General features: G+C 43.5%; 2 protein-coding genes across 4 annotated transcripts; one reads left to right on the top strand and one right to left on the bottom strand.

Annotated features, from left to right (window-relative positions):
• The first annotated feature begins 3,039 nt into the window (after positions 1 to 3,039).
• On the top strand, positions 3,040 to 44,076 carry GSS (glutathione synthetase). 2 transcript variants are annotated; one of them, XM_083147601.1, is made up of 13 exons: positions 3,040 to 3,167; positions 21,866 to 22,001; positions 23,251 to 23,396; positions 23,988 to 24,063; positions 24,158 to 24,297; positions 24,811 to 24,927; positions 26,853 to 26,933; positions 27,270 to 27,347; positions 27,493 to 27,559; positions 31,091 to 31,285; positions 31,710 to 31,791; positions 38,812 to 39,001; positions 41,537 to 44,076. In XM_083147601.1, the coding sequence occupies exons 2-13, from the start codon at positions 21,873 to 21,875 to the stop codon at positions 41,658 to 41,660; spliced, it is 1,425 nt and encodes a 474-aa protein (XP_083003727.1). In that variant the 5' UTR covers positions 3,040 to 3,167; positions 21,866 to 21,872; the 3' UTR covers positions 41,661 to 44,076. The 2 variants fall into 2 exon arrangements, with proteins under 2 accessions (XP_083003727.1, XP_083003728.1); XM_083147602.1 differs by having other exon boundaries at positions 3,041 to 3,163.
• Positions 44,077 to 48,214: 4,138 nt separating this feature from the next.
• ACSS2 (acyl-CoA synthetase short chain family member 2) lies at positions 48,215 to 104,467 on the bottom strand. 2 transcript variants are annotated; one of them, XM_083147599.1, is made up of 19 exons: positions 103,362 to 104,467; positions 95,676 to 95,871; positions 85,307 to 85,398; positions 82,848 to 82,951; positions 78,321 to 78,393; positions 76,063 to 76,138; positions 69,712 to 69,826; positions 69,138 to 69,176; positions 64,582 to 64,719; positions 64,213 to 64,383; positions 63,939 to 64,072; positions 62,759 to 62,891; positions 59,056 to 59,112; positions 56,181 to 56,261; positions 54,587 to 54,695; positions 53,708 to 53,776; positions 53,396 to 53,572; positions 52,584 to 52,658; positions 48,215 to 51,679 (listed from the first exon to the last, which is right to left on the bottom strand). In XM_083147599.1, the coding sequence occupies exons 1-19, from the start codon at positions 103,471 to 103,473 to the stop codon at positions 51,552 to 51,554; spliced, it is 2,079 nt and encodes a 692-aa protein (XP_083003725.1). In that variant the 5' UTR covers positions 103,474 to 104,467; the 3' UTR covers positions 48,215 to 51,551. The 2 variants fall into 2 exon arrangements, with proteins under 2 accessions (XP_083003725.1, XP_083003726.1); XM_083147600.1 differs by lacking the exon at positions 69,138 to 69,176.
• Between the last annotated feature and the right edge of the window lie 2,904 nt (positions 104,468 to 107,371).

Raw genomic sequence — 107,371 nt, 5'->3', positions numbered from 1 at the left:
TGGCGAGCGCAGCGAGCCCGCGAGTGGCGGCGGTACGCGTCCTCCGACCTTTTCATACCCCCACTATCCACGTCGGCGTGGAGTTGAGAATAGAATAGTGTGGCGAGCGCAGCGAGCCACCGTGCCCGAAGCGTGGCGAGCGTAGCGAGCCCCGCGAGGGGACGCGGATACCTGTGAAGCCCGCGAAGGGACGCGTTTACCTGTGAAGGCATCCGCGTCCCCTCGCGGGGCTCGCCACACTATTCTATTCTCAACTCCACGCCGACGTGGATAGTGGGGGTATGAAAAGGTCGGAGGACGCGTACCGCTGCGCTCGCCACGCTTCGGGTTCACGTTGATTGTGGGGTGGCGTTAACAATTGTGGGGGCCATTTCACACTTCAGGGGGACTATTTGGGCTCTGTGGCCCATTTAACATTGTTTTCTTTGGAAAAATCGCGCGCATTGAGGCATTGAACAGTAAAATCGCGTCCAATCACACTTTTAACATTGTTCCCTATGGGAAATCGCGGGCATCGCGTCGCACCCGTTTTTTAGTGCATTTGATGGCCGCGATGCCCGCGATGGGCGCCGTGCTAGGTAAAGAGTACCAAAGTGATAAAACAACCAGCCAATCAGCTTCTACCTGCCATATCACAGGCTAGGATTTAAAAATGATAGTAAGAAGCTGATTGACTGGTTCAGTGGGGTGGTGCTGACCTGTCCGCTAGGCTGCGAGTGTATGCAGCATAGTGAACAGGTCTGAATGCCCCTTGTTCCCACCAGACGGACTGGACAGATAAATCTTAAAGGGTGAGATGTACTAAGCTTGAGAAGTGATAAAATGGAGAGTTATAAACAACCAGCTACTACCTGACATTTTTCAAACACAGTCTGTGAGATCACATGTAGTAGCCGATTGGCTGGCTGTTTATCACTCTCTGTTTTATCACTTTTCAAGCTTAGTACATCTGGCCCTAAGTGTGTACACAGATTAGACACCTCACAAGTAGTGAAACATTTCAGCTGGGGTTAGATGAACCAATAAAAATAGACAGGAAACTCTTTTTTAGCATGCCATTTTGTCAATAACTTAACTAAAATGAGATTCACAACATACAGTAGCAGTCATACAGTATTAGCAGTATATGTGTCCCTCTTTTTTCAGAATTTACAAAAGGCCCATATGCTGAATTTTCTCTTTTACTTTTTATTCTCTTTCTCAAATAAAAATAAAAAGGTCAATCGCATAATTTTAGCCCCATCCCCTACAGAGAGATTGGCAAATCGGGTATTTCCCATCCTGGAGGTAGGGCTTCTCCCGGAGAGGAGATTCTAAAAAAGTTGGCAACCCTGCACACCAATAGTTTACATGTGCTCACCTCATACTTGCCTACCTGACTCTCTCCATGCGGGAGAAAATGCTCTGTTCCTGGACTTCCCTGGTAATGTATGATTGCCATCACCTGTGGGGAGTTAGGTAATTGATAAGAAAGGAGTTTCACCGCAGGTGATGGAAATCGTCATTACCAGGGAAGTCCAGGAACAGAGCATTTTCTCCCTTAAGAAGCGGGTCAGGTAGGCAACCCTGTTGTTACTTTATCTCTCTCCAAGACAGTACATACACACTATAACTACGAACACAAAGCCCCTACTAACAGGTATATGCTGGCAAGTCAGCGGACTAGCATAGTACATACCCATACTTGCCAACCTGACCCTCTCCATGAGGGAGAAAATGCTCTGTTCCTGGACCTCCCTGGTAATGTATGTTTGCCATCACCTGTGGGGAGCTAGGTAATTGATAAGAAAGGTGTTTCACCACAGGTGGGGGCAATCATACATTACCAGGGAAGTCCAGGAACAGAGCATTTTCTCCCTCATGGAAAAGGTCAGGTAGGCAAGTATGGACATACCTGGTAGTACACGTTTTACCTGTACCAACAGGCCACACCCCCACCAGGTAGTGTCTAATTCCTTCTCATTACTCGTACCAATATGATGTCACATACCATGTGACCATCATTTTCAGCCAGGAAGTCAGTTTACTAGCTGATCTGCCATTCTGCTGCTGACTTGTTCCCATGGCAGCGCTTTTAATTACATGAGCAGGCTGCAGGGGATAGCACATGGGGAGCAGGCTGCACAGGGGGGAGCACATGGGGAGCAGGCTGCAGGGGGAGCACATGGGGAGCAGGCTGCACAGTGGGGGCACATGGGGAGAATAAAATAGTGTGCCGAGCACAGCGAGGCACCGTGCCCAAGGCATGGCGGGGTGATGCGTTGGCACGTTTTGGTGTCCATGTTGACACGACATGTGCCGACAGGTGGTTTTTCATGCCCTACCATCCACTAGGGCGTGGTGGGAGAATAAAATAGTGCACTGAAGCATGGCGATCGGACGCGGTGAACTTAATCCTGTGTCCATATCGACTGTGTCGACATTCGGGTAAAAAAAACCCAGTAAAAACCCCATGTCGACCTTTATACAAATTAAACTAAAGGGCCCCTTACACTTGTGAGATTTTGTGAGATTTTGTGAGATTTGATCCAATTCAGGTGGATTGAGTCAATTTATCTGACAAGATCTGATGTGCCTGTCTGACAAAATCTTATGTGCCTGATGTGTAGGACACAATCTACAATCCTGTGCCATTGGGTATAACCAAGAGATTGTAAGAGATTGATCCTCCTGCACATAGGATAAATCTCGAGTCAATCAGGTTCAATTTGTTGATCAATAAGTTGAACAAGTGTAATGGGGCCTTAAATACCTTTCAAATTTAGTATCTGACCAGCAGGGGGGCTAAAAGTTACATAAACAGAAGTGATTCTAGACACATGTTAAATTGTCTAAATCCACTTCAGATTTAGTATCTGACCAGCAAGGTGGAGGAACTAGCTGGGATAATTAAGAAGTGCTATTACACATTGCAGTAATAACTGTAACTGAAGGAGAACTATACTGTACCATGGCAGTTCAGCTAGTAAACTGACTTCCTGGCTGAAAATGATGGTCACATGTTGTGGTCACATGGTGTGATCACATGGTGTGTGACATCATATTTTTACGAGTAAAGACAAGGAACTAGACACTACCACTGAACTCTTGTAGTGTGTGTGAGTGATTCGGAGACTACTCGCAGCACGGTCGGGACGGAGAGCTGGGGAGCTAGTGCCAAAGTGCAAGTAAATTAGTATATGTAAATGTCTGTAGTGTAATGCCAATGGTGTATTGTGCGTAGCTCTGTGAGCATGCTAGTGATGTCTGTCTCAGCTCAGCTGTTTAATTGTATGAATGGCACAGTCATCATGACACACATGTGCTGGGGATGGTGTACATGTCAGTGTCATTTAGCAGCACATGCACATAGCTGACCGTTATCTAGGGGCAATTCCGTAGTGATTCAAGGATATGTACTTGCAAACGCGCCCAGTCTGTGTATTTTGATCTTATTTAGTTTTCTTGTGAGATGAAACAGGCTGTTCTTTAATGTAGTGTTCTTGTTTTGGAATCCGTGAGGCACACTACATTTATAGCTGACACTGCCAAACAATGTAACTTTTTATTATAACTTTTTTTGGTACTTATGTAGTATCTGGGCTGCCGATTTTTTGATTGTATGCCTTAAGTTAAGGCATACAATCAGATGCGATGCGATATCGCATCGCATCGCATCGCATGCGACCATCGGATGCGATGACCCGATTTTTCCATAGGAATCAATGTTAAAATGGACTGAGTCCATTTTAACATGGAATTCAATGGGAAAAAGGGGTCCTTTTCATACCCCTACTATCCAAGTGGGCATGGAGTTGGATATAAACCTGTGGCGAGCGCAGCGAGGGGACGGTATTCTGTGTCCCCTCGCGGGGCTCGCCACGCTTCGGGCTCGGTGGCTCGCTACGCTCGCCACAGGTTTATATCCAACTCCATGCCCACTTGGATAGTAGGGGTATGAAAAGGACCCCTTTTTCCCATTGAATTCCATGTTAAAATGGACTCAGTCCATTTTAACATTGATTCCTATGGAAAAATCGGGTCATCGCATCGCATCGCATCGCATCCGATGGTCGCATGCGATGCGATGCGATGTACCCGATTTAGAAATCGGCAGCCCAGATACTACATAAGTACCCTTTTTTTTATTTTCCCAGCTAGTTCTTTTTAAGCCTTTGGCAGCCTGGTATCAGTCAGGTATCTCTAGACCCCCCCCCCCCCCCCCCAGCCTTGCTTGCATCTGGGCAGGGCCGGTGCTAGGGGGTTCTGCACCCTCCTGTAAACTATAAATTTGCGCCCACCCAAGCTTTACAAAGCTACAGCGCACACCAAAAGAAAAACGTGTGTTCTCACAAGGAAGGGGAATGGCCACGCAACATACTTGCCTACCTGACCCTCTCCATGAGGGAGAAAATGCTCTGTTCCTGGACTTCCCTGGTATTGTAGGTTTGCCATCACCTGTGGGGAGCTAGGTAATTGATAAGAAAGGTGTCACTGTGTAACCATATACCCACACCAGTTGCCAACAGCAGTAGCACTTCCTGTACACGTGCCCACACCAGTTGCTGACAGCAGTAGTGCTGCCTATACCCGTGCCCACACCAGTTGCCGACATTAGTAGCCCTGCCTATAGACACTCACACCAGGTGCCGACAGTAGTAGCGCTGCCTATACATATGCCCACACCAGTTGCCGACAGTAGTAGCACTACCTATACACATGCCCACATCAGTTGCTGACATAGTACACTCACACTTTAGTTTCCTGGCAGCTCAGCCTCTCCTGTGTCTTCAGTCTTGCTCCCTCATAGCCCCGCCCCCTCCATCCATGTAGCTCTGCCCTTTTTCGTCCTTACTGCTGACCTGATGTTTAGGAGCCTGGAGGGAGTTCTGTGCCTCCGGTGCTGCTGCCTGTCATGCAGTGTGACAGGCACATCAGCAGCCTGCAGCCACAGAGACAGGGGGGTTGGGATCATTTGGTCAACAGCATGATGGTCGACTGTCATTAGGTCGACATGAGTCTAGGTTGACATGGTTCTAGCCAACTCCAGTCCTCGAGAGCTACCAACAGTTAATGTTTTCCATGTCACAGAATCACAAGTGAAATGTTTAGCTCCACCTGTGGATCTTTTAAAATGTGTTAGTCCGTAATGAGTGCACCTGTGTACTTGCGATGTGAGCTGGAAAATGTGACCTGTTGGTAGCTCTGGAGGACTGGAGTTGGCTACCACTGGTCTAGGTCGAAATAGGGTTTTTCACAGTTTTTTCACCTGAATTTCAACACAATCAACATGCACACAGTTTAAAGTGCACTACATCCCCTCGCATCGCTCTCTGTGCTCGCAATGCGTCGGCACACTATTTTATTCTCCGACCATGCCCCAGTGGATGGTAGGGCATGAAATACTGAGGTTGGCTCAAAAAACAGTGAAAAACCCCAAGTCGACCTAGACATTGTCGAACTAATGACCTGTCAAACTAGAACCATGTTGACCTTTTCCCATGTCGACCTAATGACTGTCGACCATCATGCTGTAGACCAAATGACCGCATCCGAGAGCAGGGATGGCGGCTCTCCTGCCTGGTGCCTACCTGCTTTGCATCCTCTGCTGAGCGGGTAGTGCCGGCCCTGCATCTGGGGCACAGAGCTAAGGGTTGGGGGCTAAGCTTCTCCATGACCACATAGTGGCTCATGAAGTAAGGGGAGGGGTTTTAGATCATTAAGTTTTGGGAACTACACCCTGTCTTGTCTTGTGACTGTGGTTGCCCTGGTTATAAATTGAGATTTGCATATCATTTAAAGCGTATAGGAACAATTAGTAACTGACAGTTTTCTTGCATGCTCATATGTTAAAAATGTACACCTTATTTTTAAATATAGCACAATTTCTTATTCTCTTAAATGAGTAATGAGCCATTTTTAGTAAAGCTGTTAAAGAGGAGACTTGAACATCACAATTTGAAAACGTTGTATATTGCAGGATGTTTAGACCGACCAGCTCAGCAGCACAGTCTCATGTTGGTGCACTACACCATGATTTGCTCACTTTTCAACCGATATTGCCATATCGGGCCAAGAAATCGTGATAAAGTACTAACCACCCAACTTCTGTAATTTTACAAGCCTTAATTAAAAAATGACAGTTATGTAGGGTACACACCACAATATTTTGGCCCAAAATGATCCAATTTAGTCCAATTGGGCATGTTTCCGACCATTTCAGATAATTTCTGATGCGATCCCGATCCAATGCGCGGCCCCAATGCTGGTCAATTACCAGATGACTGCTTGATATGTGTGTGCATACTTCACAACTAGGGCAGGCATCTGAATTTGCTAACCCAGCTGCAATGTCAATCCCTGCAGCCAGTGTATGGGCGGTCGGCAGATCATCTATATACACAGTCAGAAATACTGACCTATATCGGCATTGGCTGTGCTGCAGGGCTGATGTAATATGTGTATGAGCAACGTCATTCACAGGCATATTGTGGGTGTACACCTACCAGGTTGGGTCTGGGTGACCAGCATTAAGGATGTCCGCAGTCAGAATACCAACCCTCCCACAGCTTAGACCCCCCCCCAAAAGCCTAACCTTAACCCTTTCCAGCATACTTACTGTTAGAATTCTAACTGCCCGGATACCGGTGTTGGCATTATGACAGGTGTGGGATTCCGGCGTCTGTCTTCTCCGCATCCTGTCTAACGGGATGCCAGATGCCTTTCTGCTATCTGTGCAAATTTGAGCAGGTCTGTGGCTTATACTACTTTGTGACTGAGACAGGGTGGAAGTGGTCATCGCTGTTATCATGGACCCTCCTTAAAATGCCGTGCATGCCCAGAAAACGTCCAGTTCCACCCCCAACACTGTCATTGTCAGTCTAGTCTTAGCCACATTGCGTTATGATCCATACACACTATCTGTTGCTAATTCACCTTGCATACGGTACACAGCACATTTCCATGGATCGTTAAATGCACACTCCCAATTGTCCGAAAATGTAGTATAATCTGCCAATATCGTCATTGACTGCATGTTCGGTGGGGGTCCCGGTGATGGCACTGAACGGTGTCTACCGGCGGGACATTCCTTTTCGTGGCATGTTAACAATGTCGGCGGTGCCACATATCTCACAGTCTATGGACCTATAGACCAGTGGTTCTCACACTCAGATGTGAAGGCACACCAACAGTCCAGGTTTTATGGCTATCCCTGCTTATGCATGGATGGTATAATCAAGCTGACTGAGGTATAAAGAAAGTCACATCTGCCTAAGCTTGGATAGCCATAAACCTGTACTGTTGGCGTCCCTTGGGGACCACTGTTTCAGACTATACTTACAAAGCGTTAAGGACCGAATTGGGTTGAGGTAATAAAAGCGGAAGGCGTGATAGGCCAAGTGGTTCTTATCCAATTCTATGCTGTCAAATTCTATGTAGTAAATAGCCACTTTTGAATTAAGGGTGTTATAATAATCACCAGAATTTAAGATACTTTAGGCCCGCATACACTAGACCGACTTCTCCGTTTGGTGAAGTTGCATGCAATCCTCCTTTGAGCCGCCCTGGGGCCTTCAACGATGGCAGGTTCACATGCCATCTCACAATATATTGCATGCGATCCCATCTCACAATATATTGCATGCGATCCCGGCTAAAACCTATCACGGGGCGTGGCCTAATGGCGGAGGTGAACGGACGCTTCTGAGGGGAGCTCCTGGGCGATCCTGCCAACTCACCCTGCTAACGCACACAAACGGGCATCCCCGCGACCTGACCCCGGGCACAGCTATCCCGCCTACACTCCGGCACAGACGGGGAAGAGCTGCGGAGCCGGGGTGCACTTTTAAGTGCACTCGCAGGTTGCGGCCTTCCCAGCGAGACGGAGCCGGGACCTAAATTTCAGAGCGCGCCCGCAGCGTTCACTCGGCAGCGCGGGACCCCCCCCTTTTGTATCCAGCCAGCTGCCTCTACCTCCGGAGAGGGTGAGAACCCTGCAGGGACCATCACCCGCTACCCAGGGGCCGGGTACCCCCGACCAGCACACCCAGAGCCAGGACCTGCAACCCTATCCCAGAGCCTCATCGCACAGCACGGCCAGCAGATAGAAGCTGTGCCTGAACCACAACCACAACCAGGGGCAGAACTGATCCGCTGCAGGAAACTCCCACTGCCAGCAAAGACCCCTCAACAAGGTACTGGGCTGGGCGAGAGAGGCCCTATAGATACACTGGGCACACAGTTAGACGGCGGCCATTTAACTGGTGGGTAAATCACACCCTTCCCACTCCACCAGCTGCAGCACTCATAAAAACCCCACCACACAGTGCATAATCGAGCCTGCACCCTGCCTTTTACCCCCTGCAGTGGGAAACCATCACACAGCAGCTCTACATCTTGTTCACAGGGTTCAAGATAAGGTGCCCACTAAGCAGAACCCATTGATGCCCCCCACGCTTACCACAACCTGATGCCCCGCCAGCTGGCCATGAGCCCCTGACCTAACCCACCACCGATGGGGTCGTGTGGCTGACCCGGCTGCCCAAGTGATCCTAAAGGCAAAGCCCTGTCTGATGCTCTCTAACGACACAGTGACATGACAACTATAAACACCCATCTATACACCAGATGGAGCACAGATGCTAATGGGGAGAACTAACAGGAAAGGGGGGCAGACTCCTGCTACTAAAAAATCAGGTGAATCCTCACTACAGCCGAACCTGTACCGCTACCTACATCCTGAAACTGACGGCGAAGAACAACCCCTCCACCAAACTCCCCTCCCACCAGCACACGACGCTGACACCATGGCCTCCTCAGACGTGCCCCCGCCACCAGGAGACACAGAGGCCACGATGGCCGACGTACTTGCACAACTCCGCTCTCTCCCGACCAAGAAAGATCTCCCAACAAAACGCGACTTCCAAGACCTTGAGCAGAAACTCAGAGAGACTGTCAAATCTGAAATCTCCTTACTTCAAGCCGACCTAGCACAAATAACTCGTCGAGTGTCTGAAAATGAAGAACATGTACAGGAACTCGATACAGCACACCGCGAACTCCATAAGACGGTTGCCCGACAGGCACAAGAAATACAAGCGCTCCAGAAACGTCAAGATGACCTGGACAACAGAGGCAGGAGGAATAATCTTAGAGTACGGGGGATTCCAGAGGATGTCCAGGGCCCCGGTATAGTGGACGCTCTCACGTCGGTGTTCAACGAAATCCTGGAGGCAGGAGCTGACAACGCCATACTATTCGACCGAGCCCACCGTGCCCTCCGCCCTAAAGGTCTCCGAGAAGATGCCCCAAGAGATATAATCTGCCGCCTCCACTATTATCACGTTAAAGAAGAAATTCTTACCAAAGCCAGGAAACTTGATAGGCTGGAGTTCAATGGCACACCCGTCCATATATTTCCTGATGTCTCTTGGCACACGCTCCAACAAAGGCGCCTCTTAAAACCCCTCACAGATGCCCTCAAACAACAAGCCATACGATTCCGCTGGGGCTTCCCCCTGAGCGTGCAAGCCTCACATGAAGGTCGCCACGCCACCCTACAGTCCCCAGAAGACTTGGACACTTTTTGCGCAACTCTGAAAATTACCAAGCCATCCCTGACTGATTGGATCCACTCACATCACCGCTTAGAGCCACCTCCCATACCCATGCCAGATAACCAATGGACTTTAGTTGGCAACAGGAAGCGTGGAGCGCAAGACCAATCCAATCCACGTGCTGGCTCAGTCACTTGAAGTCAACAAACTGTTATAACGTCTCTTCCCATCCAGGCGATTTAAGGTTTACTCAACCACTCATCGTTGGGATATATCAACCCTCAATACTGCTGTCAGTGGGTCACCGGCCCACTTATCCTAGGTGTTTTCCCCCCCTCCCCCTAAGTTGACCCTGTCACGGTCGCATACTTAATTGTTATACTTTAATCGGTACTTGTGAGTTATCCGGGCGCCCGATTTTTGGTCGTATGCGCATCGCGTCGCATCGCATGGCATCGTATGTTAACCAAATGGCATGCGATGCGACGCGACGAGATGACCACCCGAACCCGATTTTACATCGGGTACTATGTAAAGTGTCGCATCGCATGGCATGTTAACCACATGGCATGCGATGCGATGCGATGCGATACCACCCGATTTTCGCAGTGTAAAACCCCCAATAAAGTGTCCCAAAAAGTGACACAATGTCAGTCCCATCCCCATTGTTAACACCACTCCACTATCAACGTGAACCCGAAGCGTGGCGAGCGCAGCGAGCCCGCGAGGGGCGGCGGTACGCGTCCTACGACCTTTTCATGCCCTACTATCCACTAGGGCGTGGAGTGAGAATATAATAGTGTGGCGAGCGCAGCGAGGCGAGCGCAGCGAGCCCCGCGAGGGGACACGGATACCTTCACAGGTAAGCGCGTCCCTTCGTGGGCTTCACAGGTGTCCACAGTGACGTGGACACCTGTGAAGCCCACGAAGGGACGCGCTTACCTGTGAAGGTATCCGTGTCCCCTCGCGGGGCTCGCTGCGCTCGCCACGCTTCGGGCTCGGTGGCTCGCTGCGCTCGCCACACTATTATATTCTCACTCCACGCCCTAGTGGATAGTAGGGCATGAAAAGGTCGTAGGACGCGTACCGCCGCCCCTCGCGGGCTCGCTGCGCTCGCCACGCTTCGGGTTGGCTGTGAGCATCCAATATCATTCATCCATATCATGCATATCTGACACATTAACGACAACTGAATTAAAGGTAATAACTGTGTAATTAACATAAGAATGAAATAAATTAGCATAACAAATAATCATAAAGCACACAATAATCTTAATCAACATCATGATTTATCAACATCATGATTTATCAAGTAATGTGAGCGCATGCAGAATACGCTCAAATACATTGTCTCTCGCCAGGCATTTTCTCCACACGAATTCCTGCATATAGGAATCTAGATGATGGCGTGCTGTTCCCCGCTGGCGTTTGTTGCGCCATTTGGCACACCCCCAAAGTCGCTCAATATTCTGCGTGTGTGCACCAGTCTCTGGGTCGACGAAGTTGAAGCGGTGATTAACCCGCAAGTGGCTGTAACCAGCCCGCTCCAGTTCACTGGTTTGATAGGCACGCCAGCAATCACTTACGATGGTGCTGCCAGGTGCCACGTGCTGCACAATTGCACCAATGAGAGTGGGTGCATCTCTTTTCGGAACTGCAATCATAAAACAGTCTCCTGTCTCCCGGCACACTCCTCCGAACACCCACTGCTGTGGGAGTACTCTGCCAACATTGGCCTTGCGTTTGACAAAGAGGCTTTCATCGACCTCCACCATTTTCCCTGGGCCTCCAATCTGTTGCTGTGGCTGTGCCATTAAATCACACTGGCATGCCTCCCGCATCAGGGCATTGTAGAAAATGGTGCTTTTATTGCAGAGTTTTAGATTTTTGGTACAGAATTCAATGGATGTGAGTTCATCGCACCAGCACCAGATAAACCGCAGGATCGTCATGAAGGGGAGCCTGCACCCAGGATAGAACAGGGAGGCCCGCAGAGTCTGCTTTTTGCTGCAGATTTTAATATAGCAGCGCCATTTGCGTTCTTTCAGGGACAGGCGCATAGGGTGGCCATTTGGGCATGTGGCAGTCAATGGGAGCAGCCCTTTCTCCTGGAGGAATGTGACTGTCTCTTCCTCTGTTTTTGGGAGGCTGAAGATGCCATCAACCACAGCCATTTTGCCAATAATAGTGTAAGGGGTGAAATGGGGCAGGTGTAAAGGGCCAAATGGGGCAATATTGGGGTAAATGTCCAATAATTCACCTCAGTAATATGCAACAATGCTGAAAATCAATTTCTCTCACTCAAACACTTGCTCTCTCCTCTGGAAACTACCTCACACTGATTTTCTGCCAGATGTGCCAGAGGGCGGGTTTAAAAATGGGCGGGAAGTGTAAACATCGCGTCGCGTCGCATCGTATCCCATCGCATGCCATTATAATAAGCATACGATGCGACGATATACGACGCGATGGAAAATCGCGTCGCATCGCGTCGTATCGTATGCTTATTATAATGGCATGCGATGACCACATCGGGCGCCCGGATAACTCACAAGTACCCTTTAATCATCAGTTGGTTTATGTTAGGCTGCACTCAGCAGTCTACAGCACTCCCAGTTTCTGTACTTTATTATTTAAATTTTAACATGAGGTTGTTATCTTATACATCATAAATGCATAAGTTGATCTAATATCCTCCTCACAATCTGAGCCTACCTCAGACACTGGGTGGCTCGGTTGCCACCACACCCCAGTTGGGTTTTCCGCCATCCTGCATTGGACTTTGGGCCATGGGGCCAGTCCATGTAGCCCATTGGCGGCAACGTTTTCGTTTATAATGTTGCTTTCTCAGCTTACAAGATGTTTGCTTTTGTTATCTGTATCTAACTATGCTCTTACTTTTTCGCCTATACTCTTACTATCTCTCCCTCCTCATTCCCACGTCCCCACCCCTCCTTGCCTTCGTGGTCTGAAATTAGACAACAAGGACTACTGGACCCTGGTGAGTCTTTACTTTCAATATTTCTACACACAAGTGAGTCTAGCTAGCACATATCCCCCAACCCCACATGGCTAATCCAGACTTCAAAATGTGCTCTTTCAATGTGAAAGGGCTTAATATACCCGAGAAAAGGTCCACTCTTCTACGCGAACTTAGACAGGAACACGTGGACATCGCCTTCCTACAAGAGACACATTTTAAGTTCCAAGCAGCCCCAAAACTCAGTAACTACTATTACCCCCTAGTTTATTGTAGCGACAATCCCCTAGGTAAATCCCTTGGAGTAGCGATACTTGTCTCTCGTCGCCTCCCTCTTATGAACATCTCACATCTCGTCCTAGCAGAGGGCAGGTGTCATGTCCTTAAATGCCAAATATTCTCTCACATGTACACATTGGTAAACATTTACTCTCCAAATCAGGGCCAAAAACAATTCCTCTCTAAAATGCTACAACTAATTGAACCTCTTAAAGAAGGCTGCCTGATTTTAGGAGGGGATTTCAACTGGTCGCTGCACCCTACCTTAGACTGTACGCCCTCAACCTCACGCCAACCCACACGTGACCATAGAAACTACCGCAGGCTCCTACACGAATTCCAGCTAATTGATCTATGGCGGATCCAGCACCCTACGGTGAAGGACTATACATTCTTCTCGGCGCCACACAACATGTACTCCAGATTGGATTACTTCCTAATAGATCATAAATCCTTACAATTCTTTCCCTATAGCTCGATCGGTCAAATTACCTGGTCGGATCACGCACCTGCATTTGCCTCCGTTAAAATGTCTCCAGACACACAAAAGCCCTGGAACTGGAGATTTAACTCCTCGTTCCTGCGCGACCCCCGAATCATAACGGAACTTAAATCTACCATTACAAGTTACATTGAAACCAACGACACCCCCGATGTCGGTGCAATGACTATATGGGAGGCTCACAAATGCGTTATCCGAGGCAAATGTATACAACTAGGATCACAACTTAAAAAAGAGAAAACGGCACAGAGACAGCTTCTCCTCAAGCGCATTATGTCTCTAGAATCTCAACATAAATCGACACTAGACCCTCGGGTACTACATGATCTCACTGAAGCTAGAAGCGCACTAAATAAACTTCTAAGTGATACAACCAAAAGGGATATAGGCAAATGCAGACATAAATACTATCTATGGGGCAATAAACCCGGCGCCATGCTGGCCCGCGCGCTCCGAGCACAAAGACTACAATCTTATGTACATGCAGTGCGAAATCCCAACGGTAAAATGGTCCACACCCTCCCCCACATAGCCGAATCATTCCAGCATTATTACTCCGCCCTATATAACTTAAGATCAGAAAACCCTAACCTGCCCACACAAGACCCAAAACTGCTAGTTAAAAATTACCTCCACGAAATCAACTTCCCCAAGTTATCTGTAGAAGAACTAAACTCACTAGAAAAACCCTTTACATCTGATGAACTCGAGGCAGCCCTGGCATCCACTCCAACCGGAAAAAGCCCTGGTCCGGATGGCCTCCCTATTTGCTACTATAAAACCTTCAAAACATCTCTATTACCTCTATACCTAAAGGCATGTAACTCAATCCCCATAGAGTCAGGCTTCCCTACTCAAACACTAGAAGCTCACATTTCCGTAATACACAAGGAGGGCAAGGACCCTACGCAATGCTCAAGCTATCGACCCATCTCCCTACTTAATTGCGATGTGAAGTTGTATGCCAAAATGCTGGCAAATCGATTGAGCCCTCTCCTTCCTGGGGTAATACATGGAGATCAGGTGGGCTTTGTGCCGGGCCGAGAGGCAAAGGATAACACCTCCAAAATTATTGACCTTATCCACGCCGCAAGGACTGGCGCTGCCCACGTGGTCTTCCTGTCCACAGATGCTGAGAAGGCCTTTGATAGAGTTGACTGGCACTTCATAGAAGGAGTCCTCGGCCATCTAGGTCTTGGACCCACCTGCCTCCAGCGTATACTGGCACTATACAGCTCCCCAACGGCAAAAGTCAGAGTGAATGGTACCCTCTCCAATTCCTTCGGAATAAAAAACGGGACTAGACAGGGCTGCCCTCTCTCTCCACTTATCTTCGTGCTCTGCATGGAGGCCTTAGCAAAAGCTATCAGAGCTAACCCAAATATACATGGCATGAAAGTAGGACCTCAGGAATACAAATTAGCATTGTTTGCTGATGATTTACTAGCCACAATATCCGACCCTGTCACATCCCTCCCGGCGCTCATGTCCGAATTCTCTAGATTCAACACCCTTTCAAACTTCAAGATTAATTACACAAAATCTGTTGCAGTAAACATCTCTACTCCGCCGCACATCATAGAAGGGTTGAGCGGCTCGTTCCCTTTCACCTGGCATCCCACACACTTTAAATATCTAGGGGTACTTCTATCACGCGACGTAGCGGACCTCTATAGACTCAACCTGCTCCCACTACTTCATAAACTCAAAACCGACCTTAATAAGTGGACAAACCTTAACCTTTCTTGGATGGGGAGAATTAATACCATAAAAATGAACGTGCTGCCCAAGGTCCTGTACTTACTTCAGGCACTGCCCATAGCCATACCAGAAGCCTTCTTTAAGGAACTTCAAGCAGCGACAAACCGTTTTGTATGGGGTTCAAAAGGACATAGACTAGCCAAGTCGATACTAATAAGACGACGGGAAGACGGGGGGCTACAACTTCCGCACTTTATAAGTTACTATCACGCAGCACATCTGGCCAGAGTTGTCGAAATGACGCGTTTCCCTACCGAAAAACAATGGCCACAGATAATTGGCGCCACCACAAACACACACTCCCATACACTTCCTTGGCTTCTGAAAACTCCTCACCTTAGACACCCCACACTCGACCCAACCCTGAAATGTTGGAAAAAGCATAGACACTTACGCACCTTCAGCCCCAAATTCTCCCTACCCATGCCATTACTCTCTCACCCAGACATACCACCAAATGCTCTCACTGCAACATCTCTTGCTGCGTGGTCCAAAGCCGGCGTCTCAAGACTGACACATCTTGTAAGCTCCACCGGTTTTCGCCCCTTTACAGAACTGTCTCAGACTTATAACCTACCCCCCAACAGCTTTTGGACCTATCTACAAATAAGACATCTCATAACGTCCTCGCCACTGCGCCCGATAGGGTGGTCACCCACCCCTTTCGAAAACCTATGCCTAGCTGATTCCCCACCCAAACATGTGATCTCACAACTATACCAGCTTTGCCTATCTAGTATCTCCCTCCCAGCTCCCAAATTCATTAAAGACTGGCACAAAGACCTACAACATGAACTCTCAGAAGAGCAGTGGTCCAATATATTCAGATACACATTTGCTAGCTCGCCCTCCATTCAGGTACTAGAAACCCAATATAAAATAATGTCCAGATGGTATCGCTGTCCGGATCAAGTGCACAGAATGTTCCCATCTGTACCTGCTTTATGCTGGAGATGTAAACAATCGACAGGCACTCCCCTTCACATCTGGTGGCAATGCAGTCTGATATCTGGCTACTGGCAACAAGTCCACAAAATCACCCAGGAACTCACGGAACACCCAGTCCCAGAGACCCCCGAATTTTGGCTACTCAGCCTGATAGATATGCCGCTTTCCCAATACAAAAACTCGCTGCTACGCCATTTGGTGAACGCGGCAAGAGCTACCATTCCCTGCTTCTGGATGACGTCCATCCAACCACCAATTCGTCGATGGCTACAAAGAGTCGACTTTTATATGACCATGGAGGATATCTCCTCCACCTTCCCAAACACACCCACTAGGTTCACTACCACCTGGGCGGCCTGGTCCACTTTTAAGGAATCACCTTTATACAAAACCCATATGACACAGACCGACTCACACTAGTACCACATTGGCTCAACCACCCCATCCCCACCCTAACCCTCCTACCCCCCTCTTCTCCCTCCTCTCTTCACCTTCTTTCCACCTCTTTCTTTCATATATCTTATTTTCTGCGTACGTATACTCTGTAGATAATGCCTTTGAAACACAAATGTTTATCTGAATGTTGTCTAGCAATATCTACTTGCCATTCTGAGTCTTTACATTGTTTGTGACTCTTAAATATATGTATCTTCTGACTCGTGTTAAAAACCAATAAAAATCAGTTTGCAAAAAAAAAAAAAAAAAACCTATCACATCCTCAGCCGGTGCTACTCGCAGTAGCAGTACATTGCATCGGACCTGCTGTCCATTTCATGCGATTGATCGCTGCAATCACATGAAAAGAGCCCAAATAGCATGTGAATTGCCTAGTCTTTGGCACCTTTTGTCTTTGCACCTACATCTGGTGAGACCGGCAAGCACTTGGCTAAATCTATTTCTTTTTTTTTTGGGGGGGGGGGGGGGGGGGGGGGGCTTTGTCTGGTTCCCTAGAAGATTGATCTTGTAATCCCTAGCTCCCCTACTAGTACAGACATGCTCCATCCTCTCTCTTTTTTACAATAAGCCATGCCTGCACTTTGACACACTTGAGTTGCTAGGTTTTTTGATACCTAAAAAAGAGCTCTGGGATATAGTCGGGATTATAAATAACTCCATTAACTTTATTACAGAATCCAGGTTAAGGTTCCATTATTATAGTTTCTGAGAAATTAAGTCATGAAGCCGGCTGTTTATTCCTCAGACTGATGTCTATATAATAAAGCTGTCTGCTAATGAAAATATAGTCATTTTGATCAATTCCTTCTGTACAGAATGAATAGCATCAGTGAGAAGGTCCTGGAGCTATTCAGTTATCCTTATCTTATGGTTAGTCGGGCGATGCCAGTTGTCACACCAAAAACCATAGGTTTAGTCATGACCTAGTATCACTAGTTTTGTTGGATTTCTGCTCACATCTAAGAAAAGGGGCAAACAGAGATCATATCATCTAAGTGGTCATAACAGCGTGATCAATTGAATACCTCTGGGACTTCTTTAATGGGGTTGGTCATATCACACAGAACTGAACTGACCCCATAATGTCATGGTGCACATACAAGCAAGACCTAAGTTGTAGAGTGTGTCCACCTATGTAATTGCACAATAGCCCAGATTTAACCATATAACAACCTCTGCAGGGATCTGGCAGTGAGAAAAACAGAGACATGAGAAAGGGGAACAGAGAGATTCTGGAGATAGAAGGAAGGGGTAAAACAGTGAAAAACCTGGCACATCCTGGGAATAAAGCTAGTACTTTATACTTTTATAACCTGCAGTATAGAAGCACATTTATCATTGGATTGCATATTCAATGGGACCTGGGTGTCATTTATCACACTTCTAATGTGTCAACCTGCAGATGCAGGGACAGGGGTATCAAAAGGAGCCCGTCCCTGCGCTCTGCTTCGCCAGGTGCTGGTGGTTTGTGCATGCCCATTGCCATGCTGCCAATGTTGATACATTGGGCAGCTTTGCATCACTCAAAGTAACCTCAAAGTAACCTATGTCACCTGTATTTCATTATTTTCCAACTAAACCTGTCGCTCTATAGTTATCTACAAGGGACTTGGGGCCTTATTCTAGTTCACTCTAAAGCCCCGTACACACTGGGGAGATATATTGCTCAGTTTCTCCTTTTCATCAGTGACCAGAGATGGTCTCTGATGAAAGGGAACCTCTGCCGGTGGCGCCGCAGAGGTAATCAGCTGCTCGCAGGAGGAAGTTCCTGTGACCAGCCATTAGGACGGGGCTGAAAACGGGAGAGCGCACCCGGCGATTTATCGCCGGGGCACACTCCCATCACTGGCAATATGGTCGCCAGCGACCATATTTCCAGCGATTGCAGCCAGGGCCGTCTTAACAGCAGTGTGGGCCCCTGGGCAAAGCAATGCACTGGGGCCCTTACCCAGTCTCCCCTCCTAGGGGTGGGGGGTGCTTTCAGCAGCAGCTTTGATGTCCCACAGGTGGCAGGGGGTGCTTTATCTTCCTTTAAACATGTAGGACCTGGAGCAGTAACTTCTACTAATTACTCCTTTACTGCACAGGTGGTGGGAGGGTGAACCCTAATGTGTGGAAGTGGGGTCCCTTGAGCTGAGCTGAATGAAGGGTCCCTTGTAAATGACTTCCAGGGAGGTAGGGGGTGTTTTATATGCAGTGGAGCGTTGGATAATGGAGTGGGCTTAATATTCGTCATTATCCGGTGAAGGGCAGCTTGTTTAACTGCAGATGTCGCCATTATATGGAAATAGATTTCTTAGCCTTCAATGGTATAAAAACCTAGAGTCCCAACTTTCAGTAGGTGCTGGGAACTTGGGGATCAGAGATCAGGAGCCAGAGCAATCCATTGACAAAAATATAAAACTGTACACCAGACGTTTGGAGCTGGAGCAGGGACCGGCTGCTGGAAGGCTGATATCTCTGGTTCTGGGCATGATAGAGACAAGCCGCTACTGTCGACAGAAAGGGGAGTGTCCCAGCTTTTGGCTTTTTACTCTCAGAAAAACTCTAAGTTAGAAAAAACCTGAGAAAGATGACTGGGAACTGCGATTAACAGGTCGGATGTGGACTGCTGCTTTGAAGTTGAATATCTCCAGTTCCCCAGGGCCGATTTTCAAAATTCTGGTATCCCTGGAAAGAGGGGATCCTCAGCTATCAGGATAAGGCCATTATACACCTGGGCAAGTGCCCATTAAGCCCATACGAAAAGACGGCCCTGATTGCAGCCCCTATCGCACCCGTGTGTACACAGCTTAAGAGGCAAATACCTTCTCAAATGGACAAAACCATGTGCACTGCAGGTGGGGCAGATATAACGTGCAGACAGAGTTAGATTTGGGTGAGTTTTTACTTCAAAGTGAGATTTATATTGCAGTGTAAAAATAAAGCAGTCAGTATTTTCCCTGCACAGAAACAAAATAACTCACCCAAATCTAATTCTATCTGCACCTAGATCTGCCCCCCTGCAGTGCGCATGGTTTTGTCCATCTGAGAAGCAATTTGCCTCTAAGAGTGAACTAGAATAAGGCCCTTTTATGTGGTAAAAGATAAAATTGCAGGAGGGAAAGTAACAGCCAGGGCCGGCAGCAGAAATCTTGGGGCCCTGTACAATTATATTTCTGGGGCCCCCCACCTAATCCCAAATCCACACATCACTCTTCTGCATGAGCCTCACTTAACCTTTTGCTGCTCCAGATCCTGCTTTCAGGTGCGGACTTCTCTCAGTCTCAGTCCTGCTGGCTTGGCTCCTGGCTGTTGCTTCCTGCTGGCTCCTGCTGCTGCCTGTCACTTTCACAAAAGAATGCTGAGCACTACGAGAAGGCAGGGCAGGTCTTTCGCAGAGTACGGAACAGACTACCTGCGCATGCGCAGTAAAAGTACAAGAGCCAGAGACTGAGGCCACAGCACCAGTGGCGGTTACGGCTGTGCGTCTGCGGCCCCAGGCCATGCGCACACACATAGTAGATGGCTCTGCGCGCCAAGTGGCAGGGCGCACACACAGTAGATGGCAGTGGCACACAGTGAGTCAGTCAAACTCAGCAAAAACAGATGGTGCACAGTAGGCGGCACCAGGGGACGCGTATACCTGTGAAGTTCGCTGCGCTCGCCACACTTTATAAAATCAACTCCACGCCGACGTGGATAGTGGGGGTATGAAAAAAGGTCGTAGGATGCGTACCGCCGCCCCTCGCGGGCTCGCTGTGCACGCCACGCTTTGGGTTCACGTTTATACTTGGGGGGGGGGGGGGGTGGCGTGGGGGTACGACATTGTGGAACATCACACGATATCGCATGCGATATGGTCTGCGATGCGATGGGCACCGTGATAGTACACAAGTACCGTTGTTGTTTTTTTTAAGTGACAAAGATTTACAGGGCGAAAATACATTTTTTTTTTTTTTTTTTGCCTTTGTAAATGATTGCGGCTTTAAAAGAAAATGGTCAGATTTACATAAAATCCTCAACTCATTGACTATTACATTTAGCCCCTGGGGTTTTGATGTAGAAGCTTGCATGTAATACATAATTGCCTCTTGCCATGCCAAGGTTTTTTTTTTTGTTTTTTTTCCTTGAAAAACATTTTATAAATAATCTGTTTTCATAATCCTAATTGCATATACAAATTAAATGGCATTTTTTAAGTTTTTTATTTCAATCCAGATATGTTAATGACTATTGGTTAAGGAAAAAATCCATGAAGTTATAAAATTAGGCAACCTGTTGTCTATCAAGATGAAGATGCTGCTTCTTGTTGTTTAATGACAGCTGATATAACACAGATGCTGTAGGGTCAGGGAGCTTTAAATTATAATAATACTCCACAGATACTTGTAACGTGTGAGTAATGTACACTATGTGGGACATTTACTATGCAAAGCATTTTAAAGCCGCCTTGTCCAACTGTTTTGGACACTGGATTTAAAGTGGCAGTGTGCTGAATTGATTGTTTTGTCTTTAGTAATCTAAATCCAGCAGTTAAAACAGCTGAATAGTGTTCTTTCTAGCATCCTGCATCTTTAAAAACCAATGCAGCTCCGCTTCCCAGTCCAGAGGGAACTGCAGGGTGCTATAATGAGCACTAGCTGAAGATGCTGTGACTTTTTTAAAAGCTCTGCATATTGGCTCTACCTCCATGTGATACATTGGTCCCAGGCGAATGAATGAGATATATCATGATGTGTTTTTCAATATATCACTAATTTGTTGTCCAAGTCTCAGAGTGCTGCCTCTTTATTGATCTTCTTCTATGTTTGGGCAACACTGCTTATTGGAGGGCACCTGAGCCACATATCCGCCGGAGTCTTGCTTTGGAATATATGTATCAGCACTGAGGTCACGGGTTCGATGGCACCCCTAGGCCAAAATTTAGATACCAAGCACTTCAGAAAAAAATATTAAATAAGTGGTGTTTATATGTCAACCTTAGGTCCAGCTATGTGGTGAGGAACATGATTCAGTTCTGTTTACCCACATATCTTATAATTGGAAGTCACAAGCACTATTTTCCTTATTACATTGACCATAGATAATTAGAATTTGTCCTGGACCACCAACCCAGGGCACCCCTGCAAGTACTCTGTGGCACCCCTGGGAGCCTAGGCGCACAGTTTGGGCACCACTATACTAGTAGGTTAATTGGCGCCCAACAAAATTAACCCTTGAGTGAATGTGTGTGCCTGTACATGTGGTAGGGAATATAGATTGTAAGCACCACTGCGGCAGGGACAGATGTGAATGTTCAAATATTCTCTGTAAAGCGCTGTGGAATATGTGCTCTATATAAGGAAGTAAAAAAATATATATATATATATATATATATATATTATATTTTATTATTTTTTAATAATCCATATCTCTCCACAGTTCCAAAATGTCTGCTTTATGGGAGGACATCTTCAACAATACCCAGTTGCTTGAGGAAATAGCACCCATTGCTATTGATGCAGCCCTCTTACATGGAGTTATCATGAGAACAAAGGATAGCCCAAATTCCTCTGATGTAAGCAAACCTAATATTGCACCACATATTTGTGCTTTATTGCAAATGGAATTGAGGGTAGAATGTGCCTTTTTGCAGATGACACAAAGGTATGCAACAGGGTAGACACACCAGGAGGGGTAAAACAAATGATTGAGGATCTAGGTAGATTAGAGAAATGGTCAAGAGAATGGCAACTACAGTTTAATGCCAAAAAATGCAAAATCATGCACTTGGGTCTCAGAAATCCAAAGACTCAATTTAGTATAAATGGCACTATAATGGAAACTATTGAGGAAGAGAGGGATCTAGGTGTCACTATTTCAGGGGACTTAAAAGCAGGTAGACAATGTAACAAAGCAATGAAGAAGGCAAGTCAGATGCTTGGTTGCATAGGGAGAGGTATCAGCAGTAGAAAGAAAGAAGTAATAATGCCACTGTATAGGTCATTGGTACGACCTCACCTAGAGTATTGTGTTCAGTTCTGGAGGCCATATCTCCAGAAGGATATAAATACATAAGAGACTGTACAAAGAAGAGCAACTAAAATGGTGCATGGCCTACATCACAAAACGTACCAGGAAAGACTAAAATATCTTAATATGTATACTTTAGAGCAGAGAAGGGAAAGGGGGGACATGATAGAAACTTTCAAATATATCAAGGGTTTTAACAAGGTACAGGTGGGAGACATTCTTCACAGGAAGAGGAGCAACAGAACACAAGGACATGCACTGAAACTAGAGGGAGGAAGATTCAGGGGAAATGTGAGGAAGAATTTTTTCACAGAAAGAGTAGTAGATAAGTGGAATAGCCTCCCATCAGAGGTGGTAGATGCAAATACAGTAGTACAATTTAAACATGCTTGGGATAAGCATATTGATATCCTTACAAAAAATAAGGATCAAATATGGTTTGAGGTACATGTTTAAAAGAAGGGGCAGACTAGATGGGCCAAGTGGTTCTTATCTGCCGTCAAATTCTATGTTTCTATGTGTATATTGCGTTATTGATGTGTCTTTACATTATGTTTATAAATAAGTTTGACAGCAGTATATAGTAGCTGTTTGTTTGTTTTTTGTTTTTTTGTTAAAGCAACAATTATTCACAATTTAAAAAAAAAAAGTCTTGTAAAAGCAGATTGCTGCTTTAAAAGTGTCAGCTTTTAAAAAAAAAAAAAAAACTTGGACGCTCTTATGCGCCTATGGTGTTGCTTAATTGGACATCCCTTTTGGCTGATACATATCTTTATGTGATGTTTCGTTGCCAGGTGGTGAATTTCGCCCCTTTCACTCTGCTCCCCTCCCCAGTGCCAAAAGCACTCTTTGACCAGGCCAAGTCTGTGCAGGAAGATTTCAATCTTCTGGTAGATCGGATCAGCCAGAACCCCTTATTTCTGGAAAAAACACTTTCAAGGTAGGAATGCAGCACTTGCGCACTCTCACTTCCCTGTTATTATCAGGTAGAACACCTATACTGCAGTGCTGGAACCTGACCGGGGTAACAAAATATCCAGCTGCTTTCACGTGTGTTATCTGCCATCAGGGGAAGTTGAGCATAGCGCAGGCAATACTACTCCGCAGGCTTACATGTTGATACTGAATGGAAGAACTATGACCTCCAGAACTGCTTTTAGCCCAGATCTACCAATGTGATACATTAATTGTTTGGTTTGCGGTTGATCTTGGAGGGTGTCATCCATTTTAATGTGGTTACTTCTTCAATTTAAACATTTTAATGAAAATATGAAATTATTAATATATTTTTGTCTATGTGCTCTTTTAATGAATAATATACCACTATATTTATGCTACTAGAAAGCATTATTTCCAGTGTTACTATATGCACTTGGCTGTGCTGATGTTACTGTAGAAGTGTCTGTTTAGCAGATTGTATTTTGTTTTATCAGCACGCATTTACTATGAGAAAAGAAAACCCAAAAAGAGGAACATTAAGTAACCTTAGATAGTCCTTTTTATATTCGTGCAACTTACTTATACTTTACAGCGCCATGAAGGTGGATGAATTTACATCACGGCTATTTAAAGTCTACAGACACGTGCTGGATGAAGGTTTTGCACAGGTACATTATTACTAAGCATAAAAGCCTGTAACAAATGGCTATTTCTATTCTTATCCTCACGCATAACTAATCTAGGACCCATGTTTGTATTTAGTCTTTGTTTTTAGGCATTAATCGCTCAGACTATATGTTTGACTGTAGAGCCGATGGGAAAACAACTCTGAAACAGATTGAAATTAATACGATTGCCGCTAGTTTTGGAGGACTCTCGTGCTCCACTCCTGCAGTGCATCGGTAAGAATAAAGGGGTCACCAGGATACGAGTAAAGTGGGGCTTGCAATGAGTGATTTAAGGAGAGTGAAATAAAGATAAGAATGTAATATAAAATGAGTGTGAGATTTTGATTTATAGAATAAAATGACAGGCATTGTACTATTTTAGTTATGAATATGTGCACAAAAAACAGAAAGCTAAAGACCAAAATCATCCTAAAATGCAATATACAGTAACAACCACAGAATGGCAACAAAGATGTATTATGCTTTGCTAGTTTTCTGTAAATGGGTGTGGCCTTATTATCTGATAGCAGCCTCTGTGGCAGGGGAGGAGCTTGAGCTTTATGATAATTTTAAAATTCACAGGCTTCCTGCCCTGCACATCATACCCATGGTGTTACCAGTGTCTAACAGTGGCTGCCTTTTTATAAATATACATTATTTGCTTTGGCAAAAGACATTTTAAATTATGGAATGTTCGCTCATGAGTCTCACTGTTTTTTATTGGGTTCTTGTTTTTGTTTTTTCCAGACATGTTCTTAGAGCACTGGAGAAAGCTGAGGATTCTGATAAAATTTTGGCAAACAACCCATCACTTGGCATATCCCAGGGCATTGCAAAGGCCTGGGAATTGTACGGATCAAAAAAGTATGTCCCACCTATAAAGCTCTTTTCCACATATTTTCATGATCTTTTCACATTATTTAGGATGATGATCAAAAAAATCTTTAAGAGAAGTTGGTATTTATGGAACTGCACAAACATACAGTTTATTTTTGTGAACATGCACCAACACATGAATTTATAGTGCTACAGAACATACAGTAATTCTCTATTGTCGATTTAAGTATATGGCCCCACAAGGGTTCCGCATCTCCTTACAATACATCAATGAGCAAAAACAAGACAATAATGACTCCCAGTACATGGAAATTGAGTACATCGTAAATAAAGACTGCTGCGTAGGGTACAGGACACTCCAGTAATTATTACTGGCAGATGTAAACAGTATTTATTCAATGGTGCGATTCTCGGATGCGTTTAGACCATTCTAGTTCAAAATGCATCGCGTGTAGTTCACATCACACTGTTTTTTTGGGTAGCAATGCGTAGTTCATATCGCAAGCCAAAATGGAATGTGCAGGCAGTACTTTTTGTACTGACACAGAAGTGTAAAAATAGAGCATAAACCGAAGGTTAGTATGAGAGATGGTTGGGTTTAATGAGGAAGTGGGTCTTGAAGGCCAATTTAATGTTTTGTAGGGAGGTGGAGAGTCTGATCGGGAGGGGTAGAGAATTAGATATAAGGAGCACCATGGCCAAAATCTTGGAGGCAGGAATGGAAGTTTTTAACCAGTTGGCAGGAGAGGCGGTGTTAATTTGTGGAGTGAAGAGGGCAGGCGGGAATGTAAATAGAGACACGGTCACATATTTAGGTGGGAGAGGATGGGTAATGGGTGTGTAAGTGAGTGTGAAGAGCTTGAATTGTATTCTGAAGGGAATGCAGAGCCAAAGTAGGGCTTGTAAGAAAGGGAGTTGGACATAGGAAGTTTTGGAGGGGAAGATGAGCCAGGTAGTAGCATTGATAGATTGGAGTGGAGAGAGGTGTTTGACAAGGAGTACAGAAAGGAGGAGATTACAGTAGTCCAATCTGAAGATGACCCGTGTGTGAAATGTGGATCCTGGAAATGTGTTTGAGGTGGAAACGGCAGGATCGTGAGAGGTTCTGAATGTGTGGTATAAAGGGGAGGGAGGAATCGTGACTAATGCCAAGGCTGTGCACTTGGAGATAGTTGTTCCATCAATAGATAGTGAAATTGTGGGAGGTGAGGTTATGCCGGAGTTTAAGAAAGCGCTGGGACATCCAAGAAGAGATATTGTAGTGAAGAGAAAATAAGAGTGAAGAGGGAGCGATAGCAGGAGAGGTAGATCTTCGTATCATCCATATAGAAGTGATATTGGAAGTTGAAAGGGCTCACCTCACTGATTGTACTCTAATGCATCTAATCTTTGCCTGAAAGTCGCATAGCACACATTGGTAATCCCCCATATCTGGATGGATCACAGAAGAATGTTTTTTGCATTACCGAGCTAGGTTCTAGATCTAGTGTGCTTAATTAACGGACATAGGGCTTTATGCAGATCTGAGCTCAGTACAAATTTGTTCGGAAAAATGGGCAAAACCATGTGCACTGCAGGTGGGGCAGATGTAACATGTATAGAGAGAGTTAGATTTGTGTGAGTTATTTTGTTTCTGTGCAGGGTAAATACTGGTTGCATTTTTACACTGCAATTTAGATTTCAGTTTCAGCACACCCCACCCAAATTTAACTCTCTTTGCACAGGTTACATCTGCCCCACCTGCAGTGCACACGGTTTTGCCCATTCTTCCAAACAAATTTGTACTGAGCTCAGATCTGAATAAGGCCCATAGTGAAAGAATTTGTGAGACAATAGGTGCAGGACCTGTATTGCCGACAAGTTTTAGCAAATGGGAAGTGAACATATTCTGTATGTGACCTATAGAGGAGCAACCATACCAGCTCACATACTGTAACTCTTTTTCTCATCAGAGCTGTTGTCATGTTCCTGGTTGAGAATGTCCAGAGGAATATTTTTGATCACCGTTACATTGAGAATGAGCTGTGGAACAGGTAATGCTGTAGCTGGTTTCCTCACCTCTTTGCTTAGTATCCAATGTAATCATGTAAGATAGAGCTAGAATTATCCATCCATGGGGAGGAATTCACCTAAAAGAGCTTGCTGTCTATGGGGCAGTAAGCATTTTTGACTGAAATACCGGCTGCAGTGTCACGCATATCCACCGGCGTTACCGGAGTTGCCCCCTATGTCTTTGAAATCATGTGAGATAGAGCTGAATACTACAAGACATGCATCCAAGTATATGTGCCCTATGTTTAAATGTTTCAATGATACAAGATTGATATATTGCTGATAGCCTCCTTGGTGTGTGTGCTTTGTTTTTGTAGAAATATCAAAGTGATCAGGAGGCGTCTTGCAGATGTCCAAGAGAGGGGCTGCTTGGATGACAGAAAGCGTCTATATGTGTTAGTATTTATACTCGTGTTTTATTGTTCGCAGTCTGAAAATCATTTCATGCACAAATATTAGTGTAGTCATGTGTTACTTTATTCTAATTGGCATTTGCACAATTAACACTTCTCCAATGCTTATATGATGTGCTTTGTTTAGGGACGGACATGAGGTGGCAGTAGCATACTTCAGGACTGGATACATGCCTCAGGATTACAATGAACAGGTTTGTATCACCCTCCAATAAATATGGATGTTGAGATTCTGTGATTGAATATGTTTAAAATGTGCTTGTTGGCTCATGGTGATGTAATAAGCTCATGCAGTTGGGTAGAAAAACGAGACCTATTGTAGTGGTGGTTTTAGCGCAGTACCCCCTGGCATCTTATCGCAAAGCTGGCGCATAATCTGTGTCATCAACATTTTGGGGAGCGTATCCCATTCTTTGGGACACAACATGGTTATGACCAGCTTTGTAATAAGTGGTCTCACCCTGCCATTGCAGAAAAAAAAAACTTGGCACACTTCTACCTGAAGCTGAGAATCGCTGATAATTTGATAATAAATTATTTGGCTTTTTGGTACTTCTGAATTGAAATGCATTTTTCACTTACCATATTAGTGAGGATAGATTACGTAAATTTATCTCACAAATTGGCTGCCTCTCTCTCTCTCCTACTGACTCATCTCACTCCTCCCTTTTGCCTCCAAACTCCTTGAGCATATTGTCTACAACTGCCTTCCTTTCCTTGCACTCACTGCTTGATCCATCTCAATCTGCCTTCCGTCCTCTCCATACCACAAACACTTCCCTCACTAAAGACTGCAATGACCTTGCAGCTAAATCCAAGGGACACTACTCTCTGCTTATTCTCCTTGACCTCTCCCTTTTCTCTTTCTTTTATAAATCTTCTTTTAGGTGTGCTCATTAGCTCTTTTGGCTTACAATATTATCTACTGGCTGATGATACCCAAATCTACCTTTCCTCCCCTGACCTCTCACTCACTCTCCTCACTTGTGTGTCTTTTATCTCTTCTTGGATGTCCCAGTGCTTTCTTCAACTCAACATTTCTAAGACTGAGCTGATCCTGTCCCCACCCTCCCGCGCTACCACTCCTTCCACAATCTTATTATCTATTGATGGCATTAATCCTCTAGTCTGGAAGTGCACTGTCTTGAGTTATACTTGACTACTCCCACCTCCTTTAAACAACTCATTCAGCACTTCTCACAAACCTTCCCTTTTCATCTCCAAAGTATTTCCAAGATCATACCCTTTCTCACTCAGGATACTACGAAGACCCTTATCTAGTGTTCCCGCTAGGCTGTTTTAGCGGGGCGCTGCGCCCTGCCCAATTTTTTTTTTTAAGGGCAAAATGCGCCCTGCCCCTCTAGCAGCGCCCCGCTAAATCAGCCTGCAGTCTGTCCTGCCGGAGTGCCCGGGCCGTCGCATCGCTGAAGCCCGGCCATGGCTACGTCCCGGCAGCTCAGTGACAGTCATGGCCGGGCAAGCCCCCTTCAGCGATGCGGTGGCCCGGGCACGCCCACTCTAGTGACGTCGGCGTGCCCGGTCCGCCCCTCCGGCGCCCTGCCTCATTTGGTTCCTAAAAGGAACACTACTTATCCACTCTCTGGTCATCTCTAAACTGGACTACTGTAATCTTCTTCTCCTTTGTGACATCCCTGACAAATACTTCTCGAAACATGCTACAGCCGCCACCCTCCTTTCTTACAAGCACCTTGCCTTCTAGACTCCAATTCAGGCTTCTCACACTCACAAAGCCCTTACCCTCTCCTGGTAGTGCCATACACATGTAGCGATCCATAGACCGATTGCTTAGAAGTGGGTCTGTAATCGCCCTGTGTGTATGCCCCATAACAATGAGATAGACAAATGGAAAGGACTAAAAAGATAATTAGGTTTTTTGAGATACAATGAGAAGTCTAAACTTACATCAATAAAATGAACATGCAAATGATTGCAATTCATATACACATAATTGTTTTATATTTTGAATTAGTTTTCCAAATAGGGTGTTTCCATAATGTTGTTATGTGTAGCATGACTAGCGTATGCGGTACTAGATATAAAGAATTATCAATTGCATACAACAGCGCTTAGATTAAACATTAACAATGTTTTCCTTGAGTTATTTGAAGGGGGTTTCTCCTCTTCAGTCTAATAGTTTTTGAAGATGTACATATGAATAAACTAGAGTAGACACACAAATTCCTTGTGTAAAACTCTAAACATTTCCCTGTGCTCAGAATTTGTAATGTGTGCTACACCTAAATACCAATCATAGATTTATGGGGAAGCCACCATCACTAGGCACTCTCCAATCTCAAAAGAAGAAAAGACCCATCACAAAGAACCGACCAATCAGCTCCTACCTGTGACGCTACAGGCTAGGTTTGAAAAATGACAGGTAAGAGCTGATTGGCCGGTGATAAAAACCAGACAGTTTATCACTTCACCGAGCTTAATCTACCCCTTAATCTGGATATGCAGGCTGTTCTATATGCAATGAGCAGTTTATCTGTTTCTGTGGAATGTTTGTACAAATTGCAGTAATCCAATTTATATAAAACAAGCATTTGTTTGTTTTAGCAAGGTTATTTGTGTATATGTATATTTGAGTCCCCCATTGTTTGTCACACTTGCATTGCACATTTGGCTTGTTACTGCGATCTTGATCAGCTGCTCTTATTTTTCTATCCTCTCTGACCAGTAGTTCTCATGTTTCGTTCTGCCATCCTACACAGTTGTAGTTTAGTTTGTGGAATTACACAATTGTGTCCAGTGTCAAACTATTGTTGTAGTTCTCACAAAAGTCTAGACAAATGTAATCCTGATAGAATCCCCTGTGATCTGCTTGGCTTATATAACCTGAACCATTTTGGACACTACTATACCATCCAGACCACAGACCTTTGATTGTATTTTAAGCACTAGCAACTCTCTGGTTTGTAGGCCATTACCTGCTATGATGAGTGATTGTTAGGAAACCAGTATGGATTGAATAATAATGTTGTTGTAGTATTTATTTTATTTTGAACTCTGGTCAGGATGTACTCTGCCTCAGAGAAATGGGTGTGGATCGTATTGTTGACCAGACTTTGGTCAACAGTCATTAGGTCGACACCGTTGGATCGACAGGCAACTAGGTCAACAGGGGTGAAGATCAACAAATGCATTAGGTCGACAGGTCTCAAGGTCGACATGGGTTTTTTGACCCAAATGTCAACACAGTTGACATGGACACAGTTTGAACTGAACTGCAGCCCCTCACTTCGCTCGCAATGCTTCAGGCACACTATTTTATTATCCCACCACGCCCTAGTGGATGGTAGGGCATTAAATACCACCTGTCGGCACATTGGCTCAAAAAACAGGGAAAAAAGGAAAAACCCATGTTGACCTCAGCTGGATCAATCTTATCGTCTGCCTCTGCCTTTTATGCTGCTTCAGTTTACGGGGATTTGCATCCGGGAACTTTCGCATTTGCGCCTAGCGGTGTTGGCATATAGCTAACACCATCCTATACATTTGTCCAAAGTACAGAGGTACAAAATTCCTCTGATAGGAGGCTGCAGCTTACCCAAAATATATCAATAACCGAGTCATACCAGCGCTTCTGTGTGACTATTTGGTCACTTGGTTCATTTTGTTTTTTATATGGTAGAACTCTTCATGGTGTGTCATTGTCACTTGCAGTTACAGGTGCACTGGTGCTAATCGTTATATATCTTTAGGGTTGGGAAGCACGTCTTATGATGGAGAGATCCACAGCAGTGAAATGTCCAGACATAGCAACCCAACTGGTGGGTACTAAGAAGGTCCAACAGGAGCTGAGTCGCCCACTTATTCTGGAAAAATTCCTGCCAGACCAACCAGAGGCTGTTGCTCGAATCCGGGAGACCTTCACGGGCTTGTACTCCTTAGATATTGTACGTAAGATTGTACTGAAAGTTTGATCAGCAAAAACAAATACGCAGTCAAAACTCTCTAGTTCTTTCAAGATATGGGAATGTGTTTACTTGTAAATGGTAATTGTAAAAATATATTAGGGGAAATTTACTACAATGGCAGTTGTATTTAACATGGGATGTTGCTTTGGGCAATCAATCAGAATCTACTACTTATTTATTAAGCACCTTATCGAAGATAACAGATAGTATTTGTTTGCCTATAGCAACATCCCATGTGAAATACAACTCCCATCTTCGTAAATTTCCCCCATTGTAGAAGGTCAGTTTTTGACCTTTTTACCATGAAATGTGGGCTGTCTGCTTCAGGTTCCAGGTGTAAAATACTCCTATATATATCTGCAATGTGTTGTACTGTATTTTTATTTTATTTTTTTTCATCCAGGGAGTGGAAGGAGATCAGACAGTGAAAATTGCACTTGCAAATCCAGAGTTTTATGTATTAAAGCCACAAAGAGAAGGAGGAGGTAAATCATGGCTGGTCTCACAGTTAATATTGTTTGTATTGATGTCTTGTTTCTTTTATAAAAATGAATGACAACGTTTAATGATTGCATTTTATTAGGCATAAGAAGGGAAAAATCGACTCTACCGTCTGTATGTCTCTTCTGTACCTTACAGGTAGCGTGTGGGATAAGGTACGGGCTCCCCTCCTTTCCACCCCATCTAATTTTATTTCGCTGAATTTACTGCAGCTGATGAGTGAGTTTCATTCTCTGCAGTTTTGTTGTATACGCAGAGCACAAATCTCGCCCATCATCACAGTGAAGAGGTTTATGCTGACCCAAGGCTGAATCTAATTCAGCTACAGTCACCTGCTTCTAATACAATTTTCAGCCAAGTCTGCTCAGCAGTAAAGCTGTGCTGTGTAGAGAAAGCTACTGTAGCCAGGGAAGTCAGTCAGGCTCTCAGTCTGCACTAAGAGTGCTCCCAGCTGGACCTCCTTTACACACTGGGCCTGATTCAGACCTGATTGCACTGCTGCGAATTCGCAGAGCCAGCGTTCAGTTAAGATGCTAGAGTGAAATTAATTTGCTCACTGTGCGAATGAATGTGTACAGCCATGTGAATATGTCCAAAGCCTAAGTAGAAGAGAAAAAGTACTCTCTTTTGTGTGGAGGCACTCCTTTAAATTGTCAAAAAAATGTTTAACAAAAATTCATCATAAAATTTAGCTTTTAATAATTCTTTAAAATAGAGATTTACAGACGTACAGACATACAACACCAAACATATATTTCATAGGTATAGTACAGGTAATTTATGGAATAATTTTTGTACTTATGGATTTGGTAGACTCCTGAATTTGCCAGATTGGGGGAACGAAGGTTAGAGCAATACAAATAGCTGTACTTTGTGTCAGCTTATCATTATATTCCTGTTCCTATCTGGATGGTATAGGAAGCTAGCGAAATATTTATTAACAGTATTGGGAACAAAGAGGAGTCGTCCTGCTCTGGTACAGTCCAGACATTGGCAATATACTAGTGGCAATTATATTTGTATATTACTGTTGCTGTAAATTTCAAGCAAGAAGATATTTACTGGTGCTGGGTATTAGGTTGCGACGGTAACCGCTCAAACCAAGATGCAGGGTATAGGTGCTTAAATATAAATATACATAAGATACACTCACAGTGGTAAAGATCAATAAGGCTGCTGCTGACCTTCGCAACCGTCATTGATATTCTTTCTGTATGTAACAAGTGTCAGAGAGCAAAAAATGGGGCATCTGCTGTCTTTTAGGTAGATCAAAAACCCTGTTGTAATCTTTGTCAGTGCAGGGTTAAATGATTTCTATACCTGTCAGAGATGAGAGTACCCCTAATGGTAGGTAGATGTGTATAGGAGGCGTCTTACTCTCGGGGGTAGGTGTGCTGCTGTCTGCTATGTGCTTGTATGCTGGAGCATTGATAGCAGATGAGCGACACCTGCCTCCTGTCTGCGTGAGTAGATGGTTAGATCCCACAAAGTGGGGAGCTGAGAGAGAGAGCACGCAGAGTTGCTGTGTATACAATGTGACACAAGCAGTGCGCCAGAAAGAGAGTAGCGGTTACCGCCGCTTACCAGTCAGCTGTGCCCAGTCTCCTAGGGTCTGGATCTGCTGGTCGATGTTAAATACGGCAGAGTATCGAGATGAGCCGCTAGTGCGGCTTAGGTCAGACGGCCGTTTCGCTGTGGGTTGGGCTTCCTCAGTGCCTGTGACGTAGTTGGTCACGGGGGGTTTTATAAGCCATTGATTGGCTGTTAACGTCAGCCGGGATGGCTGATAACGGGGGGTTTTATAAGCCATTGATTGGCTGTTAACGTCAGCCGGGATGGCTGATAGAAGCTGTATCAGGTGAATCACCGACTATCAATCAGCCATCCCGGCTGACGTTAACAGCCAATCAATGGCTTATAAAAAAAAACCTGTGATAGCCCAGTGTAAGGCCACATGATAATGGCTTATAACGTCTGAGAGCCAGCTTACCTGGAGATACCCCTGGCTTCTCCAATGGCACTCAGGTGTCAGCAATCCCTCCTAATGCTGACCCATCTATGCCTCTCAACTGCACAACACTTTTGTTGGTAAGCTGCTCAATCAGAGGTGTGTCATTCAGGTGCCAAAAGGGAGGGGTAAATCTGGTTAGGAAAAAAAACAGTTTGTATCCCAATTGCACACTGAATGAGAAAATAACTACATATTAATCAGATAATACAGAGATCTTGGTTGCATGAGATCTTGGTTGCATATATCTGCAGATATAGGGCTAAGCCCCCAGGCCGTACGTCAAGGCCTCTCTGTCACTGGGGGTCCCTAATACTGGGTGTGGGTCTGGGGTGTGGGCCCCCAACATGCCGACACAGGCTGAGTACTCCAGGGCAGCACACAAATGAAAATTAGTAAGGGTTAATAAGAAGCACATAAGTGCTATGTAGGGAAGTGAAGGTGGGATTAAAGTACAAAATATATACAATGTGATAGGAAAAATAAGAGTTAATAAAGTGTTAGGGTGTGCTAACCTGGAGCAGACCAGCCCTACTAGTATATTGCCAATGTCTGGACTGTACCAGAGCAGGCCGACTCCTCTTTGTTCCCAATACTGTTAATAAATATTTCGCTAGCTTCCTATACCATCCAGATAGGAACAGGAATATAATGATAAGCTGACACAAAGTACAGCTATTTGGGTACTTGTTTCCTAGCACGGCCACACCGATTCAGATCGGGGTGGTCGTGTCGGAAAAATCGGGTCGATCGTGGTCGCATGCGATGCGACCGACCGATTTTTGACCCGATTTTTTTTCATTGAATCCAATGTAAATTGGGTCCCTGGGACCCAATTTTACATTGGATTCAATGAAAAAAATTCCCAACCCCCCCAAATTTAAGCGCGTTAACCCCAGGCCACGATAGACGCCAACCCGAAGCGTGGCGAGCGCAGCGAGCCCCGCGAGGGGACGCGGATACCTTCACAGGTAAACGCGTCCCTTCGCGGGCTTCACAGGTGTCCGCGTCGCGTATAACTGTGTATAACTGTGAAGGTATCCGCGTCCCCTCGCGGGGCTCGCTGCGCTCGCCACGCTTCGGGCTCGGTGGCTCGCTGCGCTCGCCACACTATTCTATTCTCACTCCACGCCGACGTGGATAGTAGGGCATGAAAAGGTCGGAGGACGCGTACCGCCGCCCCTCGCGGGCTCGCTGCGCTCGCCACGCTTCGGGTTGGCGTCTATCGTGGGGTGACGACGGGGACATCTATAATGTGAAATGGGTCATATTGGCCCATTTCACATTTTTTCACATTTTTACAGCATTTCAATGTTAAAAATTTTTTTAACATTGAAGCCTATGCAAAAATCGGGTGCATCGCGTCGCATCGCGTCGGGACCAATGTTAATGGTCCCGACCGACGCGATGCCCCCGATATTTTACCTTTCCCGACAAGATTTCAATGTTAAAATATTTTTTAACATTGAAGCCTATGGAAATATCGGGGGCATCGCGTCGGTCGCGTCGGGACCAATGTTAATGGTCCCGACCGACGCGATGCCCCCGATATTGTCTCCTAGCCGGCAAAATGGACCTGATTTCAAAAGAAATCGGGTCCATCGGGGGTAATCGTGTCCCTTAATTAAGGGACACGATTACTTAAGATTGTGGCCGTGCTAGGAAACAAGTACCGCTATTTGTATTGCTCTAACCTTCGTTCCCCCAATCTGGCAAATTCAGGAGTCTACCAAATCCATAAGGAAAAGTCCAAAAATTATTCCATAAATTACCTGTACTATACCTATGAAATATATGTTTGGTGTTGTATGTCTGTACGTCTGTAAATCTCTATTTTAAAGAATTATTAAAAGCTAAATTTTATGATGAATTTTTGTTAAACATTTTTTTGGACAATTTAAATGAGTGCCCCCACACAAAAGAGAGTACTTTTTCTCTTCTACTTTGGTACTGTATATCTACTGTCAGGGGAGCACCGCCACACCATACTATAGATGGATAATTTAACTAAATTGTGGTAATTACATATTCCAAGAATCTATGCATGTATATCTGTAAAACATCTCTGTGTCACCTGTGCTCGGGTTACATCCCCTCCCAATTCCCCTCCCGCCCCCCCTTTTCCTTCAAAGATACCTATGTCCAAAACCTATTGTAACAGGCTCACCATCAAATGGTTGGTACACTGGACACAACTCAAGGCAGCTGCCGTATAGCCCAGTACTTACTCGGCGGTGCCATGAAAACCGGAATATCCGGCCTAAAGCAGACGTCTTGCACCCTCCACTAATATGCTCTGACAAGCACAAGTTTTTACTGACCCTTTCATCAATGTGTTTTTTTTATTTTTGCACACCTGCATTTTTCTTAGCACTCCTATTAAATGGCCAGTTACCACCCCCAGACGCTTAATTCCTGTCCATCACCTTGCCAACAGCGTGTGAACAGAAATAGTAGCAGGAATTCATTGCAGCATGGCTTTGCGCATGTGTACTGGGAACCGTATGTGTGTGCAGTGTATCGATAATCCGCCATGCAAATTCGCAGCCGTACACTCTGGTCTGAATTGGGCCCCCTGACACTGCAGCTTTTGTTGGAATCCAGTATTGCCCACTGGTTTTAAATGGTCAACAGGTGGAGACTGTTGATACTTTTTAAATTTTTAGGTGTTAATATATCTAAAGATCTTTCATGGAGCACTCCTATTAATATTATCATCAAAAAAGCCCACCAGCGTATGTTTTTCCTTAGGAAACTGCGCTTGGCTGGTATGAGTGAGAGAACTTTGGTGAACTTTTACTCATGTGTGATTGAGAGTGTTCTTACCTACGGTATTGTGGCATGGTTTGGTCCCTGTTCGGCAGCCGACCGTAAGTCTCTTCAGAGGGTAGTGTCAACTGCAGGTAAAGCGATTGGAGTTGTCTTACCAAGTTTACAAGACCTTTTAAGAAGCGGCTTCTTTCAAAGACTAATAGTATCTTGAGGGATCCCACCCACCCGACTAGTGATTTATTTTCTTTACTTCCTTCAAATAGGCGATATCGTTCAGTTTTATGCAAAACTAAACGATATAGGGCACGGATGTCAAACACAAGGCCCGCGGGCAAAATCCGGCCCGCCAGACCTCGTCATGTGGCCCGCACGCAGGGGTAGTGTGTCTAAAACAGGAGTGCTGCAGTCCACGTCCGCCTTACCTGTTCCTCCACTGTCGGTGGCCATGTTCCTGTAGGCACATATGTATGCGGCTACAGAAACATGGCCCCCGGCCTCCACGGCTACGTGGAGGAGGGCCCGGCCGCCTGTTCCCTCTGATGCCCGGCAGTGACAGACACTGGGTGGGGACGTCATGACGATGACGCCGCCCGCCCATGCGTCTGTAGAGAAGTAGGAGCAGGCATGGAAGCTGGACCGGGAGTTGGGGACAGCGTGGCCGCAGCAAGCAGTGAAGAAAAGCTGGAAGCTGCAGGACAGACGGAGAAACAGTAAGTGAGGATGAGGATCACACTCACAATAAAAAATATATATATCTGCTGTTTCTTGAGGTGTCCCCGTGTATAATAATAATAATGCCATGACACCACAGGCTGCTCCTCCTGTATAATAATTTATGTGTCATGGCATTACTTTTATTATATTATACAGGGGGAGCAGTCTGTGGTGTCATGGCATTATAATTATACAGGGGGGCCTACAGATACAACCGGCCCTTTGAGGGTGACCAAACTGCTGATGCGGCCCCGATGAATTTGAGTTTGACACCCCTGATATAGGGAGAGTTTATTTCCTGTGGCAATTCGCACTTTAAATATTTTAAATGCTTAGGGCAGTGGTTCCCAAACACTGCGCCTAGGCTCCCTGGGGTGCCTCTGGACACTTGCAGGGGTGCCTCGGGTTGGTCGTCCAGGACCAATTCAAATTATTTATGATCGATTATTTCTGGACAAGACCAGTGATGGTGGCTGCCAATCATAAAATGTGTACAATCAGAATCAAATCCTGCCCTTTACCACGTAATTGAACCTAAGAAGCACATATAAACACAACCTACTTAATTTTATATATATTTTTGGGGGCCTAGGGGTGCCTTGGAAAAATTCTGATACTCTAGGGTGCCGTGATTAGAAAAAAGATTGGGAACCCCTGGCTTAGGGTTATTCGTGATCTATGCACAAATCCTGTAGTCAAGTGGTACCTTTTTTTTTTTTTTTTTTTTAATCTCTGTTTGTGAATTTGTATTGTTTACAATGTATTTTCCTTTAATGTTCATTGTATGTGGATGTTTTATGATAAATAAAGATTCTATTCAGTAACACTACCTGGGAAAGGGCACAGCTGGCTGTATAAGAACCGTTCTACCATAGAAATACTACATAATGTACAGGGTACCTAACAGTAAAGTAAAACCATGCTGGCAAACCCGGTGACCACATCATAGAGTAAAGGGGAAATATCGGCACTTGCCTATTCAATGCTACAATTACCGAGCGCATTGGAGGTTGTCAGATCCGGCAGGGCTTCCGTTTCTGACAAAACAGATCCGGATGTGGATTGTTGAAATCCTGGTCGTTCTCTGACAATTTACGGCCCATTGAATAACGATTGTTGATGTACTGTCGGAAACCGACTGTCATATATTTAAACACCCTTCATTTAAAATGTGGTTGGTGCATAAAACACCAAGGACCAAATGTAATAGTATGTGAGAATCAGAAAGTGAGATTTAGGTTGAGTTTTCCCATTTTCCTGCAATCCTTTACTTGGTAAAAAATCAACCTGGCTTTGTAGTGTAAATGGATTGCTGCTTTAAAATAATGGGAAAACTCCTAAAATCTTCCAGATTCTCAGGCCCTATTACATTTGGCCCCAAGTCTAGAAACCTAATTCGTATGGTTCAGGTTTTTTTTTTTTGTGTTTTTTTCATTGGTGCCAGATTGGTTCTAATTAATTAAATAAACTGCATATCGGAAAATGGTGTATTGTTTGTCTATTATTTCAGGAAACAATATCTATGGGAATGAGATAAAAGAAGTGCTAGAACGGTTCAGAGACAGCACTGAGCGTACTTCCTACATACTGATGGATAAGATAAAGCCGCAGCCTATCAGAAATTGTCTTTTAAAAGCCAATGGAAATCTGCAGGTCTCTGAGTGCATCAGTGAGCTGGGCATGTTTGGGGTCTATGTGAGGTAAGTGACCTTCTGTACGTATCTGCTATTTAAGTGTAACTGCTAACTCAATTGTCCAGTGTGCAAGCCACGTACCCTGAATTTCATTGAATTCTTATTATTCCTTGCCAATAAAATTATTTTGCCCTGTTAGGAGGAAATTCAGTTGTATTGTGGGCCCCCAAAAGTACTGGGAGCAATGCAATTGTTCTCCCCATAGGGTGCAAGTTCTAGGTGTGTGCGCCAAGAAGTACCAGCTTTAGCCGGGCAGAGTGGCTATATCCATAAAGTACTGCTTTGGGCAAATTTATTTAACCTATAATTTATTATGATTGTAAATAATGTAATGTCTGGTCTATTTTTCTGTGTAGTCTACACACAGGAAGAAATAAATGGTGATTAGCATATACTGTATACAAATTATAAAAAAAAAGTAAAAAAATTTAATTTATATATGTCCGTGGTTTCACAAACCAATGGTCATCCCTGCTTTTCCAGTGACTGGCCTGGGGGAGGAGCTATGCTCTGTCCCAACACTTCGTAAAAAGGTGCAGAATTGTAACATCGGCCATAAACCATTGATGGTAATCACTGATGGCTGTCCCTATCTGCTAGATCGTTTTATAAGCTTATTGTCTGGCATGCTTTGGTGTGTGTTCGAATTGATCATTGGTGGGTTGACCATACATTTGGTTAATGGCCATGCCTAGGGTAGGATGGTAATGAAATAAGTTTTGGATGCTATGGCTACACTGGTGCAAGCTTTATAGTTAGCAAAGGATGTGCTATACACCCAGTCACCAGTCCTGCACAGGTGCCAGCAAATTCAGATACATAGGGCTGCAAGCTAGACTGTGCAGCTAGTGTCATTTGGGAGGTGATCTGAGTCCTCTTTTTGTTACTTGGGCCCATATGTTATAGCTTGCGAGTTACAGGATCTGACACAATTGTGGTGATTTAGCCTAAAGATTTAAAGGGCAATTGAAAACCTAAATCCAGGTTAGTTTACAAGATCTTGTGAATCATGCCAGTTCCTTGTTATCCAAGAAATCAGAGTGTATATTCACCTATAACAGTGGTTTTCGGTCCTCAGGACCCCACACCGTTCATGTTTTCCAGGTCACCCAACAGGTGCCCATTACTGACTGACATATTTTAAAAGAGCTAGAGGTAGAGTTAATTATTTCACTCGATTTTGTGAGACCTACAAAACATGCACTGTAACTTTTGAGGGAAAGGGGAAGGGGAAGATGGACCAGTGCACAGGTTGGTGTAGTAATGGATAAGTATGAGAAAAGATATGTCAAATTCCACAATAAATTATGATTATGAGAACAGAAGGTTCCCTCGCAGATCACAGATGTGGAGGTGCACCCTAGAGAGTAAGAATATATGGAAAGAAGAAGAAGGAACGACTCTCTTTTTTTGTTGGGGCACTCTTTAGTTTAGTGATTACATGTAGTAATCAGTAGGAAATGTAATAATTGGTTAATAGCTGTTGAGATATTAGGGAGAAAGAGGTATTAGCTCAGAAATAGGAAGTCTGATAGAAGAATGCTAGTTGCACAATGTAAGAAGGGGTGGAATGTCCCACCTCTGGGTGGGTTGTTGAGATTTAAAAATTAGCTTTTATTAATATCGAATAAAATGATTACTAGACAGACATATTAACAGACGTTTGGCACAAAACACTTAAACATATAGTACACTTTTTCAGTAACTCCTCGATGTCTGTGCCAATCGGGCACTGTGTCCTCTTGTGGTGTCTCCACTAAGGTTAATTGCGTATAATATCCCTAGTGGGATAGATGCCTCCTCTGAGATAGTTTGTGTAGGAGGTCCCAAAATGGTGGTTTGGCCCTGGTGGAAATAACCCTTCTTACATTGTGCAACTAGCATTCTTCTATCAGACTTCCTATTTCTGAGCTAATATTAGGGAGAAAGAGATATCTCAACAGCTATTAACCAATTATTACATTTCCTACTGATTACTACATGTAATCACTAAACTAAAGAGTGCCCCAACAAAAAAGAGAGTCGTTCCTTCTTCTTCTTTCCAAAACATGCACTGTGTAGTGTCCTGAGAACCAACTTGTTAAACCTGTGACCTATAATATAATATTTGGGCAGGCTGTTGCCGCTGATCCCGGTCCTCAGGACCCCACACCGTTCATGTTTTCCAGGTCACCCAACAGGTGCCCATTACTGACTGACTGACACATTTTAAAAGAGCTAGAGGTAGAGTTAATTATTTCACTCGATTTTGTGAGACCTACAAAACATGCACTGTGTAGTGTCCTGAGAACCAACTTTTTGAACCTGTGACCTATAATATAATATTTGGGCAGGCTGTTGCCGCTGATCCCTGGACATTTCATGGACTCCATGTGAGTTTTTCAATTTAAATTTTTTTTTTTTTTTTAACATATGTACTTGGCACTGCCCCTGTAGGAGGGCTACATTAGTTTTCTCTCCTAGTGTCTTATGTTATGGTGGTATATGATGTCTATGTATGTGCATATAAATAAAAAATGTAATCCGTTTTTCCTTTTTTAGGCAAGGTGAAAAGATGGTTCTCAATGAATGTGTAGGCCATCTTCTTAGGACAAAGGCAACAGAACATGCAGATGGTGGAGTGGCGGCAGGAGTAGCAGTCTTGGACAATCCTTACCTTGTATAATGGAGATCTTCATATAATCTGTAAAATTAGCTGTGCCTTACTTCCCATGCTGGACATTGGAGGAAATTCTACTGACTGTGGCCATAAACTACTGCGATGTATCGCAGCAGCGTATGGCCATCCAACATTCCTGGGCGGCAGGATCGCGTGCGGTCCTTTCACATGTGATGTATCGCATGCGACCTTGGTCGCCACCGCTGGGAGAGAGACAGAGTCTGAGGTTGAACTGGCAGCAGGTCCAACCTCCGGCTCAGGTCCGATGCACACGGGGTCATGCATCGGACCCATGGGGGGGGCCTCAATCACATCCGATTTAGGCTGATTTCTCAATCTGTCGGGATAAGGTGAAATCAGCCCAAATTGGACTAGTGTATGGGCACCTTTAAGTCTTACCTGCATCCAGCATTATAAAAGGCCCTCGCAGATATTTTAATATTTTCATTGTGGACGTCTTATTAGATATCCATATACTACTGCCAATGTACCAAAAAAAGTAGTAATAAAAAAAAAAAATAGTTCTCAAAGTACACAAGGTACTCACAAAGTGGCAACAAATTAAATAAATAAACTGTTAATAATAGGAATGCATGATGCCTGCAAAACCTTTGCATATTAGTGTCTGATGCCCTCAGTCTTCTATAAAAACAAAAAACTTAATATTCTAAAAATTGATATTTAAAGTGGAAGGAAACCACCAGCCACATAGCAACCCTTAGTGACTGAAGAACTCATCCCAGTGTACATTAAGAAACAATGGACCTTATTCTGGTTTGTTCACAAGGGGACTGGTGTTTGGCGTATGCGCAACATGTGCATACACTGGGTGCGTGGGGCTACGGCAAACAGACTGTTTGCTGGGTGTAAGCACCTAAGGCTGCAGACGTGGAGCAGTGGTGCATAGTTGCGCCAATGGGAACCCCCCAGCCTTTCATGGGCGTTCCCATGGTAATCGGGCCGTGACATCTGTGCTTGGGACGGACAGCTGAGATCACCGGCTGTCAGCTGCCCGCTCACTTCCTCCCGAGGGTGCACGCAAATCTGAGTGTCTCTAAGATATGCATGCATGTTCCACATCATTCGATGTGGGTGTTCACCTACGGGCTGCGAATGGATGTTTGTTAAACATCCATTCGCAAGCCATGTGTGCAAACACGTGCCACGTCCATACCACCATACGCAGGGCGTGTTCTAGTTGACTCGCAAGGGTGCGAATTTGCATCCAAGCGAATCAACCAGAATAACCCCCAATGTTTGGTCTTTGGCAATGTATATTCTGCTGCTGACCCTAGACTAATTACGGGTGTGTTCCACCTCTTTAAAATATTTTTTTACAGAATTTTAAAAAACGTTAAAAGATATTCTAATCTTAAAACTTTTTTTTTTCTTTTTCCCTGTATATTTTTGTGTAGGCAAATCGCAATTTCCTCAAAATTATTTATTAAACAATATTTACCATTCCTATCAATGGTGACATACATAATACCAGAAGTATAATTGAGTGAAAAGTTACTACAGGTTGAGTATCCCTTATCCAGATATCTGTTATCCAAATTATTCCGAAAAACATAAATTTCAGAAAGTGAAAAAAAAAAAAAAAATTCTTGCTAAAACCACTACTGGGGACATCTATAACAGCAATACTGAGGACATGATATGTAACTGGCACTACTGCAGACATTATATGTAACTGACACTACTGGGACATCTACAGCATAACAGCAATACTGAGGATATGATATGTAACTGGCACTACTGGGGATATGATATGTAACTGGCACTACTGGGGATATGATATGTAACTGGCACTAAATATCTGCAAGAAAATGACTAGCATTCAAATTCAGTGCCTGAGATAGTACATAAAATTTGTTTTAAGCCTTGTTTTATGCACAAATAAAATATATTTGTGTTTGTAAAACATAAATGCAACATACACCATTGAAATATAAAAATATTCTGAAATACGGAATTATTCATTATCCAAAATTCTTCTGGTCCCAAGACTTTTGGATAAGGGATACTCAACCTGTACTAATCTATGAATTCCCAATTGGTCATGGTTAGCGTAACACTTTGTGATACAAATAAATTACTGTCAATCACCGTTCTATTCCAATATTACAGGTCCGTCAGGATTTCAGCAAGTTTGCTGCTGTTGCATCTGATTCAGTCTTACAACTGAATTTATTATTTTTTTTTTCCTTTTTATATTTTGTGTGGAACGCACTGAAATCTTGCCAATTTGTTAGCATTATAACCTATTACATACCTCCTATGTATCTGTTAGTTCTAGATGGAGCAATTCAGTATTTTTCAGTAAGTTTTAATGTATCTGCAAATTTTTAGTACTGAAATCTGTAGGCTAAAAAGTGTGTGGGTTTTTTTTTTTTTTTTTTAAAAGCTGTTTAGTTGTATAAAATCATGATGTATTAAGAACTTTATCTGAAATATTGGCTTAAATACATTTCAGTGATTTTTTATATATATATATATATATATATATATATATATATATATATATATATATATATATATATTCATATTCAATGATGTAAATTTCTAATATATACTTGTATAGCAATGTGATTTAAGAAATAGATTTCAAATTACAACAAATTGTTATTTTTCTCAAGTCCCTTTTTGTTTAGGGGGGGGGGGGGGGGGTAGAGGAGGGAATTGATCCGTACAATTTGTCCAAAACTACCTCCGCTTTTCACACAAGTCCTAAACCTGGGGTAGCATACCCTGAAAGATGGCCCACCTCACCCATACCTTGCTGGAATATTCAGTTTTCCCGTTTCCTGCACAGCTTTTAAAACAAAAAGGTGTACTGCGACATATGTATCACCGTATGTGTGTTCAAGACAATTGAACATTGAAGTAATTATTAGGGTGGCAAAGACCTAGGGTCAAATGTAATAGGGTGAGAGATTTGCTAAGAAATCTCCAGTGGGTTTTTTTCTGTTTTTTTTTTTTCTCTTTTAAAGTGGCAATCATTTACCAGTTTGATTTTGCATTGTAAATGATTGCCACTTTAAAAAAATATATATGGAGATTTCTTACCATTTCTCTCACTTTCTGATTCTCTCATCCTATTCCATTTCACCCCTAGGGTTAGATGCCGTTGAACAGAGTAAGGAGAAAAAATAGAATATATATACTAAGAGGAGAGAGCACATGAGGAGAGAGGGTGCTGCTCATGAGATCTTACTATAAAATATCCATAATGAGACCATGTTCTATTGTGCTCTAAAGCCTGCATTTTCTGAGGATTCCTGTTGGATTGTAAAGCTGTTAAGAACACGATGAAAGATCCATATGCCTCACTTAAGGTGCATACACACTGGGAGTTTTTGCCCCGTGTGTATGCAGAGTGATGATGGGGAAAATTGCTGGGCTGAAAAGCGGCTGTTCCCAGGGTGGACAACTTTCCATAGCAGGGAGCTCTGGAAAGCCGTCCACCCCATCATTCATCTGCTGGCAATACCAGCAGATGAGCAGCAGCGGCCGGCGATGACGTGGGAGAGCAGCTCAATCAGCAAAACTTATCTGCTTTAAGCTCAAAGCCGTCCAGTGTATGGGTATTGAGTAAATGTATCTCTTGGAGTGGATAGTAATTTCTGTTTCATTTGTTTGTTTCATTACGAAAGCCAGCAGTAGTGAACTTAAGGTCCCCTTTCACGCTGTGATGCGTTATCGGGTGCATCATATCGCAATGCATGCGATTTGCGTGCGATGCGCAGGCAGTACAAAAAGTATGTGCAGCACATACTTTTTGTACTGTGCGATGCCCACGGGAGCGCGCATCGCATTGCACACTGCTATCACAGCATGTATGGAGACCTTTAGAGAGTCATCTTACTCACAAAATGTACAGGGATGTGTTATGCCAGTGGTTCCCAAACTGTGTGCCGTGGCTCCCAGGGGTGCCTCGGGACACTTGCAGGGGTGCCCCAGGTTGGTGGTCCAGGACTAAATCAAATTATTTATGATCAATAATTTATGGACAAAACCAGTGCTGTTGTCTGCCAATTTTAAAATATGTGTACCAAGGATCCTGCAAATCCTGCCCTTTGTCACATAACAGAATTTAAGAAGCACATATAAACACAATCTACTTAATTTTATATATTTTCGGGGGGGGCCTAGGGGTGCCCTGGAAAAATTCTGATACTCCTAGGGTGCCGTGATCAAAAAAGATTGGGAACCTCTGTGTTATGCAATAACCAGTTTCAATATCATTAAAGCAAAATACTTTGGTTTTCAGGTCTCTTTACATACTTTCTGACTCAAACATCTATTCTACACAATAGACTTACAGTTGTGGTAACTAACTGGTTCTCAAGACTCTTAAACAGTTTAGGATTTAAGGAAGATGACTGAGATTTGGCATGAATGTGAAAATGGTTTGGTAGTTCACGGTGTGGTTTGACTATTATGTTGTAAAATATTGATTTCTGATACTGTAAATGTGCTATCGGCAGGAGAAAAAAAGATGATTCTTAAAATGTTGTTTTAAAATATTTTGAGGTTCTCAACTAGTAAAAAAAAAAAAAAACTTAATTTGAAAAACCTCAAGGGTGAAATTTAATAGGATGAGAGATTTAGAAAGTGAGAGATTTATTAAAGCGGCAATCTTTCACACTGCAAAATCAAACTGGTTTTGCAGTGTAAATGATTGCCGCTTTAAAAAAAAACTGGAGGTTTCTTACCAAATGTCTCACTTTCTTAATCTCTCACCCTATTACATTTCACCCCAAGTGTCAAGATTTTTAGATTAAATACTACTTGTATTATATACACTCAAGTGTTGGTACACTTAAAGATTAGAGTGACCCAAAGATTACTTTGAGTCACACTATTGGGGTGGGCAAAGTGTCCTTCCAGCTGTTGTAGAACTACTTATCCAAGCATGCCCTGCCACAGTTTTAGTATGGCAGAGCTAGCATGGGCAAAGTCTGTCAGCGTCTTATACGGAGCTCATTCAGCGTATCACAAGGGAAACAAAAATAACTCCTGTATCCACCACCATTTCCATGCAGCAACATTCATGTTCTTCATGTCTCTGGCTGCAGCAGTCTGTTGTACTAGTTTGGAAAGCATTTTGACCAGAGGCGGATTTTCTACAAGCCAACCTTTGCACCGACCAAGGGCCAAGCAGGTCCCCAGGGGCCCTATAAAAGTATCCTGGCCATCTAAAATATTTCCAAAGGTGCATTGCAGACATCAAGCAGATCAAGTTCTAATGATGTTCTTTGTTAGGATGAAAAATGTGTGGGCATACAAAATGGTTTCATTAACTGAATGTGGGCAGTCAATTAACTTTAAATGTGACCTAGTTATTAAGCCTAGTTCCAAAAGACCTAGTGCCTGATTCAGATTTGTATGCAATTCTGATGTTCACATAACTGAGCACTTATCTGTAAACTACACGCAATCGCTAAGGTACTTTTTAATTGTTTAGGGCCCCATGGGGTCTAAATCTGTCTCGGCTCCAACCACGGAGACGGTAGCTTTTTATTTACATTTTTTACACAATCGGTTTCCCTTGAAACACAGCTTCTCCTAGATCAAAATATCTAGTCCTTATTTCAGAAGGAGTAATTAAGTTCTAGAGCAGCAATGATTTTATTTTCCAAACCCATCTAACTTGTCCAGTCACTAGCTGTGTACACATGCTTAGATTTTTCCCTGTTTTCAATTTGATTTTGCTTATAAAAGCAAAATCAAATCCACATCGAATGGTTTTTAGGACACTTTCGATCTGCATTTGATTCGTTGCACGCTACAGTTTTCTCAATCGAATAGAAAAATCTACTGTGCAGCCAAGGAAATCTCCAATTTGATCCAGTAAATCGAATGAGTACATTGTGAAATCGAAATCGAATGCAAAAGTACAGATCTAATGCCAAATCGAATGGGATGATCTAATGCCAGATCTAATAGAAAATCAAATCTAACATCAAATCTAAGCGTGTGTACAGGGCTACTGAAAGATTTGTTTTTGACCTACTCTAAACCAGAGGTTACTAAACTTGTTACGGGTAAACAGGTTCAAGGTAAAGTTGTTTATGTCTGTCCTTTTAAAAACATGAACTTCTTCAGTGCTGAGTATAGTGCCAGCGCCAGACAATATGTCTCCATCATTATAAAGAGGTGCAGAATAGAAAGGATACAATGTTGGAAATACTGTATTTAGATGATTATGTATTATTGATGTTTCAAAGTCAGGAAAGTTTAGAAATATTGCAATAATGATAATTTTACAGATAAATGAGTAGAATGCAAAAATGTACATTTAATTATTTTGGTCTAGTTTTAGTTTATATAACCCTACAAATACTCCTTAGTGTGCGGTCTCAAAAAAGTATAAAATTCACTGAGAAAAACGAACATAAAAAGAAATAACAACACTTACAGGTCTGGTCACAGAACTAGATATCCCTGGTTTCAGTATTAACTGGTTAAGCTACAACGAAACATTTTTTTTTACATGAAAGCCCATCGCATTAATATTCAGACACTTTAATCTGTCCTTAACATATCTATAGTCATACAAATTAATGCATTTTATTCTGTTTTATTAAAATATTACTATTTTAATTGGTTACAAATCAAATGACTAATTGTGACAATGGAATTGCACATAGGAAAACATTTCTTTTAAAAGGCATATACTTAAACAGTTGAAGTGATACGCTGATAGGGTTTGTCCTGATACTGTTCCCTGTGAAGTGCAGGATGAGTTGGCTAATATTTAGTAGTTGGATACTCCTCCTACAAGTGGTGAACCCGTGAGGACCAACAAGAAGCCACAAGTCCTCTAATTACAACTTCCTCTTGTCTTATGACATCAACAGGCACCTGCCGCTGGCAATACAGGCTGCTTTTGGCAACCAATTTTCAAACTCATCCTCCAGTAGTTCCCAGGATGATCACTACCTTTAAAATAATGCAGCCCTCGGACGTATAACTCTTATTTCTATCAACATAATTCCATCCACTAGATTAGGACTGGTCAACCTGTGACTCTCCAGATGTTGCGAAAACTACAAGTCCCAGCATGCCCTGCCACCAGTTTTGCCTTCCTTAATAACAATACTGTGGCAGGGCATGCTGGGTTGTGTAGTTTAATAGCATCTATAGAACCACAGACTGGCCAGACATGCACTAAACCAGTGGGTCCCAATGCTGGTCCTCAAGTACCCCCAACAGTGTACGTTTTCCAGGTCTCCACACAGAATCACAAGTGATATAATTAATTCCACCTGAATAATGAGTGCACCTGTCCACCTGCCGGGTGACTTGGAAAATGTGTACTGTTGGGGGTACTTAAGGACCAGGTTTGGGAACCACTGCACTCAACCATACAAAAATAACTTTGCTATAAAAGGCTCAACATTAAAAAATGTATTACTAAATAAAAAATGAATAATGCTCTTTGCAACGATGATTACATATCAATGGATGTACATACTGTACTGCTACAAATTGTACAGGAGTCTAGACCTGGATAAAATGGCATGTAGCGTCCCACAATTTCACCATGCATAAGAGCATTGATGCAAACATATAATATGGCTCCAAAACTACTCGCTACAATAAAATACTCTCCTTTTATACTAAGGAAATGCCCATTTTTATATTTCAATTTGTATGTTCAGATTGAAAAATTCTAGAAAGAACTTACTGGTTAGAATAAAAATTATGATTTATAACAGTCCCCAAAACATAAATAACCATCTACTTAGACAAACTTGCACCCATTAATAGCATTTTAACCGTCACTATATTACAAAGGGTCACATCCACAAGAGTTTCATAAAACACATTTGTGGTGTCATTTTATACAAAGCCGCAATTTGCTGTTCAGAACCATCTGAAAGCAGTGTTTTATATGTCTACATTCTTGTAGTATTAATAAATTACTCCAAAAAGCTGATCCTCAAATGTTGGTGTTTTTGCATCATTGACAGGTATTCATGCAATTATAAAACACTGACTAGATTGTTAAGAAATGGAGCACTGATCATTCCGTGTGTATACCCGTGTATCACTATCGCCTGCAGGGAAGGACCATGCTTGCACTGTCTTTCCTGCTAGATTACGGAGCTTTGCCTATAAACAATAGGCAAAGCTCCACTCCGCACGATCGCTCGATGTGCTGAGCGATTGTGCTTAAGGCCATCACTCAGCACCGAGGCAGCAGTCACCCTGTGTGTATGCTGCCTAACTCTCTGCACCTGTTACATCTGCCCCACCTACAGTGCACAAGGTTTTGCCCATTTTAAGAACACATTTGTCTTGTGATCAGGTCTGAATTAGACCCATTGTTTCCCAAAAGCAGAGAAGAGAAGTGTGCCTTGATAAGCAGCTGAACCAGATCAAGTCCATAGTGTTCTATGGTACAAGCGCCTTGAGTCCTGTTGGAGAAAGTTTGCTATATAAATTAAACTTACTTACTAACATGGAGTAATATATATGAACCACTATTTAGTAGAATGCAACCTATGTTTTCATTGGGAACCTGAAGAATTACTGGTCATGAAGTTCCTGCTGTGTGAATAACTGTTCCCACAGATACTAATTAAGGTCACGTTATTCTTTCCAGCTTCCCAGGTTTCCTCTAAAAATGTGCTGGAGTGCTATGTCTGGGTTACATCGTGGTGCTTTTGTTTTTATTTCAACATCTTGAAATAAAGGTAAATATATAAAGATAAACAAACCAAGAGAGGTTTTAAGCATAATTCTTTACCAGATTCAAGTTCTAGCCACAGTTATGTTTGAATGGACAATGACTGCTGCCTAATGCAGGGTACACACGGTGAGATTTCCAATATTTTTCTATTCGATTTTGCATATAGAAGCAAAATTGAATAAAAAAAAAAAATCAAATGGTTTTTACACATTCGATGCAGATTCGATCCCGATGCAGGTTCACGCTTAGTGCAAATGGAAAAGAAAAATAGTCTTGCCAAGCAAGACTATATATTTGAAATTGAATGCCAGATTGAACTGTGTGTACCCACTAGAAGGGATCAATGATTTTTCTGTATTTGTCAAGTAGTACACAAGCACTTAGAACATAATACACACTTGAACTAGATCTAAGAATTTGGGGGGTATTGAATGTGAGTGTCACGGCAGTTGAGCTTGCTCGACCGCCGTGACCCAGTCCTGTTCTCGGTCAGCTCGACCAAGAACATGCAAGCTGGATTCAATGTCCCACCTGCCGGGGAGCAAGAGGGGGCGTGGCCGTGAGTTGGGGCCAGTAAGAGCCAAGCTGCAGCCGGCAGCTCGTCACTTCCTGGCCGTTCTCGGCAGAACTAGCCCGACAGCTTGTGATGTCGGGCTCATTCTGCCGAGATACCCTGCTCAATGCGGTCGGGGAAAACAGCATTGAATAGGGCCCGGCAAGAAGCTCGCCGGTGATTGAATATCCCCCTAAGCTTTAAAGGAAAGACAGACATTTTCTATATAGCAGAATCATCAGTTGTGAGGGCACTGGGACCTGCTGAAATTACAATGTAAACATATTTCCATGATTTTTGCTCATATTGTTTAAGTCTACATTTTTTTCTGTGCATTACTGACAGACTAGTTATCCTGATTAAGTAGTTTGCCAGTTATACCAGTTCAGCACCTCAATTTCTTATGTTTTACAATAGGTTACAGAAACCACAACAATTATTTTTTTTACCCAGTGTAATAAAAGTCATAAAAGTCACAACAAACAACAAAGACACAATCCACACAATATATATATACACAGTAACCCTTCTTGTCAACGGCAAAGGATTATATGGCTGCATAATCTGGCGGTGCTTTTATCCCGTTCACAGTGAACATTAGATCCCTGTTCGTCAGACACCAGCGGTTTCAGTTTTATGCCTAGAGACCGGTCTGACACCGGTTAGCAAATAGCTGATGTATGACTGTTGTGTCTGCAAGCGTTGAAATGTCTCCTAGTTCTCTATCATTTTTGGCAATTTTTCTTAATACTCGTCTCATGATTTTACCTGTAGAGATGGTGAGAGAAAGATAAGTGTATTAATACAGGTTTCCAACCATAATCCAAAGAAACATATCACCTCTTCAGATAAGCAGTGGGTTTGGCAATAGCAAGGTGAGGAATGGTTAATGTGAGCTATGGGTAGAATGAAGTCTTTGTGAAGATAAAGAGGGTTTCTTAGTAGTTCAGTAAAAAAGAAATAAAGTTACCGCCTAGACTGTGTGTGTCTAGACCCCAATATACTAGGCAATTCACCTGCAATTTTGGCTCCAGTATCATTTACTAAGGGGTAAATTTACTAAAGGTGCCCACACACAGTGCAACGTGCTCCATGTATTTTGAACTAGATCGCATCTACTTCAAAACGCATGCTATTCGATACAACAGTGTGCTTTGTGAACCAGATGTGATGCAATCTAGTTTAAAAAGAATGTGCTGCACATACTCTTTGTACTTTGCGATGTGATGTGCACGGGAGCGTGTATCGCCTCACAAGCCCACAACGCACTGTGTATGGCACCTTAAGATGGGAGTTCTACTGAAGATGGAATATTTCCTATAGCAACCATTCAGAATCTACTTATTTATTTAGCACCTTCTAGAAGATAATAGATAAAACCTTATTGGTTGCCCATAGCAACATCCCATCTTCAATAGGACTCCAATCTTTGAAAATAAACTACTGAGGCTTTGTACTGGACAGTACAGATTAGGTAATGGTTAGCATTATATTCCTACCAAACTGTGTGAAGTTTGTATATACTCCCCATGCTTGTGTAAATTTCTTCCGGGCACTCCACACAGTTTGGTGGGAAATTAACCATGACCTCATGTGCCTATAAGCAGATGGATTACAGGACTGTATTTTATATACAACGTTTTGTAGTAATAAATAAATAAGTAATTTTTACCGGAGCGTGTCTTTGGCAAGCCAGGGGCATCCTGGATATAATCTGGAGTGGCAATTGGTCCAATTTTTTCTCTAACTGTTAACATATGATTGAATAATTAGTTTGCACAGAGTTGAAATAGAGAGAAACATCAAAATATACTGCAGACAATTCTGCCACACCGAACCGATTATGGTATAAATCATAGACAGACTCATCATAGACAGTCATATGGTCGACCACTAATGGTCTACAGTCACAAGGTTGACAGGGTCTAAAGGTCGACAAATAAAAGGTCAACTGACAAAAGGTCGACATGGAAAAATGTCGACATGAGTTTTTACTGTTATTAGGGTGTCTATGTCGACATGGACACTGTCTAAGTGCACTGCGTCCCCTCGCATGATTCCCCATCCTTCGGGCTTGGTGCCTCGCTGAGCTCGGCACACTTTTATTCTCCCTCCACGCCCTAGTGGATGGTAGGGCATGAAATACCGTCTGTCGGCACATGTCGGCTGAAAATTTTGTACAAAATTGCATGTCTACCTTTTCCATGTCGACCTTTAGACCCTGTCAACCTATTGTGTGTTGACCTTTAAACCCGGTCGCCCTTTTGACTGGCTACCTTTTGACCCCTTTGACATTTTGACTGTCGACCAATAGTGGTTGACCATATGACTGTACCCACCTAACCATCCCAAAATGCAACAATACGTAATATTTCAATTATATTATATCTACATATAATTTGCTTGTACTTCTGGAAACTACACTAAAATATACCAATAATTACACAATAGTTCTAAAAAGAAAACATAACCAATTGGAGGTACCTAGTTTCTTCAGTTGATCGGTTAGTGTTTTGGTGAATTCGTGTCCATCCCGCAGTGTAACAAAGCAATACAGACATTCCCCTTTTACTGGGTGTGGATGGCTGACCGCAGCAGCTTCTGCTACAGAAGAGTGTTCAACAAGTGCAGATTCCACCTCTGCTGTGCTTAGCAAGTGACCTGGATGGTGAATGATGGAGGGTCGAGTCATTGAGGAATAACAAACAGTAATAAGGAGCACAGTGATCGATCACACGACTCAGCAGTCATAAATTGTAGTAAATTAAAGCTTTCAACAGGAGAATGGTTTCGTACCTGATACATTAAGCATGTCATCAATTCGCCCTGTAATCCAGTAGTAGCCATCTTTGTCTCTTTTACAGCCTAAAATAACAATAGTTAGAGAAGCATGAAGCTGATATGTAACTACTACACAATAAACAGATTTGATTTGTATGTTCACATGGTTCTTCAAGATGTCCACCATGCTGCAAATTTGCCACCTCAAGCACATTTTGGCTGTGAGTTGGAAAAATAATGCTTAGCAGATGCTAAGTACATATAAAATAAGAACCATCCAGAACACACTGATTTACATAACCATAAATAAACCAACCACCCAATAGTACTACTACTACTGTACATCTAGCTGAAAATATATATTTTGAAGTGGGAAGTAGACCACTAAAATAATTTCGGAGGATGATTGGGACAGGATTCTAATTACCTAAATGTATCTCCCACTCTGAGCACTTTTATAAATCACTGCACCACATATATTGGACACCAATTGTACTTCATTACATGTGTCCATCACAATGAAATCTATGCTGGAGCAACTAGGCTTCCTTTTACATTTAACTATATTATATCAATAGATATCTTTCATTTTACATCCCCCAATCATGCCAGACCTGGTGTTACCTCTATATCATTTGTATCATGAAGACTTGCTTAAGGATGGACACATTCTCATAGCCACAAAATTTTGATAGCTCAGAACTGTCGATCCCCATGTCCCCGCTATTATCCAAACTGAATGAAATGTTCACAGCCACTATGAATATAAACTGCAGTAGCTTTGTAGTCTCCCTCGACCTCTAACCCCTTGATTTGCTGGTTTGACTATTGGACAACTAGACCACAGCTATAATTTACCATGCTTTCTTTCATGCTTGAAAGACTATAACTTACCATCTCCTGTCACATAATATCCAGGGAACTTCTTGAAGTAGGTGCTCTGAAACCTGTCATGGTTCCCATATACTGTGCGCATGAGTGCAGGCCAGGGTTGTTTAAATACCTTTAGAAGACACATGCGTAAGTGTATATTTTGTACTATCAAAATATTTTGGTTTTCTTTTCTTGACCACAACAAAATAAAACATTATCCATATGCCGTAGTGAAAAGTCACTTGTGGGCAGTTCCATAAATATATGACCATGGAGCCAAAAACATAAAAGTCAACAAGAACAAGATGTCATTATTAATCTCCTACCCAGTCCAGAGGGGAAAGGCTATGCACAGCATGGTTGGTGCAGGGTCAGCTTCAGGAATAATTTTCCTTAGACAGAATTTGCCTTTGTAAGTGAACCAGAATAACCCCCAAAATGTATATACAATTTTAAACATCGATTTTAATGCAATAATTTACTGTACTTACACATACGCAACCAATGAACAATATACGAGTGTAAGACAGCTTTGCTTTTAACTATGCAATTTCCACTATGTGATCAATGAATAATTCTGATGCAATGCCATATGGAGCACATGTGTATTTATGCGTTGTACCATTACTGGTGGCAACCAATATACCAAGCTTGCTGGAATATCTGATGGAAACAAATACACTGAGTGATAATAATATATACTGAGCTGGGGCATATCTGGTAGCAACCAATACACTTAGTTGGGGCACAATCAATGGTAATTAGACATCCCTTTGTGCCAAATATACATAGAAGTCCCTCTCTTTTGTCAATGTAGAAACTCCTTTGGTCTATGGCAGTTCCATGCAATATGTGGAACTGAGCTCTATAAGCCCATAATTGAATTCCACATCTAGTCGTGTGTACACACCTTATGACTAAACTGTTGTACTAGAAGAATGTCTCTAGGGTTGGTTTGTCACCCATGCAGCATAATCTCCTTCCCATTCACCAAGATAAGGATGCGCCCTACTCATACAATGGGGTGTATTCAATGCGGCCGGTGAGGGGGTTAAACGGTGGGGATCGCTGAAAACAATCGATCCTCTGTGTTTAACCTCCGCGCCAGCCGCTCACCCTATTCAACGTTTCCGGGGAATCCTTGGTGTCAGAGGACGACGAGGATTCCCCCAAACAGCGAGGCTCACGGCTAATGCAAGGAGCCCGCTGCATTTAGCCATGAGTCTCGCTATTTTAGCAGCCACATACGCCGCTTCCCCCTTGCTCCAAAAACGGAGCAAAGAGGAAACAGTGTATGCAATGGGGTCAGTTGAATACTGACCGTGCTCACTGTCATAGCTCGCCCCCAGCATTGAATACTGCCCAATACCTCCATCCTCTATGTCAGAGTAAATCCATCTACCCATCACAAGCTAGAGCTCCTCCTGACATGCCTAGTATTTGTTTGCAGAAGAGGTAGAAAAGGGGAGCATGTCAGCAAATACTTAAGAACTCCTGTATTGCAGTGTGAAAGTAGAACATACTAAGTTGCATACATAACTATACATCACATACAAGTATATACACATTATTCATGCATAAAACAGCATGATCTGGGTCAACACATTTTACTTACCAGGTAGCCTTCAGCTTCTCCCTCCAGCTCCTCCCCAGACTCGTCTAAGATTGCAGGAACTACTCCGAAAAATGGAAAAGTCTTAAAAAGAAACAGAAATGCCAAAACTTATATAGGAATAAAGAGCCTGGTATGTGAAATGACAATATGGTAGTAGTAGGAGCTATTTTCATTCCCATTTAGTAGATGTTTGCCATAACTGTCTATCAAAAACTATATTTCCTCACGGGAATACAGACTTGCATACATATTTGTTAAAAACATAATTTTATCTGCATTTACCCTTAAAAACACATTTTTACATAATGTAAGTGCTTACACAGTAGAAGATTTATCAAGAGATAAAGTGGCAGAGATAAAGTACCAACCAAGCAGTTCCTATCATATTTCAAACAGTCAGTAAAATGAGAGGTAGAATCTGATTGGTTAGTATTGTATCCCACTACAAGCTCTGGTAAATCTCCTCTTACATTAACAGCAGAAAGCCTGAAGACCAAGATAGTCAGGTGAGTGGCTCTGGGTACTGTGAGTCAAAACATAGATCCATAATTGTACTACAAATTCTATTAGGCAAGTCTCCTTCACTGTATACCATTGCAGAAATATAAGTGGATGCCTTCCATTACTTATTGCACCCAATTTTAGCTAAATGAATACTTTCCCAGAAAGTTTATAATCTAGAATTCTTTATTTTCAACTTCAACAATCTCATTAACTGATCTAAGTAGAATATTCTTCCCAAAGATTTCCCTATAAATACATACAGTAATATACAATTGTGGATTAGGAGCTTTACATATTTAGGAATTGTAATGGTGATAAATTTCTTCTCTAATAAACTGTTATAAATGCAGTAAGTTCCTAAAGTCAAACACTTTAGACAGTTACATTGCGCTGCAAAATATCAGTATCAGTTTGCTGTGCACAAAGAGGTCGGACACACTGTTCAGATTTTACTATAGAAATTTATATATGCAAAAAGTAATCAATAAAACACTTTTAGTTTAAAAAACACATGTAAACAAATTACAATCAAATTGCGATCTAAATTCAATAAAATTTCAATAAAGATTCACATCCGGTACAAAGTTTCCACTATAAGGTATTGCCTCCAATATTATTTAGCTTGTTAAGACAAAAAGAGGTAGATTACTAAGCATCCCTTTCTCTGCTGTGTTAGCATGTGAGCATACACGCACGAACCACAGTTTAATTGGGCAGCAGGCGAGGGGTTAATAAGCACATGTAGTTTTGAAAGTCTCCAGTTTCCTTGGGAGACGAAACGCGTTGACGACTTCCGCTTTCACGTCACATTCGGGCTTTGAAAGTTTTCCACTCAAGTCCTCCTGCAGTGTTACCGCACGCTACACCTCCTGCCGGCCGGATTCTCGCCACAAACATCAGAGGCGAGCGAGAAGCCCATACTACCAACACAGCGCTTCTATGGTGAGGAATTCCAAACCCTCCAACAACGTGAATTCTCTACGCCAGCCACCCGCTGCTGCGGACTACTGCTTGAAGCCGGCTTACAAGAGAGGTGACTATTATACCGTATCCCCTCAGCCTGCCACAACATAGCAAATTAAACCTACGCTTATACAGCTTACTGTTTACCCACCACATGGGCTTTCTTGCTAACTAACTGAGCTTTCTGACTTATGCTGGGTACACACCAGGACGACTAGGGCCCGATCCCCACAATCTAGATCCAATTCCGATCAATTGGATGTAGATTGTGTGCTGATTGGGCCCTTTTCTGACCTGGTGTGGACCGATACCGATCCGATGCGCGGTCCCGCGGGTCGGTCGGTCGTTATTGAGATCCTACCTGCTGCAGGTAGGATCTCAATGATGACCATACAGCCGGGTGCGGGTCGCCATCGGATCGGACCCGCTCACGGTGCACATCGTGAGCGGGTCGTGCCCCCCCGCGTCACCGTGAGCGGGTCGGACGAGACACTGACGACCCGCTCACGATGTGCATCGTGAGCGGGTCGTCCTGGTGTGTACCCTACATAACAAATTGGATGTATGGAAAAATCACCCTGCCTGTGATCAAACTGGTGAACTTACAAAACTACATGTGCTTACTAACCCCTCGTCTGCTGCCCAATTGAACTGTGGTTCGTGCGTGTATGCTCACATGCTAACACAGCAGAGAAAGGGATGCTTAGTAATCTACCTCTTTTTGTCTTAACAAGCTAAATAATATTGGAGGCAATACCTTATAGTGGAAACTTTGTACCGGATGTGAATCTTTATTGAAATTTTATTGAATTTAGATCGCAATTTGATTGTAATTTGTTTACATGTGTTTTTTAAACTTAAAGTGTTTTTGTGATTACTTTTTGCATATATAAATTTCTATAGTAAAATCTGAACAGTGTGTCCAACCTCTTTGTGCACAGCAAACTGATACTGATATTTTGCAGCGCAACGTAACTGTTTAAAGTGTTTCCATTTAATAGTATGAGTAATCGGCTGCTCATAATTTCGTTGCTGCAGCAATAAAAACTAATATCTATTTTCTAAATTTAAATTTATACTGAATCTACAAACAAGCGCTAGGTATTAGACCGAGGAAACCTCTTGGTTTAGACCATTAGGACTCCCGATCTTTTTTTCCCAGTTCCTAAAGTCAATCTTTTTACATACAGTACTTCTAATAGCAAAACAGATATAGGCAGTAAAACAGGTCATTCAAGTTTAACAGCACAATAGTTTAGCAATCCCCACATTTTCCCTGTTTATTTATTAAGGTTATTGTTTATTACATATACAGTATTTAAAGCCCAATATTGGCAAATTATAACTAAACATCCTGTGTATGATATACATAAGCATCTCTATCAAAAAATAGTACCTATGGACTTACAGCTGAGCCAGGTTTGGTGGCTGTTGCACCTGGAAGCGGAGTTAATACATGGCCTCCCTGTAAATAAAATACAGAAAAGTATGGAGCCATTTTATTTATTTATTTTACTTGCAATACGTACAGTGTCCTGTCTTGCCTGGAAATGCATAGGACATTCCACACTTCTGCCTGGCAGGCAAAGCATCAGCTAGTCCCCACTGAGGCCTGGCATCCATCAGACAGTCCACACTCCTTCCTGGCAATGCCCGAAAAAAGCGAGTGTGGCCTCATGGTCAGGGGGCATGGCCTATGATTGCGGTACTCCCACAAGGCCATGCCTCCATTTTCACCATTGTGGGGGCATAATCAGCGCCCTGTGAACTGCTGGCCATGACCCCAGCCCCTCTGTCTCACTGAATAGTAGCAGATCAGCGGGCAGCAAGAGGGACTACCAACTGACCCCCCCCCCCCCATGGGACATTAACTGGCCTCCCGGTGGGATGTGAGACAGTCCCAAAACAAAGAGAATGTCCTGCAAAAAATCGGGACAGTTGGGAGGTATACACACTCCTGCCTGGTAATACATCAGACAGTCCCCACTCCTGCCTAGTAATACATCAGACAGTCCACACTTCTGCCTGGTAATGTAACATACAGTCCACACTCCTATCTAGTAATGCATCATACAGTCCCCAATCCTGCCTGGTAATGCATCATACAGTCCCCAATCCTGCCTGGTAATGCATCATACAGTCCCCAATCCTGCCCAGTAATACATCAGACAGTCCACACTTCTGCCAGGTAATTCAACATACAGTCCACACTCCTGCCTAATAATGCATCAGACAGTCCACACTCCTGCCTAATAATGCATCAGACAGTCCACACTCCTGCCTAATAATGCATCAGACAGTCCACACTCCTGCCTGGTAATGCATCAGACAGTCCACACTCCTGCCTGGTAATGCATCAGACAGTCCACACTCCTGCCTGGTAATGCATCAGACAGTCCACACTCCTGCCTGGTAATGCATCAGACAGTCCACACTCCTGCCTGGTAATGCATCAGACAGTCCACACTCCTGCCTAATAATGCATCAGGCAGTCCACACGCCTGCCTAATAATGCATCAGACAGTCCACACTCCTGCCTGGTAATGCATCAGACAGTCCCCACTCCTGCCTAATAATGCATCAGACAGTCCACACTCCTATCTGGTAATGCATCAGACAGTCCACACTACTGCCTAATAAAGCATCAGACAGTCCACACGCCTGCCTAATAATGCATCAGACAGTCCACACTACTGCCTAATAATGCATCAGACAGTCCACACGCCTGCCTAATAATGCATCAGACAGTCCACACTCCTGCCTGGTAATGCATCAGATAGTCCACACTCCCATCCTGCTGGGCTGGCTACTGCTCGGGGCCCCACAAGCATAAGGGCTCCAGAGCAATCTAAGGCAGGGCAAATAAAAAAATAAATGTTGCTTATGGCAATCTCGTTAATGCTGGCTAGCATTGGCTGGCATCCCTCCTCCCCGTGTTCCTCCTCCAGTGGTCACACTAAATTTCGGGCTTGGCATCCCTCAGTAAGGAGCACAGAGAGAGATGAGGTTGTGCAGGTAGGGGCCCCACTTAACTGCTTTTCCCGGATGCCCATAATGCTATTGAGATGGCCCTGCACCGGGCAAGGCTACAGCGGCAATGGAGTAGCACATACTGTGCTGAACTCCACCAGCACATCCTGCTTAACATCCTTCTGATCTCCTCCTGAGTCTACTGCTTGGAATGCGAAGATTTGGCCTCAATGCCATGCATCTGACCCCTGCGGCACTTATGTTTGCTCATTTCCAGACTGAGCTTTCCACGATAGAGTTATCTGGCTATGAGGGCCATTGTTATCCTAAAACTGGCTAGACTAGCGTTAGATGCCACATTACATTTTGAGATTTTCGTTTCTTCCCCATTCATTATTTACCTTACCAATGTACCTCTTTACATATCTCCTGTTTGTTATTCTTTTTTCTTAAAGGCCTGGCTGGACTAGTATTCTTGCTCCTATGCTCATTTTATAGTTTAATTCCTGCTTGCTTTCTATGTTGTGGTTCATTTGTTACTGTTTAACCACGCTATACTTCTGCTAGTATAATAATTATTTCATATAGAGACGAAGTATGCATACTATATTGTTTTATTTATATATTTTTGTCATAGCTCGGCTTTTTATTTGTATTTTTTATATATTATTATTTAGAGCAAAGTCCATTGCCCCTGTAAGTCCATATGGCGATTATTCTTTATTTGGGTGGGTGGGATGTGAGGGGTGAATTAGGTTGGTATGGGTTACTGTAGCTAAGGTGATGATATTATATCCTGCTACAGGTGGACGAGTTATGTTCGTCCTAGCTAAAGACCACTAGTTTACTGCCTCCTTTAGTTTCTATAGATTTTATCCTTCAATTTGTGTGGTTGGGGAGGGTGGGGTTATTTAGGTTAGTATACTGTAGCTTAGTGGGGAAATAAGGGTAAGGTTTTTCAGGGATCCAAGTAACCCTTGGGGGGGGGAGCGCTCCCCACTGGGCGAGTTTTTTATGGGGAGCGCTCCCTTAAAAAAAAAAAACACCACTACCTCCTCAGGCATGGGCAGTGCCGCTGCACTGTCAATCAGTGGCTGCCCGGACCTGCGCCCCCCGCGCCGCGTCCCTGCCCCGGCAGCCGGCTTGTCATAAGCCTGCGCCGAGGACTTCAATAAAAAACCCGGAGGGGAGGGGGGAGGAGGCAGCGCCGCAGAGGGGAGGGAGCCGGGCAGCGCGAAGCTGCCTGAGATCAGTGAGTGAACTCAGCAGGTTCCAAACAGTGGCAATCCCGAGAATTTTCCAGGTCTGCCAGACTGGGCACTGAGGCACAGCCCGGAAAATTCTCCGGATTGCCACTGAAGGGGTTAAGGGGTGTCAGTTTTTGTTTTGTTTTATTTTTGCTATTACTTTGCAGGCTAGATATATTTGTGACGTATATGATTATTATGTTTTCATTTGCTATATCAATACAGGGACCTCTATACTTATATACCGAGATATGATTGTACTCCTGGTTTTATAATATTTTGAAATAATGTATGTTACTGGCCGATTCACTCAATCCCGAATGGCGCCTTCGGGTGACTGAGACGGCACAGGTATAGATTGGAGGTGTTTAGCGAACCCGGTGAGGGACTCTAACCATATGCACTTTATGTGCGCATTTGTACCTTCTTATCTCCATGTTTTGATGTGCCGTGTGATACCTTAGTATATAAGTCGGCTGATGCAATTTCTTTTTATTTTATGTTTGTGTTATTTGTTCTTGTACTAATGAAAATCAATAAAAAATACTGAATAAAAAAAAAAAGATGGCCCTGCACACTCCTGCCATGCAATGCATCAGGCAGTCCATATTCCTGAATGGCAATGCATCAGACAGTCCACATTTATGACTGACAAAGAACCAATCCTGCTTGGTGTCCATCAGATAACCTATACTTATGCCTGGCATGTATCATACATTTCAAACTACTGCAAGCCATTCATCAAACACTCTCTCTCCAGCCTGGCATGCAAAGCCAACCCCCCTCCTTATTGCCACGCATCATCCAGACCTTACACCTGCCTGTCACGCATCACTCACTCCTGCCTGTTAAACATCACCTAAACTTCTTATTCCAACAATCGCAATTTCTTACAGTTTCTGTTTGCCAAAATGTATCCACGATTGGGCATCTTTTCTCTCCAACAACATTGTAATACCAAAGCCAGGCTTCTGGATTAATTGGCTCTCCAACTGTTCCTAAAATCTTCAACGATTTTCTCGTATACCTGCCAGGACACACACATTGCATGGCATAGAAACATAGAATTTGACGGCAGATAAGAACCACTTGGCCCATCTAGTCTGCCCCTTTTTTTAAACATGTTACCTCAAACCATATTTGATCCTTATTTTTTTGTAAGGATATCAATATGCTTATCCCAAGCATGTTTAAATTGTACTACTGTATTTGCCTCTACCACCTCTGATGGGAGGCTATTCCACTTATCTACTACTCTTTCTGTGAAAAAATTATTCCTCACATTTCCCCTGAATCTTCCTCCCTCTAGTTTCAGTGCATGTCCTCGTGTTCTGTTGCTCCTCTTCCTGTGAAGAATGTCTCCCACCTGTACCTTGTTAAAACCCTTGATATATTTGAAAGTTCCTATCATGTCCCCCTCTTCCCTTCTCTGCTCTAAAGTATACATATTAAGATCTTTTAGTCTTTCCTGGTACGTTTTGTGATGTAGGCCATAGGTGTCATTTAAGTTGTAAGGCCCAATAATGTATATCTATACAAATATCAGCCATAAAGATAGGGTGCTGGCATCAACCAAGGGCACTGGAGTCTAAGGGGTATATTTACAAAAGCAACCCATCAGATTCTACTTATCATTTATCTAGCACCTTCAAGAAGATAATAGCTAGAATCTGATTGGTTGCTATAGGAAACATCTCCACTTTTGTATACCCGTACTTTAGTAAATATACCCCTAAGACCACAGTGCTAATAAGTGCAATGGTGCCATAGTTTAATAACACAGGTACAGATAGTCATAATTTTAGTCAATGTGAGTACCAATGTATACTAATTAAATGGGTTATGGAATTAAATTGTACATTTGACAAATAATTGTTATTTTTTGTGGCACATGGTAATATATACTGGGGTACTATGCTATATTAATGTGCTGTGCAGTGCATGTACATTTCATTTAATAAAAAATACATTCTCCGAACTATCACATTCATGCTTTGATCTTATCCAAGAACATCTGGCGGTCATGGACTTAAAGAGGACAATAGTGGCAGCTGGTTGGAATTTAGTGCATTACCTTCTCACTGGTTCCTCTCCGTATTTCATCAGCAAGCGGATCGCAGTTGGTGCTGTGTAGAATTTGCTCACACTGTATTTATCAATGATTTGCCACATCCGAGAGATGTCTGGATATATTGGGAGTCCTTCAAACTGCAAACAGAATGGTTATAGTGAAGAGTGCATGGTAACATATAGAGCAACAGATTCAGAAACAAGGGGCAATCATTTCTGCAAGGTGTTCCTGGCACTTAATGAAATGGGTTCTTAGCCATTGTGGCAGAATAACTTACTAACACACTGGTTGCCCCATTGGCTAGTGGTCCATAGACGAGGTAGGAGTGTCCGGTAATCCATCCAATGTCAGCAGTGCACCAGTATATATCATCATCGTGGTAATCAAACACGTATTTGAATGTAGTGGCAGTATAGATCATATAACCGCCCGCAGTGTGAACTACACCCTATAAATACAAGTGTGTAGGCATTAGAAATGGTCCAACTCTGTAGCGGATTTTAAACACCCTGGCAGTAGGTACACCCTTTAAAAGCAAGAAGACTACACATACCATTAATAAATACAACAAATCTGACTGAACGCACTCCTTTGACGTGAATAATAACTGAAAAGACTGCATTTTGCCATATTGAACAGAATTTACCTTGGGCTTGCCAGTGGAGCCACTAGTGTAAAGAATAAACAGTGCGTCCTCTGCATCACACCACTCTGGCTCACACTCTGTGCTGGCATCCTTTGTTAGGTCATGCCACCATAAGTCCACTGATGGGTTCCACTTGATCTGTAGGGAAATAATGGAGTTAAAAAGTAGTACAGTATATTCCAACAGATGATAAAAGAGTTACCTAATGGTTCTACTTGCATTACGTGTCATCATTTCTCTGCTACTGATGTATATTAATAATGAAAAATGGCTTATCTAAAAAAAACAGTATTTAAATGTAGATGGACGTTCAAGATTGCTGAGTATTACATCAGCTCTGTGTCCTAGCACCCTTCATTGTCATCTTCCCACAACAAGCAGGGACATATATGTGAAGGCAGTGAGCAGTAACACAGTGCTTCCGAGGAGCGCCACCACACATGGAGAACAAGGGCCCGGCTCTTCAGCAGCAACCAACTTGCTTCACAACAATTCCAGGCACACCGCTACTCCGAGCTGACACATAACCAAAGGCATACCCATACAAGACAAAAGCAAATGCTTTCCCCATAACCTACAGAAGTAGTAGTTCAGGAAAGATAAATGTGAAGGACAGTCTGGTTGCCACAAAGGCTAGTTCATGTTTCATGTCACCACAGTGATAGTACCTCAACAGTACTGCCAGTCGCCATTGCTGCTTCTATATTGGTGATAGATATTACTATCATCATTATCATAACATTGTATTAATAAAGGCATACAATGTTGCGCAGCATCATACAGATCCATAGTTCAGACAGGTTAAACATAATAAACTATGACATTACACTACAGCATAGCACAAGCAGTGGCATTATCTTGTGGTTGGACTGGAATTTAATGCACTAGGTTCACACAGTTTGTTTACACAGTTTGCTCACACAGTTTGCTTGCACAGTAATTGCTATTCAAATTACAGATGTGGCCATGCTCAGCTTTGCTGGGCTGAGTATGCCCGTGCTTCACAGCATGCCAAGGTGTGAATTTTGCATCTGGTGATCGCTCCATTCATGCTATGACCCTATTCGCGGGCATGATTACTGTGCCAAAAAAGAGGAGTCTGGCTACATCTGTAAAGCCCTCTCTTAATTATACCTTTGTCACTGTTGTTATAGCTTATAAGTATGCTGTAACCAGCTCTCACTTAAAACATTTTTAGTAGAGATGTGCAGACTCTGATTCCAGAGATCAGAGCCCCCACGGACATCATCATTCCGAGCCCGGTTCCGAGCAGCGTTCGGAGATTCCCGCCTGACTCGGGTCCGTCTGCGTGGTCAGAACGTCATCTCCCAGCGCCGAATTTCGCAAGGCTTTAAATAGCGGCTGTTGCGCCCGCCATCTTCACTCCAGTGTAGTAGTGGGTTGGGAGAGGGTGTGTTGGTGGTGCTGCTGCTGGGGCTTAAACTTGAGCTTGACCACAATGTTTTTTATTCGCTGGGGCTGTCTCTCAGTGCTGCTGTGTTGTCTAATTGTGTACTTGTAGTACTACTGTCTCCTCTGTGCGGTCTACCTCTGGTGTGCTGTGCTGTAATTATTTTATTCGCTGGGGCTGTCTCCCTCAGTGCTGCTGTGTACTCTGTTCTCCTCTCTGCTTAGGGTGGGCTCTTTCTAGCAAGGAGGACAGTCTAACTGTGTACTTGTAGTACTACTGTCTCCTCTGTGCTGGGGCCTACCTCTGGTGCTGTGCTGTAATATTATATATTCTATTAATAAAGATGTGTAACCACTTTAGTGCATTTTAGTATATATTATGCATGGGATTCCCCAAGTTCCAAGCTTCTGGGTAATGAACCCTGTACTTCGGAGTTTAAGGCTCAAAATAAATAATTTCTGTGAAATTAAATTGTAGCATATTTATTCTGCATATCTACCCTAGTATTTGTTTCATTTACAGATTATATACTGCTGTCTCTACTCCTTAGCATAAAGGGGCGCATTTATCATTGGAATGCGATGCCGGGGCGGTGACATCGGCCGACATCGCATTGCGGTACCCTGCAATACCGCCGGGATGTATCATCTGGCAGGCGCAGGGACAGGGCTCCGAAAGGAGCCCGTCCCTGCGATGCCTGGAGCCGGAAGCCGGGGGGGTCTGCGCATGCGCGGTTATGCGCTGACCCCCCCACGACCCCTGTGACCGCACTGCCGCTCGGGCAGTGCGAAGTGTAGCCATAGGCTACAATGGGCTATCGCCATATCAGAATGGCGATAGCCCAGGGGTGCGATGCCGGGCTGCCCGATGTTGATACATCGGGCAGCTTTGCATCCCCCATAGAAACCTATGGGGGTTGCGGCCAGCAGCGCTGCAGGGGGGATAGCAGCGGGGATCGGTGAAACTTAATATTTGCGGTTAACCCCCGAAAACGTGTGTTTTCGGGGATTTAGCCACAAATATAAGTTGATAAATGGGCCCCTAAGCTATTTGGACACCTTTTAGTCACAGGCCAATACTCTTCATAGAAATAAACAGAAATAAGTATAGAACAGTACTAATAGATCTAAATTGATGGGTTTATTAATACAGGTTGAGTTTCCCTTATCCAAAATGCTCTTATATTTTAATGATGTATTTTGAAGTATCTTGCACTTATGCTGTATAAACACATCAACTACATGAAATGCACACACATATATTTTATTTGTTCAAAAAACAAGGTTTCAAAACATGAAACAGTTTCTGTCCTATCTCAGGAACTGAATTTGAATGCCAAGCAATAATTTTCTTGCACACATTTGTGCCAGTTACATATCATATCCTCAGTAGTGCCGTTACAGATGTCCGCAGTATGTTTTAAGCTAATTATTCTTTTTTCCACTTTCTGTAATGTATGGATTTCGGAATAATTCGGATAACGGATATTTGGATAAGGGATACTCAACCTGTACATTCAAAATGATACACAAGTCAAAATATATATATAAACCAGCCAGTAGATCAAATGCTAAATTTATAAAAACAGATAATTGCTATAAATAATAGACTTCGATTGATTAGGTGTTAAATAAAATTCCTCTCATTTTCACTGTTAATCCATGGTTAGTAGAAAGTAGTCAGCTGTTAGGGTATAACACACTTCTCTCACAACTGGTTTCCAGAAGTTAGGATTAGTAGATATATATAAGCCTCTCAAGCATAACACAGTTCTCTCACAGTTCAACTGTTGCTTCCCTGAGGGAATTTTTTCCTGCACGATTCGCCTGGATGACCGAGTATCACTGTTGAATTACACTGTACATATATATGTGTGATTTGTTTTTTTGTGGTCTGTATTTTTAAAGAAATATTTATTAAAAGTTAAGTATGAACTTATTGAAGTGAAAAACAAAAGTATTTTCTTCTCTTTTGCACACGAGTAACTGGAAGCACCTGAGCTCCACACAAACATTGTGAATAGGCTACTCTACAGTATATATCATTCTAAAATCATACTCACGCCAATGTTCGCTCATGCCTAGTATCCAATAGGGCAAATAAGCAATGTGGCACATTGGCCCTTATTCTGGTTGGTGCGGTAATATCCGCGTGCCTTCGTGCCGCAAATGTTTTGTGTCTGCGCATGTGCAGAGGCGTCTCTGCGCATGTGCGAGCGGGACGCACGGCCACATTCCGCATGAAATGTGTACACTACGAACAGGGGGTGTGAAGGGCTGTTTGGGCTCATTACACTATGTTTACACCCTGCGTTTCATGGGCAATCCCATGCAAACGCTGGGCGTACGTATGGTAATGCGGCCGTGACGCACGTGTAGGGGGCGGACATATGACATTGCCGGATGTCAGCTGCCCGCACAGATCCCTGCTTTTGCACGGAGAAATGCCCGTGTGGTCTGAGGTTGCGGGAGCTGCCTGACCACTCGGTCCTGCATTCGATGGTCTGCAACCATCGAATGAGATGGAGGAGGTGTATTCATGAGAAATACACGTGCCTTCCATTCGGACAGCTTCTTACCGCGTACGGACGGAGTTGGCGATCCGTATGGAAGGCGGGGTTTAGGACGCACGATGCTGGCCGCATATTCGGATCCGGCCGCACCGATCAGAATAAGGGCCATTGTGTTTGAACAAACACAAGAAATTATTTTATCCTTGATTTCCCACTCATAACTGCCTGGTTAAATTCACCATAAAGACATAATTGGCCAATTGAAATAGCTTCCAAGGGCAGTGGCCGCCGCACTTGGAGGCTATTACATCTGAACGATTAAGATTGATTTTCTGGTACTGGCTCAGTACCATTGTATTGCTTTGGCTATAGTTACACCATTGTATACAAGACTGAAGGAACAAATATATGTAATTTTATATAACGTTTATTCTGCTGGCAGGTATGCCTCACTAACCAAGATTTGGCCAACCCAAATTAAACCCATAGCATTGTATCTTTGCCTGCATGAGACAGAAATGCCTGCGACACACCCAGTGACACACACAGACAGAATGACAGACAACTGCTGTGTTAGTGAGACAGCTGGAAATGATTAACACACACAGATGTCTGCCGATACAGGTGAAATACCTGGGGATGTTCTCGCTTTGCTTTCTCCTGCTTGTTTCCCTGTTAAAAACCCAGATACACAAACATTATTGAGTAGCTTTAAAGCCAAAATATAGAGAGAACACCAACAAAGCCACAAACCAGAAGCAGAGATTACTGTACACCCGCTTTCCTGGGATCTAGGCAATACAAATACTTCTCAATAATAATCTGTGTCTGCTGGAAACTGTAATGTAAGCAAGCATTTGGATATCCTGTAAGCCTTGTATACAGGTAAAGTGAGACATAATGAGAACAATTTGACTGACCAATGCCATTATTATACCTGGCGCAAACAGATATTACTACTACAATAAATCATGTGCTTCCATGAGACTTGCATCACACCTGCCACAGTCAGGGCAAGCATTCGGCCTGCCAATGTCATGCTACTTCAATATTACTTCTGGCCATGCATCAGGCTTGTCTCATACAGACCATGCAACTGTTCTAATATACACAGGATACAGGAAGTATTGTATCAGGACTGGACCAATCAGATAATTCTCCCAGAACCTGCTGAAATATTGGCTTGGTCTCCATGGTTACACATTACCTGCACATTTGGACAGAGTCTCTTGCTTGGAGGTGAGGCTTTGCTTGTTCCATCACAGATAACTTCCTCTCTTCCCAAATGCTTTAGCACAATGCACTTCTTTATGGGGTAGTTCCTAGAAAGATACAATAGTCATGCATTAATGTATACATAATAGGATTATTACTATAATATGTTGTTTTAACAGTAAACATTATAAATATGACCAAAGGAACCCTCAAACTCAGATATTGAGACAGAAGGTGATTTACAATAGTCACAGGATTCCCTTCAGTTTGATACAATTAACATGCAAATATGTAACAAATACAAAACAAAAAACAACAGTTTGGCTAAAGAACAATAGTATTTATTAGATTTTGTGAGCAAATGCAAAATATCAAGCAAGTGGTGCAAGCAGAAATGTTTGCAAAAATGGACGTTGACACATGTTATGGGGTGTGGTTACACAAAACTAGGGGAGTGGCAACATGACAATAGGGTCGTGGGCACATTACGCCACACACTGCATTGCCCATTACACATAATGCCACACACCGTAATGCCCATTTCACATTATATCACACACCATAATGCCCATTACATATTATGCCCCACAGTACGGCTTCTCATTACCCACTGCCAGGGGTTTCATGGCAAAAGTTGCATCTTCTCCTGGTGGCACCAGTGTTCCAAGCACTTCTGGGTAATGCTATAAATTCAGTGGTATAATTATATTTTTGCACCCCCAATGACATTTTAGTGCCACTTAGTATTAGTACGTTTATTTATAAGTCGTCGCAAAGTGTCCGCAGCGCCGTACATAGCAAACAAAAAACAAATTACGTACAGGGTGTGTTGAAAAATACAGTATGAATACAGTATGAATAGGGGTATAGCTGGTAGAACTAAAATCAGCATCAGTTCAGAAGTAGGTGTCAAAATTGTCGAGGAGACTTAAGATGAAGTAGAGGAAGGGAAGAACAGGACAGGAGCACAGGTGAGGTAAAGAGGTAGGGTGAGTACGTGAGGAAGGAGGACCCTACTCATAAGAGTTAATATACTAAAAATAGGTGGGTGGACGAACGAAAAACAATAGGATAAGTAGGCAGGATAGGAGGATCAAAAGAGATTAGGAGGAGGGATAGGCTAGTCGAAAAAAGTGGGTTTTGAGGGAGCGCTTGAAGGAGGTAAGGGAATCAGAAAGCCTGATGGGTGGCGGGAGGTTGTTCCAGTGCAGGGGGGCAGCGCGAGAGAAGTCTTGGACACGGGAGTGGGAGGAGGTGATTAGGTGAGAGGTCAGTCGGCGGTCAGCGATGGAGCGAAGAGGACGGGAGGGAGTGTGGATAGAGATCAGTGAAGAGAGGTAAGGAGCGGTGGAGGAGGAGAGAGAGCCTTGTAGGTGGTGGTGAGGAGTTTAAAGAGAACTCGGAAAGGAATGGGGAGCCAGTGAAGAGATAGACAGACGGGGGAGGCAGAGGTAGAGCGGCGGGACTTATGCGCACAATGCCCCCTGTAGTGCAGTTTGCACGCATAATGCCCCCTGCAGATCCACTTACACACACAATGCCCCTTGCAGTACTGTGCAAAAACTTTGACATCATTAGAGTCAAAATGAATATCTTTTATATACCGTATTTATCGGCGTATAACACGCACTTTTTTCCCCCTGAAAACAGGGGGAAAAGATGGGTGCGTGTTATACGCCGATATGCGTGCTATACGGCATATAATAGGTGCGCGCCAGTGGTGTCCAGGTGTGCACCACTGGCGCAGCACCTCTACCCCACACCTCCGATCAGCTCCAGCCCCCCCCCCCAGTCCCCCCCCCCCCCCCCCCCCGTCCCTGTGCTCCGGCGATCGGAGCTTCCCCGATCCCCCCGGCCCGCCTGTCACTTTACAGTGACGTCGGCGGCAGGCTCGGGTAATGTCGGCCAGGCTCGGGGGGACTCGGAAGCGCTCAGGCACCCGAGTCCTCCCGAGCCGCGAACATCCCCCAGCCTGCCGCCGACGTCACTGCTAAATGTGACAGGCGGCTAGGAAGGGGGAGAGAGGCAGCAGGGAAGCTCCGGCGTACTAACGCCGGAGCGGAGGCGAGGGGGGGGCGGGCTGCTTCTAACCTTCTGTGGTGGGTTTTGCTGGGGCAGGATAAACCTGCCCTGGTAGGTTTGTCCTGCCCCAGCACAACCCACCACCCAAGGGGTTAAAGCTCCTCCCTGCACAGTGACTCCTTCCTCCCTGGCTACAGCAGCGTCATCAGCCTTCCCAAGCGCTGGCTGTAGCCTGGAGGAGGAGAAGGATAACTGTGCTGCCCTGCTAGTATCTAGTAAAATCCAGTACGGTATGTTAATAAATGCTGTATGCTAATAAACACTGTAATAACACTGTAATAAACCTGGGGGCTGGGGGGGCGGGGGGGGGGGGGGAATGATGAAATTTAACTTTTTTTCCTGAGATTTCCCTTTTAAAATGAAGGTGCGTGTTATACGCCTGTGCGTGTTATACGCCGATAAATACGGTACATTTCACATCTACAGGCAATGCCTGTTTGAAGTTATTACTGCTGACAGAAGAAGGTCAAGCATCTATCTATTTTTTGGGGGCAGTCCTCACCCACGGAAGAATGGCAGGATCAACAAATTGTGCTATTATGTGGATAGGGCTTAGTTACTTGACAGCCCAGTCCCACTCCACTAAGTTGTAAGCTGTATCTCCATTCCGGTCTTCACACGGAGAGAAGATTTATTAAATATTTTGCATATGAACAAATATATTTTCTGCATAACAAAGCACAAAAGTAAATATAAAACAACATAATGACATGTGTACATCCAAACATTGGGCCTGATTCCAAGTTAATTGCAAAAACAAAAGCTTTCTTAAATGGACAAAACCATGTGCATTGCAGGAGAGGCACATGTAACATGTGCAGTGAGTAATGGGGCCTACACACGTAGTGATATGCAGGCATTTTCTGAGCGATTTTAGTTAATTTAACTACATAATTTAACACTCAAAAAATGCTCCTAAATCGTTGTGTGTAGGGGACATAGCGATATATCGCCCTCCATTTAATAACCTGCACACTGGTTCTCACAAGAGAACACTGGCGCTGACATATTGCTCAGCACACAGAAACTAAATAACTCATGCAAATCTAAAGGCCCAAACACCCTGGGCGACTTTCAGTTGAAAGCTGCTCAGGTTACTCATTTAAGCGGCTTTCAGCTTGAAAGCCGCCCAGTGTGTACGGGGCAGCAATGAGCGCTGATGCTCGCTCCTGCATCATGGCTGTCCCGGCCACTCATCTGCTGGTAATACCAGCAGATGAGCGTGGGAGTGGATGACCTTCCATAGCGTGCCTCTATGGAAAGTCGTCCACCCCTGGGAAAATCGCTAAAACGGAGGGGCATCGCTCAGTGTGTAGGCCCAGCATTTTCAGCCCAGCAATTTTCCACAAAATAAGTTATCCATATACACTGGGCAAAGACGCCCAGTGTGTATGGGCCTTAACTCTCTCTGCACATGTTACTTTTGCCCCACCTGCAGTGCACATGGTTTGCCCATTTGAGAAAGATTTTGCATTTGTGATCAACTCTGAATCAGGCCCATTGAAAAGAATATTTAAACATAAAAATAGGTATTGTGGGTCAATGAGATCAAAAGTACACAAAATATCAAGTTAAAACCGTCCGATTCCACTTGAAGTATTTTTTGTTATCTCTTCCCCTTCCAGACATCTTACCCATGCTTAATAAAAACTAGCTCATCATGTTCTCAGTTCTGCCACGTCTTATAGCCAGTGCAAGGAAAGCTCCTTTCCCTCCATCTATGAACACTCTTTGCCCCCCATCCCCCCTCCCCATTTCAATTTTCTACAGCATATTTATTTTGGTATAGCCATAAGGGTATAGAAGTATAATTTCCTTGTTATTTTGAATTGTACCTGCAAAATGCCTTTAACTCTTTGCAGTCCAAATGTTTGGTACTTGTTTCCTAGAACGGCCACAATCGCTGGCATCGTGTACCTTTAAGTTAAGGTACACGATGCCCGCGATGGACCCGATTTCCTTTGAAATCAGGTCCATTTTGCCGGCAAAGGGAAAATCGGGGGCATCGCGTTGGTTGCGACCATTAACATTGACCCCGACGCGACCGACGCGATGCCCGCGATTTCCCCATAGGCTTCAATGTTAAAATAATTTTTAATATTGAAATCGGGAGCATCGCGTCGGTCTCGTGCCATTATAATGGCACAAGATGAGATGGACTTGATAAAGTCCATCTCACATAGTTAAAAATGTGAAATGGGCCAATATGACCCATTTCACATTATATATGGCCCCGTCGTCACCCCACTATTGACGTGAACCCCAAGCGTGGCGGCGGTGCGCGTCCTCCGACCTTTTCATTCCCCCTACTATCCACGTCGGCGTGGAGTTGAGAATATAAAGTGTGGCGAGCGCAGCGAGCCACCGAGCCCGAAGCGTGGCGAGCGTACGCGTATAACTTCACAGGTATACGCGTCCCCTCGCGGGCTCGCCACGCTTCGGGCTCGGTGGCTCGCCACACTTTATATTCTGAACTCCACGCCGACGTGGATAGTAGGGGAATGAAAAGGTCGGAGGACGCGCACCGCCGCCCCTCGCAGGCTCGCTGCGCTCGCCACGCTTCGGGTTCACGTCAATCGTGGGGTGGGGTTTACGCTGTAAAATTGGGGGTATAGGGAATATTTTACATTGAATCCAATGTAAAATCGGGTCCCAGGGACACTATTCACATTTGATTCAATAAAAAAATCGGGTCGGACGCATCGCATGCGACCAAATCGCATGCGATGCGACCGACGCGATTTTTTCCGACACGACCACCCCGATGGAAATCAATGTGGCCGTGCTAGGAAACAAGTACCAAATGTTTTTTACAATTCAAACAGTCTGGTTTAAATTATTTATTTATTTTTATTCAAAAGTAGTCTACTTTGAATGTTGAACGATGTTAATGTTCTTATTTTAAATTGGCTCACCATTGGATCTGCTACTAGCGCTAGGGCTGTTCAGCCTGACTAGACATTGGACCTGAAAGGGTTAATAAACTTTATGGAAAGAAAAAAATATATTACACGGATGGTGTAATGGTTAGCATTACTGCCTCACAGCGCTGAGGTCATGGGTTCAATACCCACCATGGCCCTAACTGTGCAGAGTTTGTATATTCTCGTGTTTGTGTGAGTTTACTCTGGGTACTACGGTTTCATCCAAAAATACACTGGAATTTCAACTGGCCTCCAACAATAATTAACCCTAGAATCTCGGTGTCTACATGTACACGTGGTCGGGAATATAGATTGTAAGCTCCACTGGGGCAGGTGAATGTTCAACTATACTCTGTAAAGCGCTGCGAAATATGTGTGCGCTATATAAGAAACGGTAAATAAATATATAAACCACATTTATGGAGGTATTCAATCCAGGATTCTGACTGTTGGAAAGTCCCGGAAGTCGGAATCCCAGGCCATTTTCATCTGATCCAACAGCAACTCGACATTTGGAATTCAATGTTACAACTGTTGAGTGTCGGTAAGTCCGTGGATAGGCAAAAACGGCAACGGAATGTCCGAAAACGGACATGAATTCGACAATCCGTGTCCGTTTCTAAAAAAGGGAACTAACTTTAAACAAAAAAGTCAGATTTGACAGCCTTCAATGCTGTCATTAACAGCAGCATTGAATAGGTGAGTGACGATATTTCCCCTTAGGACCTGTGAACTATATAAAAGGACGCCAAAGCCAGGTTATGCTTTGTTATGCCAATACTTCTCTATGCTACCGTGACGTTCTGTTCATGTTATGTAGGGGTCCGAGGTCTGCAAGTACACCGCCACTACAAGAATCAACTTTAGTATTGGCATTTGTACCAGCCCCATGCTAGCTTCAAGAGACATGTCAGAAACAGGCTTCCCTTGTCCATATGCACAAATTACATGGAGCTTTGATACACATCCTGACACTCCCACAAGTCAGGGCGGTACGATGTGATTTAATTGTCACCCCCCAGTTCTGGCCCCAAAATACTAGATTTCATGGTAAGACAGATCCAACCAAATTCCAAATGAGTAAGTAAGTATATGATAGATATAGGCAACTATGTGCAAAATTGCATCTGTGCATGTGCTGTATACAAGACTCACAGACTCAGAATTAGGCCCCAAAAAGTACCCTCTTCAGTCTCAAACCTTTATATGGTGATAAACACAGACGTTGTTGCACAGCAGAGGAAAAAGGTAATGTACAGCACCCGTCTACTAGATGCGCTTCTAGTGGTTTCCCTGGAGAAGAAAGTGATGTACAGTTCAGTAACTGCTTCACTTACTTTTCTTCACACTTCTTCAGTGCTTCATCTGCAATTAGCTTCAGGTTAATCAATTTGTCCCCACGGAAAAAGCCATCTGTAGATAAAGACAGGGCTGTTTTAATAAAGGTAACATTTGCTTACCTGGGCAGGGAAACAGCTAGAATGGGAGTTCAACAGAAATCTGTAAAATCAATAAAAATCCTTTGGGAATGATCTCACGTTCACTGAACAATTCCCAGAACAACTTCTGGGAGCAAACATACTGGGATTCTCAAGTACACTACCATAGGGAAAGCTTGTATGGCTATAAGTGTTTGATTATATACTACTATATATGAAAACATGAATTTATTTATAAAAAAAAAAAAAAGCAGCTTTCTGAATTCCAAGTGGCACATTATATTCAATGGGAAACACTTTTTCCTATCAATATAAAATGTAGAATTCCTGGTTAATATAGTATTCAAACGCACCATAGGTTGGACCATGCTCTGCTTTGTTTTCTGCCTCAAAACACCACTCACTGTTTATACACTTTGCTGAGGGTGTATGTGATATTGCATTAAGCTATGCCATACAGTATTTCTCATTTATTTGATGGCAATAATGGGATCATCCCCTGCATTAGACTACAATTTAACTTATTCAACTCTTTAATTTATGGGTTACAGGAATATACCACACACAGAGTCCTCTGGAGGGCAGATATTGTTTATATACTCCTGTCTCTGAACTGCTAAGGGCGGGAATAAACCCTGTTATCGGGTTTTTACCGCATTTTGGAATGCACTAAATCCCGATCGCCAGGTTACTGCGATGGGGGGTATCGCCAGCAAAAGCTGCCAATACCCCCATGGGTTTCTTATAGCGACCCACTGCTGCCCCGCATGGCCCCGTGTCTCCCCCTTCACCTGTGTCCAGGCAGCCTCCTGCTGTGCTGCACAGACCAGTGACATCCTCCTCCCTAGTCCCATACATTCCCTTTAGGGTGCAGGGAGAAGGAGGCGGAGCCCCGCAGTAGCAGGCAGCAGCAGCCGGGGACAGACAAAGAGAGGAGAGCCACTGGGGACCTGCTGCCCTTTGGGATACTGATTGTATATGTTAAAGCATATGCTATTAGTATCATTGCGGTAGCCGGTGGAGGGAGGGGGGCAGTAAGGGGCTGCGGATGATAGTGCATCCTGCCCTAAATACAGTAATGTTTCTAAATAGTTAGTATCGATGTCAGAATATTGCACACATTATTTATTCTCCCCCAGAGCCTATTATAAATATACTCATATATATTTCCTCTTATGTTTATTGACTTTGTGTTTTATATTTACTTTCTTCATGGTCATTTCTGTCTTAATGTATGTCTTGTACATACTGTATGCATTAATAACACAGATTACTGTTTTTTGCTGGGTATTATCTGGCATATAAAGCTGCATTCACAGCAAACTGAGGCAACCATTTAACAGTTTGTATATATGTTATCATTATATTGAACATTTTCGCTAAAGCAGCGCTGCACAAGTGTCTTTTCCATCATTCTGTCTATTTTGTCAGCAAACATTATCTTGCTATAAGGAATAGTAATCCCTTATTTCTGTCTCATAACAGTCCACTGAAGCAGCAAATGCACTGCGACAGGACAGAATTACTTTTAGAACAGAACATTCAAAAATGAATGTGCAAATCTCCTCTGCAGTAATAAGAATTATCCTAAAGCTGACCATACCTTCGAACGATTTCAGGCCCAAATGCACAGTTTGGACTGCTTGTACGATGTATTGTATCTGTGCACATCGTGAGGTGATTTGGTACAATCAGGATCTGATGCGTGGGCCGGGGGGTTGTGAGATGGATCATATGATCTTATGTACTGCACACATGATCTGAAGATGCTGCTAATGGTCAGTATGCTGGGACTTGCAGGTCTTATGATAGATCTTATGTGAAATTACACACATAAGATCTATCCTGTGTCTGGGAAGCTGCAGGGGAGTTTAAGGGAAATTGTGACAGGACCGGGATTGGATGCTGGTAGCCCTGGATGTATGGCCAGCTTGTTATAAATGTTCCCTAAATAGATTGTTCTTGATCTAGCACCAGTGTTTCTGTCACAATCACTACTTAACTTGTGTTGTTGTCACATAATAGTGCTAGCAGTAAGCCCTGCACATCTACTCACCAAAAAGTGTGTTACAGTACTGGCAAATTATTCCACTCGCAAAATGCTTTCATGCAAGAATACACCATACATTTATGAAGTTGGATATCCTCTAACATACCTGCTGTGATTAGGAGAGAGCAGTGAGAGTCCAATATCCGCTCACACAGGGACTCGGCAGAAAACCCTGCAAACTGACATAAGAAAGTGGGAAGTTCAGTAAAAGGAAAATAGCAACAGAATCTGACCTCCGCCATGTAGCAGGCGCGACACGTGTAGCGAAAGGCACACACCCGCTGCCACACTTGTGCATTAAAGTAACACCCATGACTCATTGACAATAGATTAGCTGGTGCAGCTTTTCCATGATGCGGATGTGACTTGCTAGACCTAACGGGTACTAGGGCCATATTGCAGCCACAAAGAGCGTGACCTTATATGTAATATGCAACTCATTAAATGTCTTACCTTCTTTTACGTATTTCAAAGAAAGTATGGATATATGGAAATGATTATACATGGGACTATTAAATTATTTTCACAAATAAATATACACGTGGAGCTTTACATGGGGGGGGGGGGACAGAAAACAAATGTTTCACACAGCAACTTCATGCAAACTATTACTGACCATCTGAGCTTACACCACCTTCACAGAATACCTGTCAAAGTGATTTTCATATATAGCAGTCTAATAAAGGGAATATTACCCTCTAATCACATTATTTCCCTTCAGACGATCCCAAGTTTATATAGCTACCTGCTCGACTAGGCACATCCTCGCAATTTCTGTTCTACAGTGTAAGAACTTATATTGTCTATTATATTGAATAGCATACAATTGTTCTACAATTTAAGAACTTTCTACTGCATTGCATAGCATATAATTTTCAAGCTCACTGCAATCGATGTTTGTTAGATTATTTTGTCTGTCTGTTTTGTTTGTTGGGCACATACCAGTGTGTAAGTCCCTGAAACCTTATTTTATTGGATACATTTGAATAAAAGTTAGGTTCTATAAAACTCTCATATTTTTCAAAGAGTGCCCCACAATAAGAGTCCACTTTCCCTCTCCTCCCATTTTGTAACTTTAAACGGACTCAGGGGAGCACCACCAACACACACACACAGACACTTTCCCCATAACTGGGGTTCATAAACATCACAGTTCGTATTAAGCTACTCAGGCCGAAACCCACCGACAGGGTGAAAAGGTCTCACTTGACCCATTGCACATGAGGTGGGCATAACCTTGTGCGGTTCCTAAAATCCCACCCCCTTTACCACCTTCACAGAACAAGATTCTTTGGCTTGCCACAAGTTAAGAGTATCACTTAGGTGACTCTTCAGTTGCCAAGTGAAATATCATACCCACACAGTAAACATGTTTTTTTAAATAGAATTGCCTTATATTTATAAATTTATGGTCTGTACAATATAATTAACTTTTTATTATTTATACAATAGATGACACATATACAGGTGCACAGAGGTGTACTGGGCATGTTGTGTTTTTATGTCAAGCATGCACAGCAAACAAACTTAATCTGTAGGTCGGCACACCTCCTATGTACACACAAGCTCTGTAAATCAATATTGCAACACTTCAAAACCATGTAAAGACACTTTCGCTGTAGACACTTTAGTTGATACTGTAACACTATATAAACATACAGTATACAAGGAACTTGTCACAGCTGAACAGGTAAAAGATAACATTAGCTATGAATGGACTGTGGTAAAAAAAAAAAATCTGCATTCTAGTTACAAGCACTTAATAGATACTCAGAATACTCTATATTCTATACTCTGTATTCTAATGTCTGGTCATAGTTTCTCTCCCAACGTGTTTGTGTATATGATGCCCCACAGTAATTATGTAATGGGTATATGTACATACCACAAAGTTGTTTACATCACAGAAAATGGCTGTGGATGGTCACACAATTCTAGCCTAGTGCTCAGGTGCAGTAATGTGATCCACTAACTTTATTTGTAACAAGTTTTTTAGCTCTAGATATATAAGAATATTCATTATATGTTAGCTAGAGTTTAGTAATAAAATCCTGGTACTTGTGCAGTTTCACGGTGGCAGTTACGCCGTCAGCGTAGTGTTCCCGCGGCCAGCGTAGTTAGGGTAGTCAGTCAAAAGTAGCATAGTGTTCCCACGGCCAGCGTAGTCAGTAAGAATCAGCGTAGTGTTTCCATGGCCAGCATAGTTAGCGTAGTCAGTCAGAAGTAGCGTAGTGTTCCAGTTACAAGTTAACACATGTCATCATTACTGTCTCAGATGTATGACATGACAGGTGTGAATGTGTTCCTGAAACACCCCCACTATCCACGTTAGCCCGAAGCGTGGCGAGCGCCTAGCGAGCCCTGCAATTGGATGCGATACGCATTCTCCCGACCTTTTCATACCCCCACTATCCACGTCGGCGTGGAAATGACTTTCTAAAGTGTGGATTACCTTACATGTAATCATGTATATAAAATCAACTCCGCGCCGACGTGGACGTGGATAGTGGGTGTATGAAAAGGTCAGGAGGACATGCAACGCATCCCGTGCGGGGCACGCTGCGCTCGCCACGCTTTGGGCTGCCGTGGATAGTGGGTGTTTGCTCCATGTTACATACTGGCAAATGCCTCCTTTTCACTGGCAAATGCCTCCTTTATTGTGAATGAGATGCACTTGCGTCTGCACCCCCTCTTTTGACAGGAGACGCACACGCTACAGAACCCCTAACCCTGTCAGCAGGGTTGCTGTACACTGCTGCAATAGCTACTCAGATCCAGGAGCGTCTCATTGCTGGAGCGTCTGAGACGCTCCTGCATCTCAAACAGATGGAGCACCTCTGCCGGCGCCAGCATGATTCCCTCTCCGCTAAAGACAGGGGTTCACTGCTGGCGCCGGCGGTGTGAGAGAGGCGCTGACTAGGCTTGCCAGGCTTGCCAGGGAATTGCAGTTCCCGAAAAACAACCTATGCTGATAACATAGCTTAGGCTGCCGCCGTGAAACTACACAAGTAGGCAGCCGTTGGGCTAAGCTGATAACGTAGCTTAGGCTGCTGCCATGAAACTACACAAGTAAGGCAGCCGTTGGGCCACGCTATTAGCGTAGCTTCAAACGTAGCGTAAGCTGCCACGGTGAAACTACACAAGTACCAAAATCCCTATAGCTTCTTTCCACATATTTTCCTCTTGTCCCTTTTCTTTGGTTTCCCATCATCAAGCCACAGAATGGTCATTCATTTACGCATAGCTTTTTATTAACCATGACCACTCACATCTCTTTGTGTAATTATTATCGTACCTGGTTGTGCCCTTGGTCACATCCTCATTGTTCTTATGGGTCATGTCTGCCTGCTGTATCTACTCATTGTCTAAAGGCCCACATACACTACGCCGACTTGTCCTAAGGACAAGTCGGCCTAATGTCGGCCCCGACTTCCCCTGAGCTCCCCCGGCAGCTCCTGATATGATTTGGCACTTGATGTGCCATTTTTTACATGTGATAAATCGGATCGATTTATCACATGTAAATCCGGGGGAGCTGTGGGAGAGCAGGGTCTGGGGGAGCTTGCAGGCAAGGGGGGGGGGAGCGTCAGGGTCCGTCAGGGGGAGCGGGGACCAGAGACCGGAGAGCAGGGTCCGGTCCGGTCCATGTGTGATGAGAGAGGGTAGTCACCTAGCGGCAGGAGAGGTGGCGGGGTGCGGGGTCCAGTCCAGCTGCAGGAGGGGAGCACGTCCAGCTGAGACTAGGTAGCGGCAGCTGCAGGCGGGGAGCACGGAGCGCACGGCGCATAACAGAGTCCGGGTAGAGGCGAGCAGGAGAATAGGAAACATCCTATTCAAAAGACTGGGCGGGCAGGGCGGACGCTGATTGGCTGAACTCTCGGGCAATCAGCGTCCACCCAGTCTTTTGAATAGGATGTTTCCTATTCTCCCGCTCGCCGCTACCCGGACTCTGTTATTATGAGCCGTGCACTCCGTGCTCCCCGCCTGCAGCTGCTGCTACCGAGTCTCCAGTCCAAACACTAGCTCACTACCCCTCCTGCAGCTGGACCGGACCCCGCTCCCCGCCACCTCTCCTGCTGCTAGGTGACTACCCTCTCTTATCACACATGGACCGGACCCTGCTCTCCGGTCCCCACGCCCACAAACCAGCTCAATGCCGGCTGCACATAAGATTTATCTTATGTGCAGACCGTCCGACATCCAGATCTGATCCGATGCGCACGGGACCGCGCATCGGATCAGATTGGATGTCATACCCTACACGATTTGGGCAATTTCACCCGATTTCTCAGCCCGATCCTCCAGAATCGGGTGAAATCGGGCCCAAATCGTGTAGTGTATGGGGGCCTTAAGCCTAACTTCACACCTGGGGCTAATAACTTTATTTTGTGACAGTGCTTCCTTGTCTCATACTCGCCTGTGTATGAGATGATGGAGAACTGTCACAAAATAAACTGTGTGGTGAGATTCATTACCATTGCATTATAATATTGTTGCTTTTCAGGTTATTCTGTTTTACCTTAGTATTGATTTCCAATGCAAAGTATATGCTATGAGGAATACAGTGTTTTTGTATTGATATACTCCTGCCTCATTCTAATATACTGTTAAAAAAAAAAAAGATACCACTCACCACTATGGAGTGTATAGCCCCAATTCGAGCACATGCCAACATTGCCACAACTAGTTCTATTACCATGGGCATGTAAATGGACACACGATCTCCCTTCTTGACACCTGAAGAAACATTATTATTTTATTAGTGGTTTTTTTATATACACTAATCAAACCATAAAAACAGATTCCAAAAAGAAAACAAACATAGCTAGCAGGAAATTATAGTTTAAAGCAGTGGTTACCAAACGTGGACTGTTATATCCCTTTCACATCCCAAAGCCGGGTCCTATGCTTTCACATTAAACCCGGGTCACCCATTATACAGAGGGACCAGAGTATAACCCTTCTTACAACCCTGGTCAAATTGCCTGGTTGGTCGACTGGGTTATAAGCTGTGGTGCTTTCACACCGCACCTCAACCCTGCATCACCAACCTGGGAATAACCCGGGTCTGAGCTGCAATGTGAAAGTAGTATTAGGGAGTCTTGAGGATCTAGTTTGGGAACCCCTGGTTTAGGACATCTATCTTGGCGCCTGGTTTGCATGTGCCTAATTCTATATGTTCTTACATGTGCTTTCACTACACTTACCAAATTACCAGGAATGATCTTCTTAAACTGGGTTCACACTTTAAGAGGTACCCATACACTTAAGATTTAGGAACATTTCACCAGATTCTGATGCACTGGGCCAGAAATCGGATGAAAAAAAGTACCCAAGTCGTATGTGCTTAAACTCTGATTCCTATCCGACCCATGTGGATTGGAGCCGGAGGTTGCAAGAGCTGCATATTGGCATTGTCGGAACCTGCATCCCTTGATGGTATCACATATGATATATTGTATGCAAAAGGAACGCAGCTGGCAGCTTCTCCGGCGCCCAGTTGTCAGGGTATTGCATCCGATACCTCAGTAATGTATGGGCACTTTAAGATTATCTGTCCTTGGGCATTTAAGATTATGGGCACTTTAAAATAATGTGACTGGTTGGAATGAAAATTTTTCTCCTAAACACTGGAAAACAGATAAACATGATTGTTCAGACAAACGGGTTAAAGAAGTTTGGGTACTTGTTTCCTAGCACGGCCACAATCGTATGGATCGTGTACCTTTAAGTTAAGGTACACGATCCATACGATGGACCCGATTTCCTTTGAAATCAGGTCCATTTTGCCGGCTAGGAGACAATATCGGGGGCATCGCGTCGGTCGGGACCATTAACATTGGTCCCGACGCGATGCCCCCGATTTTTCCATAGGCTTCAATGTTAAAATATTTTTTAACATTGAAATCGTGAAAAAATGTGAAAAATGTGAAATGGGCCAATATGACCCATTTCACATTATAGATGTCCCCGTCGTCACCCCATGTCCCCGTCGTCACCCCACGATAGACGCCAACCCGAAGCGTGGCGAGCGCAGCGAGCCCGCGAGGGGCGGCGGTGCGCGTCCTCCGACCTTTTCATTCCCCTACTATCCACGTCGGAGTTGAGAATAGAATAGTGTGGCGAGCGCAGCGAGCCACCGAGCCCGAAGCGTGGCGAGCGCAGCGAGCCCCGCGAGGGGACGCGTATAACTTCACAGGTATACGCCTGCGCTCGCCACGCTTCGGGCTCGGTGGCTCGCTGCGCTCGCCACACTATTCTATTCTCAACTCCACGCCGACGTGGATAGTAGGGGAATGAAAAGGTCGGAGGACGCGCACCGCTGCGCTCGCCACGCTTCGGGATGGCGTCTATCGTGGGGTGGGGTGTACGCCGTGACATTTGGGGGGGTTGGGAATATTTTACATTGAATCAAATGTAAAATCGGGTCCCAGGGACCCGATTTACATTTCATTCAAAACAAAAATCGGGTCCAAAATCGGTCGGTCGCGTCGATCGCATCGCATGCGACCAAATCGCATGCGATGCGATCGACCCGATTTTTCCGACACGACCACCCCGATGTAAATCGGTGTGGCCGTGCTAGGAAACAAGTACCGAAGTTTGATTTAACCAAATTATCCAAACTACCACTTTTGTCTGTTTTCCGGCATCTGAGACCTAATGATTACATTACCCGATTTTCGTGTCAACCAGCCAGATTGGGCACATACAGGGGTTTTCAGTCCCGGATTCCGACAGTCGGTATTCAATGGCTGCAACGGCGGAAACTCATAAACGGCTCCAAATTGTCGGAAACCAGACATGAAATCAACAATCCCAAAAAAAGTTGGATCCGACAGCCTCTATTGCTGTTGTTAATGACAGCACTGAATAGGCTAGTGCTGATATTTCACCTATCGGGGAAATATCAGCACAGACTGAATACCCACCTAAATCTTTAATTGTGTACTGACGTTTAATGGAACAGTATAGTATAAGACTTTTAACCTTACTGGTAAGATTCTTATGTAACTAAACTGATTCTAAAATTGGAGTTCTATTTTACATGTAATAAAATGATGGATAAACAAATTTCATTCAGTTGTATACCTTGGTCACGCAGAACATTGGCAAACTGACACACCTTCTTCAGGAGTTCTGCATATGTGACAGATGTGGATTCTTCAGGCTCATTCCCTTCCCTGCAAGGTAAGTAATAATGTTACACTAGCTGCACAAGCACATCTTATCTTGAGAGCTATTAGAGCAGCCATTGGCTACCTGTGATTTCTTCACTCACACATTCAAGGACCACAGGAACAGCTTTGTCTAAACACGTGTACGATTATTTATTTACAGTTTCTTATATGGCTCAGCAGATTCCGTTGCACTTTACAATAGTAGACAGTGATAAAACAAACTGGGTAACAACAGACAGACTTGGAGGAAGGAGAGCCCTGCTGCAAACTTACAATCTATTATTGCAAAGCGATTATAGATTTTCCAATAGTTTAGCACAAAGAAAACTGTATGAGAGAAGAAAGGAGGTGGAGGGGGGGGTAGTTCTTTGTGCTCAATAAGCAACATGTCAAAACCTTGGCGAACTCGCAAGGCTGCAAAATTAGTAGCCTTGTGAGTCAACCAGAATAAGGGCCAAATTGTGCACTGGTCTGGAATTTACTTCTGAGCAGTAAGGTGCTAATGCTAACCATTATGCAAATGGTGCAGCCCATCATTTATTAAAGCTTAGCAATTGAAAAACTGTAAAAGTGGATGTTGTTACCCAGTTTGTTTTAGCACTGTTTACTATTGTAAAGTGCAACGGAATCTGCTGCGCTATATAAGAAACTGTAAATAAATAAATAAATAAATATAGATTGTAGGCTTGGGAGCAGGACCCTCCTACCATTGTGACTGCAACTACCCAGTTTGTGTTATCCCTGTGTGTGTTATTTCTAATTGTAGCGAGCATCGGCACTTGCTGCGCTGTATAGGAAACTGTTAGTAGATAATACTGGAGGAGGTGTGATGGTAATGGCATGTGGAACCCATGGTCTGAGTCTCAGCACACAGGAAAATTCCCGGTTTCTAAATATAGAAATGTCATATCTGAACACATTTACTTGCAGCATATAAGCCAGAGATCAATTCTAAACTGTTTGCTTGTTAAAACCACTACCCCTTAATTGTTGTCAACAGCAAGCTCACAAGGTAATAAAGAATTTTTTAATTAGGTCAGCAATGGCTAGGTCAACAGTCAAAAGGTCGTTATGGGTATTTCACTTTTTTTAAGCCGACATGTACCGACAGGCAATATTTCATGCCCTACTATCCATTAGGGAGTGGAGGGAGAATAGAATAGTGTAGTGTGCTAAGTGCAGTGAGGCACGGTGCCCGAAGCATGGCGAGCCTCACTGCACAAGGGGGTGCAACACACTTTGCCGGTGTCCATGTCGACAAAAAGTAAAAAACCCATGTCGACCTTTTGCCTGCCAACCTAGCCATTGTCTACTTAATGCTTGTGTTGACCTTCCAACCATGTCAAGACGACCTAATTCGTGTGTCGCCGTAAGCCATCTCGACCTTCAGTGGTTGGCACAATGCATGTCAACCTAATATTGGACAACCCAATGATCCACACCCATCCAAACTGTATCACTTTTATAGCAAAAAAAAATGTCAGTGTTTACCAATAATAGCATAGTGACAATGTAACAAATTATATCAACAACACACTTGTACACCATAAACACACATGTACTCTATTTAGCACAAACATATCACATACACACACAACATTTCCTGTCCTAACTGACATGTGCAGGGCTACACTTGCTGCATGGGTAAATACCGCAGGTATTATGTAAACAGCCATTAAGAAAAAGGATGAAAATCGTGAAATATATGCAGTCTTGTACATGTCTAACTATTTTGACTATGAAGCATTTTATTGTTGTCACAACTATGGGGTAAATTGGAGTTCTATTGAATATGGGATGTTGCCCATAGCAACCAATCAGATTCTTATTCTAAAGCCCCGTACACACGGGGGAGATATATTGCTCAGTTTCTCCTTTTCATCAGCGACTAGAGATGGTCGCTGATGAAAGGGAACCTCTGCCGGCGGTGCCGCAGAGGTAATCAGCTGCGACCAGCGATTAGAACGGGGCTGAAAACGGGAGCGTGCACACTCCCATCACTGGCAATATAGTCGCCTGCGACCATATTTCCAGCAATTTCAGCCCCTATCGCCCCCGTGTGTACACAGCTTTATTTATTTAGCACCTTCTAGAAGATCATAGATATATTCTGATGTCTTAAAAGGTTCCATTTCTGATGGGTGTTAAGTCATTTTATGGTGAGCGATTGGACTTAGATGGCAGGTGTTTCCGCACTGCATTCATCACCCTGGATCTGTAAGTATGATCTACACGACACCTTTTCAGTGTTGACCATGTTCATGTTGACCTTTACCCTGTGACAAACTTTTGTTACTACACCTACAGGATGTCTACCATTCTTAGGGGTCAACCTAGTCACTGTTGACCACTAGTGATCGACCTAGTGACTGTCCACCTAGACATTGTCTGTCATCTATACCATAACCGTACAGGGTCAGACACAATCTAGCCCTGGAATGCAGAGTGCCACTGTGACTTAACCATGACCCTATGGCCAGCAGAAGTAGACGTTACATGTGTGAACTATGGGAAATGTAGACAATTGGCAGGCTCATTTGTTGACTGCACAACAGTAGTAGCAAGCCAACATTATTAAGGTACGGTATTAAACTGCATTACAATGATAAGGATGTACTGTAGCATCTAACCAGTATGTGTGCACAGAATGAAAAATATTTTACTGTAAATCCATTAGTTGAACAGGATCCATTTCCACATCAGCTCACAGGCACATGAAACCTATGCTTTTGCAGAGGTTACCTGGAATATTAATATTAAAAGTACTGTGTAAATCTGTGACATGGCAAACTGCTGCAGGTGGGTGACAGGGATGGACTGCTCCTTAACCTCAATCTACAATTCCAGGATTAAGGGGCAGATGTATCAAAGTTTATAAAGTGATAAAGTAAAAAGAGATACAGTACCAACCAATCAGCTCCTTTTTCAAACACAAGCAGATGTATTAAGCCTGGTAAAGAGACAACATGGAGCTAAAGTGGAAGGTGATGACGCAACAGCCAATCAACTCCTAACTGTAATTTTTAGCATAACTGATTGGCTGGTGCATTATCACCTTTCGCATTAGCTCCACTTTATCTTTTGACCAGGCATAATACATCTGCCCCATAGCCTGTAACATGTCAGGTGCTGATTGGTTGGCACTTTAACTCTTGCCACTTTATTGCACTAACATCCTCCGCCCCTTACCTCCCCCCTCCGCCGGCTGCCACAATGATTCTAATCACATATGCTCTAACACAGTGGTTCCCAACCCTGGTCCTTAAGTACCCCCAACAGTGCATGTTTTCCAGGTCTACACACAGAATCACAAGTGCTATAATTAGCTCCACCTGTGGATCTTTTAAAATGTGTCTGAATAATGAGCGCACCTGCCGGGTGACCTGGAAAACGTGCACTGTTGGGGGTACTTGAGGACCAGGGTTGGGAACCAGTGCTCTAACATATGCAATAAGTATCTCAAATGGCAGCTCTTGTGATAAGAGATGCCATTTGCAAAACAGCCAGCGGGTCCCTGCTGTCCCTGGCTGCTATTGCATCCTGCATCCGGAAGGGGAAGTACGGGGCTAGGGAGGAGGAGGCGAGTAGGAGGCTGCCCGGACACAGGTGAAGGGGGGCGGTGAAGGTCCGTCTGAGGCGGCGGGGGATGCTTCTATGGGATGACACCAGCTTTTTCTGGTGATACCCCACCCCCCCACCCCCCACCCCCTTCCCGGCAGGTGAGCTACATTACAGTTGCTCTGATACTGTAAAGCAGGCATTCCCAACCACGGTCCTCAAGGCACACCAACAGTGCAGGTTTTGTAGATATCCAGGCTTGAGCACAGGTGACTTAATTAGTATCTGAGGGATTCTGAATAAACCAGGCATGTCCAAACTATGGCCCTCCAGCTGTTGTGAATCTACAAGTCACATCATGCCTTGCAACAGTTTTGCTATTAGGGAATGCTAAAACTATTGCAAGACACGCTGGGATGTGTAGTTTCACAACAGCTGGAGGGCCACAGTTTGGACATGCCTGGATTAAACCATCTGTGCTGAAGCCTGGATATCACTAAAACCTGCACTGTTGGTGTGCCTTGAGGACCGTGGTTGGGAATGCCTGCTGTAAAGAAATCCTCCTTGTGACAATAAACAGAAAGCAGGAATAAACATAACTAACCATTTATACCAGTGTTTTTCAACCACTGTGCCGTGGCACACTAGTGTGCTTTAAGCTGTTCTCAAGTGTGCCCCCAGATCTAGAGATGCCCAATCCAGTTTACAGCCACCACCAGTTCAACTGTTATTTACTGGTCTCTTCTTTTCATGTAAAGGGCCAATGTATTTTATTTTTGTTACCTGTGGGGAACAGTGTGATTGTTTTTTCATATGGGGCAATTGGTTTGTGTTTGTTTGTTTTTTTATCCTGTGGGGTTCAATGTGTTTTGCCCTGTGGGGCTCTCATGGTGTGCCTTGGCAATTTTAAAATCTTGTTTAGTGTGCCACAAAGTAAAAAAGGTTGAAAATCACTGATTTATACTGTCTAATTTACCTGAAATACAGAAAATAATGAAAAGGTAAAGAAGTAATTTCACTGTCTTCGGTGCATTGTAGTGTTGAGGGTCTTCCTAATGTACAATTCTGTGCTGAGATCTTACAGCGCTCTCAAGAATTGCATTTTTCCACAATGTCATTACCTCTGATGGAAGCTTGCAGGCTGCACTGATTAAATCAGAGCATGGCGTTACTGTCTGCCAAATGTATTGAGCAAGTTGTTTAACAAAATGATAAATTGCAGCAACAGCTGGACATATTAGAACGATTCATTTGTTCTCTCTGGCCAGCGGATGCAATTCTAGTGCTTCTACGTGGAATGGTTTTCCTTAAATTACATGAATTACCAGTGAAATGAATGTACATATTAATTTAGATTCCTATTAAATCACATTGCTGTGGTATTTAACCCCATCTAGAACAGACATATCTTCACATCTGTGTACTGTGACAGTTTGGTAATGTAATCTAAATCTATTTTTTTTTCACATACAGTACATGGCCTTTATTTTGTAGCATAAATTATGTAATGGTTTTGTTTATTTTAAGATAAAAGAGACAACAAAATGAAAGAATTACAACTTTCATTATACACACACAAATGAAAAAAACTCCTTCTACTGCAGAAATATTCACCAACATATTGTTTGTTTTGCTTGCAAGGCACCAACTTTGGGAACTTCTATTCAACACATAACATTGCCTGGTCTAGTTACAAATAGGTATATATTTTAGATTTCGGTACTTATGTAGTATCTGGGCGTCCGATTTTGTGATTGTATGCCTTACCTTAAGGCATACAATCAGATGCGATGCGATGCGATTTTGCATAGGATTCAATGTTAACAAGGTCCTGTTCATTTCCCCACTATCCAAGTGGGCATAGAGTTGATTTTATATAGCGTGGCGAGCGCAGCGAGCCACCGAGCCCGAAGCGTGGCGAGCGGATGCATATTTCTTAAAAAGTATTCTGTGTACGCTCGCCACGCTTCGGGCTCGGTGGCTCGCTACGCTCGCCACAGGTTTATATCCAACTCCATGCCCACTTGGATAGTGGGGAAAGGAAAAGGACCCCTTTTTCCCATTGAATTCTATGTTAAAATGGACTCAGACCATTTTAACATTAAATCCTATGGAAAAATCTTGACCATCGCATACGATTTGGTCGCATGCGATGCGAATTCTAAATCGGACGCCCAGATACTACATAAGTACCTAGATTTCAAAGTCTAATTATTTTTCTCACATATATATAGGCCCTGTGTTGAGAAACACCATAAATACAATGTAAACCCACTAAATATTAAAAACATCGTATGGCACAGGTTCTCAAACTTGGTCCTCGGGACCCTACACAGTGCATGTTTTGCAGGTCTCCTCATAGAATGAAGTGAAATAATTAGCTCCACTTGTGGCTCTTTTAAAATGTGTAAGTCAGTAATGAGTGACAAATGTGAACTGTGTGGGGAATGAGTTTGAGAACCACTGTCCTAAGGTATAAAGCTATGGATATTTTAGACATATGAAAATTGCTCATCAACTTTCTTTTACTTAAAGAAAATTATCTTTTTAATTACTACTGAATTTGAGGGCTTTATTTACCATAGTGTAGACCATACCAGACACCCCAGCACTCATTTATGCACAGGAATAAATGTACTATATGCACTTTGCCTCCTGGAGACACCAATGGCAAGGCTGAGACATTATGAAGGGTATTAGAGCCGGCTTACTCGGACAGAGGCATCGGCATGAAAGCAACAAGTTAAATTGAATAGCGGAGTGTTTGCTGTCTAGTTGTATCTTTAAGATTGACCTTGTGTAATACATCTAATGTTTGTTGTAAAAATAAAGGACTGTGATGTCAATAGACTTATTTTAAGTTCGTCATATTGGCAGCTCTGGTCACACAGGCCCTGATTCTAGTTTGATCGGTCCCCGCATGTTCCCACGGGGGACTGATGTTTCTGCCCCTGCAAATGCGGATAGTCTCATATGCGCATGTGCAGGGCTTCTGTGCGGGCGCCTTCGCCGACCTGCACTGTCGGCGTGGCAATCACACACGGGGGAGAGGGCTGCGGGGGGTGGTGGCGGCTCTCCGACATGCGGCCGTGAGGCAGTGTGCTGGTGGAGGTTGGCTGACGACATCAGCCGCCTGCCCTGTCTTCATACCGGAAACCGCAAATAGGTCAGTCTCCATTGCCTTATATTTGTGAGCCCAGGAGAAATCATTCCATGGTCGCCGACCATGGAATGATTTCTCCTGCTGTGGGAACACGCAAGGGGATGTGTTTGCATAATCATGGTTGCGAGGGATAGGACGGCGGCAGGGGGTGTGTTTCGGAGGAGCGGGCACTCTAGGAATCGGTAAGCTGCAATCTTCTCAGTTTATCGAGTTAACCAGAATCAGGCCCACAATTCCAGCTGAAATGTAGATAGGCCTTTAGATGGAACGATGCTTTGATAAGGGAAGCAAATGAGCGTGATTGAGGACATCAATGTTTACAAGTATGGATGTATGGCCACTAGAATAGGCTACAACGGTCATGCTTTTCTATATTTCTGTGCTGCTTTGTAGCATTCTAGTAAAGTCTGACCACTGTAAATAGATTAGGCTCCTATTTCACTGAGACGGCGGTCCCACCATTCCGGACTAGCTAGTATTGCAATAACATCCACCATGTTCCTTGACTGTCATAATTCTTTGTCATGTCACTGACTGAATGTAAACAGCCACACTACACACGGTGAGATTTGACAGGAGATTTTGACTATATAGTCAAAATCGCATGCAGATCGTACAGGTTCTTTGCCTTGAGATCCCGATGTGTGATCCCGTGACAGCACAAATAGAAACCCAGATAGACAGGGCAGCAATGACTATATAGTGCAAATCTAAAGCAGATTGTATGAATTGTATGTTGAAAGTACAGAGATAGCAAAGATTGCATAGCACTCAAATCTTAAGTCGAATAGCAAGGAAATCTCACCGTAACAGGGGAAATAATGACACTTAAATTAATGTTTTCATTTTTGTTTAATAAACAACTATGTTGTGATATGCCAGCAAGATTGTCACATTCTATTACTCATTTGTTGCTAAAATGGTATTAGTAACCAGTCTAGAACACTACATGATAATAGAATTCATGTAGTGTTTTAGACTGGTTGTTACTAATACCCTTCAGTGAGCTGGAAAAACCATGGATTGTTACTTGTGTGTACACACGGTGAGATTTCCTTGCTATTCGACTTAAGATTTGAGTGCTATGCAATCTTTGCTATCTCTGTACTTTTTACATACAACTCATACAATCAGCATTAGATTTGCAATATATAGTCATTGCTGCCCTGTCTATCTGGGTTTCGATTTGTGCACAGAAGCGTGCATCGGGATCGCAAGGTAAAAAAATGGTGCGATCTGCATGTGATTTTGAGTATATAGTCAAAATCTCATGTCAAATGTGTACACAGCATTACAGTATTACCTCTCCTTTCCATGCACCTGAATGGTATTACTAAGCTAATTGAGCACCTGCCACTATCTAGATTTACTGCTCCTTCCTGTTAATGTCGAGCCCCGCTTCCTCCTCCTCCTCCTCCTGGCGGCATCATTCATGCAGGGTGGGAGCAACATTGGGCTTCTGAGTGAGCAGTGAGCTCGGATAGCTCTGCAGCAGCCCATAGTGTAGTCTGTCATCTATTACCTACCGCACTGTCTATTGCTACACAGTACCACTTCTCATATGGTGCAATGGGCAGACCTCACTATGGGTCAGATGCACTAAGCTTCAAAAGTGATAAAAATGGAGTGATAAACAGCCAGCCAATCATCTCCTACCTGACATGTCAGACGGTGTATGCAAAATATCAGACAGGAGCTGATTGGCTGGTTGTTTATCACGCTCCATTTTAGCACTTTTAAAGCTTAGTGCATTCTTCTTATGTGACATAGGGTGTAGTTCTGAACGCCTGTACCGGCCACCTAAAGCTAAACTACCCCCTCCCCCTACTTTGTCTGGCTCCTACACCTTCATCCTAAATTGTAATAAAATTTGTCAAGCTCTGTGTTTTTTAAGGTCTGTACAGGTACAAAAAGGTTGTCCATTTTGTTCTCCAAGTGAGCTGCACAGTACATGTTGTTAGTGAAGAGTGCACTGGGCTTCTACATGAAGAACAACTAGGGAGAGATATACTAAGCCTTGGAGAGCGATAATGTTGTGAGATAAAGTACCAGCCAATCAGCTCCTGAATTCCATGTTACCATCCCTTTTTGAAAACTTACAGAAGCTGATTGGTTGGTTCGTTATGCCTCTCTACTTTACCACTCTCCAAGGATTACCCCCTAAATTCTCTAAATTTCATACATAACTAGGTTGAAATGAAATCTCATGGCTAGCATAAATGTACAATTTAATTAAATATAAAGATTGGGGTTGAAGCCTCCAACAATGACAACAGTATTTATAATATATTATATAATATATTATTGCTGCAGGAAAGAAAGCAGCAGTGCAGTTTCCAGGGAAGGGACAGTTTCAATCATGTAGTATACAGTACTATTGTATGGGATAAGGGGACATTTCATAGTCCTCGTGGATGTAGAAAATAACATATTAAAAGACAAATAATAAATGCTAGCTATACAAGAAAAAAGTTATACAGATGGAGCCGGCCTCCCTCTTGCTGGCGAATCGCCAGATTGTCTCAGCTGGCGATCCGCCAGCGGCGAGGTGCTCCATCTGACTGAGATGCGCGTGCGTCTCACACGCACGTCTCAGTTTCCGGGCGGCGGTGCGATGGAACCCTGTCCATCTCCACTTCAGGGAGACGGACAGGGTTAACGGTTAGGCGGGCGAGCGGGGAGGCGGTAGGGACCCCAGGTGAAGCGCCGCCGGAAGGGGACGCATGTGCATCTCGTGCACGCGCGCCCCCTTTCGCAGATCAGATGGTGGCTGGCGGGGGATGGCGAATCTTCCACCATCCCCTGCAAGAGCGAGGCCGGCTCCATCTGTATTTGTCATAGAGACCGCATTTTACGTTTTGGGGTGCAATTGTTTGTTATACGATACACCTCAGAATGTATTTAATGTACATTGGTTCAAAATTATTTCTTCTTCAAGGCTGAAAGGGGCTTGCACCTAAGGTGGTTATTATGTAGCATGGTTGTCACAAAAGTTGAATTTATTTTGGCATGCTCTTAATGAATGAAATGCAAAATGGATTTTAATAAACATTGCCAAGATTTTTCTGAGGCATCTATGTGCAGAGGAAGCAGCCATTTTACCGTCTGCAGTCTGAAGAAGATTCTTAAGAATGCAGCTTATCAATTAATTCACTAGGAGCTAATTACATCTTTAAAGCACTTCAAGAATATTGGTTTACCTAGCAGATGACACAGCTGTGAGTGCACAATAAGTAGTCTGGAAAGCCAGGATTCAGCTTATAATCACAAATCAGGCATTAACCCTATGAGTGCCAACATCTTTGTAAGGGATGTGCAAAGTATCTGCCAAAAATGCCAGTGACGCTCACATTTGTTATATAAATTCAAATAAAAAAAATATGTTGTGTAAAAAACGATTATATTTCCTATATGAGGTAAAAATGACAGGTCCATATGATGAATAAAAATGTTTGCTTGGCAATTTTTACCCCTATTTTGACAAATTCACTCAGCACTCAAAGGGTTAAGTCAGACCCATGTAACATTTGCAGAATACAATGCACAACTTATAGCTTACCAAAAAAATGCCACTTTGTCTCCCAGCTTCTTCTCTAGAATAATTCTGTCCAGAACATTGTAGCAGATATTGGTCACTGCTCCTTTCATCCACTTAATGAAGATCTTCCCTTTAGTAACATCAAAATTGTATTTCAGAAATGGCTGGGAAGGAGCTACCCTCCAGTAGAAATCATTTGCGATCTCACCCCAGAATTCTGGAATAGAAAATTTAAAAGATACACATAATAAGGTGTGAATAGCACTCTTGTCCCTTTTAAATGGTTTTCTTCAGTTTTTTTAACAAACAATCAAACAAATAAAAGATCAAGGTCCCATGCATGTATCAGGCAGATTATGAGAATAAGAAATTGGCTTTGTCCATGGTTCACCAGCAGCAATGAGTGTATCTCATATATATCAGAAGGTGTCCCTTAAGGCCACCATACACTTATGTGACTTCTCTGAGGGGAGAAATCTCATACGATCTCCCTTTAACTGCCCGGCAGCTTCCCGGGTGGCAGGATCGCATAGGTATGCAGCCCTTTTGCATACAATGTATTGTATGCGATCCCAGCCAAGGGTGCCAGATCTGAGAAATATTGATGGTAGCCCTTACAAACTCCACCTCCGAACCGATTTGCATGGGACGTGCATCAGATCGATTTGACATTTTCCCCTGATTTCTCGATCTGATCCATTGAAATTGGGTGAAAAAGGCATAAATGATATATACAGTAAGTATATGGCCACCTTTACGCCAAGTACACATTATAGCAGGGCTGGGCAACACCGGCCCTCAAGATGTTGATGAACTACACATCCCAGCATGCCTTGCATCAGTTTCAGTATGGCCACATATCAAAACTAATGCAAAGCATCCTGGGATGTGTAGTTCACTAACATCTGGAGGGCCGGTGTTGCCCAGCCCTGCATTAGAGGATATATTGATGTTACATCTTTCGAACACAAATGACAATGATATATCGTCCATATCGCACAGTGTGTACTCTCAAGCATGAGTGCATGTGCGTCGTCAGCAGGGAAGCCCCCACCTGATGTGTTCCTCATCAGATAGGGCGCTATATTTGGAATAGTGAGTTGGTAGATGTCTGAAGAAATTCCAAATGACCTAATGGCATTGGACAACAACCACCTCCACCCAAAAAGACCAAGCTTCAATTTTTCCCATGACACAAAATAAACTGCAACAAATCAGAAATATTTACTTTATGTTCAAGAAGAATCTACTTCGCAAAAGCTATGACAGCTAAATGACATCTTGCTAATATAAAACACCTCAGCCACAAACTGTCTACACTCTTCCCCTGAACCTTTTAGCTATGTTAAGATTCAAAAGGACTTTCATTATTTACACCAACCTCAGTTTGCTTGGTTATGGGGGATATAGATATTAAAAACTTATAGATTTAGACATTTCAAGGAAGATTTGCTATTTTTTTTTTATGCCAATTCAGGCCTCTGATTCTTGTCTGGCATCTGTATTAATCTTTGTAGGCAGAGAGTTGGTTTTCTGTCCCATTACTTATTAACCATGGGTTTACACTATTAACTAACTTAATGTTGGCAATACTCACTCAATTCTGGGAGCTACAGTGTGCATAGATTGTGAGACAAGATAGTCAGAATAATAAGGTGTGCTATACCAAGCATTAGCCCTGATTAAGTCCTCTGCTGACTCACAGCACATATAGTGCTCTCACAAACAGTGACTTGCTCAGTATTGTCCTTTCCACCTAATGATACAGAACACCCAGTTGCTTTCCCTGACCATCCTAGGAAAGATTTGCCTCTTAAAGTTGCCCATATACGTTGTGATAACAGCCTTCAATACGACGCCTTATCGGGCAGATTGCATCGCAACACATGCGTTTTGCGATCCGATCCGCAGGCAGTATGTGCAGCACATTCTTTTTGTACTGTGCGATGCCCGCGGGAGCGCACATCGCACGTTGCTTATCACACTGTGTATGGGCACCTTTACTTCTATATACGGTATATGGGGTTGTGTCATCTCTCTCAACTGAAATGGACAAATTTCTTCTGACTCAAAAACCGTAGGATCAGAGATTAGAAGCAGGTCACAAGAGCATAAATATAAATTCCAGGCCAGATGGCACAGGACTCAAATATGACATACATTTAAACCAAAAAGGTCAATCATTCCATATTTCATTTGGAGGTAACATAGTGAAATTGTCACAATTACCATTTAGTATTTCTGCCCCATTATCAAGTTGTTTTAGACAAAGGTTCTATCCATCTGTGAAGTGCAACCTCTTCTGGAATCTCTGAGCCAACCACATTATTACATAAATCAGCCAGCCCAAACTCTTGATACAAGACACTAATATTTCTAACCTCCTTGGCAACATTATATTTAATGCATATTATAGTTTCTTCTATCGTACATGCTGTCGTTATCTGCTGGACAGTTACTGGATATTAACAATATGACCGTTACATAATCTTGAACAGAGTTATGCAAACTGTGGGCCAGATCCAAGAATGTGTTCTGGCATCCCTGGAAATGTCAGATAGGCAATGTATCATATGGCAAACTCTATGTAACTGCACATTTCTGGCTACATACAAAAAGCCCCACACGGTCAAGTACAATGTGGACTAATATAAAGTTACAATGAATCCTAACAGCAATTTGTAAGAACAATATCTGTGATAAATGTAATCAAACTAGAGGAACACTCTGCTTTATCTGAGATGTATGATTCATTCTAGGACTGTATTAGGTATGTGTAGAGCAATTCATTGCCCTGACAGGTTATACTCGGCTGACGTCTGACACATCATAAAATATGAAGAATTATTTATTATTTATAGGGGGTTTTCTACCACAGTCTTCGAATCTGTAATGGGAAATAGAAACTGCTTTGGAGGCTGCTGACAACGTTTGAGAGATACAAAATGAATACCAGTATTGCCTGTTTATAATGCTCTACCTCCCTATGTACACAAACCAAATACTGACTCCTTGGCAATATTAGCTACATTAGTTGCTACGCAACTTTTTTTTTTTTATATAATCATATAATCATTATAATATAGCCTACAGTATTCTAATATACACCAAAGAATACAAATATGGTGTGGTGCATATTAATATTAAGTGCAGAGGTGGATCTACCATTGGTGCAGCAGGTGCATTGCACCGGGCCCCTAAGGACTTTGGGCCCACTGATGTTGACTTTGGGCCCACCATTGCTGTGTGGCATATTGTAAACTTGGGTTGGAGTGGAGGAGGGGGCCCAAAAAATATTTTTGCACCTGAGCCAACCACTCACAAGTTCCGCCACTGATTACATCAGCTCTATTATTTAGGCTGTAAGACCAACAATGGGGGGCTAAGTGAAAAACAGTCCCCAGAGCTCTATTGGTACCACACATAGTGCAATGGTACTTTTTGTACAAGATCGCATTGCATCTAGGTTTAACTCGCATGCTGTTTTAGCATATCACATGCGATTTGAACTAGATGTGGTGCGATCTAGTACAAAACGCACACCACACATATCATCGCACTCTTTGGGAAAAAAAGATTCATCATAGGGGGCACTGTAGCTTTAAAGGGAAGACAAGCTACCTATATGGAACAATTATGGAAATTACTAAATTAATACATATAGTAATGAATCCTTATACAATTGTGGAAGCTGTAAGGCACTTTTGGATGCAAGTAAAGTGAAGGGTAAAACTGACTCGGCTCACCTGACATTACCTATTACAGGAAGTTTCTACATTCCTACACTGGTGGAGCTTCAGAAAGTACATGTCAATCACTGGATAGATTCAGAAAATATAGCAAACAGGGCACTTAAGTGTTCCACAACTACACTTACCTCTGCTGCACATTTGATTTCCTGCACAAAATATTTTTATATCAAAAGAACAGCAAATAAATGCTTGACGAAAGACAGTGGCCTTTGTTGCTATCCAGAATAGTTGCTCTGTGTGCTGCAAGCAGCTGATTAAAAACTTTTTCATATACAGTAGTTTTCAATGAAGAAAATATTATCTGTCACATAAAAATTCACAAACGCATTGAAAATAGCTTTGAATGGCACAGCCATAGGTAGCAGTAACAGGTCTCCTTCTCACAGCTTAGCTAATTAGCTGGTTAATGACTATAGTTTCTGTCACTCACAGTAATCACAAAGGGTTTGAAAGACATCCCTTATGAACACATGATAATTATATGACCTCCAACAAGTCCCAGTACACAACTTTCTACTACAATATACCACCTTGTACTTTTCTTACGCTTTGCTGAAATACTGGTTGAGGCAGTTGATATTTAAGCACAAAAGTGTTACGTGTATTACATCATATTTTTAGGTGAATCCATTCCATAGATAAACTATTGTTGTTTGTATCTGGAAACATCGTGTAAGCCAAAATCACAGCTCATTTAGGGGCCCATTTTAGAAGGATCACATATACAATGCGATCTGGGTGGATTATTATGCGATCCTATCGCTGGGATGTACTTCCTGCACGCTCTGGGACAGGGCTCTGAAAGGTGCCGGGTCTGCGCATGTGGGGTTAGCGCTGACCACTCGCTGACAGTGCTGTCTGTAGCCAATAGGCTACCGCCATCTCAGAATGGCGGTAGCCCAGGGACCCGATGCAATGTTGCTCGACATTGATACATCGGCCAGCATCACATCCCTCATAGAAACCTACAGACAGGTGCAGGAGGGATCACAGCAGGGATAGAAGATTCCTGCTGCGATCCCTCCTGATACATTCGGGGGATCCCTCCTGATACATTCGGGGGATACTTAATACATGTGGCTAACCACAAATATCACATGATCTAGGGCCCCGTATAGCCTTTTACTCTGTGAACAGGGCCAACATTATTTTAAAATTGCAGGGAAATTGATTTAAAGTGTGTGTGTGTGTGTGTGTGTGTGTGTGTGTGTGTGTGTGTGTGTGTGTGTGTGTGTGTGTGTGTGTGTGTGTGTGTGTGTGTATATATATATATATATATATATATATATATATATATATATATACATACATATATACATACATATATACATACATACATACATACATACATACATACATACACATATAGGAGGTGCTGGCACTCGATTCCTGAGCGGGTGAGCTGCCCGGTGCCCTCGGATGGGACCTGCCGTGGTAGGACCCAGAATGTATGGAGGAGTAGATCGCGGCATTCGGGACTGACATGCAATAAATCGACTTGAGCCCAAAAGTTTGGTTGACGTTTCAGCCTTTTAATTAAGGCTGAAACCTTTTAATTAAGGCTGTAAGCTGTTTTGAAAAAAAGCCTTAATTAAAAGGCTGAAATGTCATCCAAACTTTTGGGCTCAAGTCGATTTATTGCATGTCAGTCCCGAGTGCCGCGATCTACATACATACATACATACATATATATATATATATATATATAAATATAAAAATAGAAATTCCTTGTAAAAGGGAGATGCCCTATTTTTGTGTCAAAAGCATGAACCATTTGGATACAAGATATTGTGGAAATGGGAGTGCAATGAATTAAAAGGGTGCAGCCCACTTTACCATAAAGGGGATACACCGTCCCCAAAAGGAAATAGGTACAACAAAAGAATAGTATGGTCTCCGGGAGGTCTACGAAACGCGTTGCTGCTATATCCATGCCGTTTGCACTTTGAAGATACAGCACTTTGGCACAGGATCACTTTATTTGGACGCACCCGCACTTTATCCACTGGGAAACGATCCACCCAAGCCTACTGTGGTGGAGCCGCAGTTTTGATCCAAAGCATAGCCCACCGCAGTATCCACACATGGGGGCAGATGTATTAAAGACCCCCATACACTAGGGCGACTTGTCCCTAGGACAAGTCGCCCCCGACTTCCCCCTGAGCTTCCCCGGCTGCTCCCCGGGGGAGCTTGATTAGATTGGCACTTGATGTGCCATTTTTTACATGTGATAAATCGTCTCGATTTATCACATGTAAAAAACCCGGGGAGCAGGGGGGGGGGGGGCTACAGAGCAGGGCTGCTGGTGGGAGCAGGGGGGGCTGGGGACGCTGCGGGGGACACAGGCGGCATAGAGCCGGGCAGAGGGAGCCGGGAGCTGTCAGTGCTAGAAAAAAAAGCCTATACAATGAATGGGCAGCCTGTGATTGGCTGAGCGCTCTCTCAGCCAATTGCTGACTGGCTGAGAGAGCGCTCAGCCAATCACAGGCCGCCCATTCATTGTATGGGCTTTTTTTTTATTCAGTACTGACAGCTCCCGGCTCCCCCCGCCCGGCTCTATGCCGTCTGTGTTCCCCGCAGCGTCCCCAGCCCCCCCTGCTCCCTCCACCGCTGCGCCGCCCCACTAGGTCCCAAGTCGGGTGGTCGGACGTGCAGCAGGTCCGATCACCCGACGCAGATCCGATGCGCACGGGACCGCGCATCGGATCTGAGGGGACATCAAAACTAGCCGATTTTGGTCCGATTTCGGCCAGATCCGATTGATCTGGCCGAAATCTGACCAAAATCGGGTAGTGTATGGGGGCCTTAAGCCTTAACAAGAGATAAATGCAAGGGTAATAAAGAGAGATAAACGTCCAGCCAATCACCTGCTAACTGCCATGTTACAGGCTGTGTTTGAAAAAAGTCAGTTAGCAGGTGATTGGCTGGAAGTTTATCTCTCCTTATCACCCTTGCATTTATCTCTTGTTAAGGCTTAATACATCTGCCCCATGGTGAGATACTCCATGATATTGTACCCAGAACATAGAGTGCATTTTCATAAGTGCTGTATCAGTTCCATATATTTTTAGTTTTTTCATCTTGTATACTTTATTCTATAAGGAGTACTTTGTTCTGCTTTAAGTAAAATAAAATTTGCTTTTCATGCAATAAGTGTCAGTAACATCCTTTAAAAGGGTTGCGCCACACCATACTATTCTTTTGTTGTACCTAAAAGCATGAACCAAACATTTCTGTCAATAACCCTCATTCACACCTGCTTTTTTCTCTCATTCTTCATATGCTAATGGTACACCTTTCTATAATTTGTTGTATTGTAACATGCATTTATGCATGTTACAATACAACAAATTATAGAAAGGTGTTCCATTTCTAGTATTGCAAATCATTTGAAGTCCAGCTAACTGACCTTCTGAATGTGCTTTAATAACATGTGTGGACACCACAATGCATTTCATACTCTACAGAGAGCAGTCAATTTACTAGGAACCAATGACACAGTGGCATTTTTATAATGGGCACAGTATGTGCGATGCAAGCAGGCCCCTAATTCCAGGGAGGCCCTCACTGCACCCATTTTTTTAATACTTACCCGTGCCATTTTTCTAGAGCTCTGCGCATTACAGTCTTTCTAGTGTTCAAACTATATAGCGCTGCACGGGCGCTGACAGAGAGGATGGGGACTCAACGGAGGGGGTTGCAAACAGGCTTCTACCTCTCTTAAAACACCCCTGCAGTGACATCATCAAAGCACATCAGTGATGTCACTGGTTCCTAGTGAATTAATATGCTGCATTATCATGATTATTAGTTCAGCAAATTAATGCTTTCACATTATACATAGAAAACAGGTGCACTGTACTACTAGAAGTTTATTTAGTTTGTTATAATTCTTTAATTTCCACTGCCCTTTTTTTTTTCTCTTCTGTGTTCTGTCGGATTATGCTCAACTCACCACTGGGCTCCCGCACGGATCTTTGGTACATCTCCTGGTATTTCTGAAAAGATGGGATGTGCGCTGCAGCACAAATCCCCGGGGCAGGCGGGAACACATCAGCTGCAGACATGACAACTATACAACAGCTGTGAATACTACCAAAAACAAATACACAAATGGACGGTTTCCACTAAAAAAAGCTTTTCTACAGTACCTATAAATCACACAGTAATATGAATGCAACACTTAAAAGGTATACATTAAAAAAGTAATGTGCTGCCAAAAGCAAATTACACCAAAAATTATTGCATAGCAATAAAATCTGCCTAAAATATGTACCTTTTCCTACACAAAACTTAAAACATATGCAGCAGTAAGGCAGGACAACTGCAGCACAATGACAGAACTGGGATATACAGCTCAACAACACACAACAATCAGCCTGAAATAAACACCCACATGCAAAGATGCACAGAGGAAGATGTAACAAGGTACCTGAGCACAGCAGTCACATCTATATCTACTTGTCAAATGTCACATCTATATCTACTTGTCAGATGTCACATGCATATCCCGAGAGCACTGCAGCAATGACACTGCCACTGCCGAGAGTCTATTCTACAACACTGTAACTTCCATTCAAACGGCAAAGGAAGACTCCGCGCTTCCTGCGCTGCAGAACACACATCTACTGCTACAAATGACAACAAGGTGAACTGTTGCAAGCGGCCAGCATATGCATAGGGCAGTAGAAGTGGCAATAATCAAGTATAATCCAATCTAGCGGGAAAATAACCGAAAATTAAGTTTCATTCACTCTCCAGAGCCTCGGGAGGGACAGAACATGAATAATAGAAACTGCAGCCAGGTATAGGAGCCGCAATCCGGTAACAGTGTCCTCTGAGAACGACCTGTTGTGTGCCAGGAGGCGGCAGCAGCAGCAGTAGTACAAAGGCGGTGTGAGAGGACTCGGAGTCCTTCCTCATGTACCAGTACACAGCCTGCCCTGACCCTACACGTGGGAGGGACTACACTGTACATGAATCAGAAGACACAGGAAGAACTAGGTTGTGCCCAGCACAATGCTGCAATGTGCCTCCTGCTGTCTGGAGGAGCACACAGCCAGATCCTGCTGCAGTTGTATGTTCATGGTCATACAGGGCTGTGGCTGCTGGCTGCAGGGAATGCATTCTAACCTTATTACTTTAATTGCGAGACTACAGCTGAGCCAGCTGAAAAGTATTATCTTTAGAGAGCACTGTCAGCAGTGTATTATGTTTAGTAAATTACCTTAGAACCCTCTATCTATCACCATCCCTTAAATACTTCTCATAATAGCACTCATAATAATGACATAATACCAAGCAGTAGATTGAATATGGTAAACAGCAACACTGATGGCAAGTGTATAGTGTGCAGGACAACCATGCCCACTAACCAAACCCATGCCAGGTATGGGGGTTGAGGATAAAATTAAATAAATATTGTAAATAGTTAAACAGTTGGGGTACCACTAAATTGGTTTTATTCTTAAAATATAAAAAGCAAAACAATGTAAACTCCACAATAATGAGGGTCAAGATTAGACCGTTAAAAAAGCCTTAAAAAGGGGGGAGGGGAGGGGTAAGGTAAAACTGATGTGACTGAAAAAAGTTTATAGATAAGTGTATTTTGATAAACCAGCTGGTTATTTAGGATTTTTGGTTCATTTCTTGATTATCCTCACTGTTGGTAATGTGGGAAGGACAGAGGTAAAAGAGCCCCACTGCGGGTTCTGTATGGAGGGTCCAAGTGCCTCTGCAGTGTATTCGCCAGATAAGTATTCGGGGGTGCCTCTGGGTGATGGTAATGGCCCAGGAATTGTGTCCACGGTTTAAGGCTCTTCAGAGGTTCAAGATGGAGGTGATATCTGCGGTATCTCTGGACTGGATATTTGTAGGGTCAGTCACATGCAATCCACCAACGCGTTTCGCTCCACTGGGGAGCTTTTTCAAGGTGTCAGATCAACAATGGGGCAAATGGAACTGCAGCTCCAGGCCTCCACATAAAAATTGTCCCATCACCAGACAGACACTATTGGCCATAAATCAATTGCAATCCTATTTTACACATTTATGCAGTTTTTGTACATTTCTTTATTTAAGGAGACACTGAGGATTACAGTGCATTACATAGTTACATAGTAGGTGAGGCTGAATAAAGACTTGCGTCCATCTAGTTCAACCTATGTTTATAGTAGCTAATCCCTGTATGTTCTGATATTTTAAAGACAGAATGAGAGTGTTACTTATTTATACCCGTGGATGTTTTTAACCAATAAATGTTTATCCAACATTGGTTCTACATGCCTACATGGCATTGATATCACCTTCTCTACTTTTCACAATAGGCCCTTGGACATTTCTAGCTCCACTGTTTCTTCCTGTGGTGGGGATCGGTATGAAATCCCGGAGGTCGGAATCCTGACGCTGGAATCCCGAAATCCCAACAAGGGTGGACGTGGATCGCCCCCCCCCCCCTTGCGGGCTCGCTACGCTCGGCACACTAATTTATTCTCCCACTATGGGTGTCGTGGACACCCATAGAGGGACAAAGTGCCGGGATTTCGGCGGTCGGGATTCCGGCGTCGGGATTTTGACCGCCGGGATAATGACTGCATCCCCTGCGGTGTATGATTTCACTGCATGTCGGGAGAACATCTGCAATGGCAGCAACCATCACAATCCTGACATTAATTGGTAAAAGAATTACCATTGGATCAGAAACATTGATGGCGTTTGTTTTCAATCTTTGGGGCCTTTTCTGTATCACTCTTAGTGATCCGAATTCGGCCCCTGCCCAGATAGTCAGGGTTTGCACATGTGCAGACCCCGATTGCCAAGCCGAGGCAAGGTGCTCACTCACCGGGCAGTTCCCAGGGGGTGGCGCTGGGCCATGGGATTAGGGTGGCGGGGGCTGTATGTTTGTCAGGGCGGCATTAACCTGCTCGCTAGGATCCAAATATACGTAGCCTAGCTAGCAGCTCAGAATTACCCCCTTAGTTTCATGCTAGCAATGTGGGAGCAATTCAGGGTGAATAGCGAATAACTTCAAGCCTTCAGCCCGTCTGCGTTTAAAAATGATTTCTCCAGTTTCATCCAGTCTACCTGTACTACACAATAGACTAGGCCATTGACAGTGTTTGAACGCATCTGCAAATATAGCCCTGAGCATAAAGGTGCCATTTCTATTCTTTAATCTAATTTAAATATTCAACCTGACAAACACACAGAGGGGGGGAATTTACTGAGATGTGCATTCTACTTCACGTGATGTTGCTATGGGCAACCAATCAGAATCTACTTCTTATTTATTTAGCACCCTCTAGAACAATCCGGTTCATTCCTACTATAGATCCACAGGTTTTCTGGAAAACATGCACCGTTGGTAGATCTTGAAGACAGGTTTGGCCACCCCTGCTCTATAAGATAGTAGACAGGCTCTGATTGGTTGCCCATAGCAACATCACATGTGAAGTAGAATACACATCTTAGTAAATTTCCCCCTCTGGGATATTTCCCCATCTTTTGAAAGGGCTTGGGAAACGGATTTGGGGATCAGTATAGAGGAAGAAGATTGGGCAGATATCCGACTACTTATAGCTAAAACTTCTATTAACACACATATCAAAGAAACTCTTAAAATTTACTCACGTTGGTATTTGGTTCCTGATAAAATCTATTTTGCAAACATCTCCAGACCTTTGCTGGCGGAATTGTGGGAATAAGGGCACTTTTACGGAAAAGCATTAAGAACCAGCACTCAATGTAAATAAAGAAAAAGGTTTTGTACATAGTATTACATGTTCCCAGCTGATCCGACAGCTGTTTCTACCAGCAGGGGTATACTGTATATATAAATAAATAGATAGATGGATATATACATACAACGGTTAAAGTTCTATATGTCTGATCTTTATTTTTTACTTTACATAGAGAACTTTATTGGATTTATACTTTTCATTGATATGTCAGTATATGCATACTGTA

This window comes from Crinia signifera, chromosome 6 (assembly GCF_055691185.1).
Source record: "Crinia signifera chromosome 6, ASM5569118v1, whole genome shotgun sequence".
NCBI lineage: Eukaryota > Metazoa > Chordata > Amphibia > Anura > Myobatrachidae > Crinia > Crinia signifera.
The sequence above is the reverse complement of the archived record's forward strand: the minus strand, read 5'-3'. Positions and strand labels throughout refer to the sequence as shown.

Bases quoted from the DNA above. Each gene is read 5' to 3' on its own strand.
- GSS (XM_083147601.1), top strand. From the start codon at position 21,873: ATGTCTGCTTTATGGGAGGACATCTTCAACAATACCCAGTTGCTTGAG. The intron at 27,348-27,492 runs GTTAGTATTTAT...TGCTTTGTTTAG, and splicing joins GACAGAAAGCGTCTATATGT to GGACGGACATGAGGTGGCAG. The intron at 31,286-31,709 runs GTACGTAAGATT...TTTTTCATCCAG, and splicing joins GCTTGTACTCCTTAGATATT to GGAGTGGAAGGAGATCAGAC.
- ACSS2 (XM_083147599.1), bottom strand. From the start codon at position 103,473: ATGTCTGCAGCTGATGTGTTCCCGCCTGCCCCGGGGATTTGTGCTGCA. The intron at 95,872-103,361 runs GTGAGTTGAGCA...TTTCTATTCCAG, and splicing joins ATCCGTGCGGGAGCCCAGTG to AATTCTGGGGTGAGATCGCA. The intron at 53,777-54,586 runs GTAAGTTATAGT...TTGTTATTTTAG, and splicing joins ATATTATGTGACAGGAGATG to GCTGTAAAAGAGACAAAGAT.